This window comes from Vulpes lagopus, chromosome 22 (genome assembly GCF_018345385.1).
Source record: "Vulpes lagopus strain Blue_001 chromosome 22, ASM1834538v1, whole genome shotgun sequence".
Taxonomy (NCBI): Eukaryota; Metazoa; Chordata; class Mammalia; order Carnivora; family Canidae; genus Vulpes; species Vulpes lagopus.
The window spans coordinates 25,617,686-25,757,661 of record NC_054845.1 but is presented as its reverse complement, the minus strand read 5'-3'; the positions used below and the strand labels follow the sequence as shown (position 1 = coordinate 25,757,661).

General features: G+C 51.7%; 6 protein-coding genes and 1 long non-coding RNA gene across 9 annotated transcripts in view; 6 read left to right on the top strand and 1 right to left on the bottom strand.

The window, feature by feature from the left end:
• NHEJ1 (non-homologous end joining factor 1) overlaps positions 1–10,761 on the top strand; it is an 82,688-nt gene extending 71,927 nt beyond the window's left edge. For both annotated transcript variants that reach the window (XM_041737720.1, XM_041737719.1), the window contains exons 6-8: positions 9,004–9,121; positions 9,696–9,814; positions 10,240–10,761. In XM_041737720.1, coding sequence (XP_041593654.1) covers positions 9,004–9,121; positions 9,696–9,814; positions 10,240–10,314 — 312 coding nt within the window. In that variant the 3' untranslated portion in view covers positions 10,315–10,761. The remainder of the gene's footprint in view (positions 1–9,003; positions 9,122–9,695; positions 9,815–10,239) is intronic.
• Positions 10,762–24,889: 14,128 nt separating this feature from the next.
• Positions 24,890–30,978, top strand: IHH (Indian hedgehog signaling molecule). The gene is made up of 3 exons (XM_041737709.1): positions 24,890–25,315; positions 27,638–27,899; positions 29,535–30,978. The coding sequence occupies exons 1-3, from the start codon at positions 24,998–25,000 to the stop codon at positions 30,191–30,193; spliced, it is 1,239 nt and encodes a 412-aa protein (XP_041593643.1). The 5' UTR covers positions 24,890–24,997; the 3' UTR covers positions 30,194–30,978.
• Positions 30,979–34,775: 3,797 nt separating this feature from the next.
• LOC121480486 lies at positions 34,776–36,160 on the top strand. Its single transcript, XR_005984989.1, has 3 exons — positions 34,776–34,866; positions 35,602–35,699; positions 35,912–36,160. It is a non-coding gene; the product is annotated as an uncharacterized LOC121480486 (long non-coding RNA).
• A 9,479-nt stretch (positions 36,161–45,639) lies between these two features.
• On the top strand, positions 45,640–79,648 carry CFAP65 (cilia and flagella associated protein 65). Its single transcript, XM_041737501.1, is given in 33 exon segments — positions 45,640–45,700; positions 45,703–45,815; positions 47,743–47,927; positions 51,364–51,466; positions 52,026–52,192; positions 52,361–52,560; positions 52,839–52,984; positions 53,496–53,718; positions 54,112–54,377; positions 54,836–55,036; positions 55,283–55,642; positions 57,098–57,235; positions 58,983–59,228; positions 59,805–60,029; positions 60,989–61,147; positions 61,336–61,486; positions 61,942–62,070; positions 63,234–63,447; positions 63,717–63,845; positions 68,930–69,106; positions 69,408–69,474; positions 69,637–69,747; positions 71,760–71,951; positions 72,052–72,210; positions 73,579–73,722; positions 73,954–74,067; positions 74,256–74,363; positions 76,064–76,108; positions 76,329–76,525; positions 76,841–76,969; positions 77,469–77,975; positions 78,557–78,694; positions 78,798–79,648. Coding segments are annotated over 33 exon segments (5,586 nt in total). The 5' UTR covers positions 45,640–45,651; the 3' UTR covers positions 78,892–79,648.
• A 285-nt stretch (positions 79,649–79,933) lies between these two features.
• CRYBA2 (crystallin beta A2) lies at positions 79,934–91,992 on the top strand. Of its 2 annotated transcripts, XM_041737069.1 has the most exons (6): positions 79,934–82,250; positions 83,881–84,059; positions 88,835–88,999; positions 89,769–89,910; positions 91,088–91,230; positions 91,798–91,992. In XM_041737069.1, exons 2-6 carry the CDS (start codon positions 84,043–84,045, stop codon positions 91,943–91,945), a joined length of 615 nt encoding a protein of 204 aa, XP_041593003.1. In that variant the 5' UTR covers positions 79,934–82,250; positions 83,881–84,042; the 3' UTR covers positions 91,946–91,992. The 2 variants fall into 2 exon arrangements, with proteins under 2 accessions (XP_041593003.1, XP_041593002.1); XM_041737068.1 differs by having other exon boundaries at positions 79,934–84,059.
• A 4,308-nt stretch (positions 91,993–96,300) lies between these two features.
• FEV (FEV transcription factor, ETS family member) lies at positions 96,301–100,335 on the top strand. Its single transcript, XM_041737634.1, has 3 exons — positions 96,301–96,417; positions 97,166–97,240; positions 99,152–100,335. The coding sequence occupies exons 1-3, from the start codon at positions 96,366–96,368 to the stop codon at positions 99,736–99,738; spliced, it is 714 nt and encodes a 237-aa protein (XP_041593568.1). The 5' UTR covers positions 96,301–96,365; the 3' UTR covers positions 99,739–100,335.
• A 16,675-nt stretch (positions 100,336–117,010) lies between these two features.
• Positions 117,011–119,651, bottom strand: CDK5R2 (cyclin dependent kinase 5 regulatory subunit 2). The gene has a single exon (XM_041737076.1). It carries the CDS (start codon positions 119,328–119,330, stop codon positions 118,209–118,211), a length of 1,122 nt encoding a protein of 373 aa, XP_041593010.1. The 5' UTR covers positions 119,331–119,651; the 3' UTR covers positions 117,011–118,208.
• Positions 119,652–139,976: the final 20,325 nt, after the last annotated feature.

The following is a 139,976-nucleotide window of genomic DNA, read 5'->3' as shown; positions in this document are numbered from 1 at the left end:
CTGCAGTTTCTGAGGGGCTCCGAGGATTCCTCCCCCCCAGGAAACCACTCTGGTCCCCCAGCCCCTTTGCTGCTTGTTAGGCGCTCTCCAGACTAGAAAGCCACGGTTTGTGCTGGGGCTGGGTGGGGCCTCGGGGACAGTTTAGGCTCAGCCCTGCAGAGGGGAGGGGTGGCTATGGAGTGAGCAAAGGGTCACAGCTTAGGCTGTACCATTTGCTTGTCACCTTGAGAAGTTCCACCTTGTCTAGCAAAACCCCCTTTCAGAGGCAGCCACCACAAAGGGCTCTTATGAGCACAGCGGCCCCTGCCCCCACTTCCACTTCCACTCCCTTTACCATTATTTTTCTTTTGGGGGCAGAGCTGAGGGGCCTTCCTGCTATGACTTTGAGGGGCTGTACTTATTTTAAAAGGAGATTTAGAGTCTAGAGCCTCCCTGTACCAAGAGACTCCTTTTGCTGATTTTCTAGTACCATTGGAGGACACCCTAAGGCTTGAGTAAGGCTTTCCTTCTCTGGAGGGCCTTTTGTCTTTTCCTCTCTCAGCCTCTTGGGCCATTTGGGGATTTAAGAAGCAGGTGAGGGCTAGCTTCTAGTACTAGGCCTCAGAACAAGGACCAGTGTCCTTCTGGGGAAGTGGGAGGCGGGGGCAGAAGGGAGGAATGCCCGTCTCCCTGGGTAACTCTAAGAGGTATTATAGCATGGTGGTTCAAGTGTATGTTCTGGGCTTCGGCCTCCTGGGTCTTCTACTTCAGCATCCTACCACTTTCTAGCTGTGACCTTGGCTGGCTTACTTAACCTCTCTGAGCCTTTGTTTTCTCATATATAAGATGAGAATGATTTTAGTGCCTCATTGACAGGGTTACTATGGAGATTAATTGAGATAACGCATTAAAATGCTTAGCCTCATACCTGGTACACCAGAAGCATCCCAGAATGGTAATCTTACTGATACTATTCAGGCCATGTGTTTGGACATCTCTCTCATGGTCTCTCTTCCCATCTCTTATCTCTTCTTCTTCTTCTTCTTCTTCTTTTTTTTTTTTCAAAGATTTTATTTTTATTTGACAGAGAGAGAGAGAGAGAGAGAGACAGCACTTGCGGGGGGAGCAGCAGAGGAAGAGGGAGAAGCAGATTCCCCACTGAGCAGGGAGCCCCATGCAGGGCTCGATCCCAGGACCTTGAGATCATGACCTGAGCTGCAGGCAGACACTTAACAGACTGAGGCACCCAGGCGGCCCCTCATCTCTCATCTCTTCTGACTGTACAGCCCAGGGAGCTAGCTGGGCCTCAAAGTGGAAACAGAAAAATCTGAATAACATAAGTAGAACTGGACTTTATCTCAAACTGTTTTGAACTGTGCACATATCTTATCTCCATTGCATTTCCAGCACCGAGAGAGAAAGAGAGAGAGAGAGAAAGGCAGCGAAATGATCCCATAAGAAGGGCAGGCCACAAAGAAAGTGATTTAGCAACTTGAGATCTCATACCTGCAGGCCTGAATGTATGAATGGATATATGCAGCCGTTCCCCCACCTTGTTTTAACGTGAGGAGAGGCCAGGTGGATTGGACTGGATGTGCAGGCTCCCAAACACATGATTCTGTTCAGGCCTTTCTGTGTCCTCTCCCACGCAGAGCTGGGCGCTGAGTGGGTGGGGGCTCAGGGCCTCAGGGGGAGCTCGGGGCTGCAGGGAGAGCAGGGCCGGGTTAGCCGCACCGCCAGGTCAACGGCGGCCGCCAGAGTGGTCAGGGTAAGGCCTGGCATGGCCCAGACCCAAACAAAGCTAAAGCAGACCAAACACAGGAGCAGCCTCAGCTGTCTGGTCTTGGCGTGCCATCTCAAGGGCAGCGTGCCTTGGGCACTTAGGGTACCGTGTGCTCTCCCAAATCAGCGAGATTTGCAATCAGTGGGCTGAGAGACTCAGGGCTGTTCTGTGAGGCCCAAGACAGAGGCTGGATCTTGCCCGAAGCTCTGAAAGAGCTCCTTCGAGAGCCGAGCCGCTATGAAATAATTGAAGTGAGGAGGAGGGAGAGGGAGCTGGTGGTCTCTGGGGCACCCGGACATCACTGCCCTGTCTCTTCCCTCTGTCCTAGTAACATTTTTTTCTCTCAGACTCTGAAGAAATGCTGAGATTAATCCCATAAAAACACATTTATCTCTTCACAGTGTGCATGATGTGTCTGCAGCTCATGTTTTTCTTCTTTCCAAAGAGCCTTTGTTGAGTATGTGGTTTGGGAATGGAAATGGCATAGTCTCTTGCACAAGGCACACTCGGGGCCAGGAAGTGGTGGTGAGAAGGGGCTCCCGACTGAAGCATTGTTGGACAAGTTGGGCTATGTGGAACGCTTTTGCTGGAGATTTTTTGGGGGAGCAGGCTGCTTGTGGAGAGGTTAGCTTCACTCTCCACTATGGTACCCGCCCCACCAGAAAGAGATAAGGGGGAGTGAGTGTGAGACCTGAGACCTTGACCTCTGCAGGGGGAGTGTCTTGAACTCTGGGAGAGCAAAGGAGATCTTTGAGAAGCAACAGGGCAGGTTTGGGGGCGATGAGGAGACATAATATATACTGAGCAGGCGACCTTTACATTATTGCATGTGTGGCCCTTTCCAGCGTCTCACGAAAGTAAGCACTGGTAGGCAGCCTCGTTTTTCTGGTAAGGACTGTAGCCACTGAGTGGCAAAGCAAGGGTCCAAAGCTAGGACCTGCTGATACGGAAGCCAAGCAGCCTTGGTCCTTACCAGAGTCTCAGGCGGGGCCCCGTGTGTCGATGGTGGACAGGGAGCTATTGGTGGGTTACCAGCTAGGGTTCCCATGACCGTGTGTCCCTGCTCTGGGCGTTGACTAGTCACTAAATTGTTGGAAGAACATATGCTTCGGGCTGCAGCAGGGAAGGGTTAATATTTGGGTCAGACCTGGGTTTTTTTGTATGCACTATAGCATTAAGGCTTTTCTTGAGCCTCCTTGGCACTGGGCCGGGGCCAGGCAAGAAAAGTCTCAGTTTGCCTTACAAAGGAAAAGGACAGATATTTCTGGGTACTTACTCTACTCTCTCATTTAATCCTTTCATGAACCCTGATACAGATATTGTTTGTCTCAGCACCCTCCCCCACCCCACCCCACCCCTGTCCATCTATTCATCGCTCCATTCTCTCTCAAGAAGCAGACTTTGACAAGTGTAATAACTGCCCAAAGTATTCCCACTAGCAGGTAGACCTAAGGTACAAATCCGGGTCTTTGGGTTCTCAAGCCAGACCTTAAAGCTTGTTTCAACTTCTCTTTTTTCTTCGAAGAATTTTTTTCCTAATCCCTGGATAATCTTGCTGCTTCCTCTTTGAGTGAGAAGCCACTTGTGGCTTTCTCTTTTTAAACCGTGATACTTCCCCTGGGCGTTGGGTTCATCTTTCCTTCTGCTCTCACCCTTTTGCTACTAAAGCTGGGTCTGTGCTGTGGACCTAGGGGTCATTTCAGGTTTTCTTTGGTCTAGGGATTTATTTTAGGTTTCTGGGTCATCCCCCTGTGACATCTACCTTCTGCCCTGGAGTGGAGTGATCCTTAACTCCACTTGAATGATACACCTCACTCCATCAGCAAATCCTGCTGGCCATGCCTTCAGATATACCCAGAATCTGGTCACTTCACGCCACCTCCCTTGCTGCCACTCAGGCCCAGGCTCCCATCACCTTCCACCTGGTCACCCTAGCAGACTTCTAGCAAATCTGCCCACTTGGTCTCTTGGCCTTCAACACTCAGAATGATGCTTTTAAAATGTAAATCAGATCATTTCACTCCCCTAGAAGCTCTAATGGCTTCCCATCTCACGGAACAAGCTAACATGCTACATTAACTCACGCTTTCTTTCTTTTTTTTTTTTTTTTTATTATTTCCTTATGATAGTCACACACACACACACAGAGAGAGAGAGAGAGAGAGAGAGGCAGAGACATAGGCAGAGGGAGAAGCAGGCTCTATGTACCAGGAGCCCGATGTGGGTCTCCAGGATCGCGCCCTGGGCCAAAGGCAGGCGCTAAACCGCTGCGCCACCCAGGGATCCCTAACTCGCGCTTTCAAATAAACACACAGACATGAATGCACCAACCTGCCTTGCTCATCCTTCGATACTGGGTGACCATCTAACTGATCGTGCTAACTGGGACCTAATAAGAGAGAAAGAGACCTCTATTAATAAACAGCAACAGGCGTGAGCCAGGGCTGGACCCAGGCACACTGGGAATCTGGTCCCTTGACCCAGATAGCCACGTGGATCATTCTCTCACTTCTGTTTGGGTCTTTTAAGAACATTACCCTGTCAGAGAGGCCTTCTTTGGCCTCTGTTCAGAATTGTAACACATTCCAGTCCTTATCTTGTAGTGCCTGTGCCGATGTATTTTTCCCTGTGGTGCTGTCACCATCTGATAGCATGTATGTGTATGTTTTAATTAGCTATGTGTTTGTTGTTGACCGCCCCCTCCCCCAGAATGTAGACTTCAAGAGGGCAGAGGATTTTTTTCTTTTTTATCTCTTGTTCAATCTGTCATATCCCTCGCATCTCAATCATCCTGAACACTGTAGATGGTTATTAAATATTTGTTGGGTGAATGGATTGAGGGTGAAGAGGAGCGCTGGGGAGGAGTTCTGTTGGTAGAGTCCTTCCCAGTAGAGTCCTCATCCTAAACCATTTTTTTTGTTGTTGTTCTTCTCTATTTATCTTGGTAACCCTTTGGCAATGTGAGATGTTAGAAGAAGTTTCCAATGTGCCCTTAACTCTAAACGGAGCTGGTGATGAAAATGTCCATGATTTCCTAAAGGGAGGCTTGAGCTCTCCAGGGCAGGGAGTTTGTGAGACCTACTGGCATAGTTTACCAAGGTGCGAGTTAAGAGGGAAGAGAGGAACTCCTACCCTCAGGAAGTTGTGTGTTGGGGGCCCTGCCCCGAAGGGTGTGCCACTATGACAGCTGAGAGCTGCACCCGGCTTCTGGGGCTGGTGCTAGCCCAGAAGACCTGCTCAAGGCTGATGCTGGGGAGTTCCAGTTGGCGTGCTTCCACTCTGTCTTCTGTCCCCTACACCTGTCTCCTGGGCCATGGGCCCACATTGGTAGGGTGAGCAGTATGTCAGGGTCCAGCCTTTCCTTACTCAGGATTCTAAAGGTTTCTTTCCTGAAACAGCCTCAGGGAAAGAAAGGATGGAAAGTAGGGTGGGAAATCTGATTTTCTTTCTTTCTTTCTTTCTTTCTTTCTTTCTTTCTTTCTTTCTTTCTTTCTTTCTTTCTTTCGTCAAGATTTTATTTATTTATTTGAGAGAACTCTAGCAGGGGCTGGAGGGGCAGAGGGAGAGGGAGAAGCAGGCTCCCCTGAGCAGGGAGCTCAACTCGGGGCTCTATCTCAGGACCCCGAGATCATGACCTGAGCTGAAGGCAGATGCTTAATCAACTGAGCCACTCATTCCTGAGGAAAGCGACAATTGGATCTCTCCAGCAGATCCTGCTGAGGTCAGAGAGCAGGAGGGAGTCTTGGAATTTCTGGACCACTGGAAGTGAGTCTGAGACCTCCCAGCAGCGATGGGAGTAACACACACATCTCCGCTAAAGAGGGGAGTTTGGGCGCTAGGAACCGATGTGGGCTGCAGTAGGGAAAAGGAGGAGAAATAAAATGCCCTATAGGATTTCTGTAGCTTTGATTTTCCTAGAGTTCCTGAGATAGCCAGACAGCAGGGGCCAAAGTCCCAGTGAACTGGAAATGGGAAAGCAGTGTAGCTCTGTGTCCCCTGGAGGGTCAGAGTCTAGCAGTTCAGTTAGTGAAGAGGTTCAAAACGTAGCAGGCAGTCTACAAAGGCAAACCCAGAGGATGCTTCTAACCCCTCACCCTGGATTCAGTATTCATTTGGAGCCCAGCAAACCTTGGCAAGCTCAGGTGTAGTAGAGAAAGCCACTTGGTGAAACAAAAGGAAACTCCCAGGGGCATGGCCTTAGTTCAGAAAACCAAGCCCTTAGCAACCTGGAGGGTATGAATTTAGCCTTCTGGTCTTATTTCCCACAAGGTACATCAACATATCCCGTCTTTTCACACCTTTGTGCTTCAAATACTTCTCCACATTCCCAGTGGGACTTTGCAAGGCTAGACGAATACCTCCTCCCCTTGGTCCCCCTTCTTCCCCCCAGGCTTTTTGCAGGACCATCAGAATTCCTCCCTTTCTTCTTCTCTGGGTTATTACCCTTTCTTTATAACTCTGTGACAGCACAACGCTTGGAAAAAACCCTAAATCTGCCCGTTCCACACACCTGAACTTAAACTTTGAGGCAGGGACTCTGTCTTCCTTAACCTGTAACTAACTCAGTCCCATTCCGAGGAGGGAAGCCTGCATCTCTCCCGGAGTGCCTAACTCACAGCAGGATCTCAATAGCTTTTTGCTGCGTAGAATTGATTCTGATCTGGGTTAATCAGATGAACGCATTCCACAGTAGACCGACCTGTCTCCTCTGCCCTCCCCGCTCTGGGCAGTGACCCGCTTTGCGGCTGGTACACCTTGCTCCTGGCTCCTTCGTACTTATGGCAGGGGGCACTGCTGTTTGCTTTTCTTAGGCCTGACCGGCCTTTGATCTCGGCCGCCTGCCCCAGCTCCCAGCACAGGAAGCCAGTGTTCCTCCTTCCCAGGCCCAGGGGCCTTTCTGCTTCCTTTGCCTTGCATCTCGTGAGGATCACGCCTAGGGAATCAGTGATGATGGGAATGACTGGGATTGAGGGAGGGCCTCAGCCCCTGAGGGTTCCAGGTGGGGCCAGCTTCTCAGGGAGAACCTCCAGATTCTCTGTTCACTTCTTTGCTGTCACCTGCCAGGGCTTAGTCCTGAGCTGGATGGCAACTGAGGCGAGCCATCAGCAGTGTAGGCGCGGGTGGATGTGACCCTGGGAAAGGCTGTCTGGCCCTTTTGACTAAAACTCTGCCGTGTAGAGAGGTGAATAGGGGAGTCATTATATGTGTCAGCCCTGAGGCCACCCTGTCTGGATTCTGATCCTGCTCCGCTGCTATCTAGGTGGAGCCACCTTAGTAAAATGGGATCAAACTAGTGCCTACCATGTTCATTCATTCACGGGTAGTTATAGAGCCCCTACGACAGTCCAGGTGCCAGGGAAACAGGGAGTAAGACCAAATGGGTTAATATATTTAAATGCTTAGGACAGTGTCTAGCACACAGTAAATATGCAGCAAATGTACCAATGTTCTTTCCTTCTTTTTTAAAAAAGATTTTATTTATTTATTTATTTATTTATTTGAGAGAGAAAGAGAGAGAGCATGAGCCTGGGGTAGGAGCAGAGGGAGAGGGAGAAGCAGGCTTCCCACTGAGCAAGGAGCCCAATGCAGGGACTCGATCCCAGAACCCTGAGATCATGACCCAAGACAAAGGCAGACACTTAGCCAACTGAACCACCCAGGCACCTCCCAATATTCTGTTTCTAGTACTTTTCTGAGAGTACTCAGGTGGGATAACTTTTGACAACAACTGCAGGACCAGATCTCTCGGAGACAGGGAAGGACAGAGGAAGGCCCAGGATATAGGTTCTGTCTTTGGACTTAGGCTCAGGACGGCACTGGCTTTCGTGGCCTCTCATTTCTGCCCCTTCATTTTGAGACTCAGTACAGGAGCTGGCTAAAGATTGCCCTAGAAAACGTAGGAGTCTGTTTGGTTCCATGGAAAGGGCAGCAAGGGGTGACCTAGGACTGCTGAGATTTTGCCTCACCTATTTGTACAGAGAGCACCGTGCCCACCAAGCTGCGTGTGGAGAAGCCTACGAGAGGCAGGCCACGTTTCTTGAGCAATCTGAAGGGAGGTCCTGGAGACATGAGAGATAAGGAAGGAGACCAGCTGTTGGCCTCTCTCCACTGTCAGGGCTCTCAGGCTGTAGGGGACGTAGGTGGAGCTGCAAGAGGACAGGACTTGGAGGAGCTGACACTGAGGAGCATGGGCATGGGAGGGAATGGCGGACGGCCTGAGAGTTTGCCTTCATTTCCAGTTTGCTCCTCCGGGCTCTTTTATTTCTGCTGTGATTGCTGGCCAGGAGCAACTGCGTTCTGACTCAAGTCTCCTGATTCATTATCTGTGGTTTCCAGTGAAAGTCCAAACCTGATACAGTCCTTACAGAAGGTCAGGGTAGAGTACAAATGGATGCTACATTTCCTGGGAATCTGCAAGTATTTCAGCCACCATCATACTCAGGGGGAGATAATCGTGACTGGTGCAGCGCACTGCTTCTCCTGCTTTCTCGCCTCCGTCCTTCTCCCACGGAGGGTCTTCAGAAATGAATGCCTTTATAGCACAGAGCAAGTGCCCTTGACGCGAGATGCAGGTTGGTCCAGGATTCTTGGGTTGGTGCCCTGTGAGCTACTGGCATGGCCTCCCCGGAGACCTGCTAGCTTGGAGCCATGATGATGTTCGTGCACAGGTGAAGTAATTCTGGATCCTTTCCAAGACCGTAAAGCGCAGCCAGTTTGGGGACCCCTGGATACCATACGCCTTCAACTCGTTTTTACTGCACTTTGCTCTGCCTTCCGCCATCGCTCTGAATCTGTTAAGCCAAGTGTACGAAACCTGAACTAGGCAAAGCATTTTCCTGTGGTTGGAAAACCGCGGTTCATTCACAGCAAAGGAAACAGGTGAATAGAGTGTGATGATAGAAATATTTCTCAACTTTCTTCCCATCATCACCTTGCTCAGGAACCTTCCTCTTTTATTTTTTATTTTTATTTATTTATTCATGAGAGACACAGAGAGGGAGGTAGAGACATAGGCAGAGGGAGAAGCAGGCTCTCTGTGGGGAGCCCAATGCAGGACTCTATCCTGGGACCCCAGGATCATGCCCTGTGCGGAAGGCAGATGCTTAACTGACTGAGCCACCCAAGCACCCCCCTCCATATAAATTCTTTTGGGGCTGATGCCAGTCCTTCCAGTGGAATATCAAACTCCTATTATCTGGCAATACAGGATAACCAGTGACTGCATCTCTTCTCTCCTGTAGAAACTACCAGAGGCATGCAGTGTAGGCAACGGAAGACCCTTTGTCACAAATTTACAGAGTCTGTATATGGCAGTCACCAGACAAGAGATCCAAGTGAGACAGGAGCATCTAGGCACCGGTAAGTAGCTCCAGGGATATTTGGTTTCCCTGGGTGTAAAGTTAAGGTGTAGGGTTGTACACCATCCAAAATGGTAGCTCTAGCCTCTTGTGACTATCTAAATTTAAATTAAATACAAATGAAACAAAATGAAAAATACCTCTCCTCATTTGCTGTAGCCACGTCTGAAATGCTCGGTAGCCACATGTGGCCGGCGGCTACCAAGTCTGACAGCACAGATGCAAAACATTTCCCTCACTGCAGAAACTTCTGTTGGAACTGGTCTTGGTGCTTAGGAGAATTAGTGAGAGGACCAGGAGAAAGATTCATCTCTCTACCTGAGACCTGGTAGGAGATGTCTGTTGACATCAAAGAAACTCTTATCCTATGTAGTTAAAGTGGGCCTGGAGAACCTTCAGAGTAGAAACAGGGCTTGCTGAGGATGAGCTGGAAGTTGGATTTGTGGCTACTTCTGTCTGTTTACATATTAGTACTAAACCCTGGCCTCAGTCAGAATGCTTGGTAAATGCTAATGCCTCCTTGGTAAGAAGAAGGCATTTATCACAGTCTTCCCCCTTGGTCTTTCTGATTTCAGAGGACCTTCAGCCATCAAGCAGTGCCTCCCCACCAGGAGCTGAAAACCAACTTGTGAACCAGCCAAAAGAGCTGATCTCTTCGGCACTATCCCTCCCAGTGCCTGAGAAAGAGTCCACAGTGAGTCATGTATCTGTAGCCCCAGAGCCAGAGATCCTTGGAGTTGTCACCTAGTTGATGCTGCCTGAACAATATTGGAGGATATTTGTAACCAGGCCATCATATTACGTGTTTATAGATGGGGAGTCATGGTCTTTCATGTCTTACCTTGGTATTTCCTCTCTGCAATTCCTATACTGAGTGAAGGACCTTGACTCCTTTTCTTCCTTATCCCACTTCCAGGGATGGTCTGTGAGGTTGTTCCTCAGGGGAGAAGGGCTGTACGCATGGCATAGAGTCCTCTATCACATTCGTTGCCTGACATAGATTTCAAAACACCTGTTTCAGCCACTCATCCCAACCAGAGCCACAGGACCAAGAAGGTCCCTCCTGACTTACGTGGATCTGTTCAAACCTCTATTAATTTGGGTTCCTTTTCTTTCTAGGGTACTTCAGGCTCTAGGCAGAGGCCTCAGCTGTCAAAGGTGAAGAGGAAGAAGCTAAGGGGGCTCTTCAGTTAACCTGTCACTGTCTCAACTGCTGAGGACGGACTTGGAGAATGGTTTCCTTGTGGCACCTTGAAAGGAGCTTCCATAGCAGCAGTATCTCCGAGACAGTGTTATATAGTCAGAGTCCCCGCTGCAAGGGTGAAATAGCAGGAGTTCATGTGCACAGGCATGGGTCCTGTTAACCCAGGGAATCTTGGCTCCCACCCATTGGGCATTGACCTTCCCTATCCAAGTGGAAGCCAGCTTCTGAGAACCCCATACCTTCCTCTCTTTTGTTGGAGGTTCTCCAGACCCAGGATCCTTCCATGGACTTTAGGTACAGAGGGCAAGTCAGCCAAAACACACAACATGCTCAGGAAGCCTCATCTACCTTTCTCAAGAGTCCCTTGCCAGTCCCAGGTGCTCCTCAGAGACGCACTTCTCTTTTAAGCCTGGAATAAAAAAATCCTCTGCTTTTGAGATTGCTTATTCTTTGGAACACAGAACCAACTTCTTTCACTTACTGGGCCCCACCCATTGTTGTCTCTAGATGAAGTTTAGGCTCTCGATTTGCTCCTTCAGATTCTTCTCATGCTTCTCTCGTGTGGCCTGCGCTAAGCCTCCATTTGGGAACTTTGATCTTGAGAACTCTCTCCATGCTGGACACAGCACAGAACAGATTGCTGCTATTCTCCTTTGCCCAACTTCATGTAGGGTGTTTTTTTGTTTTTCTGTCTGTTTCCAAGGCATAGACAACAGACTAAACCACAATATGGGATTGAAATTATAAAGAGCTCTGAGCACAAGGGCTGAGGTAGTTTCCCACTGGAGTGGGAGAGAAAGGGATTTTATTCTCCCATCCTTCATGTCACTTCAAATAACATGGTAACTAGGAGAATTTGAAAAGATAGGACAGCAGGGAACAGAAATGGCCACGGAGTTCTCAGAATTGGCCTAGAGAATGAATAGTGCTTCACACGGAAAAAAAAAAAAGTGAAGTTTGGGAACAGACGCCTGGGTGGCTCAGTGGTTAAGGGTGTGGCTTGGGCTCAGGGCGTGATCCTGGGGTCCTGGGATCAAGTCCTGCATTGGGTTTCCCACAGGGAGCCTGCTTCTCCCTCTGCCTATGTCTCTGTCTCTCTCTGTGTCTCTCATGAATAAATAAAAATCTTTTAAAAAAAAAAGGCAAAGTTTGTAGGAGATAGGCAGCATCTTAGAAAGCCAGCTCTATGGGCCGGTCTGGCAAGATTTAGCAGACCAGGATTGGCGAAGTCCCTTGGATTTTTCTGCTATGTTTTCTCTATAGGTAAGACCATCTGAAACATTGCTTTGGAGAGACAGGAAAAAAGTAGAGCTCAGATGTTCACTGAGAGCTGTTAGGTGGAGGAAGGAATCGGGGCAGAACCCACGGAGGCCTTTCCTGGTTTATTTACTTACAATGGTCAAGCCTCCTTCTCCCCATGCCTTCGTGGTCTGGGACGGGTATTTCTGTCCTTCTTTCAGGTCATGGGGAAGAGGACAATCCAAGCAATAGTAAAATAATAATGATTATAAAAAGAACATCACTAATAATAAGCAGCTAACGGTTACTGAGCAGTTAGTATACACCACACGCTCTAATAAGTGCCTGACATTGAATCCTCACAGCATCATATGAGGAAGATACTGTTAACCCACTTGGAAATAGAGTCTCGAAGTGGTTAAGTGACTTATCAAAGGTCACACAGCTAATAAGTAACCACCAGCATTTGAACCCAGACTTCTGAGTTCTTAACTGCATTTGTTTATATATGACTGACATTTTCTGGGAAGGGTGTTAGGCCTTCTTCCCCGTCTTCCATGTAACCATCCTTCTCCTCTGCCCCTGCTCCTGTCAGTGGGATCTTCTAGCTCCCGCTGGCTCTTCACAGCAGGAGCCTCTGGGGGCTCCAGGACCCCCCATGCTTTTACTGGCCAGGGGAGCCTGAGAACTCCACCAGGGCTCATTCTCAGGTACCACTGATAGTGCTGCCTCCAGACCACAGTGCCCCAGGATGTGCCCCCCAGTCGGGACTGTCAATGACATGATCTGGGGACAACATGAAAACAATCCAACAGGTGGCTCACTTTGTCCTTTAGTTTCTTTTTGGCATAATTTAGATAGCCAGATTTGGGCATATGAAAGTATGAGACCACATGGACTTGCCCAGCAATCTGAGGGGAAATCAGGCTGCTTCACCCTGGATGATCCCTCTGTGCTAAGACTACCATCTTAAGAGCATGTATATTTTTTCCCTAGTTTTTCTTTTTTTTTAAAGTAGGCTCCACGCCAACCGTGGAGCCCAGTTTGGGGCTTGAACTCACAACCGAGATCAAGAATCAGACACTCAACCGCCTAAGCCATCCAGGCACCCCAAGAATGTGCAGTTTTAGTCAGAGGGGGCTCAGGGGTTTGTGAAGCCCCTAAAATTGCGAGTAAAACTCTAAGAGCCTAACTTTTTCATGTTCTCAAAAGGATGCATGACTTTTTCTTTTTAAAGGTTAAGTAAGGGCATCTCCCTGCCACTGCCCCCTTTGCCTCAAAGGTTGCTGCCTCCATGGGGATTGGCCTAAACATCCTCAGAGTAGCGTTGCTCCCGGAGGCTCTGTCTCAGGTGGGTATTCCTGCCCTGAAGCTCTTGCCCCCCCCCAGAGCTAGGGGTGGTGGTTGAGGATCCTGGGGCAACTCCCGGGAAATCCTGGCCTCGACAGATTGGCGAAGCCAGGCTGTATTCCAGCCCTGCCCCCTGGCTTGGCCACCCCCCCAGCCCCCCAGGCTCCCAGCCTGGCCCAACCCCCACCCCACATGCACATAAAAGGGTCGAATTCTCGTGGCTGCTCCATAAATTTTATTCCGTAAATATTAGTTTTCCCTGTGTTTAATAAAGCAGTGGCCCACCTCCCCGCCTACCCGCCCGCTCCCCGGGGCCGGGGCTGGGGCCAGGGCTGGCTGGTGGGAGAAGGGACTCTTTCAATTGCTTTGGAGTATTTTTAGAAAAAAAAATAATATAAGGTGGTTTACACGGAGCAAGCCAGCAAACCAGGAGCAGGACTAGGGACCTCGAGGAAGTTCCTGCAGCTACTGGACCTAAAAAATAGGGAAATAGCGCCACCTAGGCTGCAAGGCCTACTTGGCCTCGCCGCCCGCTCCCCTGCCCCCACAGCCGGCGGGACAGGCAAGCTCTTTGCTGGAAGAGAAATCCTGGCCCTTAGCGCTCCAGCCCGGCAGCACCTCCTCCAGTCAGGCCCCACTGCGGGGAAGGGCTTTCCCCGCCGGCCTCGAGGGCAGCGCCCCAGCCGCCTCCTGGACAAGTCCCACCAGGCTCCCGGGTCAAGGAAGGAGCGTCTCCAAAGGCTGGAAAAGTTCTTGAGAAGGGGGAAAGGAGCTGCTGCTTTCCATCTTCCCACGGAACCCTGAGCAGCTCACCCTGGAAATCCTGGAGGGTGAGGTAGCAAGAGAGAGACCAGGAGGGAATCTGTCCCTGGCACAGCCGGTCCCTCCCCGGGACTGATGCACTTCACCTACAGGGAGCACTTGGGGGGGAAGAGAGCTGGTCAAGGGTCTTGAACCCTCAGCCCGACTGCTTCTTAATTGTGTCTGGTGGTGCCTTCGAACTCCCGCTTCTGGCCTTCCTGGTCGCTGCAGCCTCCCCTCCTCGCAGCCCTCACCTCCCCTCGCCCTGGTCTGCTGGAGTCTCAAGTGTCAGTCTCTGAACAGTGAGGGCAGGAGGAGGGGGAATGGGAAAGGCCACAACCTAGTCTTTTGATGTTGTCACCGCGGGCATCTCCTTCTCTCCGCAATTACTCTGCCTCTCATTCTCTCCTTTTTTACAAAACTAGGAAGATTTGCTCCCAAGAGTCTAGGGGAAACCCAAAATCCTCTTAATAACCCTTTCTTGGGGCTCAGTGGTTGAGTGTCTTTAGCTCAGGTCGTGGTCCTGGGATCGAGTCCTGCATCGGGCTCCCTGCATGGAGCCTGCTTATCCCTCTGCTTATGTCTCTGCCCCTCTCTCTGTGTCTCTCATGAATAAATAAATAAAATCTTAAAAAAAAAAAACTTTCCTCATGATGTAAGAAGAAGCTCTTTATCTGTTATGCCTATGCCCTCACTATGTGTGCTCCTAATATAATCTGTGTTATAGACACATTTCCTACATGTCTTTTGTGTTCACCCTTTCATACTCTCAAGGAGTAAAATATTCTTTGAGAATAGAGTCCGTTTTTAACCCTAACTCAGAAAATAGCACCATGGTGGTATTATAACTACCAAATGGTGCGACTTTATGTTAACTAGGTTCTCATTAAGATCAGGATGTAGGCTTTTCTTTTTTTAAAGACGAACATGGGGCTCGAACTCACAACAAGATGAAAAGTGACGTGCTCTACCCTCTACCAACTGAGCCGGCCAGGCACCCCAGGACTTACACTTTCCTAAGCTCTGACCTGAAGTATTTTCTATATTCTGGCTTTCCTGAAGAAGAAGAAACTGTTCAAAACTACAGGAAGACCCCGGCCTTAGAGCTTAAGGCCCTGGGTTCCTAGTTCCTCTTATGAATATCAGTACATGCGTGGGCTCGTAGGATTGCAGTGGGTTATGCTGGGCACTCACAGAGAGGAACGTCGGAAGGGAAGGGAGCCCCACGTTGGAGGGAGAGTTTTCCCTAACTTCCTTCTGGAAGCTGCTACCGGTTATTCTTGTCGTGGGCCCCGTATTGCTCTATGCACCCCCTCCCCATATTTTGTTGCACAGGGTGTCAGAAGATCCCACCCTGAGGGGAGACATCCAGACAGGGAGAGTATGAGTTAGCTTGTGTGGTGTGTGTGTGCGAGATGTAGAGGGGACCTAGGGAATCCCTCGCTACTCGAGCTGGAAGCCCGTCTAGCCTCTATCTTTCGTTCCAGACCCTTGGAGGAATACTATTTCCATCTCCCGAGACTTTGCTTTATGGTAGTCCCTTAGGCTTCCTCTCAACTCCGGGGTCTCATTTCTTTACCCTGGCATGCAGGAAGTCATTAGGTGGCACCAAAGCATTCCAGAAAGGCTCGTTTGCTCTTGCAAGCTGTTAAGTCCTACCTGCCCTTGGTTTTTCTCTCCTGGAACCCAGCAGGTTCTGCTGTGCTTTCTACACTCCTGGACACTTTGAATGAGTGCTAGCCTCTCAGCACCTAACTCTCATGGGTTCCTGAGAGTCTGGGCCAGCTTAGGGGAACCCGGAAGAGGCGCTGGAAGGACTCCAGGGTGTGGGGAGCACACAGCCATTGACTCACCTGGGAAGATTGTGCCAGGATTACTTGTCCTGCTGGGCCAAGGGCCAGGAGTTAAAGGAGCATGCAGTGCCACACTCTTCCTCCCCTCACTTTGGGACCCAGAACAGAAGCAGGGCTAGAATTGGGGAGTAGGGCTTGGGGGCTGCTGGGAGTCCCTTCTGAAATCTGGGTGTTATATTTACTTTTTCATATTGGCAGCTGGAAGGGGAAGCCCATCCCAGCTCGGCATTGTTGTCTAACATGGTTAATCAGATCCTATAATCCTGCTGTGGAAATATTGGGCCTCACTCAAAACAATAGAGACCAAGAATATTGTGGTTAAACTTCAACCAACTGCCTCCCTGGCCTGTTTGCCTAACCCCTACCCCCCTCTCCCGGGCCAGAGTCCTCCTCGCTTTATGGACCCCTGATAGGATCGACAGCCGGTCAGAAATCGGTGACAGGAGAAGGGAGAATGGAGTAGTGTAAGGGTAATCCTCTTGACTAGTTCTCCATCCTGCTTTCCCCCTACCACCCCAGGCCTTGAAGGGTAAGCAGGGTGGTGTACAGGGTTGGAGCTGCTGGGCGGAGTGCGGGGTGGGGGTAATAGGGGGAAGCCCTGCAGGGTCTAGGTCTGTCGACAGGGGTCAAGAGCAATACTGCTGAGGTTCTGGGGGGTAACGAGATCCTTTGTTCAAGACAAAAAGACCTGCTGCCACATGAGGAGGCAAGACTGCCAGTTTCATTTATGACTGCTGCCTGGCGCTGCCAGGGCACACAGCAATACCAGTGGGTCCTGTGTCACATATGAGAGTAGTAGGAAGGCCCTGGTTGGGGGAAGAGGAATTGCCAACAAGGATTTCTGTTTCGTTAGTAACCTGATATGACGGCCATGTAAAGAGTAATACTCTGATGACGTATGGAGGTGATACTGATACCTCAACTGGAGGGGTTTTCTGCTGGTGGTTATGTCCATTGTGTTGCTCTCCTTAATAAATACCAATTCAATGTGGCAGGATAATTTACATGATTAGAATAAGAGGACAGAAGGAATAGATGGCCTGCACGATGGCACTTGGAATCAAAAGAAGATGCAGTGTCTGAATTGTGCTAAAGGGAAAATTAACATGGTGGTACATTCTGCCAAAGGCAGAGGACGTTGTCCTCTTGCAAGACTCCAGGGCACCTGGCGTGAGAAATGGCCACCTTTGAGTTTGTACATGGCTGTCATGCACCCAGGATGCACTGGGCACAAGTTGCAGCCATCCTGCTTTTGGAGGTGTCACTAGTCAATGAGGTGAAGTACAGTGAGGCCCAGATCCAGCACCTTGGACTATTGAACGGTCAAAGTGTAGGTGCATTTTTAGGATTTGAAGAATGAAAACAGCAGAATTGTGCCAAATGAAACTATATTTAATCAGTTCATATAGGGCGAGGATGGAACAACAGGAGGGAGCGTTTGATGTTACTCACTTTTTCTCACTTAGGGTGCTATGTGGCAATTCAGGGTAATTCACCAAAGCCATTTTATTTATTTTTTTAAAAAGATTTTATTGATTTATTTGAGAGAGAGAGAAAGAGAGTGCACGAGCAGAGGCAGGGGCAGAGGGAGAGGGAGAAATAGACTCCCCGCTGAGCAGAGAGCCCAACACAGGGCTCCATCCCAGGACCCTGAGATCATGACCTGAGCTGAAGGCAGACACTTAACAGACTGAGCCACCCAGGCACCCCTCACCAAAGCCATTTTAAAGCAGGAACTGCTTGGTAGAAGCTGAGTTTCCCACCAGAAAGACATCTGGAAAATAGTTCTTGGAAGTAAGAATCTAAGAGGTATGTATGCTTCTGGATAGGAATCTTAAACCACCCTTATGGCCGTCATCAGAGAGAATTGAAGCAGGTATGAAACTGGATATCAAGATGATCTAGGGATGATGGAAAACATTTTAGCCATTCAGTAAGTGGGACAGCTAGTGGAAAGAATTCGGTGGGAAGAAAGATCCCCAATGGAAGCTCCAGAGGACGGTCTGTATTTCTGATCAGGAAGGGAGATGTAAGAAGCCAGGTTGTTTGGTTAAACCTTGTGCCCTACATATCTAGGACCGTGAATGGGAAAGTCCAACAAGGCAGTTCCAAAACATTACAAAGGAATTCAAAGAAAGGCACAGGTTTGTAGGAAGTATGTCAGGAATGAGATAGAAAAGCCCATATTCAACAAGAAACAGGCACAATTAAAACATGCATTAATTCAAAGCTTGTATATATTGAGGGCTTACTCACCAGCATCCCCATCAACAGGGGCATTATGCTACTTGCTGTGTGGCCAGCTCCTGTTTTCAAGAAGCCCGCAATCCAAAGATGCTAGTGAAGGGATAGATTTTTTCCCTGTGAAACTGTGTAAAGTAGAAAGTGAAAGCCATGCCTAGGTCACTCTTTTTTTTTTTTTTTTAAGTTTAAAAGAATCATATATACAAATACTGTTTTATTATCTGCTTTTATTCCTACTTGACTATATATATTGTGTCCATATTTACATGTCAAACATAAATCTCTCTAAAGGGTAAATTATCTTGGGTATGAGCGTTATAAATAGTTGGACGATCATACTTATGATCAGCAAATAGAAAGCCACACTTCCTCCATTTTCCCCCAGCTTCATCTTCAATTACTCTGGGTTCCTTGCTATTTCCTTAATATGCAAGCACATAAGGCCGTTGCTCTATGTAGTTCTCTCTGCCTAGAATGTTCTTCCCTAGACATCTGCTTGGTTGAAGACCTCACATCTTTCAGGTCTTGCCTGAAGTCACGCCCAGTGAGACCTCCACCGACCACCCTACTTACCAGTGACCCGCCTCCCAACCTCACACCCTCCCCACAAGCTGGCTGCCCACTCAATCCCTTTCCTCCCTTTTACGGTTTGTGCGGATGGTCCTTCGGGTTCCCCTGATACATCATGCACTTCCATTATTTTTAATTGTCAGTATTCCTAATGCTTCCCCACTAGACTACAGCTCCATAAGGGCAGGAATCTTTGCCTTGCGTTTCTGGTTCTCCCACATCCCAAGCATCTCTTGCAGTGTTTGGCACTTGATACGTGCTCAAAAATACTTGTGGAGTGAACATATGCAGAAAGATGATCACACACACATACCCCTCCACACCAGCAGTATCTTGAAGTGGTTTTAGAAACCTGTAGACATAAGTGAATATAATCTTTTTTGTTTGGAGCAACCAGGCATAAGGCAAGAGTAAGGGTTGAATGTCATCATATTAGCTAGAACCACAACGGAATGATGTTGTCATTTTGCAGAAACTAAGAACACAAGTTATATATTTTAAAAAAAATGTAACAGGATACCTTCTTGCTTCTTTGGCTATACATCCCAGCATCCTTAGGGCGCTAGCTGTACCGAGAGAGACTGGTGAGAGAGTGAGGGTGGGCCAATCCAAACCCAGTTATAGAAAGCCAACAGGCATGTCAAGAGCACTGCTTGAGAATTAAAAGGGTAGTACCCTTTCCTGAATGAGTATTTTTAAGATTATCTTTAAGCAACTAATTTCTTCCCAAATAGAGACAGTGGGGTTGAAGTAAGGCTAATTTGTTAATAAACATGTTATTATTCATATAAAAATATATTTGTATATATGTCTTTCAATCTATAAGAGTTTCCCACAATCTTTGGTTTCTGATTTGAGGAGGGAAATTCTCTTTATAACTAATTTTGTTACTTTTTCCTGCCTTTTCAAAGTTATCAAAGCAAAGTCTTTAATGCCTGAATCTCTCTGAAGTGCCTTGTAATGAGCTTATTGTTAGGGTGAAGGTAACTTGACATTCCCATTTCTAAGCAATAGCCAGCTTTCAAAGCATTTGAGTGGCTCTAATTGGATCTCCAAAATATGTTGTTCTGGACTGAGCTGAGGCTTGAAAGACAGGCCTGCTTCCACCTCTGTATATGCGCCAAATTTGGTGGAGTTGCTGACCTCTTCAAAAGATCAATAGTAGAGGGGTGCCTGGCTGGCTCAGTCAGTAGAACCTGGAACTCCATCTTGGACTGTGAGTTTGACTCCCATATTAGGCGAACAGCCTACTTAAGAAAAAAATCAACAGAAGTCAGTGATCTCAACCCGTTGGGGAAATGGTCAAAGAGTATGAGGTCTTAAAAATCCAAAATGAAGGTAACAAAAGAGTCCCTTAGATTTAGAGAGAAAATGAGTGTGTCGAACAGAGGTCAACAACCCAGCATGCTTGCCCCAGGAATCACGAAGAAACGGGATTATTATGGAGTCAAACCGGTCTGGATTCCAATTCCAACTCCCTCACTTACAAGCTCTGAACTTCAGTTCCTCATTCGTAAAAATGAAGATAATGGTGTCAATTTCATAAGGCCATTGTGAAAGTTACATCAGATCACAGTGGGGTTTCCTCCTTTACTGGATCATCCAGCTTGGGTTTTCATTATCGCTGGTACCATCATCTGTGCTTGGGCCACTGCTTGTCGCTGAGTATCCTCTTCATTCTTTTCAGGCATTCCTTTCCCTCCTTCAAAACCAATCTCTTTCAAGAGGTCTAACTCCTTCATCATATGGAATTGAAGCAGCTACGAAACGGATGTCAAAATGATCTAAAGATGATGGAAAACATTTCAACAGTTAAGTAACTTAGACAACTAGTGGGATGAATCCAATGGGAAGGAAGATCCCAGGCTAATCGCTTCTTAATTCCATTCCCTTCTCGGCCCCTATCTATCAACTTATCTAGTTTATAATGCATTATTCTGTACCCATTCATGAGTGGCATTCACAGCTTTGTAACTGTCTTTTATTTTCATGATTTATTTTTAGGTTAAATAGTAAATTTCTTGAGGACAACTGTGTCTTCTACTTTCTGTTTGCATTCTCTGTCTTTATGTGCCTATCACACTAGTATGCACAAAGTAGATGCTCCCTAATAGAAAGAATCCTCTTAATCCCACCACTGTCTCAGGACACACATGCATTAGCCTCCTGATGGATATTATTCCCCCTAGATAGGTGATAGGAATCATTATCCGCTGCTAGTGAACACAGCAGAGGATAAAAACAAATGACACATAAGGCTTGTACTTTACAGCTTATACTTTTAACCCTCGCAGCAACCCTACAAGGTAAGTGGTAAGATTTTCACTTTATAGAGGGGAAAACTAAAATTTAGAGAAGTCAAGTGACTTACCCAAGGCCACATAGTTAGGAGGTATCAGAGACCATGTTCAGGTGCAAATCTGCCAACTCCAGGCCTAGTGCTCTTTCTATGAACCAGGGCTGCTGTGAGCTGAGTCATTGGAAGATATTTGACTAACTGCATTCCTGAAACTTGTCTGGTTGTGGCTCAGCACCCATGGATTTAGAGCAGGATTGATCTGGTCAAGTGGCATGATTAGGAGGAAAAAGACTAGTTGAGTATAGAAGCATGGACCAGCACAGTATGTATCTGTGTGTATCTGTAGATATACCCACATCTATATACATACACATACGTTTATACATTTATATGAATATATGGTGATAAGTATACCATATTTGCACTATAGTGTTAAATTCAGGATTGAGGAAATATACCCATATAGCAGTCTCATAAGCAGATAGTAAAAATTTTTAAAAGTTTTATTTAATTAAGTAATCTCCACACCCAACATGGGGCTTGAACTCATGACCCCGAGATCAAGAGTCCCATCCTTTACCGACCTAGTCAGCCAGGTCAGCCAGGTGTCCCAACAGATTTTTAATGATCAGGTTCTATGGTGTATTTTCCTGCCCCCCCCTTCTTTCCAGTCTATTTTTTTCCAACTTTCACTCTAGTAAGCAAAAAATGAATGATAGTATCCAAGGAAATAGATTTCACTTTGTCCAAAACCGATGAGTGAGGAGTAAAAGTGGTCTAAAGGTGGGAGAAGACAAGTGATTTTACCAATAGGCCCAGGACTCAGATGTGAGGGGCCCTGATCAGGCTCTGTTGCTGCTGATCAAACTCCAGGCCATCGGTGGTCCCAGAGTGGCACACTTTGGTTCTTTAGTTTTACCACCGGCAGGAGCCTGGCAGTGACCAGAAAAAGAACCAGGCTTCGTTTGCCACCTCTCATGGATTAGCCCCATTCAAAAGCTACCCTACATCTACTGAGCAGCTAAGAACATAGGGAACCAAGAAATGTCTCCAAGGTTCTTAGGCCCCAATTCAGATTTAAAGTGCTGCAGGATCACTACCATGGAAATTACGATGCTTCCACTCTCTGCTCTCTTCTCTCCCTCCCTCCACTGAATGCTACTAGACTGACGCAGATCCAAATTTGACACTCAGATCTTGAACCATCACTGTGTCTTGAGAAAAAAGTGCTCAGTTTGGAGTGGAGAAGCTCCGGGGTTCAAAACTTGACTGTGGGACCACAGACAAACTACTTCACTCTGAGAGCCTTAGAATTGTAGGTTTGTAAAATGAGAATAATAGTTGCCACAGCACAGAGGGCAGGGGAGATTGTGAAGATTTGACTAAGTGCTTAAGGTAACTGTCATGGAGAAAAGACTTGATGAATGTTAGCCCCCTCCCCCCATCTGCTTCTCCCAATACACAACCTGATCGCCATCCTAAGTTAGCCAGGGGGAGGAGGGGTGAGACTCGGTGGAGCCCGATCTCAACCACAGAGGTTATGCTGCTGTCACTGCTGTCGCTGCTGTCGGAGCACCCCCAGATGCCAAGCTGCCTCAGCACTGCTTAGTGCTTATTTGACACCGGATCAGATCTTTACCAGAGCTTTGTATTCAACAGGGTCCCAGTTTCAGAAGAGAAGTGACAGGAAGAATGGCAAAGTCAACAGACTGATATAAGTTAGAGCCTCTAAGAGAATCTTAAATTGTCTTTTACTTGGAGAAAAGAAGGTTGAAAGTGAATTTAACAACTCTTTGAGACCGTGCCTATGGGATAGTAAGTGGGATAATGGCCCTAATCTCTAAAGCCAGAAAAAAGGGAAAGGAGTTGAATTTGCATTAGAGAGGGAGGAAGAAAGAGACACTGAACTTAAGGCAAAGCTTCTGTAGAAAATTATTACATAACACATTGGGACAGGTGACCCTGGGATCCTATGGGATTGTCTTCTTTAGAGCTCCAGAAGAAGAGGGCCCCTGTTTGTCTGGATTGAGAGAGGTACTGACCTGGCTGAGTGGTCTGCCCCAGAAATCTGAGCGGGAGAGAGGGAGGCGGGTGGGTAATATTGCAGGGATAGTTTTTGAACCCCAAAAAACGTTCCTGGAAGCTCTTTGAGAACTTTTGAGGAAAAGAAACAATGTCAGAGTGATCTGAGACTGGGAGACAGAATCCAAATACGAGGGAAGGAAGAAACCCAGTGTGGGGAACATGGGGCAAAAAGGGAAGGAAAAGAAACAGTCCATTCTGTATCCAAGTTGACGTGCCACTCTATTCCTGGTGGCGTCATCCTAACTTCCCTTCTGTGGGCCTCAGTTTCCTTCTCTGTAAATGAAGTGCTTAGATTAGGCACTCTCTCAAGTCCCCTTCAATTCTGAACTTCCGTCCACAAAATCGATCCAGAGAAAATGTGAGTACATCCGTGAAAAGTTCACCACCATCCAAAACCCTGGCTGTACTGGCTCCACAAGACATAGAAGCCTGTGCACGTGTGGGGTGGGGTGGGGTAACGACTGGGGTTCTGGGGTCAGACCCCAGGGGGGATAAAGGTAGAGGATTTGAATTCCTCTCTGGTCCCCCGCCAGAAGCTAGTTGTGTATCTTCTCTGAACTTCAAAACCTTCATTTGAAAACTGGGAATAATAATAATAGCTTGTTTGGGGTTGTGAGTTTAAATGAGACAACGCAAGTAGAATACTTAGTATAATAATATCTAATAGCTTCTGTGTATATGGCACGTAGCAGTAAAACGGTACTTAGCGTGTTAGTATTCTTGGAATGAGAACCTTTTAACCTTTTTATTCCTACTTCTACTGAACCTGTGGGATAGATTGCAACCAGATCATATCGTTTGTTGTGATGGTGGCATTTGTTTTTACCATACTCGCCTTTTCTTGTTTTAGCAGAATAAACCCGAATTCATTCAGCTTTCTCGAATGACATATTGAAATACGTACACAATCCATGTTCACTTCTCTGGCTGCCTCTGCATAGCCTCTCTCCTTTTTAATTTATAAAGTGGAATTAAGAGAGTAATTGTCCTGCGTGCCAACAGCTCTGAGTCCTTGGTGCGGCCCTTAGCAAGCCCCTGTCGCCTCCGCGGGGGTCAGTTCCTCCAGCATTCTGTTGATGTCACCATTTAGCTGCTCTTCTCTACACCTTGGCCCATCCCTTTGCAACTTCATTTTGCTCGCTTTAATGGTGTTTCCAACTCAAAACCCCCTATCGGGCTCTTGGGCGAGGCTGGACGCCCCACTCCCAGCTTCCCACCCTGCGGCCGTGGGATGTGCACCGGGCTGGTAGAGAATTCAGTCCACCGAGCCGAGCCGAGCCGAGCCGAGAGGGCGCGTCTCCAGGGCCAGGGTGGGGCGCCAGGTTAGGAGCGGCCTCCCGCCTCTTGGCTTTACTTCCCCGCAGGGGACACCGTAGGCGGCGGTGCGGTCCGGCCACTGCCCCCCGCCCCTCGCGTCCGGCCGCGCCGTGGGTTGCGGTCTCTGTGGGGGTGGCAGCTCCTGTCCCGGAGGTTTGCGCCTGGCGGGGCACCCCGGAGCCGCGGGGAGCCCAGAGGCGAGGCCAGGCGGGGTGGGGCGCGCCCGGGCGGGGAGGGCGCGCTCGGGCAGCGCAGGGGGCGCCGAGGGCAGCGGGCGGGCGGACGGCGGAGGAGCGAGCGGGACGAGGGCTGGCTGGTGCCGGGGCCGCCCGCCCGCCCGAGGGGGAGGAGGCTGTGCCGCCCTTGCTGCAGGTTCGCTGTCGAGCGCACAGGAGGCAGGGACATGGGTAGGGTGCGGTCTGCGCGGGGCCCGAGCCCGGATCTCTTCCATTTCCCCTCTCACTCGGCCCCGGGCTGCGCCGCAGACGGCAGCAGCTCCCGCTCCGCCCGAGCCGCCTGACCGCCGGGCCGGGGCGCTAACCGCGGGGCCCGCCAGCCCGCCGGCCCGGCCAGCCCAGCCCAGCCCGGCGGCCCGCAGCCCCGCCGCCCGCCGCCCCCCGCCGCCGCCGCGTTGCCAAAACAAACGGGCCGGCCTATTTATTGGCGGCGGGCGAGCCGGGCAGCTCAGAGTCGAGGCGCCGAGGGGGACAGCGCGCCGCCACCCGCCAGGGCCCCGGGCCCCCGCCCCGCACCTGAGTCCCGCCGGCCCCGCGCCGCGCCGCGCAGCCCATGGCGCCCCCGCCTGGAGCCCCCCGGAGCCACCCGGACGCCTGAGCCCCCGCAGCGCTCGCGTCGCCTCGCCCGCCCACCGGCCCCCAGGCGCCCTCGCCCGCCGCCCGCCCGGGCTCCCCGGCCATGTCTCCCGCCCGGCTCCGGCCCCGGCTGCGCTTCTGCCTGCTGCTGCTGCTGCTGCTGCTGCTGGTGCCGGCGGCGCGGGGCTGCGGGCCGGGCCGGGTGGTGGGCAGCCGGCGGCGGCCGCCGCGCAAGCTCGTGCCGCTCGCCTACAAGCAGTTCAGCCCCAACGTGCCCGAGAAGACCCTGGGCGCCAGCGGGCGCTACGAAGGCAAGATCGCGCGCAGCTCGGAGCGCTTCAAGGAGCTCACCCCCAACTACAATCCCGACATCATCTTCAAGGACGAGGAGAACACGGGCGCCGACCGCCTCATGACCCAGGTGAGCGCGACCCGCCCTCGCAGGGCGCCGCCGCCGCAGCACCGCCACCTGCCCGGCCCTCCCCGCCCCCCTGGCACCTTTTCTCCACCGGCCGGCACGCCCCCTGGCACCTGCCCCCTCGCCAAGCCCGGCCGCCTGCTGCCCGGGATGGGCCGGCCAGGGGTCCCGGCGGCAGCGCGGACGGCCGCGGACCCGCGGAGGCCGTGAGAAGAGCTCCCCGCTGCCGAGCGCCCCGGCCGGGTGGCGGCAGCCCCTGCGCCCCGGGGGCCCGGCCGCTGAGGCCGGCCGCGGCCCCCGGAGGTACCTCGACCCGGCCGCCTCCTGCGCCTCCGGGACCCGCGCAGTCCCTGCTGGCCTAACCTTCCGCACCGCTGCGCCCCTCTCCTTGCGAAGCCCTTCGGCACCCCGGAGGCGAAGAAGCTGCGGGCGCACAGGGCCTTTCCTCCCCGCGCGCTCCCGGTCCGCTGCGCTGCCCCTCCTGGAGTCGCGTGCCCCCTGGGTCCGGGGTTGGGGACCGCGGGAGGAGTCGGGCGGGAGGCGGTGGGAAAGGGAACTTGCCCGGCGAGCCCACGTGTCTGTCCCGGGAGCTGCGCGGCTCAGCTGCGGCTAAGGGTGGGGTGCCGGGAACTTCGGGATCTGGGACTGAACTTGGGGGATCCCTGGGCTTGGTGGCGGGGACGGGAGGGTTGAAAAAGGAGCGCCAGGATGCCTGCCGGGAGATGCTAGCCAGTTTCGGCAAGCTCCCAACGGGACCGGCTCAAGCCCACGCACTGGGGAGCAAACTTTCTCCTCCGCGGTGGGGGTCCCCTTCCTCAGGGGTCTCCCGGGGCTCCCCCCGCAGGCAGGCAGCGCGCTCCCTAGGTGCTTTGGGAAGAGCGGCTCCACCACAGCTCTCAGCCTGCGCCCTGGCGCCGGGGCTGGCCGGCCGGTGTCGGGGCCGAAGGTTGGCTGGTGGCCGGGCCGGGCCGGGCGCCGAGGAATGCAGATAAGGATCCGGGCCACGGGCTGGGCAATCATTGACAGCGCGCGCCCCGGCTCTGGACCCGGGGGAGGGGGAGAGGGGCGGGGAGCAGGGGCCCGCGGGGCCGCCGTACTTGGGTGCTTGAAGCCTGGAGGCAAGGAGCACGCGGAGCTCCCTCCCCGGGCAGTGAGCGCCCAGAGCGAGGCTGCTCCCGGGGGCGGCCAGGCCTTGGGCTGTAGCCGTCGTTGGTTCCCGGGAGTCCCGAGTCCAAGGGTCTGTGGGGCCGGGCTCCCCGAGGTGGGGTGGGTAGGCGGAGCCTCACACCTGAGTTGAGGACTGTGAAAGGGCCCCCTCTCCCGCTCGCCCTGCCCCGTCAACTGCAGGGTCCTTTGGGCTGCAGGCCGGCGGGGAGTCATCACAGACCGCGGAGCTCTCCCGTCCTTCCCCCAGGGGCGGCTCTACTCCCACCCCCACGTGGGCCAGGGCGTGCAGCTGGCTCGCTGAGATCAGAGGCTGGGTTTCTGGGGTCCCTTCCCTGATAGGGGCGGCGCACAGGTGCTGGAGGCTCTGGACTGGGGAAAACGCTGCCTGGGATTATCATCGCCCCGCGCAACGGTGCAGCTGGAGGCACTCTGCGTCCCCTCCCTCTGGCCAGGCTAGGCGCTAACATTTCCACCAGCTTCAGGTTCCCGGGCTTCCGCATCCTCGGATAGGTTGCAGGACGCTTTGGGATCTTAAGTCCCAGCAGGAAAACTCTGTGGCTCTCGAGAGATCCCCGTCGCCCAGGATTTCCCCCCAACACACCCCCGCGCTCCTGGGGAGCTCTGCACCTGCCGCTCCTCGGGCACCCGGGTCGGGGGGGCTTCAGCCCTGAGGCTACGGTGACACCTACTGGGCACCTTCGGCCTTGCACACCCAGCAGGCCCGCCGCAGGCAGTCGGCTCCGCTACCACTCCCACCCTGCGGGCAGACGGCGGTTTCGGGGTTCCCTTGCCACGGTGGGACGGAGGGACTGGGCACTGGAAAAGTGTAGCCCCGTCTGTGGAGGGATCAGTACCTGGGTCTGAGGAGAGAGCGCGCCGGAGGGAGGGGTCGCTTATCGGAGAAGGTCGCCCAAGGGTGCACCTCCCCGTTGCGCCCTCCAGATTTGTGGCGCCACCATGCGGTCCAGGTCCCTGGAACAGCCAGATGCTAGAATGCGAGGAAGCAAGTTAGGGCTCTTTGTTCCTACGGGATGGGAGCAGAGCACCCTCCCTGGTTTCCCAACTCCAGCGGATGCCCTGGGAGAGGCCGGGCGAGGCTGTGCCTCCACCCCACGCGGCCAGCATCTCCCCCTAACTCCGCGCGCCTTCCTCTCACAGCGCTGCAAGGACCGCCTGAACTCTCTGGCCATCTCAGTGATGAACCAGTGGCCTGGCGTGAAGCTGCGAGTGACCGAAGGCTGGGACGAGGACGGTCACCACTCAGAGGAGTCGCTGCACTACGAGGGCCGAGCGGTGGACATTACCACTTCGGACCGCGACCGCAACAAGTACGGACTGCTGGCGCGCTTGGCAGTGGAGGCCGGCTTCGACTGGGTGTATTACGAGTCCAAGGCCCACGTGCATTGCTCCGTCAAGTCTGGTGAGCCGCTGCCTGGGGGCTGGGCCCGGGGCCGGGGCCGCAGGGCGTGGGCAGGCACAGGGCTCACCGCCGCCAGGAAGGTGAAGAGGCCGGCCAGGGGATGGAGGAGGGGACCCCAGGGAAGAGGACGTCCCCGGCGCTCCCCGCTGCTGCTTGTGACCACCTGCTCATCCCGTGTCTGGTAGCGCTCATGGCAGGAGCCTAGGGAGACAGGGCCCTCTCCCAGCGCGGCCGGGGGTCGACCTTGCGGTCCACAGTCCAGAGCCTGCCACAGGAGGTGCAAGACAGAGCGAGCTGGACAGATGGAAGCCAGGCTGTGACAGAGATGGCCTCCCCACTCAGCTGACTCAGAATGGAGGCGGGTGGCGGGACCAGGGGCCAGGGGCCAGGGTGTGCCCAGACACCAGCAGTGGCCTCAGCAGGATCCAGGAGCCCAGAGATTCAGAGCCCAGAGCCCTGCTGCAGGTCAGCCCCTTTAGGGCACTTTGTGTGCTCCTCTGGGGGTGCAGGCGTCCCCAACCTCTCCCTCAGGGCCCTGAAACTGGACATTTTGGGGCAAAGCCAGTGACGAGGGCCAGAATAAAGAGTGGACTCAATAAAATGGATTTTCCCAGATTAGCCGCCTTGTTGATCTGAATGGGCAGGCGCTGGGGCCCTGCCCCTCCCTCGGATCTTGTCAGCGTCTCTGTCACCTACACTGAACTCAGTCATGGATGCTTCAAATGGTTCCTGCGTGACTGCCCGTCTGGCCCCACCTGGCTGCGGGCACAGCCCTCCACGCTGGCACCAGGCAGTAATCACACTTGAAGACCTGGCACACTGAGACCAGGCCCATTGCTAACGATTCCCAAACCCACCTGGGCACACAGTGGGGACCCCGTCCCCACCCTCCCCTCCAGCACTTTCCTGCCACTTGTATCTACTTCAAGACACGTCCACCTTTCACCGGTGAACACTGGTCTGGTGGCAGCTCCCCACGTGGCCACCTCTGTCATTATTCCTGCCCCCAACACTGCTCTCCACCCCACTCCCCAATGCCCCTGTGTCCTGTCTCCATATAAGGACCCAGCACATGAACCGGAGATGGTGATTTTACCCTTGCCACTGAGCCATGCCCTGGTCTGACCATTCACTCTGAGGCTCTCTCTCTTCTCTATGGACTCCAAGGGCCAGCTGTGGCACAGAACTTGGGGAGTCCATCTGAGAGGGCAATTTTTGGGGAGTGCCTGAGCAAGGAGTGAGAAATCATGGGACATCCAGACCCCAGAGGAGCTGAGTGTTTTCTCCATGAGACTGCAGCTGAGTCACAGCTGACCACCGTCTGGCTCAGCTGATCCCTGGCCTCTCTGGCTGCTTCACAGCATTGTCAGGATTGAGAGCTGACGGGGGCTTCACCTGGCCTTCAGAAGGACCCTTTCCTTTCACTCCTAGGTCTTGGTGCCACAATTCGCTCCTCTCACTGGCGAAGGATTAGACTGGGGGGTGGGCAGTGGGTTCAAGGCTTCATGGGACAGTGGGGAGGCGGCGCAGAGCAGAGTCAGGATACGGTGATGGGGGCTCTCCGGGAGCACAAAGAGCTCTGGGGAGGGGTGCTGTGACACAATAGTAACACCTTCATGTCCCTTCTTCCCACAGAGCACTCAGCTGCGGCCAAGACAGGTGGCTGCTTTCCTGCTGGAGCCCAGGTGCGCCTGGAGAGTGGGGCACGTGTGGCCTTGTCAGCCGTGAGGCCTGGAGACCGGGTGCTGGCCATGGGGGAGGATGGGAACCCCACCTTCAGCGACGTGCTCATTTTCCTGGATCGCGAGCCAGACAGGATGAGGGCCTTCCAGGTCATCGAGACCCAGGACCCCCCGCGCCGCCTGGCACTCACGCCCGCCCACCTGCTCTTCACCTCCAACAACCACACAGAACCAGCAGCCCACTTCCGGGCCACGTTTGCCAGCCAAGTACAGCCTGGCCAGTATGTGCTGGTGGCTGGGGTGCCAGGCCTGCAGCCTGCCCGAGTGGCAGCTGTCTCCACACATGTGGCCCTTGGAGCCTACGCCCCACTAACAAGGCACGGGACACTGGTGGTGGAGGATGTGGTGGCTTCCTGCTTCGCGGCTGTGGCTGACCACCGTCTGGCTCAGTTGGCCTTTTGGCCCTTGCGACTGTTTCACAGCTTGGCGTGGGGCAGCTGGACCCCGGGAGAGGGCGTGCACTGGTACCCCCAGCTGCTCTACCGCCTGGGACGGCTCTTGTTGGAAGAGGGCAGCTTCCACTCGCTGGGCATGGCCGGGCCAGGGAGCTGAAAAGACTCCTTCGCTGCCCTCCTGCAACTGCCTAATTTGGTCCAAAGTCCTCCTTGCCAGGAGGGCACTAGTCATGGAAGGGATCTGAGTTGGGGGGGCAGGGTTCCCACCATCTCCTCTTTCACAGAGACACACCATTGCAACTTGACCGGGCCATGCCAGCGTCGACCACCCCAACTCAATATAGTGACAGAGCTGTCTGTAAGCTAAGCTGGTTGGGAGGGGCTGGTCTATCCTATTCTAAAGACCTCGAGGCTGGCGCCATGGGGCCAACCCAGCCAGGTCTCACTTTAATTTTTCATACCTGCCTCCCCCAGTGGGGAGGGCCCATTCCATCTGTCTTAGGCCCCTCTTAGGTGGGCTTACACCTCAGTCGATGCTGCTAGATTCCCTGGGTGCCAGCAGGGAGCTGGCTGGACTCAACGCCTGCTGCCCAGAACTGAGAAGGCCGCAGGGTGGGACAGCCAGCCTGGCCATCCTGAGGCATGACCTTCCTCCCTGGCCACACTCCTTGGGACACATCCAGAGACTGTTGCTGTCAGTGGGCAGAGTTCTGTGTTCCAGTCAATGTGATCATAGTACCCGGGACCAGGGGAGTGGGCTGGATGTCCTCCTGCCCCGGCCCAGGCTAAGCTCCCTCTTCTGCTGAACCGTGACCCCCTAACCCCCTCCGGTCAGTCTCCCCCACCTTATTTATTGGCGCGGAGGGGGAAGCCCATGGGAGAATTTTGGGGACGTTTTGGTCTTTTCTTCCTTTTGTAATAAAAATTATTTAAGTTGTTAGAGCCATAGAATCTAGGATGCTGAACGGGGCCAGTACACAGTCTGGAGCCCTGGGGAGGTCTGTCCAGGGGTGGGTCAACTTCCTCCAAGGACAAAAGCTCCCACGCTCCCACCCTCTCTGCAGGCCCTCCTCACCTAGCAGCCCAGCAAAGTCCCCATAAACAGCTGGGCTCTGTATCAGACAAGGCTTTCACATGCTGACCTCAAAGTTTGCCCTAAACACTATTGGACCAGAGCGAGAACTGAAGTAACTAGCCCACGGTCACCTTATTCATCTCAAACTGCCTCACTGTGCCTAGTCAAGGCCTGGGTTTCTCATCTTTCAGTGTGAATAATGGACCATAGTATGAAAAGACTCTGTAGAATTCACATCTGCCTCCTGGCCCCTCTGACTTCTTGGATAACTCAGGAGTCTCTAACCTAGCAGTTCTCAAACCTTGGAATCACCTGGGCAGCTTGTTTAAAAATGATTCCTGGCCCCACGCAAACGATTATGCTTTAATACAAGATCCGGAGTGAGGCCCAGGAGCTTATTTTTATGAAGACACCAAACATGGCAGATGGTCCACAGACCACATTTTGAGAAACTGCTTAGTCTAGAGAAGCCCAGTTTGTTGGAAAAGTGACGCTTTTCTTCATTTTCTCTTGGTCTCTCTATCCCAAGGCAGGTTTTTCTGAGCTCATCTCACTACAGATCAGATGAGATTCCCAGGTCCAGGGCACACTTGTTAAATTGCCAGCCAGTTAGTAAGCCGGTTGAAATAGGCCATGGCGCGAATATTCATTCATACCACGGAAACTGGTATATGCTGCAAAGTAGAGTTCCCCTGACCATGGAGAGCCAGTTGCTAAAACACACCACTGTCCAGGTTCTATCCTCTTACAGAGATCACTAAGTTAGGGATGACTGCTCAGACTCTTACTTCACCCTTCTCCTCCTCAGAGGTCTTCTACCTCCACAGAGGAAGACTCCAGAGAAACACTTCATTGACATGGAGACTGTCATTTGGGAGGAAATAGCCCCCCACAGGCTATAACGACAACTGTTGATCACCAAAGACTAACCATCACCACATATTTTCTAAGGGCTTTATATGAAACCATTTAATTCTGGTAACAACCCTAGGTGGTGTATGTCTTCATATTACTATGTTCCAGAAGAGCACAGAAGCACGAGGAGGTTAAGTAACTTGCCTGAGATGACACAGCAAGTGACAGAAGCAGGATTTGAATCCATGCATCTCGCCATTGGGCCCACTGTTTTGACCACAAGGCTTTTCCCTTGGTGAACTTGGGTCCTCTCTGGAAGGCACTCTCAGCATTTCAGGCTGGAAGTCAGTTTTGTCAGCACATCTAGAGTGGACTCATGGCAAACACCCATGGACCAGGCTCCCAGGGACCAGAATGTCCATGAACTCATTGACAGTGAAAAACAGACTATCAAGGTCAAGATACTCTTGTCCATTCACTTGTACAATTCTTTCCGATAGACATTCTTTATGGGGGTTGGGGAGAGACAGAGGTGGGAGGAAGGAGGGAGGCGAGAGGCAGGAAGAGAGAGAGGCTTTCTCCTGTGGGGTCCAGCTGCCCCTCCCACTGGGCCTGAGCACCCTCCATCCTGCAGACACAGAGCCATTTGGTGTCCCCAACCTTTCTGTTCTAGATGGGCTTTGTCCAGAAACACATCCATTCTTCAGATAGAGAAGGCTGCAAAGATTCAGAAAAAAACTTATCTGAATTCAGACCCTCAAAAACCAACCTTAAGGTGGAGGTGGGGCTCTACAGCTTTTCTGGGAATCCTGGGACCAGATATAAACAGATTATGTGAGTGGGGAGACATAGGGAGACAGCTTGGGAAGTCATCTCCTGCGGCGACAGTATAATGGCTGCAATCACTCCCATCAAAATCCATCTTGCCCCAGTGTCTGTAATGCCAAGGCCCAGAGGAGGATCAACCATGCTGCTCAGGCAGCTACTGATCCAATGCCTGCCTCTCCTCTCAGGGTCAAGTGCAACCCCCAAGGCTGCTGTGTCCACAATTGTAACCTGCATTCATCTGTCTGGTCATCATTCACTGGATACTCTTGTGTTAGGTCCTGTGCCAGAGTGAGGGAAAGCGGTTAGTCCCCACTCTTGGGTGGTAGGAAGCAGTCTGGGGAGACGTGTCTATGCTGTGCGCTGAGTGCTGTGGCTGACAGCTCACAGGGACTATGGGAGTCCCATGGAGAGGCTGGGAGCTAGGAAGGCTTCCTGGAGGTGAGGATGCTACAGGTAGGGCAAGGAAGGCTTTGCATGGCAGGTAAGTAAAGGAAGGGATCTAGTCTGAGAACACAGTAAATGCAAAACGGAGGGCTCGAGTGAGCCTAGGGGCTCAGAAGACTTGCCAGGTCAGCATCACAAAGCTATGTGGCCACACATTTGGACTTGAGCCTGGGGGCCTGTGGGGAGGGCCTGAAGGGTTTGAAGTCAGGAAAGTTCGCTACTGGATTGTTTTAGAAAGCTCGCCCAGCTGCAGTGTGGAGGATGAATCAGACAAGGCAGCTGTGGAAGCAAGGGTTCCACTTACTGGAAAGAGAAGCTGGTGGCCTGGACTGAAGAGGTATTCATGGGGTCAGAAATAAGGCGATGGGCTGTAGATGTTTAGGAGTAGAATGGCCAGGACTTGAAGCCAGTTTAGGTGAGTAGTGAGCTTGAGGAAAGGGTTTGAGTCAATTCAGGTGTTTAAGCATGAGACCTAGCTCCCCTATGCCCAGAGCCCTTGACCATGGCTCTTTTCTAGCCTTAGAGTCTGCACCTGTCGGTGAGACATCCAGCGTTTTCCCATATAGATATCCTCTCTCCTCATTGCCCAAGGCTGGTCTACCTGGGTTCGAGGCACCCTATAGGCTCCTGCTTTCTCCTGCTGCCTGCACCATTGAGAATACATGGGGAGGAGATTCAGAGTAGCCCCTTGCAGCCCAGTCCAGGTGAAATGCAACACTTGTACCTAGTGTACAAGTCCTCCAGGAGAACTGGAGATAGGGAAACCTGGAGTGTGGGGCAACATTTCAGAGACAAAGTGGGGAATCTGGCTGGGAGGCCTATGGAGCTGCCTGGATGGACTGCCCCTCAACCCTGGCTCTCCTACTTGTCCATGCAGAGGCACTCCTTCAGGTACCCATTCCCGCCCTGTCCTTGCAGCCTCCTCTCTGGTTTAGAAAGACCCAGTGCCCCTAGGGATGGCTCTTCCGAAGCTGTAGGACTGCACTCACCTGAAGATGCTGCCCTGGGGATGGTTTCTGACAGTCTGCTGTGCTGGGAATGGCCGAGCTGAATGAATCAATCCTTTAGGCAATCAGGCCTGCTGCTAGGACTGGCAGCCCCAGTGTGGGAACTGGAAGTGGGAGCCCCTCCACCAAAAAATTGAGCAAAGCCCTCCCTCCCTGCCCTGCAAAATGATCCAACTAGAAAAGGCAACTCTTCTGGTCTGGTGCCAGCAAGCCTGTGTAGGAGACAGCCTAGCGCAGGAGGCACACTGGGGTATCAGCACACCTGGATTGCAGGCCTGCTTACCTGCCCAGCCTAGAGCCCGTATGTAATGTACAACTTGCACAGCCTTAACTCTAGCCCCTGATTCTGCCAGGCTCAGCAGATCGAGGCTTGTGATTAAAGTTTGGAGAGAAATTCCCTACAGTGTCACATGGGAGGAAGCGCAGAGCGATTAGACAGAGGCGGGGACAGGATGAGCTCAATGACCCCAATGTCTGGGGACTTCCTGCAAGTGGTTTTGGGCTGCTGCCTTCTAGGCTGAGTGACTGGGGCAAGGGTAGGTGGACACATTATTGGAAGCAGATGCGCAGAGGAATGCAGGGCATGCTCAGGAACTGGGACTGGTGCCGTTGGAGCTAAAGGTACAGGGAGAGGAAACGGGAGCTGGGCTGGGGGTTGGGGGATGCTGCGCCCCATGGAAGGGGCAGAGCTGTGGGCCTGGTAGGAAGGGCTGGAGCAGGAAATGCCCCCAAACAAGCCAGAATGGTGGCCCTTGGGGGAGGGCACAGGCCCTGCTCCCCACCTGAGAGGATGCCCCCACCCTGGAGAAACCTCTCTGGTTGGGATTGGCCGCAGCATCTCCCCCACCCCATGCCCTCTGCCCCCTGGGTGGAATGTGCCTGATGGGGCTCGGCCCCACGTCCCACACCCCAGCCTGGTTCTCAAAGCCTCTTTGTTCCATGGGGCTGAGTTGTGGCCAGCCCGGATCTGATAAGGCTGGCGGGGCAGATAGTGGCCCGCCCTGTGCGCTGTACCGCCCCAAGCCACACCCTGGCCACCTCGCACGCACATGGCGTGGGGCCCCAGAAGGGCATAGATGCAGGGGGCTTCCTGGCCAGATTAGGATCAGTAAGCCTCAGCTGGCGGGCTGGCCCTCCCTCTAGTCCATTTAAGAGCCCCCTCGCATCCACACGGGGGAATTGGATTAAGAGAATTATCTCCATTTCAGAAATCAAGTCTCCAAGAGGGAAATGACTTACCCACAGTTATGTCTTTCATAATCAGGAGCATTGGCTATGCTAAATCTGCTATTTACATTATCTTTTAAAATCCTAACAACTTATAAAGTGAGGTTGTGCCTAATTCCTACTTTGCAGAGAAGACATGGAGGCCAGAGAAGTGAAGTGACCTGCCCAAGGTCACACAATAGCAAAGTCCAGACCAGAACCCAGGTGCCGTCCAGCAGCTGAAGGAGGTGGGACTCACCATCCCAGAGGAATGGGAGGAAGGCATTTCTAACTTCAACCTAAAAGATCTGAGGGGGCCAGGGTGGCCAAGGACCCATCAGGAAAGGTAGTCCTGGGGGAATAATGTTCTAGAAGCTGTGAGAGGAGGATCCTGTGCTTGTAGGAGTGGCAATGGTTAAAAATATGCCCACAAATTGACACTCTTCTCTCCTTGGAAAAGGCCACATAGCTTCTGCCTGGTTCTACCCTGAGATTGCTGAACTGGAGAGGCTACAGGTGGGTGTTCCTGTGCATAGCCTCGCAGAGCTTCCAGGCCACAACCAGCATCAATTGTCAGTCGTGTGAGTGTGCCATCTTGGATGTCCAGTGGAACCTTCAGAGGGCAGCCCTGGCCAACATCTATATGTAACTACATGAGAGACTCTAAGTAAGAACTGGCTGGCCAAGCCCTTCTTGAATTCTTGGCCCACAAAATCATAAGCAAATAAAATGTGTGTTTGGAACTTTGAAGTTTTAGAGTGATTTCGTACACATCAGTAGTAACCAGAACAAAAGGCAAAGAGGGAATGGGAACAGATGAAGGCATCTTCTAAGGCCTTTGATGCTTTTACACAAACACTTTTAATCATGGAATCATGGGCTACCCTTGGGTAGCTCAGTTGGTTAAACATCTTACTCTGGTTTTGGCTTAGATCATGATCTCATGGGTCCCTAGGTCGAGCCCCATGTTGGGCTCTGGGCTCAGTGAGGAGACTGTTTGAGATTCTCTCTCCCTCTGCCCCTCCCTCTCTGTCTCTCTCTAAAATAAATAATCTTTTTTTTTTTTAATAGAGTCACTATTGGGTGGAGGAGGTGTGATGCCTCTTAATCTTTTTTTTTTTAAGTTTTTATTTCGGGGAGCCTGCATGGTTCAGTCGGTTAAGTGTCTGCCTTCGGCTCAGGTCATGATCTCTTTCTCTCTCTCTCTCCCTCCCTCTCTCTCTCTCTAATAAATAGATGAAATATTTATATTTATTAAGATTTTATTTATTTATTTGACAGAGAGGGGGAGCAGCAAGCAGAGGGAGAGGAGAAGCAGGCTCCCTGCTGAGCAGAGAATCTGATGTGGGGCTCAATCCCAGGACGCTGTGATCATGACCCAAGCCCAAGGCAGATGCTCAGCCAACTGAGCCATGCAGGTGCCCCAATAAATGAAATCTTTAGAAAAAATAAATTTTTTATTTATTTAAGTAATCTCTACACCCAAAATGGGGCTTGAACTCACAACCCTGAGATCAAGAGTTATATGTTCTTCCAGCTGATCTAGCCAGGTGCCCTACCTCTTGATCTTCTAAGCATGGAAGGACAGACTGATTTGGAATAACCTAGGAGCAAATAGAGATGAAGACAAAGGGGGAGGGTTGGGTAAGTAGATCTCTCCACATTCAATTGATTAGAAGTATGTTATGTATCTGCTTTAGTAGCAGGATCTCTGATGATAGCAAACTCATGGAGGAATGAAGAACCTTCTGGAAGGAAAGAAGCTCATGGATCTGGGCTAGTGGGTAGTAAGGAATCATCCATGGCCAAATGAAAGGAATGCTCTTACAGATTTTTAAAAACCCAGAATGTTACATGTTGAAAAAGTGCTCAAGGGGTGAGGCCAGACCTGAGAGATAGGCTGGACATTTCTGTGGACAGTTGCTGACCACACTTTCTTAGAGTGCCCCTGCACACCGAAACTTGCAGGGACCCAACAAGAAGGTCCCCGAAACCAGATTAGAAGCACCGTATTGCCCTTATAAATTCCAGGTGTGTTTGCATTTGGCTTCTGCACATGCTTCCAAATGCCAGACTTAAGAAGACTCAGAAGAAAGTGACCAGGCTGGTACTAGGGAATGGGTGTGTCTCAGAGGAGTGGTTGGGAGTGTAGGGGTAGAAAGGTTACTTCGAGGACAGATTTCTTGATTTTTGAACTCTTAATCCTAGAGAAGCAAAAGATGGACAGAATCAAAATCCAATAAGGAGAGAAAAGTAGCAAGCTGACAGTGGACAATCCTGACACTACTTTTACCAAATAACAAAGTTAACATCACCAGCAATGCATAGTGCCATCATGTACCCTCTGATATGATGCACTGAGAAGGGCATAGCACCTCTGTATCATGCTGCCCAATAATACATAGCTTACTCTAATCACATGTAGTAAACCCAAGATTGAGGAAAATTCTACAAAATAATTGACAGTGGGCTAAGAGAGTCAAGGTCATAAAAGACAAGGGCAAGACTCAGGAAATGCCCCAGGTAAGATCTGGAATTGGATACTGAAATAGTAAAAGGATGTTAGTGGACAAACTTGTGAAATCTAAATAAATTCTCTGCTTCCATTGATAGTGTGTATTGTACCAAGATTAATTTCTTAGTTTTGATAAGTGTTCTATAATCATGTGTAATATGTTAACCTAAGGGAAGTCTGTGTGAAGGGTTTATGAGAAATCTCTGTGCTATTTCTGTGATGTTTCCATACATCCAAAATTAACTCAAAAATTTTTAAATGCAAAAAAAAAAAAAAAGAATTCTACTAAATCAGAACCTCATGGACCAGTCAAAGGTGCCCCCCCCCTCCCGCATCATCCTTCAAGTCCAAGCCAACTTCCACACCCAAAGGAGGCCAGCTGCACTGAGCCAGTCATCATGTTATGATACTCTTACTTGAGAGAGATCTCTGGTCAGAAATGGATAGGAAAAGGGTTTGAGGAATTAAATAGGATGGCAATTAGCAGAATAATGGTGTTCTTCCTTTATTTAGAACATATGATAAGGCTGGCACGGTGCTAAGTTCTTTAAATCTTTTATCACACTTAAACTTCAATCTTTGAGTTAGGTGTTAGTTTTCCCTGTTTACAGATGAGCGGACTGGGTCTTATAGAGAGGCAAAAGAACAAGATCATACGGCTGAGAGTTGATGGGGTTGGGATTCAAATTCAAACTTTTTACTCCAGAGCTGGTTCTTAATCACTCCACTGTACTGTCTTCTCAAGTATGACCCTCATTCAGTTCATACTTCAGGGGTGTTCCACACTGGAGTGGGTCAGAGAGGTGGGAACAGAAGGGAAGAGGAAGGGGACGGCCTGGTCAGCCAGAGCTGTCCATGGTGCTGGCCAGAAAGGCATGTAGCTGGAAAGAGCAGGAGATGGTCTAGGGAAGACAGCTGGGAAAGGTAACACAGAGGAGCACTGCTCAGCCTAGAAAGGAAGAACAGTTAGACGTGGTGACTGACTGGTGACTGGTGACTGGTGATTCTTCACCAGTAAGGAGGAATCCAAGGAGCAGCCACTTCAAGTTTGGGCTTGAAATAAATAACTGTGTATAGAGTAGCCAGCGAGGTAGGATTTTCCCTTAGGTTTCCACTTGGAACTAATACTATCCACTATAGCTATACTGGTTATTAAAATCTGGCAATACTTTGGTACCAGTTGGGAAAGTCACTAGCTGAGTCCTCCACTGCTGCTCCAACAACAAAGTGTTAAAGCCTGACACAATGTGAGAGCAATCAGGACCCCGCGTTGCCTCTAAGGCCAGCTGGTACCCATTCTTATAGATTGGTAGCCATACTTTACCAATTGTTAAGAATTTTGAGTACTATCCTTGTTTGTCTCCATTTTACAGATGAGGAAAGTTAAGCCTCTGGAATGTTTAACAATTTGTCTGAAATCACCCAGCTCTCAGAAGGTAGAACCTGAACTTGAACTCAAGTCTCCTGGGATTAAGCCTCATGTCCTTTCCCCTTCATCCCCCTAACGTTGGCTTGCATGTTTAGCTGCCCTTTGGTGGTAACAGTGGATGGAGGGAGCAAGTTCTCTAGGGGGTTTGGGCTGGCACAAAAGGGTAGAAAACCCTATGCAGGGGTGGGGGGTGGAAGAATGGAACTCTTTCATTTGAATTCTCTTGTGATATGACAGTCTTCCCTCTAGCTCCTGCCAAGTTTTGTGCCTCGGCAGCCCTTTCAGACTGGAGGTCATGACACACGTCCCCAACCCCAGCAGTTTCAGAGGACCATGGCATTCTAATGCAGAGTGTTCCATACCTGCTCTTAGATCCAGCCCCCAAGCCACCCAGGTGGTGGTTTCTCTTAGCTGCAGCTTTCTCTTACTCTTCACCCTTCAGGCTGGGCTTGGAAGACTTACCTCACTAATTTCAGAAGTCAGAAGTTTCTGTGAGAGGATTCACCTCTTCATCTCCCTCTCCTAAGTTAAGTACATTTTGGATGCAGACCTGATTTCAGAGCCAACACTGGAAATGGAGTCAGAGCTACAGGGAAGGAAGAGGGAGGGGACTTTGCAAGTGCTGGAATTGGGTTGACCTGGTAACTGGACAGGAAGGCACCCTGGCACCTCCTTTTGTCTTTCTCCAACCCAGAGCACCAAGGGAGGCTCCATCTTGTAGAAACAAAAGAAGGAGATGTGGAGAGGAGAAAAACTTCCTGGTTCTCCAGTGTGGAGCAGAGAGGCTGGGAGGTGGTGGGAGAGGAGGGCGCACAGTAAACTGAGTGGCTTAGTTTTAGGGACGTCCCACTTAGTGAGTGAACATCCTTTGTGCCTGCATGTGCGTCTAACTTTATTGTCTACCATATGTCAAACACTTTTCACATGCCTGATCACTCAATCACTCACTACACCAGCCCTTTTTTCTTTAATTTTTAAAAAAGGTTTTATTGCTTGTTAGAGAGTGAGAGTGAGCAAGAGAGAGAGCGCCCACTAGCAGGGGGAGGGACAGGGAGAGGGAGAATCCGACTCCTCCTTGAGCAGGGAGTCCAAAGCAGGGCTCAATCCAATCCCGGGACCCCGAGATCATGACCTGAACTGAAGGCAGAGGCTTAACTGAATGAGCCACCCAGGTGCCCCACTACACCAGCTTTTTAAATTATCCCCAGGTAACAGTTGAGGAAATGGAGGTTCAGAGGGGTCATGTGACTTGTTCAAGGTCACACAGTCAGTTGGTAAGTGACAGTCAGGATTAATTTCAGGTCTGCTTGATTTCCCAGCCCAGGATCTCCTCTAGTCCGTTTGGTGGTGGAAGGGAGGTGGGACTTAGGAAAGATATTTTTGAGTGTGCTGAAGCCCAAATTACTGAGTGTGTGCTTTATCTTTATTACCCCAGCAATGGTTTCCAGACAAAAGGATTCTAGTCTGTCTACTACCCATCCTCCTTCCTCCTTTTCTCCCACAACCTGGTCCTCATCAATTTCCTGAATCATCACCCACCCTTGTTCAAGCCTTGAACCAAATAGTACTCACTTTGTTGTCCTCTTGGGTCCATGGAAGACACAGTCACCAGGACCTACCACCCATTTTTTCCCCCATGGGTTCTGGGCTCCTGGAAAGGGGGACTTCCAAAGGAAACTCAGCCTTTTCTCTCCTCCTGAGACTCAACCCTTTGCCACACCCCTTTCTGTGTTGTTTGCCTCTTGTAGCAAAGTCCGGCTTGGACCTCTCCCTAGGAGTCCACCACATCAAGGTCAGACCTCTCCAGCAGAATTCTCAGAAGGCAGACAGAGCCCCATAAAAGTAGAGCCCCCAGGGGCCCTACTAAGAATATCTTTCCATTGTTCCAAGCCCAGAATCCAGCAAGGTTTGGGCACACCAGAGCTGTGGAGGGACACTCTTTCATTGAAGAGGCACAAGCACACATGGCCGCCAGCATGAGCTCTCTCACCTTCTTGGGGTTTTCTTGCTGGGATTCCTGAGGCTACCACCAAGTCCTGTTTGCAGAGTCAATGCTCCCATTTCTTTTCAGCCTAAGAGTGGAAAAACAGGTCCCTTTCCCTGTGCTTAAGATCCAGCTGAGTCAGGCTGACCATTTCAAAAAGAACATAGAGGAAAACAAAAAGGAAATCATTATAGAAACTACACAGAAGTTGTCATGTCCAAAGTGCAGGTTTCAGATTCTGATAATAACATTAAAACCGGTGTAAAGCTCATTGAGTTCCACATTCCTTGATCCCAAGAAAATTCCAGACCTAATGGTGCTGGCATAACTTCATGGGCCCCCTGGCCTGCCCCTTCTCCTCAGTTGAGCCAGACTCTGGCTATGTGATTTCCCAGGCCAACTCCGGGTACTCTTAGTCCATCCATTGTTTACTTTCACAGTAAATGTCAACCTTCCCAAAAGGAGAGTTTATTTTCTGGGTTTATCCCTAGACCCACTAAGGTCTCTCCCTGTAACACCGCCCTCCATCACTGTCCTGGATAGTGAAACATCTTTAATTGCCCATGAATGAACTTTGAGGCTTCACCCACCCAAGGAGTCTTCACCAAATTAGAGCTATTAAAAACAAACAAAACAAAAAACCCCACAGGCTCAAAATGGTGTCACTTGGGCCAAGTTTCAACCTCCTCCAGAAATGTAGTCTTAACGGGTCAGACAGGAATTTTCTGGTCAGTACCAAGGAAGTTATCTGTCACAAGTGCCCTCTCCAACCCCCAAAGGAAGATAAAGGTGATCTGCAATAACTTTCCCTATAAAGGAAGGCTATCTGGCCTGAAACAATCTTTTTTGTTTTTCTTTTGCTAATAACATCTTATTCCACACCCTCCAGTCTATAAAAACCTTCCATTTTGCACAACTCCCCAGAGCTCCCTTCTACCTGGTAGATGGGACGCTGCCCAATTCATAAATCCATTTAAAAAGCTAATTAGATTACTCCCTTGAATTTTTGTTAGCAGACCTTTTCCCCCAAAGCAAATGCGTACAAATCAACACGTGGGCTTCCAAGAATCCATATTAGCATACCAGCGCCTTCTTCATGCATTCACCTCCAGATCCCTAGGAAAGAGCTTGGTGCCAGGGAGGAGGAAATGCTGGCAGGAAACGGATAGGACACTTTCTCTCCCACCTGCAAGAGGACTCCAGTTGTAAAGCAACATGCAAATGAGAAATAACAACGAGGTGCTTTTAACTTAGCAATCGCAACCACAGACTGAGGTTCCGGTGGAGATGCCCACCCTAGGTCACGGTCGCGCGTCCGGAAAGAACTGGAACGGCTCCCACTCCGGTGACGGAGCCCATGGAGTCAGCTCCCATGAATTTGGTCGTCTTCCTAAAATAAGGATTGACGGGGCGGCGCGACCACTAGGACGCTATACGTGACAGGTTGCGACGGGCAGAAGCTCAGGGGCGGCAAGCAGGGAAAGTCAGAGAACACAAAAGGGTAAGCACTCTAGGTTGGGCGGCGCTTTCGCCTTCTCTGAGCCATGACTCCTCCCGGATGCCGTCGTTGTCCTGGGATACGGGAGACGCCGCGTCCTGAGCGTCCTGTCTCTATGGAGACGACAACATGGCGGCAGAGTGAGTTCTGAGAGTCCGGGACGGCGCGAGTGGCTGCGGAAGGTATCTGTCCCGGGAGACCTCCTCCTCTGGGATGTTGGGGCCGGGGGTCCCCTCCAGGTCCTCAGAGAGCCCCGTGGGGCTGAAAGTGGGGCGAGATCAGCCTGGGGGATCTCCTAGAGAAGGGAGGAACGACCTTAAGTATTTTTATCACTTCATTTTACCGATTTCTTTTCCACTCCACACTACGCGACGACCTGCCGCTTTTTCCACTGGTGATCTTAGGACTGTTTAGATTGGAGATGAGGCAAATAAAAGAAGCTGATTATATATATATTACATATATAATAATTATATATTATATATTATATTAAGGATATATTATATATAATATATTAAGGAATTCCTTATAATATAATATATATTATAATATATCCTTAATATCCTTAATATAATATATATAATATATATCCTTAATACAATATATATAAATATATAATATTATATATATTATATATATATTCCTTAAGATTAGAAAATTGAATTTAAAAACAACTACCCTGCCCATTGTCTTCACAGTGATTGCAGATGGTTGTCACAGTGACTAGCTCAGCCTGGTATGGAAGTTGTGATTGTTAATTACAGTAACATTAGTTTGTCATTTCATTTCAGCTTCACATAAACTTTGTGAAATAAGATAACCCTCATTTGGTGAGGTGACTGAGGCTCAAGGAGATGGAGAGATTTGCCCATCTCAATGAAGCTGAGCAGATGCTGGAACCCAGCTCTCCTGGTTCCAGGACCAGTGCTCTGTTCCCTCAGCCCTAAGACCTGATCTGGACCAGATTTCTACCCCATTGTCTCTAATTTCTTCTACCTGTGTTGACTGGAGACATTTTCAGAGCTGTGAGGCAATAGCTATCCAGAATCCCCCGAGGTCACAGACTTCACTCAGGCAGGACCACAAAGCTATCCAATAGCAGAAAAGTAATGGGACTCTCCTCCCTGCCTCCCCAGCTTGCGTTTCTTTGATTCCTTTTGAACGTCCTCTTTACAGTGGACGGCAGGGGCCTTGCCCGTCTTGTCCATTGCCTAGCACTGTACATAACAGGCATTCAGCAAATGCTTTGTGACTGAATGAGTGAATGGATCTAAGATATTCCTTTAGAAGGTTGGGTGGTATTGCCAATTAGGAAAAACTAAATCATCAAAATCTTTTGATTTGGATGGTGGTGGGGATTGAATGGGAGAGTGTCTGATGAAATTGTGTAACTTCTAAAGGATGACCATAAAATTGTTAACTAAAGTGTAATATGTTATAATAAGGAGTTGAACCCCAAACTTGAAAGGGATAATTTATTTTTAAATAGCCTTCCTGCCCGGCGTAGAGCCCAGCATAGGGCTTGAACTCACATCCTTGAGATCAAGACCTGAGCTGAGATCAACAGTCAGACACTTAACCAACTGAGCCACCCAGGTGCCTTGAAAAGGGATTTTGGGCCAAATAAGACAGCTTACATCTCATCATAAATTGTTGTAGAGATTAAAATACATAAGGGGCACCTGGCTGGCTCACTTGGTGGAACATGTGACTATTGATCCCAGGCGTTGGAGCCCCACATTAGGTATAGAAATTACTTAAAAATAAGATCTTAAAAAAATTAAAATATGTGAGAAGGCCTTACAACACTGCTTGGCACATAAATTCTCAGTAAATGTCATGTAGAAATTGTTACTATTTTTGAGATTGTTATTCAAAGACGTGGGGAAGGATATCGAATAGTCTGAAAAATATACATGTTCAAAAAGGTATTAGATTGACACTGTCCAGTGTGGTAGTCACATCTGGATGTGTGTGTGCTGAAGGAGGTCTCCTAAAGGAGGAGGGGATTTGGAGTCTAGGCCCCATGTGTGTCCCCTAGAGCAGGATCAAACAGCCTTTTGAGTATTTGGTGAAAACCTGTGGACACTTTCCCTGGGAAAAAGCACTTCTCCATATATATGATATTTTGCATATGGTTTGCATTTAACACTTGCATATATTTGCATACACTTTCCAGCTGCAGTCTCTTTGTGGATCCTCTGCTCTAGAAGTTGATTCACTTATCTTTGGATTGAGTGATTATTTTGGTGAATGCTTACTTTACACCTGGGCCACAGGTTGCCTATTGATAGAGGAAACCCAAGAGACTGAGAACCATCCAGTCTCACTTAACCTCTTCTTTGCCCCTCTCCTCCTTCTCACAGGAAGCAAGACACATTCAGAAGAAACAGGTAGAGGGCAAAGCTAGATAAAGGTAATGCGTATGCTTCAGTGACACTCACTGGGGGCTTACTGAGAATGCCAAGTGTGGCCGTGGCAGGCAGGGCTGCATGGGCCCCATCCCAGAGTCCCTGTCCTGAATGGTGAGTTTCTAGGCTCCTGGGCAAAGTTCTGGATTTTGTATTCAGGTCCATGGCTAATCCCTCATACCTTGTTGCCACGGCTGGCAAGCAGGCCCTCCTTCATGATAATGATGGCCATAGCAGGTCTACTCCATGAGCCTCTCTCTGATGTCCCTCCTGTCTCCCCTCTGGTCTCTCCCTACCTCTGAATTGGCAGGAACTTCTGGCTTAGCCAGAGTTCTCCCCTTGGACTTGTGTTCCAGGTGACTGATGCTCATCCGGGCAGCCCCAAGCCCCCCGATGAAGACTAGGGACAGCAGGACTACACCATGAACTCTGGGTCCTACCTGAGTGCCAGTACAATGGCCATCCCCACTATCACTGGCAGCAGTGTGGCACTGAGTGCCTGCAGCAGCAGCAACACCAGTGCCCGAGTGAGGACATGGCCAGGGCGGGCGGGGCAGTGGGCAGGAGGGCCGGGCAAGAGGTGGCAGGGCCGGGCGGGTAGGAATCTGGAAGGACCTGACTCCCCCTGTCAAAACCCCAACCCTAGACCCTGCACACATTGAGCGCCAAGCTACCTGGAGTGGTGGCAGTAGCAAGAGTGACCGTGGGGGATGCGGGTGCATGTGAAGAACTCTCGTGAGGTGCCAGTCGGAGCTGAGAGAGTAGTCAATGGTTCTCTCTTCTCTCAGAAGGTTCTTCTGGTCTTGACCCCTAGGACTTTGTCTTTGACCAATATGTAAATGTTGCTGACTTTTTTGCAGCCCTCAGGGTTGTCTGTGTGTGACATCACAGGGGCAGGTGGTGGTTGTCTAGGAGCGTGACTGTGAGGTTTCACTGTGTGTAGTGCAGAGTGTGTCTTTGTTGTGTGTATGGATTCTTGTGTCTCCTTAGAGGTGATGGTGCTTGCCTTCGCCTCCCTGAGGACTGGGGGTCACCTCACCCCTCTGTCTCTGCCATTCTGGGCTTCTTTGCCCCATGTTCACATACTACCCTTCCCTGCTCTGTGCCTCTTTGCCCCATGTTCACGTACTACCCTTCCCTGCCGTGTGCTCTGTGCAGGAGGTTGGAAGTGGGGAGGAAGGGAGGACCAGGGTATTTCTCTCCCTGCCCCCTCCACTTTTGTGACAGTATTCCCAGCAGCAGCTGCATCTCCCCATGACTCCAAACCCCACCAGACAGGCCTTGGGGTTCTGGGAACCCCAGCACCTCCCCTAACCTAGTGCAATGTTGCTGGCTTCTGGGTTACTTCACTATGCCTTGGTTGTGCTTTAAATACCTTGTTCTAAACACCTGCAGTGGCTTCTGTTTTCCTGATTGGACCCTGACTGATGTACCAACTGATATTTATGATAAATTACCTTTGCTCACCCATGTCACCTTTCCTCCATGAGCAAACCAGGAAGGAAAATAACTATATTGGCCATCTGACACTCTCTGTAAATATTTAAACTGAGAGTGTAAGCTCCAAGAGAGAAGAGATGCATCTGTCTTGTTCTCTATTGTAATCCTGGCACCTAGCACAGTGTCTGGCTCATGATATGTACTCAACAAACATTTGTCACACGGATGAATGTATCTTTATGTTAAGTGACAATATAGAAGCAATACTTGGCCAAGGATAAAATAACATGGTGATGAGTGTAGTGTTCGTCAAAATGACTGTGGTAGGAAGGGATGCTTTGTTCATCTTCCCTTCAGCATGGTTTTCCCCCCTCCATCCCCCTCCCTCCTCCGTTAGATGGGGGGCTACGGATCAACTCAGGAAGGATTTTCCATTACAGATGGGAAGCATTGGCACACTGCCCCTCTAGCATCATCAGGAACAGTGGTTGGAGCGGCCCCCACCTCAAGGCAGGGGGTGGGGGGTTTGTTGCAGGCAAATTGACTCCTTCCTCTGCTCCCACAGCCAGTTGAGGGACGGGAGAAGGAACTGTAGAGTATCCCTGTGGCCTCCACAAGTGTCCAGGTGAGGCCACACCAGCTAGGAGAAGCTTCTGCAGCAAAAGGGTAGGATGGAAAGGAAGGAAAGGAAAAGTCAGCACCTGAGGGGACTGGTATCTGAGGAACAGAGCAGACCAGCTAAGACTGATCAGTGCCAGATGGAGTGGCCCCGGGAAGGCTGCCAGGGCAGAGTCACAGAGAATCTAGTTGGAGATTCAGCGACCACAGAGATGGTAATATCTGACTCCAGGGCCTGCCTGCCCCCCACCTTCTCTCTCCAGACCACGCCCCCAGGAGCCAAGGGTAATTCCTTACTTTCTGGAGATGGGAGATCTTAGCCTGTTCTCTGTGTATTTGAATCTTACCCTGCTTCTGTGTCCTTTTTTCTCCCCCCGACCCCTACCAACTGAACAGCCTACCAGCCTAATGGATACTTGCGTGTGCTTTCCAAAGAAACAAAGCAAAACAAAGAAGAGGGTCATCTGGGGCATCGAGGTGGCCGAGGAGCTGCAGTGGAAAGGCTGGAGGCTAGGGAAAGAGATCACCAAGAACCTGGCACTGAAAAATCTAACCTTGAAAATTCAGAAGATAAAGTACAGGTACCAGTATGAGGGATCAGAGACCCAGCCCCTAAGCCCTCAAGCCCCCACCCCCAAGCAGTCACTTTTTAGAAAAAAAAAGTTTAAAATTATCACAAAATTAGAGGCACCTGGGTGGCTCAGACAGCTAAGTGTTGACTCTTGGTTTTGGCTCAGGTCATGATTTCAGGGTTTTGAGATCAGCCTTGCTTCCGGCTCCTTGCTCAGTGGAGAGTCTGCTTGAGATTCTCTCTCTCCCCCTCTCTCTACACCCCCCCAACCACACACAGACACACACTCTCTTTCTATTTGAAATATTTGAAATAAATCTTAAAAAAATAAAGTTATCCTATAAAATTAGAAGAGTATATAAAACATGCACAGTTTGAATAATTATTGAAAGTAGAACCCATGTGACCAGATTAATAATGGAATATATTAATTCTCCTATAGTATCTTCTAAAGACTCTAGTTTTGCCTTTCATGGTTGTCTTTTATTTATACAGAATTGATTTTTGTGAATGGTTTTAAATAGGGATGTGATTACACTTTTCCTTAAACAAATGTCCAAATGTCCCCAAGCCATTTATTGAATAATGGATGTGTCACTGTCCTGTTGGAACACCTTCCCTGCACATAAAGGTAACCACTCTCCTGACTTCATGATAATGATTCCCTTGCTTTTCTCCAATGGATTTACCATCTATGTTTGCATCCCTAAATGAAGTAGTTTAATTTTACCGTCTTATGAACTTGATGTTAAGTGGAATAGGATGGTATATTTTTGTGACTCCTTTGTTTTTGTTACGTTTGTAAGACTAATCTGCATGCAACTATAATTCATTCTTTTTTTCTTTTATTTTTTTTCTTTTTATTTTTTTTTCTTTTTTTCTTTTAAAGATTTTATTCATTTATTCATGAGAGACACACAGAGAGAGGCAGAGACAACAGGCGGAGGGAGAAGCAGGCTCCATGCAAGGAGCCCAATGTGGGACTCGATCCCAGGACCCCGGGATCACGCCCTGAGCCGAAGGCAGATGCTCAACCACTGAGCCACCCGGGCGTCCCTAGTTCATTCTTTTTCATCACAGTATAATATTCCAACAAATGATTATATTGTAATATATTCATCCATTCTTCTGCTGAGGGATGTTTGGGTTGATTGTGGTTTGGGACTGTTATCAACATTCACGTGTAGGTCTTCACTTGCAGGGGTTCTTCCCAGGGGAGATACATAGGAATAGAATCGCTGTGACCTAGAACATGTACATGTTTGCCTTTTATAGATAAAGCTGACCTCTTCTCCTGAGTACTCATTTCTATTTATATTCCCACCAGCCATGCATGAATTCGTACACCTTCGCATTTTTACCAGCCATCGCTATTGTCAGCATTTAAAGTTTTTGCCAACAATGATAATTTTTCCTGGTTCTAATTTTCATTTCCCAGCTTACTGAGACAGCTGACTGCCTTTCATGTTGCTATTGACCATTTCATCTGTGGAATTCCTGTTCAAGTCTCTACTCATTTTTTTCTATTAGATTGCCTTTTTTTTTTTTTTAAGTGACCTCCACCCTCACGGAGGGCTTGAACTCATGACCCCGAGATCAAGAGTCCCACGCTTTACCAACTGAGCCAGCCAGGCACCCCTGTCTTTTTTTAAAAAAATAGCAGTTTTTATCGCTACTAATCCTTTATTGGTTGTGTATTATAAATATCTTCTCCCACCGGTGACTTGTCCTTTCCTCTCTTCATCATGTCTTTTGAAGAATTGAAGTTCTTCATTTCAAAGGAATCAAATGTATCAATCTTTTTATGTTCTGGTTGGTGCCATTTTGGATCGTGCTTAAGAAATCCAGCTCTGGGGATCCCTGGGTGGCGCAGCGGTTTGGCGCCTGCCTTTGGCCCAGGGCACGATCCTGGAGACCCGGGATCGAATCCCACGTCAGGCTCCCGGTGCATGGAGCCTGCTTCTCCCTCTGCCTGTGTCTCTGCCTCTCTCTCTCTCTCTGTCTGTGTGACTATCATAAATAAAAAAATAAAATAAAATAAAAAGAGAAAGTTAAAAAAAAAAAAAAAAAGGGATCCCTGGGTGGCGCAGTGGTTTGGCGCCTGCCTTTGGCCCAGGGCGCGATCCTGGAGACCCAGGATCGAATCCCACATTGGGCTCCCGGTGCATGGAGCCTGCTTCTCCCTCTGCCTATGTCTCTGCCTCTCTCTCTCTCTCTCTCTCTCTCTGTGACTATCATAAATAAATAAAAATAAAAATAAAAAGAAATCCAGCTCTGCCCATGTCTAGGTCATGAAGACAGTCTCCTATAGTATCTTCTAAAGACTCTGTAGTTTTGCCTTTCATGGTTGTCCTTTATCTATACAGAATTGATTTTTGTGAATGGTTTTAAGTAGGGATGTGATGACACTTTTCCTTAAACAAATGTCCAAATGTCCCCAAGCCATTTATTGAAAAGTTTATACTTTCCCCGATGATCTCCTTCACCACTGATGCTTATGCTTGTCTTGTTTGTGATCTCAAAGTTGGGAAAATTCAAATGTATCACCATTGGTTTGGATGTTTCCTATAGCTTTTTGTTTCGGCTTGTTTTTTTTGTTTTGTTTTGTTTTTTTATCAGGTTAAGGATGATTCCCTTCTATTGCTAGTTTGCTAAGAGTTTTTCTCATAAACATATTGAAGGTTATCTAACATTTCTCCTTATGGAGATGATCACTTGATTTTTTTTTTTCTGTCTTAATTTGGTAACCTGGTGGATTACATTAATTGATTTTCTCTGCTAAACCAACCAGGTATTCCTCGAGTAAGCTCAACTTTGTCAGAATTCAGTATTCTTTCTCTATGTTGCTATATTCTTTTGGCTCTCTTGCTTTGCTTATGAGAGATAGGCCTATCATTTTCCATCTCCCTCCGCCTCTGTCAGATTTTGGTAAAAACTTTGTGATGGATTCAAAGAATACGTTATGGAATGTTTCCTCATTTTATATTACTGGGAAGGTAAGGCTGGGGTTATTTTTTATCAGATGTTTGGCAGGACTTTCTGTGAAGCCATCCAGTGTAGTGTTTTCTCTGCAGGAAGATTTTTAACTACGTATTCAATGGCTTTGATGACCTTAGGTAGGATGGCCATGAAATTTATTATCTAATTCTTGAGTCCATTGTGGCAAGTTATACTTTCCTAGAAATGAGTTTATTTCATCTAAACTCTAACACTTATTGGTGTAGAGTTATTTGCAGTATCATCTTCCTGTGGATATTTCTGAAGTCTGCAGTATCTATGGTTTTGACCCATGTGGAACTCTACAGCCCTGCCTAGGTCTCTGCTTGGATAGGCATCCCGATCCCTCTCTTCTCAGGCTTGGTTTCCCCCAGATCAGCACTCAGGGATTCTTCTTGTTTTCTGAGCTGTGATCCTGAAGGGCTTAAGCCCCTGGCTCTCTCCTACAGGCCCCCTAAGACGAAGTTCTTCTTCACAGTCATCCCTCAGCCCATCTTCCTGAGCCCGGGCATAACCTTCACACTCCCCATTATCTTCAGGCCTCTGGAGGAGGTAAGGTCTGCCATTGCGAGGGGGCAGGCAGGGAGGGGCACAGGCACCATGACCTTGGAATAGGAAGCAGAGGAGAGCAACAGGAAGCACTGCCCCCCACCCCGTCCCCACTCTCCCCTACACTCCACCCCAACCAAGACATACACTTATACATCCTACCGGCTGCAGCAAAAACTCTAGCTTGCAAGCCCGGGAGAGGCTCCAACTCTAAACTCATTAAACTGAGGGGGAATTCCCTGTTGGGTGTTGGGGGCTAAAATCTGTGCTACTGTATCAGCTGCCAGGAAGCCCTAGGTTCCTTAGCCTCTTTCTACTCCTCAAAACATTCCCCCAAGTGCTTTGTTCCTCACTAAACAGGCCTCCTATCTCTGAGACCGAGACAGTGTTAGAGAATAGGTAACTATCTCTTCGCGGAGACTGAGGAGGGAGGGTTTTGGCCCAGCTCACCCCTCAGTGACTGTGTTGGGGGCCCGGCCAAGAGCCTGGGTGGGATGTGTGCTCCCCAACTACAATGCAGAGATCACTGAGCAGCCACTGCCTCCCACCTCCCACATTGCAGAAGGAGTACGCGGACCAGCTCTGGTTTGAGAAAGAAGAGGGAATGTTCCATGTGGACCTGAGGGCCACCCTACCTTGCCACAACCTGACCTGCCCGTCATTCCTAGAGTTGCCCATGTGTGCTGTGGGGGACGTGGCTGAGGCCTGGTTCTGCCTGGAAAATGTGGGGTGAGGGGAGCGGCTGAGGCTCAAGGTGGGGAGAGTGAGTTCGGTGAGGAGGGTCCCAAGGTGCTGGTGGGGGAAGGCAGGGAGAAAGGGGCCCAGCATCTCTGCCTTTCTGAAGTAGGGGCAGTGGTCAGAATGAGCCCGGTGGCTCTGATCTACACTCCCCTCCAGGGACCTGCCCACTTTCTTCACCTGGGAGTTCCCCAGCCCATTCCATATACTGCCCACCACGGGGCTGCTGGAGCCGGGCCAGGCTTCCTGCACCAAGGTGACCTTCCATCCCCTTGTGGCTATCATCTATGAAGTACAGGCCACGTGCTGGTACGGAAAGGGCAGCAAGCAGAAGAGGAGCATCCAGTTGCGGGCTGTGGGTGAGGCCCAACCCCTCACCTGTCCCCAGAACCCATCTACTGCCTCACCCTGGGTCTCAAAGCCTCAGCAGCTCCCCCTGAAACCTCCCCCACTGGCCTCTCCTCCACAGGACCTCCAGCAGCTTCCCCCCTTCCCCTAGCCTTGCAGGTTTTGCTTTTTCTTTGCCTTCCTTCCTGTGGCAGACCAGTGTCTCCCTGGGGATATCTGCCTCCTTCAAGGGACTGTTCAGCTGGGGCAACACAGGTTTCTTCCCAAGACTCCTCTATCTCTGCCCCAGCCAAATGCGCCCAACTGCTGGTGAGCATAAAGCAGAAGCGACCAGAGGACCAGGATGCTGAAGGTGCCCAGAAAGTGTTGCACTTCGGCTCTGTTTCCGTGGGCTGCACCGTGGAGAGGCAGATCAAGCTGTACAACCCTTCGGTGGTAGGCGTCCTGTGTACCAGGGGAGGATGGGGCAGGACCACGGGACTGGCTGCACCTAAAACCCATCCCCTTTACAAAATGCCATCTTTCTCTCCATACCTTTGGCCCCAAGCCTCACGTAATTAACCCACGGCTGTTGATACATACACGTGTCAACAAGTCCCCTCCTCTCTTCTCAGCTGGGGGCTGAGCTGGAGTCTTCCTTGGCCACCCCGAGAGCCATTCTAAGAGCAGCCCTTAGGGGATCCTAACCCCAGGACCACAGCATGTCTTTGTGGTACCCTGGGGAAAGAAAAGAGTGCCCCCTAGGCTGTCCCAGGGCAAGGCGCACAGCTTGGCCCCTTCCTTCCTCCTGGTGGAGGTGGCCTCCATGCTCAAACTGACAAGTGGGCCATGGGCTGGACTTGGCTGCCCTCACTCCCTCAGCTGGGCTCTTGGGAAAGACGCTGCCTCAAGGCAGCTGTGACCTGTGACCTGACCTGACCCTTCCTGCCCTCACCTGGCCCCACAGGTGAGTGCTCCCTTCAGGATCGAAGTGGCCCCGGATATGCTGGCCGAAGATCATGCCTTCTCTTGCCCCACGACCCATGGCAACGTGCCCCCGGGAGAGAAGAAGTCCGTGTCCGTGTTCTTCCACCCAGAGACCTTGGACATCAGAGCTATTGACTACTTGTCCATCATGCCCTCTGGCTGTGCCTCCCAAACCCTGCTCAAAGTCGTTGGCTTCTGTAGAGGTACTGGCAGCCCCAGGGCGCTGCGCTGCTGCTGTTCCGGGACAGGAGCAATCCCACGTTTCGGGCTGGGAAGGGCTCTTGGGCTCCTTAGAAGGGCCTGGGGCCTCCTTCCCTTCAGCCTGGGCGTCTGCTGCCCCCTGGTGGGCTCAGCGGGGAATCAGATTTGGGCCCTGGAACCAAAGTTCCTGCCCTGGCCCCTGGGTAAGCGAGGTGGGCTCAGGTTACTGGGGCTCTGGGCCTTTCCAGCACAGCTTTCGGTCTCCAGGAAGCACCACTCTCCATCAGGGTCCTGATGTCCTGAGACATCCTCCGAGAGGCTGATAGGCCCCCCAACCCGACCAGTGCGAGTGGGTCATGCGGCCCTGCTCACAGAGCCCCGTCCCCTCCACCCAGGTCCTGAGGTGTACCTGCAGCACCACTGCGTCAACTTTGGCTGGGTTAACCTCGGGCAGACCTCGGAGCAGGCCCTGTGGATTGAGGGCAGGTCGGACTGCACAGCCTACTTCCAGTTTGCCATGGACTGCCAAGAGAGTGTCTTCAGCATCAGGCCTACCTTTGGGACCCTGGTGGGCAAGGCCCGCGTGACTCTGCACTGTACCTTCCAGCCCACTCACCCCATCATCTACTCTCGCCGGGTGGCCTGTCTCGTCCACCACCAGGTGAGCCGTGGGGGAAGAGGCGGGGACGGGGTTTCCCTGGGAGTTGGAGGAGCCCAGCCTGAGGCCCAGTCATGAAGGAAGACAGGGCTCGGTGATCACTCTCCTGTATTCTGGAACTTCTGCTTGGATCATCTCTGCCTGGGCCTCTGTCTGGCTTTTGGAGCCAGAGCCCCGGCCAGGGGCGCAGGAAGGCTCGGCTCCCTCCAAACCAAGCAGGTGTGCCACTCTTGTCCTGATTCCTGCTGGGTCCAGGGCTTTTCCGCCACCGCTGCTAATGGGAGGTGGGGGGGAGGGACTGGACTCACCCCTGCAGCATGTGCAAGGGTAGAGAGCCTTGAAGTGAGGATCCAACGCAGGGCTGTGAGCAAGGTCATACAAATTGTGTCCTGACCAGCTGGCACCTGGCCAAGGTGGCAAGTGGGGGCTGAAAGCTAGTCTTATACAGACAAATGTCACAGGACCCCCTGTTCCTGGACCTGATTGGGACCTGCCACTCGGACAACACCAAGCCAGCCATCCTGAGACCTCAGCACCTCACTTGGTACCGCACACACCGGGCACGGGGCCTGACGTTCTATCCTCCTGACATCCTGGGCATCATGCTGAGGGAGAAGAAGCTGCAGCAGGATAAGGATGGGGCGCTCATGATTTCCACTGAGGTTTGACAGGCCCTTTGACACCCCACATGCACACACACAAACAGGCTACCCTCCCCAGGGTCATGCCCTTTCCTCTAGAAATTCTTGGCAAGTCCTGTGCCCTCAGAGCCCTGTGGGTACCTTTAGTAGTTGGGGATGACCTGTGTGGAGCCCTAATAGTTTTTTCTAGAAAGAGGCATGCAAATGAGGGGCAGTGGCAGGAGGAATGGTAGTTGGGCCCTTGCTCACCTGTCTCTCCCCATACAGGACCTGGAGGACATGTCAACCCTGCAGTGTCCTCTCATTCCCCCCATGACTGAGTATTTCTTCGATGGTACCAGCGACCTAGCCATCTTCCCCCCACCTGTCAGCATAGAACCCACGGAGGTGGATTTTGGTGCCTGCCCCGGGCCCAAAAACCCCAACCCTGTCCCCCTGTACTTGATGAACCACACCAAGGGCAAGATCACGGTGGTCTGGACGCACAGGTCTGACTGCCCCTTCTGGGTGACCCCAGACACCTGCGACGTGCCACCACTCAAGTCTATGGCCATGCGCCTCCACTTCCATCCACCTTACCCCAACTGTCTGTATGCTGTGGAGCTCGAGGCCTTCGCTGTCTATAAGGTATGCCCACGCCGAAGAGACCAGGGGTGGGGCTGCCTCTCTGTCCTGAAGCTTGAATGGCAGGGCGGGGTTGAAGGAGTAGGGTGGGGGTGCTCTGGGATCCATCCCCTCCGTGCCAAGCTCCTCCGTGGCCACAGAATGGTCTTTACTGGTTTGTCTTCTCCCAAGCTCAAAGGCTGCCTTGCTAAGGGGCTTCCTGGCCCATCTGACTACGCCTCATTTATATGTGGCCTCCCACTCCGGAGAACTCAGTTGGGGTCAAGCCCTTTAGGAAAATTCAGCACATAAGGAGTCACTCTCTGGGGTTCCTGGCTTCTCTCTAGTTCTTGAAGTAGGAAGTAGTCCGTCCAAACGAGCCGTGGGCAGGAAGCAGAGCCTGGGAGACCAAGTCAGGGGTCTAGATCATTAGTTGTGGGGTGGGGTAGGGGCTCCAAGCACAGCTTCCCTTGGCCAGAGGCTCGGAGCACAGGCTGTGCCCAACCCAGCCTCATGGTCATAGATGCTGGTCGCTCCCTCATCTCTGATCCTGCTTTTTTCCCTTCCCTGTGGGCTCTGCCTACATGGATGTTCTTTCCCAGGGGTCAGGATGCTGGGGCTGAGAAGATTAGCATCCCTTACCAGCTAGATGACCCTGGGCAAGTGCCTTAATGTCTGAACCTTGGTCTTTTCATCTAAAAAATTGGGTCATATCTGAACTTTCAAGGCTTTCCAAAGCTGAGACTTTAATTGCCTCCGATCTAACATCTTGGCAGGGTGGGGGAATGTGGAGGCTTTGCCAGGGCCGAGCCCTCCCAATATTTAGGCCACTGGCTCTAGCCCTGCGCCGTCTGATAGGGCAGCCACCGGCCACGTGCGGCCACTGAACCCCTGAAACGCGGCTAGCCCGAACTGTGATGGGTTGTAAGAGACCCACCGGCCTTCAAAGACTTCGTGCAAAAAGGATGTGAAGTATCTTACGCATCACGTATATATTGATTATATGTTGAAATGATCAGATTCGGCATCTATGGGGGTAAATCGAACATATCACTGAAATTAATTTCCCGTGTTTCACTTTGGGAAACAGTGGGGCCAACAGAACACGTGAAATGACGTCTGCGGCTTGCGTTTGCGGCTCGCGTTCTGGTTCTGTTGGCCAGCGAAGCTTCTCTAGGCACATTCCTGCAGGATCGGTGCTGTTCTTGCCTCCCCTGTTGTGGTTTTACAGGTTTTACAATTTTGTTGTGGTTTTACAGGTTTTACAATTTTGTTGTGGTTATTACAGGGCGGATCCGCCGAGACCGGGCCTGGCGCGCCAGTCAGAGCTGTCAGGACGGCTGCTCTCTGCGCCGTCCTCCCAGGGAGCCGCCTCCTCTCTCTGTGCCCACACGAGGCTCTTGTAGTGCAGGGGGGCAGGCTGGGGGGCCCCGCAGGCTCAGACTCGGGCCTCTCAGCTTGCGTCCGGCCTCCTTGCAGGTCCTGCGGAGCTACAACAACATCGAGGAGGACTGCACCGTGTGCCCATCCTGGTGCCTGACCCTCCGCGCACGAGGCCATAGCTATGGTGCCTTCTTGGAGCACCACATCCCTCAGTATTCCCTGGATGCCCCCAAGGTGAGCGTGGCCCCAGTCGCAGTGGGAGGTGGGACAGGGGAGCTTGGCGACTGCCTGGCTCTGAAGATCCCTCTCTGCACTCCGATGGCCTCAGATACATCCCAGTACCCTCCTGGGCCATCCCAACGTCCCCACCGCCAGCCTACAGGCTCTGGGCATGTAGGACTCTCTCATGGGCCAGACTGGGGCTTGGACCACTGGCCCCTCCCAGCTCCCTCTGACATAGTCCCTGGGCCTCTCACACTGAGGTTTAAAATTCTCTAGCTCCTTCATTTGTCTGTGCCTGGTTTACTGAGCACCCGCTAGGGATATGGCCACCCACCTTGAGCCCCTGCCCTTGGAGATTGCCCAGGCCAGTAGGGGTCACAGAGCTGGTGCCCTGTCATGATTCCCAGGCCTCTCTCTCTCTCTCTCTTTTTAAGATTTTATTTATTTGGATGTGTGGGTGGCTCAGTGGTTGAGCGTCTGCCTTCAGCTCAGGTTGTGATCCCGGGGTCCTGGGATCAAGTCCTACATCGGGCTCCCCACAGGGAGCCTGCTTCTCCCTCTGCCTGTGTCTCTGCCTCTCTCTGTGTCTGTTAATATTTTAATAAAATATTTTTTAAAAAGATTTTATTCCGGGACCCTGGGATCACACCCTGAGCCAGAGGCAGACACTTAAGCACTGAGCCACCCAGGCGCCCCCACCCCGCCCCCAGGCCTCTCTGAAGAGCCCTTAAGGGCCCTGTCTACCTGAGCAGCGGCCAGATGACAGAAGGCCTAAAAGCATAAACCCTGGAGCCACATAGCCAAGGTCTGGTCCTGGCTTCTCCTTTGATGACTCTTCCCAGCCTCCCTTACCTTTGTCATCCTTCCCATCCTTTGTCTCCACTGCCTTTATGCCTCCTGTTGCTGGAAAGGTGCCACTTTGGGGCACTGTGCTGGGGGTGATCCTGTTCCCCCTTCCACCACCAATTGCACTTCTGCTCTCCAATCCCCAACTGACTTCACCCCTGAGATTCAGCTCAAATCTCTCCCTGACTGCATGGGGTTGCCCTCACTGACCCCTGTCCCTTAACCTTGGCCAGTTCATCCCACAGTTTGTGGTCTTTGCTGCTGTCCAGTTGACTCTGGACCTGTGTTGCTCCCCACTGTCTCACACATGTGACCCTGGAAAGGGCACCCTGGTCAGCAATTTTGGGCCTCATGTTGTATGGCCTGCCCAGCTCTTAGTCGGCAGCTGGCCATACCCTACATGCTTAAGGAATGTTTGGAAGCTGGGATTCCTGGGGCTTTCCCTTTCTCAAAGTGGGGTTCCCCTCAGCCATCTGTATGAGAATCATCTAGAAGGGGCTGCTTATCCCGGAGCTTCTGGAGCAAGATCTTAAAGTGAATTCTCCAAAGGATGATTTAAGGGCACCCTAAAATGAAAGACCTTCATAACTTTGAGGAGGGGTCACAGAAACCTCCGTTTCCTGGGCCCACTTCCTACTCTGTCTCCCCATCTAGAGGTCTCTGGAAGACAGAAGCATTTTTTTGTGCCAAGCTGTGTTCCTCCTTTCCCTGCTCCCAGGGTAGTGACTGGGATGTGTGGCAGTACCTTGGAGCTCCTTGTTGGAGGCAGGCCCACCCAAGGCCACATAGACGTCCCTGATCCCCTCGGCGTCCCGGGAATATTGAGGGATGTGGTGCTTGTGTGTACATCAGCGGAGTGTTGGAGGGGGAAGTGCATAGATCTGAGGTTGGTCTGTTTTATCTCACACCGCAGCTCTTTCCAGCAGTGTCCTCCAATGAACCCTCCTACCGCAGCCTGCTCTTGATCAACAAAGGCTCCATGATGTTGACCTTCAACTTGGCCCCCCAAAGCAGCTCGGACATCTCCCTGCGGCCCAGCTCGGGCCTTGTGGCCCCCAAGGCCCACCAGATCATCTTCGTCTGTACCTACCCCAAGGGCAACTCCTGGAAGCAGCACATTTTCTACTTGCAGTTTAATTTTTGCCCCCAGTATCTCAAGGTAAAAGGCAGAGCCAGGGGACTGGGTCCTGAGGAGTGGGCTGTAGTTCAGGGCTTTCCTTTTCAAAGCCAGATTCTGAGGTTAGCTTCTGAAGATCCCCTAAAATAGTCAGGGGACTGCTTCTCCCCCAGGAAGTGCCATAGCAGGGAGAAGACCCCTTGGCCACATCTGTGAACAGCTCTCCCACCCTCAGGGCCCAGTATATCCACCTCAAGGTGTCTGGGACAAGAAAAGGGGTGCAGAGGTCCCAAAGGAATGAGTGGGGGCAATAGTAGGCTCCCATCTACAGGTTGCAGAGGGGCGTATGGGGCTGGGCCAGGGTGGTGGGCCCATGTCTGGCCCATGAAATGGTCTGTACATCCTCTCTCAGTCCCTGAGTTCTTTTCAAGAACTGTCTCCTGGATCGGCCACTACCTCCTCTGCCGGGACAGAAGCTGCTGGTGCCTGGGCTGGAGGAGGGCCTTTTGCTGCCCTCTGCAAGGGGGAAGAGCTGCCCACTCGTGGCTTCTTGGACATGTAGGGGAGCCAGGGCAGCAGGGTGACGTCAGGGCACTGCCCTCCCTCCTCCGGCCCTAGGAGGTAATCATGCAGAGCCGGGAGGAGCCTCTGCAGCTGAAGCTGGACACCTGTAAGAGTGTGTTCTTCAAGCCGACCTGGGTGGGCTGCTCCTCCACCAGCCTCTTCACCTTCCACAACCCCTTGCGTCTGCCCCTGGAGTTTGAATGGAGGATTTCCCAGCAGCACCGGAAGATGCTGGCTGTCCAGCCTGCTCGGGGGCTTATCCAGCCCAGCGACAGCCTTGTGAGTCCTGCCCCACTGTTGGGGGCCCGTGCTCCCCTCCGTTTGCTCCCTGGCCCCCAGCCAAGGCACGGACTCGGGGAAGTCTACGTGAGCTTGGGTGGGCTGTGCGCAAGGAGATCCCAGGGCATCTCTCACTCATGCCTATCAAGGGCCGGACTTACAGTGTGCACCTTCCCAGTTAATCTGTGATCCCTTCCCCTGACTTAGAAGTGGAGGTGACTGTTACCACTGTCCTAACCCCCATTTTACAAAGAATGGAAACTTAGAGAAGGAAAAGCCATTTCACTAAGATGATAAATGAGGAGGTGCAGAGCTGACGCTTGAACCAGTTTCAAGGGGGCAAAGTCCTATCTCCATCCGTGGTCGTCAAAGCCACGAGATCCTCTGAAGGTGGTTGAGAGCAGCTGGATTTGGGGCCAAATGGTGGATATCATTAAGGTGTGAGGAAGAGGAGTCCTTGAGGCCTCAGCAGCAGTCTGGAAGGGGGACACCAGCTGGGTCCCAAACTAGCAGAGCCCCATTCCCTGGTCGAGGGCTTTATGAGTTAGTTGGGGGTGGCCAGACTTGGGCCAAGAACCACCAACACGTGGTGTCTGGAAGAACCCAGGTAGTAGTCAGTGAGGCAAGAGACCACTGTTTGAATGGCTCTGGAGTCAGCTTCAAGAGTTCACACTCCAGCTCCCACCAAGCCCCCTCACCAGCCGTGTGACTTTGGGCAAGTTACCCCACTTCTCTGCCTCCAGTATCTCATCAGAAAATGAGGCACTAAAATAATACCACTGACCTCGTGGGGATAAAGGACAGAGGGGCTGAGGGAGATAACACACGATGCCTGGCATAGGGTAACCGCTCAGAAAGGGGTACCATAGCTTGATACCCTGCAGTGGGACCTCCGATGGCCAGGAGTCCGGGCAGGGGATCTGGAGAGCCCCATGCAGCGGTGATCTCTGTGACCGCAGACGCTGACGTGGACCTTCAGCCCTCTGGAGGAGACCAAGTACCTGTTCCGAGTGGGGATGTGGGTCTGGAAAGCCGGTCTGCCCCCGAACACCAAGCCCCCCGCCACCACCCACTACATGCTCCGGCTGGTGGGCGTCGGCATCACCAGCAGCCTCTCCGTGAGTAGGAGAACCCCGGCAGGCGGGCTGGGGAGCTGGGGGCCAGGGCGCAGGTGGGAGGAAGGCTCCAGGGTGCCCGGCTCCAAGAGGGCGCGGGATGGGAGCCTGCTGGCCCTGCCCTGCCCTGGAGATTCTCTGAGGCCCGGGGTGGGAAAGCCAGGCTGCGGCTGGCTGACTCTGGCCCTCAGGCGAAGGAGAAGGAGCTGGATTTCGGGAACGTGCTGGTGAACAGCACTCAGTCCAGGCTGCTGGTGCTTCTGAACGATGGCAACTGTACCCTTTACTATCGCCTCTACCTGGAGCAGTGCAGCCCCAAGGTCATGGGCAGCAGCCCCCCTGGTACTTGGGCCTGGGCGGGGACTGGGCCCAGGGAGGCAGGCCGTGGGGGTCAATGGCTCAAACACAACCACTAACCAGACCACAGTTTGAGGGCAGGTGGAGCGGGGCTGAAAACTTGGTGCTTCCACCTCTGCAGATGTGTGGCCCTGGGTGGGTGACTCTGAGCCTCAGCTTCCTCATCTTTAAAATGGGGCTGTTGCTGGCACCCACCTCACAGGGCTGCTAGGCGGAGCAGAGTGCTTAGCGGGTGCTGGTGACGCAAGAAATGATTTCCTCCGTCTGCTCTAGGAAGAGGGACTCTGCTCCCTGTTCCTGGCTCTGGGCCTGCTCTCTAGCCAGTGCTCCTCTGGCCCAAGGGAGGGTATCGGGAAAGGAGCAAGAGGAGAGGCCGGGGCTCTCTGACCTGCACTAAGGGCCTCCTCTACCCTCGACCTCGCTGGGTCATCTCTGAGCAGCCTTGCAGCTGGACCGCACAGAGGGCAGCATGCCACCCCGGTCCCGGGACACCATCTGCTTGACTGCCTCTCCCAACCAGCGGTCCCAGTACTCCTGGACGATCAGCTACTCCCTCCTCTCCCACAGAGGTACCTGGACCATGTGGCAGAGTCGGGGCCAGGGAGGAAGGCGGGAGGAGCGCGTGAGCAGGACTGAGGGTCCAGACAGGGCTAGCAGGGTGAGTGTTAGCGTGCGAGGGTGCGTCCTTGGGTGGCTGGTGTGTGTGCCCCGTACCAACCACAGCTGCCTGCCAGTGCCTATGTGTGTGTGTGTGTGTGTGTGTGCCTGCGTGCCCCTGAGCTGTGCAGGACTTGGCATGGAGGGTTCAGAGAAGCACCTGTTTCCTGTGGGAACCTTAAGACAAATCCCCCAGCTGCCTTGGGCCTCAGTCTCCTCCTCCGTAAAATGCGGCTGTTATCAGTCTACCCCCAGGGCTGCTGGGAGGAGTCCAGGGCGGCACGGAAGAGTGGCTGACACTGTAGACTCGGGCCAGACTGCCTGGGATTGGCTCCTGATCCCAGCATATATTAGCTGTAGTAATCTTGGCAAGTTGTTTAAATCTCCGTCTGCCTCAGTTTCCACATCTGTAAAATGGTGATAATAATAATGATGCCCAGACTAAAAAAAAAAAAAAAAAGAATGAAGCACCAAAACATGTGAACTTCAAGGATGAACCTCGAAAACATTAGGCCAGGTGAAGGAAGCCAGTGGCCAAAAGCCACATATCGTGTGAGTCTGTTAATGTGAAATGTCTAGAGCAGGCAAATCTATAGGGACAGAAAGTAGATCAGAGGTTGCTGGGAGGGGACTGGGGAGGGGGGAATGGGGAGCGACAGCTGCTTGGTCCCAGGCTTCCTTTTAGGGATGACAAAATGCTCTAAATTGGATAGTGCTGGTTGCACAGCTCTGAAAATATGAAATCTCTGAATTGTATGTGTTAAAGGGATTAATTTTATGGTATATGAATTTTATCTCGACAAAGCTGTTAGTGAGGGTCAGTTTGCAAGCAAGTAACGGGGTGCATTTAACACAGCGATGCATGTGGAGCACTTCAGACGATGCCTGACACATAGGAAGTACCAGACAAGGCTTGGCTGTTGTCAGGAACGTCCCAGAGCCTGGGAGACGTCTGCTGCTCCTGACCAGGGTCCTGGGCAGGTCGCCAGGGGTCCCACACCTTAGGCTTGCATACTCTGCCCCAGGGCAGCTGGGAGGTGAGGCCACTCCTCTCCTCCACACCCTTCTCCCCTAGATAACAAGGCTGGGGACAGGCAGGAGCTGTGCCACGTTTTCCTGATGGCCGTGTATCCCTTACTCTCCATCCTGGATGTCTGCTCCATGGGCAGCATCGAGGGCATCACCCGGAAGCACCTGTGGCACCTCTTCTCCCTGGACAGGCTCAACAGTTACTTGGAGCGTGACCCCACCCCCCAGGAGCTCACCTACAGGGTGCCCACCCGGCACAGGTGAGGCAGGCCCAGGGAAGGGGCAGGGCCTATCTGGGGATGTTCTCGGAGCTTTCTGCCCACACCTCCAGCACCCATCTCCCCTGCAAAGTCTCGCCCATCCCTGGAGGGGCCTGGAGAAGTCAGGGATTGGCTCAAGGTCTGACGGGCTTGCTCCCCCCTGCCCCCCAAGTCCCACCTGCTAGAAGATGATTGCCCAGCCAGCACCCCCTGGGAGTGCCCCATACTGTCCCCATCTGACTTTGAGTCTGTTTCTCTGCTCCACACAGCACAAGCCAGATCCCCCAAGTCTTCACCCCTCTGAAGCTCGACTTCAATTTTGGGGCAGCACCAATAGAGGCCTCCCCCTCGGTAGTGCTCCTGGCCCTAAAGAACAGTGGAGTGGTGCCCCTGGACTGGTATGGCAGGCTTGGAGGGGGCTGCTGGGGGGCCCGGGAGACAGGCGCCGGAGGCCTGGTGGCTCTGAGAAGTCTCATTGATGGGGTGGGGAGGCCAGGGTGAGATGGGGGTCACCCATCCGCACTCCAAACCTGTCGCCTCTGGAGATGTGCATAGGCTCAAGAGGGAGGGGACTGACAGGAGACCAGCACGGTCCTCCTAAGAGCTCAATGAGTGAGAAGTACCCTTTGGACACCTGCTGCAGCCTGGCACTGATGTGCAAGCCTTTTCTCCTCCGAGCTTCACACCAACCCTGGGGGAAGGAAGCCCCCTCCGCTGACTCTTTTGCAGACGAAGGCTGAGGACTCGGCTAAGACCGCTCAGCCATCAGCGGCCAGAGCCAGGTTCAAAGCCAGATCTGTACCAGGTAGTCCTCAAGAAGTCTTCAGACTGCTGCTGTGTACCAGGCAGGCACTGTGCTGGGCACCGGGGCACCCCCGCCACAGCTTTGGCCCAGGAGGCCAGGCCTGCATGGGGGCGAGTTAAGACCTCTGGTGGGGAAGGACAGGGACGGGCTGCCATGGAGCCAGTGTCGGGGAGGGTGACGCGGCTCAGCAAAGCCACGTGGGCTGCAGGAAGCCTGAGGCTGTGCCTCTCCAGTCACGGGGGCCTGGGCCTGGAGCCCTGAGCCTGCCAAGCGTGGCCCTTCCTGTGCTTGGCTTTCCTCCCATCTGGGCCCGAACTCGTGCCCAGTAAACATCCTGTTTCCAGGCCAGGGCTTTTCCTTGCTCTTCCTCCCTGCCTCTGCCACGTGTCTTGACTTCCTACTAAATTTCCCTTTGATGACTTCTAATTTTTCGTGCCTAAACGGAGGTGAGAAAGGAATGTACCCAGCTGGGTCAGGCTTGGTGGGGAAAGAACCAGAGGCCTGGCCTGGGAAAGTAGGCATAGGGGGGTGTGATGGAGGTTGCTTCTGTGATCTCAGGAAAACTTCCAGCCTGAGCAGTCCTGGGGTGTGGTAGGGGCAGGGATGGGGTGGAGGCTGCATCATTGGGGGTGCAGTGGCCGCCCTCACTCTCTGGATTATTCCTGCCCCTGAGGAGGCTGGCTCTTTATGTGGCTCCTGTCTGAGAAGAGCCAGGACTATGAGTGGCTGAGGGCTCCTGGCCCTGATGACTTGAGGAAGCTTGGCAGGCAGGGCTGCTGGCCTGGTGGGGGAGGCCCGGGCCCGCCTGAGCTCCAGATCGCCATTCACTGGGGCTGTTGGAGTGGCCAGAAGCCAGGCGCTACAGGAAAAGCGGCGTTAGTCTGTCCGGGCATGGAGCAGGGTATTTTGGTGGATTATGCATGCAAGTGTGTTTGTGTAGGAGCAAGCCAGCTCACACTCCGTGTGGAGAGAGTCCAGGTTGCTGGAAACCGAGGCGGGAGGAAACCCAGGCAAGGTGCCCGCTGAGCTGAGCCCATCCATCAGGAGATCATTTGAGATTCATTCAGGAAGGCAGTCCGTGCTTCTTCCTGGAGTCCAAGCACAGCGAACCTTCCTTGGAAGGCTTAACTCTCCTCGGCTATTTGTGTTGTTGTGTTTCCTTTCAATTTCTTAGAAGACTATTTTTGAAAAATCTAGCCGGTCTCTGCTGAGCTCATAAAGAACAGACTGAAGGTTTTATTCCTGCCAAGACCAGTAAGAAATGGGGAGTGTGGACTTGGCCTGAAGGCAGCAGCAGGCCGGGACAGAGTGACAACCCCCAGGTAGGAGGGGGAGCATCTGAGGAAATAGGAGCCGTAGAGCCCTCCCCCCGTCCAGGTCTCCTCCTCTGATGCAGGGAGGCAGAGGGCCTTACAGACATCACATACGCTGGTTAACATCTCCTGCTTCCTGGTTAACATCTCCTGCTTCCTCGTGCACTCGTTAGGTCTTGGCTAGATGTTTACTGGGGGCTTCCTAGGCCCAGGCTCCTGGCCTCAAAATCGAGATGCTGACTGGTCCAAGCCTGGCCCTCTGGGTGCCCCAGGAGTCTGGGGTAGGCCAGCTTTTTGGTCCAGAGTGATGTGTGTAGAAGAAAGCTACAACTGAGCTAGACCCACAGTTTAGGGAAAAGGGGCAGAGAGGCTGCAAAGAATCTTCTAGACAGAGGGCCTGGTAGGTGCACAGGTAAGATAAAAGGGCTCAGCCTGGCTGGAGCGCTGACAGAGAAGGAGAAAGGGGCGCCGAATGTGACTTGGGAGGCAGACAAGGGCCAGGGCATCGGGACCTTGGCATCCTTCTCCCAAGAGTTTGGATTTCTTGGCATTGATGGTGATATATGTGGGGACAAGGGACAGAGACATGATCTGCCTTCAAGACCTATTGCTCTGGTCTTGGGTCAGGGTGCAAGGTGCAGGGTGCAGGGAGAGAAATGGACTAGCAGCTTGAGGCAAGGGAGCAGGGGCAGGGGCCCACACTACAGAACTGGCAGGGACAAGGGGCTGGGATTATTTGGAGGGGGACTGGGTGGGAAACAGAGGTGTCAAAACTATCCAGATAACCCCAAAGTAGCAAGATCTCCAGTTTATTTATTTTTAAAAAAGATTTTATTTATTTATTCATGAGAGACAGAGAGAGAGAGAGAGAGAGAGAGAGAGGCAGAGACACAGGCAGAGGGAGAAGCAGGTTCCATGCAGGGAGCCCGATGCAGGACCCGATCCTGGGTCTCCAGGATCACGGCCTAGGCACCACTAAACCACTGAGCCACCCGGGCGGCCCAAGATCTCCAGTTTAGTCACTGATCGGTATCCCCTGGATAAAATGACAAAAGCAGTTTATTCACCTGTCAAAAGACACAAAGGTGATGGAAGAAAAGCAAGAAACTCCCCAGCTCCCAACCCGTGTCCACTCTGCTGGGGTCACCAGGGTTTGGAGGGGGCTTCTGCCCTCAGCACACGTACAGCACACACGCACCAACACAGCCCTGAGCACACGTACAGCACACACGCACCAACACAGCCCTGAGCACACGTACAGCACACACGCACCATCACAGCCCTGAGCACACATACAGCACACACGCACCAACACAGCCCTGAGCACACGTACAGCACACACGCACCATCACAGCCCTGAGCACACGTACAGCACACACGCACCAACACAGCCCTGAGCACACGTACAGCACACACGCACCATCACAGCCCTGAGCACACGTACAGCACACACGCACCATCACAGCCCTGAGCACACGTACAGCACACACGCACCAACACAGCCCTGAGCACACGTACAGCACACACGCACCATCACAGCCCTGAGCACACGTACAGCACACACGCACCATCACAGCCCTGAGCACACATACAGCACACACGCACCAACACAGCCCTGAGCACACGTACAGCACACACGCACCATCACAGCCCTGAGCACACGTACAGCACACACGCACCATCACAGCCCTGAGCACACGTACAGCACACATGCATGAATTCGAGTTACCCTTAAATTTTTTTTACAGTAACAGCACGATGCTGTACTTACAGCCTTCTGCTCAGCATTAGATCAGTAACATTTTCACTCGTCATTATGCCAATAACATTCCTTTCAGATCAATACAGATCAATGCACAAAACTCTTCACTCTTTTTTTTAAAGATTTTATTTATTCATGAGAGAGACAGAGAGAGAGAGAGAGAGAGGCAGAGACACAGGAAGAGGGAGAAGCAGGCTCCAGGCGGGGAGCTCGATGAGGGACTTGATCCCAAGCCCAGGATCATGCCCTGAGCTGAAGGCAGATGCCCAACCACTGAGCCACCCAGGCGTTCCTCTTCACTCTTTTTTTATTTTTATTTTTTTTTCACTCTTTTTTTAAAAAGATGTTTTATCTATTCATTTGAGAGAAAGAGAACACAAACAGGGGGAGAGGCAGAGGGAGAAGCAAGCTTCCTGCTGAGCAGTGAGCTGGACTTGGGGCTCCATCACGGGACCCCGAGATCATGACCTGAGCCAAAGGTGGCCCCTTAACTCTCTTTTTAATACTTGCATAATATTCCATAATATGAATGGCTCTTAAATTATTAAACTAATCCTGTCCTGGATGACATTAGTTGTTCCCAGTGATTTTTTGCCACTACAAAGAAAGCTGTAATAAACACCCGTGTGTGTGTGTGTGTGTGCACATGCACACATGCATTTATTCCTGGAGATTAGTTCCCTAGGAGAGAAATTGTGAGTCAAAGGGCATGGGCAGTTTTCTAGTAGATGCTGTCAAAATCCCTATAACAAAAGGTGGCAGCAGTGCCTTCCCTGCCTCCCTGTTTGAAGGTGTCTGCTCTTACTAAACTTAGCAGCATCGAGTGGAACTGTTTATCAAGCTTCTGATAGGAAAATATTTAAGACTGATTCGGGGGAGTCTCGATTTGCATTTCCTCCACTCTTTGTTGAGCATTTCCCATGTGGCCTGCTCCCCGTTCGCGCCTTCTGCCCAGGTTGAGGCCAGTTCTGTGCCCTGTCTCTACAAGGGAAGGGGGTCCTCCTTTTCAGGTTGTAACCTGGGGACCCCCTGGCTGCTTGTTTTGTCAACCAGCTGGAGGGCAGTTTCCTACAACATGAGGCATTTTGGGGAGCACTAAGTCTATGCCCAGACTTTCTGCAGGTGCAAGAGTGCCAGCTCTGCTGGGGCACAGGTTCTCTGCCCTGGGCCCACACTGGCCTGGGCACCCTTCCTCTCGGGGGCTCCTGGTTGGTGGTTGGTGCTGCTGGCATTTTTAACGGCTTCACCTGGCCCTTCCTAAGAGCTTAGTCACACAACCTGCCCCCTCCGCCCCAGGATTAGTGGCTAGCTAGGTCAAAGTCACTCACATACCCAGGTAGTCCTCTTCAGCCCCTGTTACCCACAATAGAAGCCCCAGTCTCTACTTTCCTGCATCATCAGCAGGGACCTGCTGCTCTTCCCGGGTTTGGGGGCTGTTATAAAGTGAGAACCCACTAGAGCTGCATTTGCTCAGCCACGGATGGGGCCGCTTACCCAATCGGGGAGGGAGTAGGAGCAGCCTCCACGCACCCAACCTGCGGCCCAGCGCTCCTGCCTCTTTGGTCCAGGAGACTTCACTCCGCCTTTGCACTCCTCTTCCAGGGCCTTCCTCTTTCCAAGTGACCAGCAGATTGACCTGGAGCTGTGGGCGGAGCAAGCAGAGTTTGACCGCACGGAGCTGCACCAAATGCGTGTGCAGGACAACTGCATCTTCTCCATCAGCCCCAAGGCTGGGAGCCTGAGTCCTGGGCAGGAGCAGGTGGTGGAACTCAAATACAGGTGCTCCCTCCGCTGCCTGCCCTACACTTCCGGTCCTGGAGAATCCCCCCCACCCCACCATTGCACCCTGTCCCTTCCCCTGGTCGCCTGGAGGAGCTTGGCCTTGCACTCTGTGACCCCAGGGTACCCTAAGCGCCCACCACCAATGGACGATGCTGCCCACCCACTTGGAGGGAGAACCCTCTTGCCCTGTCCCAACTCAGGGGGTTTCCACTTGCTCCCAGCAGCTAGTGGCCTCAAAGCCTCTCTTGCTTGTACCGGGGCTCAGGAACTCAGACCAGATTTGTCCCCTCCCTTCCAGCCACCTGTTTATTGGCACCGATCGCCTCCCAGTGCTCTTCAAGGTGTCCTATGGCCGGGAGATCCTGGTGAGATCCCAGACCTCATCCTGTCCTGGGCACCCAAGAGAGGAGCAGGGAACCGTGCACCCCCCACCTCCCACCCCAGGAAGCTAGGGTTGAGATCTTTCTGCTGAGTGCTTTATTTCCTTCCAGGGAAGGATGGTTAACTCATGGGCTTTCTATTTCCAGCTAAATTTCATAGGTGTGACAGTGAGGTTGGAGCAAAAGTACGTGCACTTCACCTCCACTAGCCACCAGTTCATCCCTGTACCCATCGGAGACACACTGCCCCCAAGGCAGGTCAGTGGGCCCCACTGTCCTGGTTACCGAGAAGTCTAAGCACTGAATTCTGAGTATCCCCCATTAGCCCTTTCCCAGGTGACAAAGACCCTGCCCTCCGGAAGTCCTCGCTCTTAGAGGTGGGGCAACGGGTGGGACCCTGAGTTTGGACAACTAGGAGAGATCCAAGGTGAGAGGCTTCCACTTCCTGAGGCCTGGTACTGAGCCCTTTCCCAGGCCTTGTTCTGGTGCAAAAGCAGGGGCTTCTCTCCTCTGGCATAGGATTCTTTGAATGTCTTTGACCATGAATCACCCTGATATATTTTGGGTAATAACCCAGTAAGTACATACATGCACATACAACTAAAACAAAGCTCATAAATCAGTATGTGCACTACTACATGCAAAGTGTTCTGATATTTTCTGTTTTTAAGTTATTCTGTCCCATTTCTTACATGCTAGACGTGACCTGCTAAATTGGCTTCATGACCTGTTCACGGATAGGTCTCAGCCCCAGTTTGAAAAATCACTGCTCCAGGAAGGACATTTTTCTGCAGTATGGAAAACCAGACTATGAACCCTTGCAAAGCTATAGAATTTTCTTTATTAAGTAGAGTGAATTGGGTTCATTGGCTCTGAAAATGTACACTGGAAATCTCCCACAGGGGGACAAAATATTTTCCCAAACATGCCGTAGCTGTGACATTTCTAAGGACTGAAAAGTCCTTGTATTTCTGAGCGGAGGTCTCTGGTCATCCAGCCAGCAGTCAGAGGAATGGGCTTTCTGGCCCTGAAAGGATGGGACCCCCTGGCCCCAACCTCTGTTTCCTTCCCTACAACAGCTTCTACCCTACTGGTTTCCTTGAAGCCCCACCCAAGGCTGCAGGAGCCCAGGTCCTTGAAAAGGAAGGCAAAGACTCAGTGTCCCCTGGAAAGCTTCCCCTTGAGAGACTAGACCACTCCCCTGTGGCCCTGAACACAGACAATGGAAAATGGGTCTGGAGCCAGGAGACCTAATTGTGCCTCCAGCCAATCTCCACAACTGTGGCCAAGCTTCCTCTTTGATTCATGAGATGACGACAGATTGTGGCCTGGATCCACCAGAGGGCAGCGGAAGTAGAAGTGAACAGATTTAATTTACATTTTGGAGGCAGAATCATTGGGACTTGCTGGGGCTAGATTGGGAAAGTGGGAGAAAGGGAGGGATTGAGATGTATTGAATTCCTAGTTTGAGCATTTACTGAAAAGAGTTACCCTGGGGGTAGAAATAGGCTTTCTAGTGAAGAGTTTGGTTTTTACCAAATTTGAGATGCCTATAAGACAATCAGTGGCCGGTGAGGGGGCAGGAGGGCTTGTCAAGCGGAAGTTGGATACCAGGTCTGGAGCTCAGAGGATGACCCAGGCTAGAGAAATATCAGCATATTCAGGAGTGGGTGCTGGGAATGATGAGGGGGCAAGACCTAGACCCAGACGAACTGTTGGCTCTCTCTGGCTTCCATTTTTTTCATCTTAAAATGAAGGATTGGCCCAGAAGATCCCTGGTTTCTTCCAGGACATTCTAGGATTCCCACACTTTGGAGTTAGTCTTGGGGGGCCCCATAACTTCCTTCCCCTCCCTCATCTGCCTTTAAGCAGCACTGCCTCTGAGGGCAGATGTGGAAAGTGGCAGCCTCCCTGGTGATTAGAACAAGAGCCTAGAAGATGCTAAAGGGTCTGGAGGGTGCATGCATGGACACTTCTGTAAATCCCAATACTACAGACGTGAGCGATAGTGCCCCCTTATACCTTGACAAAGGTGAATTAAGAGTAAATAAGGATTACAGATTATCTTAAAATGTCACAGGCTGAAAACATAGTTACATACTTCTTGGGTGATCAAGTGATAAGGGAAATCAGAGGTCGTCAGGGAGCCCTAGGCTGTAAGAGTGACATCATGATCAGCCTGCCCTCCTGCAGTGGACACAGAACCCCAGGCTCTGTGCATTGCAGCCCTGGGCTGGTATGAAGACTTCATTATTCCTGCCCCCCTACAGATTTATGAGCTGTATAATGGTGGCTCGGTGCCCGTGACTTATGAGATCCAGACCAACATCCTGTCGCAGGTTCAGGAAAAAAATTTCGATCACCCCATCTTCTGCTGCCTCAACCCCAACGGGAAGATCCAGCCAGGCACAACTGCTCAGGTCTTGTGGATCTTCTCACCTATTGAGGCCAAGACCTACACGGTGAGCAGCAGCCCAGGCTGATTAAGGATGGAGGTTGGTGTTGGCCTCCTCAGCAAGCTTTGCTCTGACTAGTCCCTTCCCCGCCCTCCTAACTTCCCAGGTGGATGTGCCCATACACATCCTGGGATGGAACTCAGCCATCATCCGCTTCCAGGGAGTGGGCTATGACCCCCATGTCATGGGGGACACAGCCCCATTCCACAACATCTCCTCTTGGGATGACAACTCCATACATCCTAGGCTGATGGTTCCTGGACAGGTAGGAGAGGGAAGGGAGGTAGGAAGGCCTGGGACCTAGGAGGAGCCTTAGACCCCTGGAGGGCTACTGCAGAGGGATGAGGAAGCTGGGAAAGAAATGTGATGGAGGAGGCAGGGGAGGGATGCAGAGGTGAAGCCTGGAACCAGCCCTCATTGGGAGCTAGGAGGCCGCATCGGCTCCATGAGAGGCTTACTCTGCCACCTAGTGCCCATAGGTGTTCCTGCTCAAGTCACTCTGGGCATTGGGATGGAGATATTGGAAGGGGTAGAAGGAAGCTCTCCCATTTTTGGCTGTAAGGTATTCTCTTCATACAGAACAGCCCCTCCCTGTACCTAGATGGATTTTGCTGTAAGATATCTAGAGTCAACAGCACCATCTTTAGTTCAAACACAGCCCACTGTTGGGACATCTGACCTATTCATCCATCCATCCATCCATCCATCCATCCATCCATCCAACTCCTCCCATTGGCCCACATGCCCATCTACCTATCCATCCATCCATCCATCCATCCATCCATCTATTCATCCATTCATCCACTTCTCCATCCATCCTTCCATACAGCCACCCAGTCACTATATACCTATATATCTGCCTGTTCACCCTTCCACTCCTACTGTTTTTGGACTCTAGCTGCATGCTCAGCACTGCGGAGGACACGAAGAAGAGCCAGACAAGGTCTCAGCCCTGGAGACACTCAGGGTCCCTGCAGAGAGAAAGTGCCCCTTCCATGTGGTGTTTCCAGACCCCCTGCTCTTCTGTTCCCAGTAAAGATGCCAACAGCTCACCCCCTCCCCCCATTAAGTTTACAACCATCCATCAGGGATTCAAATTATGTTGGCTTGAGTTCTGTCTTCCCCAAGCAAAAATTTTTAAAAGATCTTATTTATTTATTCATGAGAGACGGAGAAAGAGGCAGAGACACAGGCAGAGGGGGAAGCAGGCTCTCCGTAAGAGCCCAATATGGGACTCTTACGATCCCGGACCCTGGGAACACCCCCTGAGTCAAAGGCTCAACCGCTGAGCCACCCAGGCGTCCCCCTAAGCAAATTCTGATTGCTCAGCCCTCCCAAGCCTATTTTAATGGTCAAAAGCATAGGCTTTAGAGTGAGACTGTCTTGGGTTATTCCCGCTATGCCTGTAAGAGACTTTTGGAAAAAAATTTATGCTCTCTAAACCTTAGCAGCTCATCTGTAAAGTAGGGACAATTATTATATATGTATACCCCAGGGCCATGGTGAGGATCAAATGACTGAACTGTCTACCATGGTACCTGGCCTGCTGAAAGCACTCAGTGACTGGTAGTGGTTGCTATGGTTATGATGTCTTCACCTCCCAAAGTGGCTGTTGTGTTGTCTCCACCAACAGAATGTCTTCCTGTCCCAGTCTCATATCTCCCTGGGAAACATTCCTGTGCAGAGCAAGTGTAGCCGCCTGCTGTTCCTTAACAACATCTCCAAGAATGAGACAATTGTCTTTGAGTGGCAGCTGAAGCCTCTAGAGTTTGGGGAGGTGAGAGAGCCCTATTCCCACAGAATTAGAACCTCTAGCAGGGCTCAAAATCCATCTTACCCCATCTCAGGCCACTCCATCCCACCCCATTCCATCCCATCTTGACCCCTCTCCATCGCACTGAATCCCACGCCATCTTACCCCACTATATCCTATCCTATCCCATCCCATTTCACTCTACTCCATCCCATCCCTGTGAAGCTCCAGAGACCTCTTCCCCCAAACAAACAGGTGTCTGTGAGTCCCGTGACAGGGAAGGTGGCTCCTGAAGAGACAATTCCATTCGTGGTGACCCTGAAGGCCTCAGTGCATGCCAGCTTCTACAGCATGGACCTGGTGTGCAAGGTGGGACCAGCACCAGAGAAAAGCTGGGATGGAGCATAGCTCCCACTCCTGGGATGTGTGTGGGCTATGAGATCTGCAGACCTCCATAGAAAGACAGAGGCCAGCCCCTGGAGGAATGGGGAGGGCGAGGGGGTTCCACAGGACACAAGTCCTCCAGACCTTGACCTTCTCCTTGTCCTGGGCTACAGGTGTATCGGCAGGACCTCCTGAACCAGTACCATAAGGAACTACAGGAGTGGAAGGATGAGGAAATGCGGCAGGAAGTGGAGTTTACCATCACAGATAGGAAAGTGAAGGTGAGGAGGCCAGAGTGGGCCTTGAACACCACAGATCTTTCTGACTGGCCTTACCAAGATGCACAGAGGTGGTGATGTGAGGTGGTCCTACATGTAAAACCAGCCAGCCCTGTCCCACATTAGCTTGCTTTCATTAGACCAAGCATAGCATCTCCCCAAGAGACTCTCTTCTGGATAGAGGACTGGCTGGCCATTCCCTGCCTCATGTAGCCAGTGACGGGTGCCTGCTGAGTGCCAGGCACTGGGGACCCAGGGGAGACAAGACAGCTCACTTTCTTTTTTTAAAAAAAAAAATTATTTATTTATTTATTCACAAGAGACACACAGAGAGAGGCAGAGACACAGGCAGAGGGAGAAGCAGGCTCCCTGTGGGAAGCCTGATGCGGGACTCGATCCCAGGACCCCAGGATCACGCCCTGAGCCGAAGGCAGACGCTCAATCACTGAGCCACCCAGGCCTCCCAACAGCTCACCTTCTGATGGAAGATGGTGTAGGTCAGGGGTTTCAGGGCCAGGCTCTGGAGACCAGTTATCCAGTTTTGATTCTTGGCTTTGATAATTTCTAATTCTGGGATCTTGGTCAAGTTACTTAACATCTCAGTCCCTCAACTGTAAAATAGGGGGAATATGACATCTGGGACTGACTTCAGGATAATCCAGGGGCACCTGGTGGTGCAGTCAGTGAAGCGTCCAACTCTTGATTTCGGCTCAGGTCATGATCTCAGGGTTATGGGATCGAGGTTTAACTCCATCCTCAGCAGGAAGTCTGCTTGAGACTCACTCTCTCCTTCTCCCTCTGCCCCTCCCCTCCCTGCTCACACGAGTGTATGCACACACTCTCTCAAATACATAAATAAATCTTAAAAAGAGAGAGAGAACCCAGAAGTGGGACACAAATGAGACAAGATTGGCCATGAGCTGCTGATGGGTGGGTAATGTGGTGGGTAATGGAGGACTCTGAACATTCTCTCTACTTTCTTGTACATTTGAAATTGCCCATATGAAGAGGACTAAAAATGAAAGTTCAAAAATATTTTGAATGCAAGTAAAATAATGTCTGCTTCACAGAATTGTGGTGAGGATTGGATGAGTTAAAGCATGCAAAGAGCCTGCAACAGTGCCTGGCATCCAGTAAATGCACTAAACAACTACTAGTATTTGTAGGGAAGACAGAGAATAAACATAAGACAAAACAGCCTCTTCTGTCCCTTCTCATTTCCCAGCCTCCCTATGCTGGTCTTCTTGCACCTTGATCACCTCTGCACTCACCACACTCAACCCCCAGGGAGGAGGCACTGCTTCCCTCTGAAGCTGTGGCCCAACTATGAATGCAAATCATGTCTGCAGGGTGTGGGAGAAGGGATTTTTGAATTAAATCTTAATGAAGGAGAGCATTTCCTTATCACACCAAGCTGCAAAGCTCCGAGGCACAAGGACAAGCACCCTTGGTACAGCCTGCATATATTTGGTGGAATCTCCTTTCCTTTTCCTTTGAGTGATCTGATTTGCCTTGCAGTCTGCAGGCAGCACTTCCCTAAGGAAGGTCCTGGAAGGGGGTGTGGCTGGGAGTTGGGTGAGAGCAAGAGGGCAGCAGGTCCCGGCATGGGCTTCCAGCCGCCCATGGGTGGACAGGAAAGGTAGGAAGAGGGGAGTCCCTCTAGGCTTCTCGTAACCCAAGCATGGGTCTCCTTGCTTCTACAGGAAGCGGGATACTGTAGAGCCTGTGCACCTATGAGGAAGTACGAGGTGAGCTTATAAGCCCCATCTCCTTGGGATAAATTGAAAGGTCCTTGCTTGCTTCCAGAGATACCTCCAACTGCTGGCCCAGCCTTCTGGAAGGGAGGGATGGAAGTGGGGTGGGGTCACACTTGCATTCGGCCCAAAAGGCCTGGTTGGGGCTAGGGACCCATTGGTGAGGGAGTGATGTCCCCAAACCCCTGTCATCCACCTCTCCTCCTTTCCAAAGACGCTGCCGCCCATCAGGAATCAGCAGCCTCTCAACCGGCCTGCCAGCTGGAACCTTAAGATCCGAAAGAAGATAAACTGGTTCTGTCCCCAGTTGCCCTCGCCAGACATGCTGTACTTGGGCCTCACGGCCCGTGCTCATGCCACTGACTACTTCCTAGCAAACTTCTCTGACTTTCCCCGCCACTTCTTGCACCGGTGAACTCTCAGGAAGGGAGGGGTCTCTGCCCCCTGGGGACCCCAGCTAGGCCTCCTGCCCCACCTCCTTCCTTCCTTTTCCAACTTGGAGCCTCTCCAGGTCCTGTTGCCAACTCTGAGGCTTGGGCTTGGGTCCCCAAATGCAGTAGCACTACATTTGGGCCAAGGTGGGGGGTGAGGGTGCTGTCCCAAGCTCATCTATGTTCTTAGGACTTCATGGCCACCACCATTGCTCATGAACCCACCCACCCCCATCTCCTAACCCGCCACATGGTGGCTCACTCAGGCCACTCAGAATGTCATGGCCTGCTCCAGGGAGCTGCCAAAGAGAAAGTGCCCCAGGGAGGAGTTGGAGGCTTCTGAGGAAGAATCCCCAGACAAGTGGGCCGCCGTCTCCAAGCAGGAAAAGCAGCTCCTGATTGACTGTCTCACCACCATCATCAGGTGACCCCCTGGACCCTCACCATCCCCCTCATCTTGTCAGCTCATTCAGCCAACTCTGTGTCCACCCATGGTCCCTGAAATCCCAGCCCTGAAAAACAGAACTTCCTTACAAGATCCTTTCACTGGTGGCCCCAGGCCCTGCAGGATGGGGCAGCTCTGATGGAGCTGGCTAGAGGGATCCTGAGGTCTGTCCTGTCCAGGGCTAGTAGATAAGGTCTGAGCCAGTTCACTGTCTCCCCAGGCCTCCTGTTGCTTATCTGTGTAACTCTGACCTCTTGGTTCTACCTCTAAGGACCCATGGGGCCCAGAGATGCCTCTAAAGAAGGGGTGGGCAGGGCAGCTGACTAAGGGCTCGTTAGTCCAAGCACCCATTTGTAGACAGAGTGGGCAGGAACTGCCCCTTGGAGAACACTGAAGCCAGAGTCCCAAAGGGGGGGCCCAAGGACCCCTTGCAAGGCCTCCCAGCAGGGACCTCCTCTTCCTCCTCCCTGCCATGCAGGGGTCTGCTAGAAGACAAGATCTTCCATGAGGCCGTGGACCAAAGCCTGGTGGAGAAGATGCCTTATTTCTCCCAGTTCTGGAATGAGCAGTCAGCCAGGTTCGTGGCCCAGAACAACACCCTGCACTTAGCACCAGTCCTGTCTCCATCCTCTAGCAGCTGGGAGGCCAGCAAAGGCAAGGAGTCAGAGGAGGACAAACTGAGGCCCGGAAAGAAAGTGGGGGAGGAGGAGGAGGAGAAGAGCGAAGAGGAAGAGGAAGAGGAAGAGGAAGAGGAGGAGCTGGAGGAGGAAGAGGAGGAAGAGGAGGAGATGGAAGAGGAGGAGACAGGCAAGGGGGAGCTGGAGGAGGAGGAGCTGGAAGGGAAGGAAGAGAAGGTGCCCTGGATGGGGATTGAGCCCATGCTGCAGTCCGCGTCCCAGGAGTCGCTGAAATGGCAGTGGCAGCAGCAGCTGAAGGTCATAGTGAAGGAGGAGCAGGAGCAGGATGAGAAGGAGACCATCAGCCGGTGAGCAGCCTGCGGAAGGATCCCGGGAGGCAGGGGTGTGCTGGGGCGCACCTAGGCAAGGCCCTTCCCAGCTCAGCGTTCACCGACGTCCCCACTGGTGGCTTAAGGCCTTCACGAGGAGTGTTCGCAGGAGGCGATCCGAGCTGTAGTGTTTCCCTCCAAGACCCGGCTCCGAGCATTCACTAGCACACCACTTCCAGAGGGTAGTCAGCACCCCCGCTTCTTGGAGGGCCTTTCCCTGGGGCTGCTCCCGGGCCCTCCCTGCCCGTGTGGGGATTCCTTAGGCCCCACCACCCCCTTCGTCTCAGCCTGATGCCTCTCCCCACACCCGGCCCCGAGATGGGCCTACACTTGCGCGGGTTCGGATCCCACCGCTTGTTCCAGCAGCTGACGGCTCGGCAACTTGGTCCCCTTCAGCCACATACGAGCGTCTGTAAAATTGGAACAAGGATGCCTTCTAGGGTTGGGAGGGCAGGGAGCGACCTGGGAACCCCCGCAGAGCACAGGGCGCGCGGTGCACAGCACGCCAGAGGCCCGCGGAGAACGCGGCCACCCACCACCGCCCCCTCCCGCCGCCGCAGGCTCCCGGCGTTCGCCAACCTGCAGGAGGCGCTGCTGGAGAACATGATCCAGAACATCCTGGTGGAGGCGAGCCGCGGGGAGGTGGTGCTCACCTCGCGGCCGCGCGTCATCGCCCTGCCGCCGCTCAGCGTTTCCAGGTGGGGGCGCCCCCCGCGCCGGAGGGGCGCGAGGGGCGGCGGGGCGGGCAGGCTTGGCCCCGGGCCTGCCCCCGACCTCCCTCTGGGGCTTTCTGTCTTCCAGGGTTGAGACTCCCGACTTGCTGCCGGCGGCGCCCCTCGGGCTGCAGCAAGCAGAGGTGCCCCGCCCGGCGGTGCCGCCCCCTGCGACTCTTTGAGGACGCCAGAGCCCGACCCCTCCGACTTGCCGCCCCAAGGGCCCCCTCCCCGCCGCCCCGCCAGTAAAGCATCCGGCCTTCTGCATCTGCCTTGACTTTGTTTCCCCGACGCAGGAGGAATTCTTGGGCGCGCTCTGGGAGGGACAGATGGTGGGAGCGGCCGAGGCGAACTGCAGCGACTCGTTGCAGACTTGGGTGCTGGGAGGGTGCGTCTCTCCCCTCCACGCGGCCGCGGGGCCTGGGCTCCTGCCGCTCACTCCGGGCGCCGACCTGGTTCGGCCAGTGGAGGGCGCTTCGGGCGGGGCCTAAGCGGCCTTTGCCCCAGCGCAGCCCGGCGGACGGGAACTGAGCGCCGGGCCTAATCGGCGCAGCAGGTGGCTGCAGGGCGAGGTGACCACCCCTCCCCTTTCCCCGTTGCGCCTGCTCCGAGGCTCGGTCCCTCCATCACCAGCCTTTTCTCAGCATCTGTCGGGCTCCCGGGACTGTGCTAAGAGGTTGAGCAGGGAGGAAAACCGGGGCACGTCGTGGAGGGCTAAGGGCTAGACGCTGGGACGTGGTGGAGGTCACAGCTAGACAGCGGGCCACAGGCCCTACTAAGCGACCCCCATCGTGAATCTGAATCCCCAGCCCAAGTGATGTCCCACCTTCCCTAGGAGACCCACCTCTCTCTCCCCCCCTAACCTCCTCCCGGCAGCCTCTGTCCTCTGCTCCTCCCCCCCCACCCCCCAGGCAGGTGGGTGGAAAAGTGACATCTGGTGTTGTTCCAGAGGCGCCCAGGTCCCCGACACCCCCCCTCCACCCCCGCGGCCAAGGCCTCCGAAGAGCTCCGGCCCCGGAGCCCAGGCGGGGGCGGAGAGGGGGTGGGGGCGCTCCGCCTCCTCTGAGTCAATATTTGCTCCGAGCAAACGGGCGCCCGGGACAGGTGTGAGTGTGTGTGTGCGTGTGCGTGTGTGTCTAGGGGCGGGGACTGGGCAGGCGGGATAAAAGCGTGCTGAGCCCGGGCTCCCGCACAAGCTCGGGGGAGTGGGCTGGGGGCCAAGCCAAGCAGGGCCGGGCCAGGTGAAGGGTGGCCAGGAGGGAGGAAGGGAGGGGCGGGCCGGGTGCGCACCTGGGTGGCCTCCTCGGCCGGCGACGTGTCAGCCGCAGATGCGCGCAGGTGAGGGCGGCGGCTAGCGGCGCGCTGGGGGCCACTGCGCTCGCAGAAGACCAGGACCAGGAGCTCGCCGAGGGCGCCAGCCAGGCCCCGGGCCCTCCGCTCCCGCCCCGCGACGAGCCCCTCGCACAAACCGGACCTGAGCGTTTTGTTCGTTCGGCTCGCGTGAGGCAGGGGTGGCCTCTCAGCACCCGCCCGGGGGCCGGGCCCGACCGCCACGCAGGCACCTGCCGCCGCCGCCGCCGCCGCGGCCGCCGCCGCCGCCAGACGGGTCGGAGAGGCCGCGCGCCGCTCCCGGGGGAGATCCGGCTCCCATCCGGCCCCGCCCGCCCTGCCTCGTCCCGCCCGCAACGCCAGGGTGCCCGGCTTGATTCCGGGTAAAATGGGCCGGCTGAGCAGGCTCCACCGGGTGGCATAAGGGGCTGTGGCCGAAACAGGAGCCCTTCTGGAGGTGGAAACCCGGCTGCTAGTCCCGCTCTGTCCCAGCGACTTCTGTGGCCTTGGGCAAGTCATTTCCCAGCCTCTCCTGGGGTTTCCTGTTTGCTCAATGAGAGGGCTTGGTCTGGCCTCCCAGCGAGGGCCTCACCAGTCCCCAAATCCTGGCTTCTGGGCTTCTAGCAATAATTCTGAGCCACCTGCCCTGGGAAGTTAGAGACCCTCAAGGGGCTGGAGCAGTAGCTGTGAAGTGTGGAAAATCTGGGTTGAAGGAGCTAGAGCCAGGTGAAGATCCAGTGTGTTCCTCCAAATCTGTTTGGTGCTGACATCCTGAGGGTTCACTCCCTGCCATCTCCCCGGCCCCTCTTTCAGTCTTCCCATGTGTGAGATAGACTGAGTGAGTGACTGATTGAAAAGGACAAACATGGGGTCCCCTAGCCCTTGCCAGATGGGGTCCCCAGGGACCGCAGCTCGACACCTTTCCAGAACTCCATAATCCCAAGGCCTCCTGTTGCACGCAGCTGCGGGTCAGGTGAGGGTGGGCCCGAATGGCCCTCATCTTAGGAGTCCACGGGTCATTAGCCACCACCCACACCTGAGACAGCCGGGTGCCCTTCTGCAGTGATTCAGAGTGCTAAGATGTGACATGGGGGAGGGGGCGGAGAGTGCCCTAGACCCTGGCCTCCTGCCTGCTGAGTCTAGAACTCAGAGTTCCACACACAGCGGTAGGTCAGTCCGAGCCAAGCCCTTAGCCCAGTCCCTCTGTCCTCTGACTCCTGGTGTCCTCCATTCCTCCTCCTCAAAATTGGTGGTGGTGCCAGTCTTGCCCCAGACAGAGGGGCCCATTGTAGGTCGTAAGTGGAGGGAAGCCTCTTGGACAGCGGTAAGGAGCCACAGTTTCCCCTCAGAGTGAGGAAGCATCCTGGGGCTACATGGGATTGTACCCCCCCACACACCCAGGCAGAGGTAGCCCCTGGGGAGAGAGAACAAAGGTCAGGAGCCACAGGTCCTTCCAGCTCCATTCTGGATGTTCCTGGAGGGGCTGGCTTGTCCTTTCTACCTGCCCCCCCTCCACTGTCACCCCCCGCTCAACTACCCGCAGGCCCTATGGGATCTGCTGAGTCCTCTGTGCAGAGAAAGGGAGGGGGAGGGGATGAGATGGCTCTGACAGATTCCAGGAAGTTCTGGGAGGGGGTGGACTGCAGCGGCCCTGGGGAGGGGAACATCCATGGGCCCCCAGGCTGGGGCATGTGCAGCCCCCATCCTGCCCTCCCTGACCAGGCTCCTGGTCCTCTGCTCCTTGCCTGGTGCTGAAGATTTGCCTGTCAGGGGCCTGGCCTGGCAGCGGAACATCTTCCCTGTGTCTTTAAGGGCTTCCTCTTCTCCTCCCTAATCGTGGAAGGGGGTTAGAGCTCCCGACCTCTGGCTGAGATTTCAGATCTGGGGGTTGCACAACGAAGAGATCTCCCCCTGAAGCGACCCCCTTCCACACACACACACACACACACACACACACAGTCATTTGGTGTGTGTTGGGGGGCAGGTGGGAAGAATGAGGCCACCAGGAGGCTGGGTCAGCCCTTGCAACCGAGAACCACCGCCTTTTCCCTCCAGGTCCTAATTTCTCCAGACCTCCACCTCCCGTCCCCAAGACCCGCATTTCCTGACTGAGGCCTAGGCTCAGGCTCCGGCCTCTCCCGTCCAGGGCCCTCCTCCCTGCCCGGCCAGGGGGCCAGGGGCGGAGACTCCAGGCGCCAGGCTGGCCCTGCAGGTGCGGGGCTTGGGGAGGAGGGGGGTGCTCAGCAGCTGGCGTTCGAGAGTGGGCCCCCTCCCCCCACCCCCTTCCAGCTCCCAGCCGGAGCCTGCTTCCTGTCATCCCTGTCAGCACCCCAGGCGGGGGAGGTGACAGGTAGGGGAGGAAGCGGAATAAGGGACTGAGCGGTCGGAGTGCGGGCAGCCCTGGGACTGGGAAAGTGCAGAGGAGCTTTGGGGAGAGGAGACAGAGCAGAAAACACAGGCAGGACAGAAAGATAGAAGATGAGGCCCAGAAGGATGTGAGACCCAGGGGAGATTTTAGGATCTGGAGAGGCTGCAGCTCCCCGCATTGCCACCCCACCCCTGTGAGAGCCAGGGCTAGGGAGCCACAAAGACAACCCCAGAGAAACCAAAACCAGAGAGGGTGCTAAGTACCCTGATAGAGCAAGAAAGATACAATTGGGAGAGATGGAGAGATTTGAAGATGCCGGGTCAAAGGTCAGGGTAAGCAGAGGTGGAAGGCAGAGCATGTGGGGAGGTAGGGGTCCACCAGGTGAAAAGGGCCTCCAGCCCCACACTGGGGGAAATCACCCCCAAGAGAGGAGAGAGAGGTGGCTTCTAATGGCCAGAGCCCCAGAGCCGGGGAGGGCTGATAGGCCTGACTTGGGAGACCCATCTTTCCCCCACTAAAGGGCAAACGACGAAGAGGGGCAAGGCTCAGGCCCCGCTGGACACTGAGCCACGAGGGGCACCATCTGATCCCATCTCTGCCCTTTTCTCTCTTGGCCACAGCTGTAGAGACAGACAGCTTTGGCAGCTGACCTACCCGCTACCCACCTGCCTGTTGTGGCCCAGCCATGGAACCTCTGCCCAGGGTCCACTTGAGAGTCAGGGGACCCGGGAGGGGACCGGGAGTGGAGGCACTGGGGTGGGGGGGCTCATAACCAGGTGCTAATCCCCATCCGGCCAAGGCAGAACCAGAGCCTCACTGACCTTCTCAGAGATTAGTCCCCATGGCGACCTTGGCAACTCACCCCCTCACTCTGGCTAGGGGGGGGTAGTGGGTGCAGAGGCTGGGTGGGGAGGGGGGGAGGGCAGGGAGGCTTCCTGAGGCACCACAGGAGCACAGCAGTCAGGCTTGGGAGGCCTCTCCAAAATCAGCCCATACTACAAAATTGGGCCCTCAAGAGAGGGACTGACCTGCCCCAGGGCACATAGGGAACCCGAAGAGCCTCCAGTTCTGCTCCTAAGTGCTTGTTCCAGAAGAGCAGAGGAAAGGAAATTGAGATACGCTCCCTCTGACCCTCCCAAGCCTCCCAAACTGAGATCCTGAGCAGAGTGGCTTGAATGGGGTGAGGCAGGAAGGCTCCCCATCCAGAGAGCTAGGCTGGCTTCCACAAGGCCAATGTGGGAAGGGGGATGCAGCCCCCAGAGCTAGGCTTGCTGCCCTGACTCCAGCCTCCATTCCAGCCAGGCCTGGGGGTGCGGGGAGCAGGGGGGAAGCCTTGCAGCAAAGCCATTCATGACCGCAACCACCGTGACAACTAAGGGCTAACATTTATTGGGCACGTTCGGCAGGCCAGTTCTGTTTTACATGCTCTCAAATCTTCACAACAGTTTTTAAGACTATTGTTCCCATTTTCCAGCGGGAAAAACTGAGGAGTAGAGTGCAACTTAGAAGCAGTGGAGCTGGATTTGAACCCAGGCAGTGGTGCAAGATTCCCGAGCACTCTTAACCCTCCAGTGTCTGTATGCTCATGGGCCGGTGACTGAGACGACCTTCTCTCCTCTTGGACACTGGCCGTGGAATGGGATATGTGCAAGTGTAAGTCACAAGGGAATACCCGTGTGTGACCCCCAACACCCAGCACAGGGGGGCACATGGCACATTTAATTAAATTATTGGAGGAATAAGTGAGTGAACAAGCGTTTGCCCATAAATGAGTGTGGCTTTGGGGGCCTATTGAACCCTAGGAGAGTGCTCACGTGCGGTGTGTGGGATCCGCGTGTGGATCTGCTGTGCCTGTAGCCCCAAGGCATGCGTGTGCCCGCCCTCTCCCTGCTGCCCTGCGTGAGCCCCCTGGCTTTGTGTCTGGTGAGCGTGTGGCGGTGGAAGCTGCCTCCCATCTCCCTGGATGGGAGCCAGCTCCACGTCCCCACTGAGAGGCAGAGAAGAGGGGCTCTGCTGCTGGCAGGGGAGGACAACGGGTGTGTGAGTGGGGCTCCCGCATCCCCCCCAAGACCCCCCTCTTTGGGGCCAGCTGTCGGACCCTGCCTGAACTGAGCTGATCTCTCAGTTATCTGTCTCCCAGGAGACCAGACCTCACAGCCCCAGGGAAGGTGCTCATCTGCCCGTTCCTGGCTCCGAACCTGGGGGGGGGGGCAGGGGGGGTAGTGAGGCTGTAAAGGAGAGGCTGGTGACCGGACCAGGGGGAGGGAGGGCACCATTCACAGAATTTGCATCTTCAGTCACCAAAGCCCTGGCTGATTTCCCAGTGAAATGAGGGGTAAGAGGTGGGAGCCAGCCAGCTTGAGGAGAGGACATGGGCCACTGGGCGCTTCTAAGCTGCCCAGCAGTACTGGGAAGTCGGGCTGCTCGGGATGGGGCTCTACTTGAGGGAGAGGTCTCTGGGGATTCTCAGATATCCCCTTTATATGGGATAGAGACCTGGGTGGGAGCCCAGGATCAGGTTGAGGGATCTTCATCAGATCTGTGTGTCCCTGTACGGGCAAAGGGCCCTGAGCGGGATCTGAGGGTCTCGGGTTCTGAGGACACAGGACTGAGTCTGAGGTTTTCTCTGTGGGATCTGAAGGTACCTGGTGGGTTTTGGGCTTTGGTAGAATCATGGGGAGGGTAGTCCTAGAGATTTCTCTATGGGACCGGAAGTCCCCATAGGAGATGAAGGGCTGGAGAGGGTGGGGATGGGGAGTTCTTTGAGGGCGATGAGATCCCTATGAGAGCTTGAGGTCTCTTGGAGGTGTAGATCTGGGGACACTTTTTTTTTGGCCTAACTTCCCCCTTCCACACCCAAAGGCTGAGGCTGCGGATGGGGAGGAGGTGGGAGTGAGGGTGCTGAGCTGGCAAACAAAGCCACCTGTGCATCCGTCCTTCAGGAAGCTCTAAGCGCAACTGATCTGGGAAAACAAACAGGACCAGCTGCTGAGGGGAGGAAGGGGGCTAGGAGGTGAGGGGGGGGCCCGGGGGGGTGTCAGCTGGGGGACTGGCGCTGGATCAGCCTGGTGGAGAAAGGAGGCCGGGAGAGGGTCCATAGCACAAAATAGGGACAAGGACCCCAGAGTCCCATTCTAGCACACCCAGCAGGGCTGCCTGACAGCCCCTTCTCTGTCAGTGGGTCCTCCTTCCCTTTCTCTATGACTTTGAGTCCCAGAGCCAGGGCAAGGTCTGGGGGAGGCGAGGACCCCGAGAGAGGTCAAGGCAGCTGGCTCCTGGCCGTCTTGGTGGGTGTGCCCATTTCTGAGAGAGCTGCTCACAGACATCTGGAATGGGGGTGGAGCGGGGGAGGGGGAGCACTGGGCCCTCTAACCATGTTTCTGATGGGGAAACCGAGGTACCCAGGAGGGAAGAGGCTGGCTAGTGCCTCACAGCTTCTGAGAGCAGAGCCCAGACCGGAATTTAGGACTAGAAAGGTGCCCTTTCTCCCACGAAGGGTCTCCACCCCAAATCCCAGCCGGACTCTTCATTCGAATTTGGATCTCAGCTCTTATGCCTCCCCACTGTGTCCCCGACCACACACACACACACCCCTCCTGCAGCATATAGTCGTCTGGCCAACAGCTGGATCGGAAACTGCCCACCTGGGCGCAGCCCAGACCCCAGGGCAGCGTCCAGCCTCCAGCAGGCACCCGTGCACCCTCCGGGCGAACACCCGGCGCCCGCGTCACGGAGCAGCGCAGACGCACAGCCTGACGCACTCGCCCCCGCGCGCGTCGCCGCCCGGACCTCAGGCTCGCACCAACTCTCCCTGCCACCCCACCCCACCCACCCCACCCCACCCCACCCACCTCACCTCGCAGGCTTCCCTTCCAGCGCGGCCCGCCCGCGCCCCCTGGCGGCCGAATCTAGAATTGCCCGATAGAGACGGAGGAGGAATGATGGAGGGAGGGAGGGAGGGAGGGAGGGAGGGAAAGAGAGATTCGGTTCACACCTCCCGCCGCGTCCGACGACCCGCCTCGGGAGCCCAAGTCCAAGGGCCAGGACACGAAGAACCCAGAACTCTGTCTGGCCCCCCTCGATAGTTTGTATTTCTCCCTTATGGACTTTGGGGGGAAATTATACCCTATTTGTGTTTGTCCAAACGCCCTCTCGGGTAGGGAATCAGGGCACTGGGCGTGCTCTGACCCCATCTCCACTCAAGCCCCGCTCTCGTCGTCCTTGCTGTGATTCAAACCTTCCTAACATGGACTTTACTCCTCGTGTTTTAGGGCACTTTACTCTTGGCATTCACCTTCACACACCTTAGGATCTTCAATAGCAGTTCCTCACGAGTGAAAAGAGAGACCTAAGGGAGGCTCCAGTGTCTCCCAACACCTGTTCTCAGCAGTCCAGAATTTTGGAGCCAGGGGGTGGGCGGGGGCTTGGTAGAGTGGGCAAACCATTGCCCTTGCTCTCTCACTGGGGAATTTCCTCTAGACCCCTTCCCCCTGGACATTTGACGCAGTCTGACCACCTGTTCCCTCACTCAGGTTTTATTGAGCACCTCCTCTGTGCCCAGTACTGTGCTGGGTTTGAGGATAACAAAGAACAGGACCAACACGGCCCCTGCCCCCCTTAAATGGAGCTTACACTCTAGTAAGAGAGATACTCAGTGCACCCACAAACGCTCTTGAGCAAAAGATGAAGACAACTTTACAGAGTGATAGACACTATAAAGAAAACAGGGCGATGCGATGAACAGTAAATGCCAGGAACAGCATCACCCAAGAGGTAACAAAGGAGCCAGCTTGCCAAGACCTTGAGACTAAAACACTCCATCAGGTAAGGGGAGGAGGCTCCGAGGTGGGAATGAGCTTGACTGGCCAGAAAGGACGGCGGTCAGCATGGCAGGTTGCCAGGAGCTGAGGCCGCAGCATCTGGCCTCTACAAGCCTAACTTTTAGCCAGAGGATGTGGAGTGGTAAGAGCACTGGCTTTGGAGTCAAAGGGTTTAAGTTCTAATCTTGTTTTGACCCTGGCTGTGTGAATGTGGAAGAGGCCCTGTGCCCCCTGGTGCCTCAGTTTCCAGGTCTGCATGTCCAAGCCTACCTCACTGGACTGTTGTTGAGTCGATAAAGAAAGCCGTGGGCTGGTGGGAACAACAAAATAGCAGTTCCCTTCTCACTCTCCCCTCGGCTTCTGTGGGAATACCCCCTCCATTAAGGAAAGCTCACAATTTTGCCAGAAGTCTTTATGCCTTATTGACAACTATGATGGTTAGGAAATTCGGCTGTAAATTGGGAGGAAACGACCTCCCTTGGAGGCCCCAAGCCTTTCCTCCTCCCCCTCTCCCCCTCCCACTCTCCCGCCTTCTCCCTGCCACACAGGGCCCTGGGACTGAGGGCCAGAGCCTAGGACCTTCCGTCCCCACCAGCGTCCCCAGACCCTGGAGCTCTGGCCACTGGGAGCGTAACGCTGAGGTTGAACCATTCTACCTTCCACAGTGAGCCACTCCCTTAATTACTTTTATTTCTAAGCGCTTCGTAAATCCGATCCCTCCCTTGGGCGGTTTACGCTTCCTGAGCTCAGCGCCGCGTCGCGGCGAGTCCTGGTCATTGCCTCCTTCTTGGCCCCTCCGCGCACGAAAACTCCGGAGCGTGGGGCGCCGAGCTGGGTCCGGGAACTCAAGCTCGGGAGCATAGGAGCCACCACCGGCCAGCGCTCCGGGGCAAAGAGGACGGAGGGCGGGAGGAAAACCGTTGGCGGAGAGCTGTGTCTACCCTCCGGCCAGCGTCGGGAGCCGCCTCGCCCTAGGCCTAAGAGGTGGAGGGTAGGCCTTGGCAAGAAGAATTCGCGATCGTAGCCAGGTGGCCCCAGAGTGACCTGGTACCTCCATCACTAAGGGTCTGGGCCAGGGAGGGCGCGTTCCCGCCCGGAGGCCGGGTACGCCTTGCCTGGCTCAGGCCCCCCAAAAAAGAAAAAGCGGAGTCAGCCTCAGCTGCGGCGGGCGCGGGACATGGGCCTCAGCAGTTTCTATTGTGATCCCCGAGGGCTGGGGCCAGATTGGCGGCTGCGGGAAAGGCCTGGGCTCTCCAGGGGACACCAGAACTGACCGCCGCCTGCCCGCTGACTCAGCGCGCCCACCCCAGCGGGAGAGAATGCGCGGAGGGGGGCGAGGCCCGGTATAAAGCCCCGCGCGCCCAGCCCGCGCGCAGCCTCTCGGTTTTCCGACAGCACAGCGCTCACCCCACCGGGTGAATACTCGGGGCTGGGGCGGGGTCTCCCCGGGGCGGGGGAGGGCGAGGCGAGGGACAGCCGCTCGCAGCCCGCAGCCCGGGTGGAGCCCCGCGCTCCTCGCCTCCCTCTACCCGCCTAGGGCGCGCCTGGGCCCGGGAGGGGCCGGCCCGACACTGAACCTTTCTTTGGTCCCGCCCTTCTCGCCCGCAGCGGCATGAGCAGCGCCCCCGCGCCGGGTCCGGCGCCCGCCAGCCTCACGCTCTGGGACGAGGAGGACTTCCAGGGCCGCCGCTGCCGGCTGCTGAGCGACTGCGCGAACATCGCCGAGCGCGGAGGCCTCCGCAGGGTGCGCTCTGTCAAGGTGGAAAATGGAGCGTGAGTGATGCGCCAGGCGCGGCGGGGCTGGGTTGGGGGCGCCGGGCTCCCCGGGTCTAAACTCCAAGCCTGGGACCTCAGCTCTCGGACCTCCGTTCCCCAGACCTTTAGCCCTGCCCGAGAGAGACCGACCCACATGGGGAACCCCTTGGCCTCCCCAGAACTCCCGTGCGCAAGACAAATCCTAAAGGGATAAAGGCGAGAGGCGACCCTTTGCGGGCACCGGCGAGACCAGCCTGAACCCTGAAGGGATTCCCAGTGTAATTTCCTCCCCAGAGTTTTTCTCTGTGCAAAGTTAGATGGCTCTGCGCTTGGTATAACAAAAGAAACCAACTCCCTCTCCCTTCACCCTGGTCTCTGAGAGCCTGGGGCCCTCAGGAGAGCTGAGGGCCCCCGACTATTGGAAGTTGTTGCTATCACAGGTTGCTGCTGCAGGTTGGGGGGTTCCTACACTTACCTTTACAGGCACCTAAGTGCTTGAGGTAGGAACCCTTGGTTAGGTGATATTCAGAAGATCAGAAAATTCCTTCCAACCTGGGGAGCCTAAGCAGGAAGCCTGGATCCCTCAAACTCCAAATAGCAGGTGGTTTAGTCTTTAGCTTCTAGAGGGGCCATACACATTGCCATGCACTGTGAATGTCACGGTAAGAGCCTGGGGTTGGAGAAAAAGATTGTTTTCTCAGCCTTTTAGTACACAGTGAGGGTGGGGGTGAGGAGGAAGGAGTGGGGCTGGGGCAGATACCTCCCAGCTTCCTTTATCTTTCCCCAGTTGGGTGGCCTTTGAGTACCCCGACTTCCAGGGACAGCAGTTCATTCTGGAGAAGGGGGACTATCCTCGCTGGAGCGCCTGGAGCGGCAGTGGCGGCCACCACAGTGACCAGCTGCTCTCCTTCCGGCCAGTGCTCTGCGCGGTAAGCACAACCTTCCCCTTGCCCCTCTGCCTCCTAGCTCCCAGCTGCAGGCCCTGACTCCACCATGGCACCTCAGAAAGGCTGTCCAGTCACCGTATGGGGATGTGTAAATACAATTCCTAGATGAGCGGTAATGGCATTACTTCCCAGAACCAAACGAATCTCGGAAAGTTCGGACTGAGGGCCTATAGTCAAGTGCCACCCCCACCCCAAAATCAGCACCATGGACAGCACCGAGCCCCATCCGGGCTTAGCACCTACAGGTTCCTCACCTCTGTCCTCCACACCTGTGAAAGAGTGCCACTGTCATCACACTGTCCTGTAGGGCTGGGGTGGCTGCTGTTAGCCTCATATACAAGTGTGGAAATGGGGCTCAGAAGGGCAAAGTGTCTTGTCCTGGGACACGAGCATTAACACAAAGATGAGACTAGAACTCAATCCAGGGATCCTTGGTGAAAAGAGGTCAGTCTCTGTGTATGTATGTGGGGTAAGGGTTGGTAGTGAATCAAACGAGTCACTGGAGGGGAGAATCTCACTTCTCACTTGTACTGACTTGCCTTGCATAGTCCTAGGCCCTTCCCCTCCTGGAATAGAGAAGCTAGGCTAGAGGTCGAATGCAAAGAGCAAATGCTGACTCAGCCTAGCTCTCCATTCCAGGAGGGGAAGGGCCTAGGACTATGCAAGGCAAGACCCAACTAACATTGATGCCCTGGACTGTCTGTTCTGACTCTGCCATCTGGCACCCCGTAGCTGGGCCCTACACAGCTGTGAGAGGCTGCATCCAAGGTGCTGGGCAGGGGACTGAATAGTCAACGAGGCCTTTAGGAAAACTGTTTCTTGGTTAATGGGCTAAATTTCTCTCAGGATCTCTGATTTTCCTTCTGAAATATGTACATATTACAATATGCCCTCTAGCCCTGACCTAGAAGGGACTCTGGGACACCCTCAGTCTCACCACCTCAACCCAAAGCCATAGAAGGGACTAGGCTGGGAACTTCTAAGTACCCCAGCTTCCTAGACTGCTTTGGACCTGACAGAGTGATCTCTGAGAACTTTTGTGAAGTGAGAGTGTCTGCACAGCTGTGTTGGGAGGCAAGGTGGGAAAAGCGGGGCTGAGAATGTACTAATACCTCTTTGGAGAGCCTGACCTGTCCACCCCCACCTTCCTGTGCCTCAGAATCACAGTGACAGCCGAGTGACACTCTTTGAGGGGGAGAACTTCCAGGGCAGCAAGTTTGAACTCAGCGATGACTACCCATCTCTGCCTTCCATGGGTTGGGCCAGCAAGGATGTGGGTTCTCTCAAAGTCAGCTCTGGAGCGTGAGTCCTGGGACTGAAACAAAGGAGATAAGAAGAGAAGGGAGGCAATGGGCACCAGGGAAGGGGGTTGGGAAAGGTGATGGGGTGCTAAGAGATAGGGTAAAGAGATGTCGGGGGCTGGGAGGCAGGGGGAAGTGAGATGATGGAGACAGACTGTGGGGAGGCAGGTAATAGAGTAAGAGTCAGGGAGCCAATGTGGGGATAGAGGAAGGGATTTTTTAAAAGGATTTTTTATTTATTCATTCATGAGAGACACAGAGAGAGAGGCAGAGACACAGGCAGAAGGAGAAGTAGGCTCCCCGCAGGGAGCCTGCTCAGGCCCTGAGCCAAAGGCAGATGCTCAACCTTTGAGCCATCCCAAGGAAGGGATGTTTTAAAAGATGGATGAGGAGGCAATGGAGGGTGGGAATAGGGAACAAGGGGAGGACCAGGCAGGGAGAGACACATGTAGGGAAAATTGAAGCAATAGTTTTGGAGCTGAGGCTGAGAAAGGAAGGCTACTAATGCGAGACATTGGTGGGAGTGGGGGCAGAGCTGCTTACCACCCTTCTGCTCTCACTGGCCTAGGTGGGTGGCCTACCAGTACCCAGGCTACCGGGGCTACCAGTATGTATTGGAGCGGGACCGGCACAGTGGGGAGTTCCGTACCTACAGCGAATTTGGCACCCAGGCCCACACCGGACTGCTGCAGTCCATTCGAAGAGTCCAGCATTAAACTCCACAGCTTGACACCTCCCCTGAGGACCCTCAATAAAGGCTCCTGAACCTGGCTGTCCCTCTTGTCTCTTTCTTGGTGTTTTGCTCTATGATCTTCATCCTAATCCTTCCCTGCCACAAGGCCTCCCCCCAGGCTTTCAGATTCTTGACTGGAGCATAAACTGCCTTAGTATATATGTGGCTAGACCCTAACAGAGCTGAGAAAACTGCTGATAAGGACCTTGGGGATCCTGTTAAATACAACCAGTACCACACTTCTCCTTGGTAAAGGCCCATCAGCTTGGGCCTGGTGTACCACGTACCACGGTACACACATGGCGCATTTGCCATCCTCTGGTTTGAGTGCACACAGTTCTACAGCGGGGCTCATAGCTGAATTTCAACCACCTGGGCCAGGTATCACTATACACAGCAGGACCTCCTTAACTCTGTGCAGCACTCATTTGGGTTTCTCCCTAACCCCCAGGGCATTTCTAGCCTTTATCTTCACCGTGGCTCTCTATCCAACTGAGCAAAGCCTGCACCCTTTCTCCAGCCTTATGGAATCTCTGTCTTATAAAGAAGCAAGCTGTAAGAGGAGAAATGAGTGGGAAGTCCCACTGCCTCCCAGGGCCTTCTAAAGGGGAAATTTTCTCTGAGTTGAGCCACCAGACCCTTTGGATAATAACAATCCTTTCATAATATTGAACTCCAGGATTGACAAAGCACTTTCATACCCCTCATCTCAGCTGTTCCAAAGAACCCTCTCTCGTTTTTCTTCTCCCTCCTCTCCCGCCTCTTTCTTCAGAGGATTAGTGATTTGGAGAGGCCACCCCTCAGCCACCAGCCACAGTGAGCCTGTGTTCTGGGGCAGGTGGCAGAAACCTACAGCTATGCTGGGGCTGAGTCGTAGCAGCTACCAGAGCCCCTGGCACAATGCAGTTTCTACCTAGTTCGCTCTTTGGCCCAGCTAATGATACTCTCAATCCCACATATGCAGGGCCTTCAAGAGCTTTGAGACTCCCCATTCTGTCATTCAGGGATGCTTGTGTTCTTAAGCCCCCAGTGAGACTATCAATGGGGAGGACTGGCCCAGATCATCGCCCAAGCCCAAAGGAGGTAGGGCAATATTGGAGAACAGTCAGACATGGCCCTGAGCCATTCCCAAGGGCCCACTTGTGCAAAGTCAGGCATCTGCTCCCTTGGGAAGAGCCCCAGACCAGAAGTCAGAACACCTGGGACCCAGTCATATAGCATCCTTAAGCCTACCTTGCCTCACTTGCAAAGTAAGGCTACTGATCCCTGTCTTGTCTGTCTCACAGGGTTGTGAGGATTCCAGGAGAAACCACTGAAAATGCTTGTGGTGTTTTGGAAAAGCACTGGGGCAGTCAAAGTAAGGTCCTCATTCCCCTGCACTGCCCTCTCCCATCTGTGGATCCCGGGGTAGTATTGGAGGAACAAGGGACAGAATTCTGGGTAGGGTATGAATCCTGCTTTCCACCTTGTTAGGTTTTAGAGTCCACGCCCCTGTTGCATTTGGTTCTCCTAATACCTACCATATTTCATCCATCTCATCAATGAAGAAAGGAGCTGGGCTGTCTGAGAAAGATAAGCCTTGATAAGGTCATCCACTTTATTGGTGATGAAGCCAGGACTTGAACACAGGGCTCCTGACCCCAAATCCAGGCTGTTCAGGGGAGGCTAACCTGAGCTGTGGCTAAAAGGCTCAGGCCTCAGCATAGCCCCAAATCCCTGTAGTCCCCAAAAGAGTCAAGGAGAGTCTGTGGCTGCTGGGAAGAGTCAGAAAGATGCAGGAACTGGCAGTGGGAACTTGAATAGGATACTCCCTGTCTCTAGGTCTTAGTGTCCCCATCTGGATAACTAGGGAGTTGAGAGAGCTAATATTTGCTGCAGCCTTTGTCAACAAGAACCTTCTAGGTCTTCCTGGACCTGGGACCTGGGGGTCTAACTCTATTCCCCACACGGGCACCTAAGCATTAAGGGTTGCCAAGGCCAGGCTGAGACTGAGCATTTTCACCTTTCCAATCTCCTCCCATTCTAGGCAGGTTGATGGTCAGCAGAACCCTGTGGACTAGCACCCAGCCAGGTGTTAGGAGGGTGGAGGAGAAACTGCCTGCCACCCAATCATTGGCTGTACTCAGCCAAGGCCAAAGGGGATGAAGGAGGTCATTTCCTTTTGGCACAGCCAAGATCAAGGGGCAGTAGGATGTGGGGAGCATTTCCCAAACTCTTTCCAGCTCTTTCCAGAGTTCACTTACCCCTTCAGCACCTGAGTCCTCAGTGAAGCAGAGATACACAGTCTGAGCTGTTCATCCCACACTAGTCTGGAGCTGGGATATCTGGGTAGACTCCCAACTCTGAGCACCTCTCCCTTCTGTCTGTCTCAGCCTTCTGCTGACAGCATGGAATGAACCCCACTGCCTCCCCACTCTCTCAGCTCTGACCTCCTGCTCCTCATTTTCTATCTGAGAAAGAAATAAGAAGGCATGAAGGAAAGAGATTGAGACCTCAATGCCATCCCCAAGGTCCTCCCCTCCTGTGATGCCCTGGGTTTGGTCCCCAGGGAGCATCCTAATTCCTCATCTTTGCTCTCCCCAGATTTCTCATTGACATCTTCCTTTAGGATCCTGGGGTCCCAGGATCCCCCAGTTCCCCCGAGACTCTGCCTCCCTCACCTTTGTTCCTTCTGACTTTTGCACCCTCCATCAGCAAAGATGAACACTCTAGCAGTTACAGCAAATGAGGAATGAACAGGGGCCTTGTGGAATCTGCCAAGTTGGACTTTCCAGTCATCCTCAGTTGGGTACCCCAGAATTGTGGATCCTGCAGGAATCTTGCTCCCTCCAATGTGTGTGCCCTGGAGTCCAGGCCACCTCATCTCCTTGGGGCACAGGCAGTGGGAGAGAAAGGCCTTGAGATTACCAATTCTGACAGTAGCCACCAGGTGCTGCATGGCTGCAGGTAGGCTCCTAAGCTCAGAGCCTCATCTTCAGCTAGCATCCCTCCTTAGCTAGCCTCTCTTGAGCCAGGAAGCCCCACAGGTACTCAGAGACTCCAGGCCACTTGGGAACCACATCAGCTTTGCTAATACACAATCAGTGTCTTTGGAAGGGATTTCAGTCTCCACACCCTCCCTGGGTTGGCTGCCTTATACAGTACACAACCCTGTTTCAACCCTTCTACTCCTGCTAGAGCGAGGTGCCAAATGCAGTCTGGTTCAGGGATAACCAGGATGGGAGTAGTTGAGAGGGTGGGTGGTAGGCTGGGATGACAGAGGGTGGGAAGGATGGAAGAGGAATACTTTTGGGGGGAATCGGTAGGGGGCTCATGAACCTATTGTATGCCACAGATTAGGAACAGATGAAGGAAAAATGGAGGAGAAGGAGAGAAGACAGAGAGAGAGAGGGAGAGAGAGAGGGAGAGAGAGAGAGAGAGAGAGAGAATAGAGACAGGAAGGGGGGGTGGCATTGAACAGACTAGAAGAGGAAGAAAGATCTAGAAAGAAGGAGGAGGGGCAAACCCGCTAGAAGTTGTAGGGGGACAACCTGGCGCTGGCCCAGAGGCCTGGGAGCCCTGGAAAGGCAAGAAACAGGCCAAAGCAAGAGGGAGACAGGGAAGGAGATCGGGTCTCTAGGGAAGAGCAGAGAGCGGGAGAGGAGGAGGAGGGAGAAGGCGCAGGGAGGAGGAGGGGGCGGTGATAAAGGGAGCAACTGCTGCCCGGCCGGGAGCGGAGCGACAGGCGAGAGGGAGGGAAGCGGAAATTTAAAAGTGAAGATGCAGATAACGCAGCCTGGAGACGGGAACCCGGGTGGGGGTGGGGGGAGGAAGGGGGAGGAGAGTGGAGCCGTGATGGGGGCGGGAATGGGCGAAAGGAGGGGCTGTGGCCCCGGGGGTCCGAGGTGGGGCCGGGTACCCTGCCCTGTCGCTGTTTGCTGAGAGTCACGGAGGCGGAAAGGCAATGCGCTCCCGACCCCTATCAGAGCGGGAGGCCCAGGCCCATCCCCCGCGCGTCTCCCGGGTTGCGGGGCGCTGGGGGCTGCTGGGTGCGCTTGGCTGCGGCGCGGCGCGTTGGAGACTTTATTGCGATGGGGCGATAAGAGGGGCGGGGGCGGGGTCCGGGGGGCCGAGGCAGCAGCGCTTTAATTAAAACGGAAATTGCGGCCCCTGCCCGCGCGGGGGGCCGGAGGGTTCCAGGCAGCCTGGTAGCTGGGAGCATCGCTCCAGGACCCCCTCCATCCCCCGCCACACCCGGGCAGCCCCCTCCCGCCAGGCCCTGCCGGACCCGCGCCGTCTTCTTCTCCTTGTCACCCGCGGTTGCCTCGGGCGGGGATCGGTGCCCCGGAGCGCAAAGCCTGACGCGTCCCCCCTCTCTCATCACCCCCCCACACACACCTCCCACCACCCAGTCCCTGGCGGCGATGAGACAGAGCGGCGCCTCCCAGCCCCTGCTGATCAACATGTACCTGCCAGGTACCAGGGACCAGCCGGGGGCTGGAGGCACCAGGACCCGGGGCCGGAAGTTTGGGTTCGGGCATGGGAAGGGGTTACTGGGGTCCAAAGGAACCGGACGTGGTCCAGAGACTGGGATTGCCGGGAGGACTGAGCAATCTAGGGCATCGGGGGACCTTAAAGGCAGATGGAGAGCTTTGGGGTTCTAGTGTGAGGTCTAAGGACTCCAAGTGAACAGACTGGGAACCTGGGAGGCGGAGGGCGCGAGCCGAGGGGCGTGGGGAGCCTGGTAGGGGGAGCAGGGGTCTTCGCTGTGGCCGGGGACCGACTCCGTGTGCGTTCAGCGTCGGGAGGCTGTGGTCAGCTGAGCGTCGCCCCTGCGCCCTCGTGGCTCCTCACCTCCGTGCTCCGAGCGTTCCCACCAGCCCGGCCTTCCAGGCGCCCTCCTGTCTTCTGCGATGGGCTCCGGGCGCTCCCGCTCCGCCGGCGCACTCCCTGCTCGGCTTTATAAGGCTCCCGCCGGCCCGTTCGGAAAGCGGATTTCCTTTTTCCTGGACGCGTTTCCTGACTTGGGCGTTATGGAGGGGCTCCGCGCGGCGCGCGCCCGGGCCAGGCTCGCGGAGGAGGAGCCGGCGGCTCAAGCCCCCAGCCTCGCACCCAGGAACCAACCCCCAACCCCTCCGCCCCCGAGCCTTGGCCCGGAGCCCTTTCGGTCAAGCCCACAACCTCCGCTCGGGTCCTGAGTGTTTTCTCCTGCTGCATCTTACAGATCCCGTCGGAGACGGTCTCTTCAAGGAAGGGAAGAGCCCGGGGTGGGGGCCGCTGAGCCCGGCGGTGCAGAAAGGTGAGTTGGCCCGCGGGCGCGGGAGAAGGCCGGGGCACCCACCCCAGAAGGAGGGGCCGAACAGAGGGTGGAAGCGATGTGCACTGCACGGCCCTGGAAAGGAAGGGTCCAGGCATGGCTGTGGGAGGCTGAGGGGAGGAGGCATTCACTTGGCCTTTGGCTCCAGCAGATTCCCAGTCCCAGAGCTGGACCTGCAGGCCCCTGGCGGAGGGAGAGGATCCTGGCCCTTGGTCCTTATCCCCTTCCAGGCCAGGACCCAGATGCTTGGCGTCCTTTCCCTCTTGGTAGCAGGAGCACAAAGCCGAGCACCTCTGGGCAAGGAGACCCAGATGATTACTCCCTGGCCACTCCAGTCCTTCTCACCACCCGAACCGGGTGAGCACCTACCTACCTGCCTCACTGGCTCAGGCCCGCAGGGCTCTAGGAGTCAAGTTGGCTGGGCCATTGCTGTTGATTCTCAGGTTCCCCCACCGGGCTCTGCAAGTTGCTAAATTACTCTCCGCTTTGCCTTGCTGGTCTCAGAACCTGGCTGGCCCTCCAGGCAAAGCCTCCCTGCTGCCCCTACCGCCCCACCAGTCAGGATCCTAGATCTCACCAAGTTACAGTAACCTCAAAGACAAGGTTGGCAACTGCTTTATCCAGAAGGGGACATGACTCCCAACAAAAATGGGTTTCCAAGCCTCTGATGTGGGTCTGCGGCGGTGCCAGCTGCACATTTTAACCCAAACCTTCCTTTGTTCCTGACCCTAAAGCTCCTGACCTGGAGTCAGGCAGCTTTTTGCTGAGCTGGTGTGGAGGGATTGGGGTTGAAATGATGGTGAAGGGCAGCGTCTGGATTCAGAGCCAGTGGTTGAGAAAGGAGAGGCTCCATCAGGCCTGATTTGAACCGATAATCAGATTATTATTTTTTTAATAATCAGATTATTTCAAGGAAAAATCTTTTTTTTCCCCCTCCCCTTAAAGAGAGGAAGTAATTGTACCAAGATTTTTTTTCCCTTGTCTGATTGAGGCTTGAAAGTAGGGGCATGAGAATTCTTTGGCAGCCCTCTCTCTCATCACCTGCATAGCCGGGAAAATCCTACTTGCTGCTACCAGCCATCCTGAATGCAGCCCGAAGAGCCCAGAGATGGCCAAAGATGGAAGGAGGCAGGGAGCCAAGCACAGCGACTTCCCACTTCCCGGTCTTATGTCCTCTCCTCAGAGCTGTGCATCACACCCCAAAGTATGACACCTTCCCAAGCCGAGAATCCCGCCTATTTCGAAAAACGGGGCTGAACGCGAGTGAGCGCCAGCGCAGCGCTCTGCACCCGGGACCCTGGCGAGGGTGGGGAGCCTTCAGAGTCTGACATTCCTCGCAAGCTTTGGAGGTCACTGCCCCCCATTCCTGTCTGACTAGTACCTCCAAAAAGCCAGCCTCCACCTCTTCTCCACCTCAGGCGGCGCCAGTCCAACCGCAGGCCTTTGACCGCTAGGCCCTGTCCCGAGGCGCGGGGGTCCCGCTGCACCCCTGCCTCTTCCCTCTGGACTTGCAGACATGGTCCAGCTGGGATGTGGCAGTCGAGGCACCTGCGCAGACCACCCCGTGCGGCGGTGCAGGCTCCCCTCTGCTCCAAGAAGGGCGCAGGGCCCAGGTGGCGGTAGGGGCCCGCTATCCGGCCCTCGCCGGCTCCTGAAAGCCGCGGGCCCTGGTGCGCGCAGCCGCCGCCTCCTCCCCAATTCTCACCAAGCCAGGAGCCCTCGGGGCTGCGTCCTCCCAGGAGGCAAACCGGGTTTCCATTGTGCAAAAGCCCGGGACGGGCTCAGGGCCGCTGGGCGGAGCGGCCCCCTCCCCCGCCGGCCGCCCGACGCGCCCTCTCCCCCCTTCCCCGCCCCGCCTCGCCCCGCCCGTGGCTGACCGCCCCCTCCCCACAGGCAGCGGGCAGATCCAGCTGTGGCAGTTTCTGCTGGAGCTGCTGGCCGACCGCGCCAACGCCGGCTGCATCGCGTGGGAGGGCGGCCACGGCGAGTTCAAGCTCACGGACCCCGACGAGGTGGCGCGGCGCTGGGGCGAGCGCAAGAGCAAGCCCAACATGAACTACGACAAGCTGAGCCGCGCGCTGCGCTACTACTACGACAAGAACATCATGAGCAAGGTGCACGGCAAGCGCTACGCCTACCGCTTCGACTTCCAGGGCCTGGCGCAGGCCTGCCAGCCGCCCCCCGCGCACGCCCACGCCGCGGCCGCCGCCGCCGCCGCCGCCGCCGCCGCCCAGGACGGGGCGCTCTACAAGCTGCCGGCCGGCCTGGCCCCGCTGCCCTTCCCCGGCCTCTCCAAACTCAACCTGATGGCCGCGTCGGCCGGCGTCGCGCCCGCCGGCTTCTCCTACTGGCCGGGCCCGGGCCCCGCCGCCACGGCCGCCGCCACCGCCGCGCTCTACCCCAGCCCCGGCCTGCAGCCCCCGCCCGGGCCCTTCGGGGCGGTGGCCGCCGCCTCGCACTTGGGGGGCCACTACCACTAGACGGGGCGCCCGGAGCCGCGCCGTGCGCCGTCGCATCCACACCCGGGGAAAGGGCCCGGAGCCCCCCCACCGTTCCTTTGCTCTCAGATTTTACTCCCTCGCGGCGCCCGCGCCCAGCCCCGCGGAAGGGGCAGGAAGCCTCCGCGGTCTTCTTTCAGCACTGGATTTGCCCCTGCACCCCCCACCCCTCCTCCCACCCCGCATCACCCTCAACCCCCAGGGGAGAGTGACTGTGGCCTCCTCCCCGCTTTCCTTAACTCCACCTTCTAGGCCCCAGAGCCCCGCCGGGGTTCCCGGACCTCCCCTGTCTCTCCCTGCCCTCCACCTGTCTTGTGCCTGGCTCCTGGAAGCCCTCTCCGTTAGGACCCCTCTTTTCCGAATTCCAAATCTTTTCTCATTTTTTCTTTCCCCCACTGAGCTGCCCCGTCCTGGAGTGATAGAAGCCTCACACAGTCCTTGACCTCTGGGCTTCTCCGGGCTTGGTGAGGGCCGCTGCCCCCTGTGACTCATCTGGGTAGCTTCTGGCCCCCCTTCCTCCCGCCTCTGTCTCTCTCTCTGGATGGCCTGCTGTGTTTCTCTTCCCTTCCAGACCCATTAAAGCTCCGGAGCTCCCCACTGCCTCCTCTCTGAGTTCTTTGATGCACCAGAACCTTTATTCCGGGGGAGGGGGGGTGGAGATGCCCAACTCAGGCCTGAGCGGGAAGGCCTTACCAGGAAGAGAATGAGGGCAAAGCAGGCTCGGTTGCTGGGAGCGGGCAGAGGAGCCCCTGATGGGTGGGCTCACCCCGGGAGGGAGGCCGCCCTGCTGCAGCCCCCCCACCTGATGGACCCCAGGCCGTCCAGCCCAACCTGCCTCACTCTGCCTTCCACCTGTCCCTTCTCGCCACCCCGTCTCACCCCCCATCCCAGCCGGTCTCCTCTGCACACCATCTCAACCTTTCCGGTCTCCAGTTCCTTTCCTTCCCCCACCGCCCCTCCCCAGCCTACCCTCACTTTGACTTTCTCTCCCCTTCATTTACAAAACGCCCCCCCCCCGTATCTCCAACGCTATCTCTTCTGTAGATCTGCCTCCTGATTTTGGCCTCCCCCCCTTTCCCGGCGCGCGCTCTCAGAGGGGGCTTGCGGCGGGACCCTCCTTCTCGCGGGTGGCGCGCGCCCTCTGCTGGCAGGATGAGGGTAAACCAGGGCCGGGTTTTGCCGCTAATCCCTGGACTGAACCTGAAGGAACCTCAGGTGTCTCACCCACCCGAGGCGGGGAGGACCTCGACGCTTCTAGGCTTCCTTTGGCCTTCAGGGAGGAGGGCAAAAGGGCACTCTATCTCTGCCTCCTTCAGGAAGTCCTGGAAGTGGCTCAAATGTGTCATTCTGGCTGCCCCCCCCTTGTAAAGATTTTATTTGAGAGAGAGAGAAAAAACACGAATGGGGGGCAAGGGCAGAGGGAGAGGGCCAAATAGGGAGCTTCACTCCATCCCAGGACCCTGGGATCATGACCTGGGCTGAAGGCAGATGCTTAATGGCCCGCCTTTTTCCTTACAACCTGGAGGCCCTTCTGAATCTTGTGCCCACTGGAACCCTGGCCTTTATGCTCTCTTGGCACCTTTTACAACAGCTGTTGGCAGGAAAACTGCCTTAAATGCATTCCCCTAGATGGACCAACACCTGGGCAGGTGTGTGAAGGGAATGCTGCAACTTTGGGCTGCACACCAAGGCAATCCCCTTCCCCATGGTCTTGGTGCTTCTTTCCCAAGGTTCCTGTAGGTTGAGGAGAGACCACCCTGGGCTCCCGCAGGAGGCTGACAAGATTCCACTGTGTCCTGTGGGCCAAAAGGGGACATGCAGGTGGAAGGCAGCACAATTAAGTGCAGGGAGGGGTGGGATGCTTTTCCCTAAGAGTGCTGATGAAGTCATCAAGGTCTACCCAGGGAAAGAGTCTTTATTCTTTTTCATTTTATTTTCACTTAATTTTTTCCTGGGTTTCCAAATGACACAGAAATAGCATAGAAAATGGAAAATACAGAAGGACAAACATTATATGGTCTCATTCATTTAGGGAATATTAAAAAATAGTGAAAGGGAATAAAGGGGAAAGGAGAAAAAACGAGTGGGAAATATCAGAGAGGGAGAGAGAACATGAGAAACTCCTAACTCTGGGAAACGAACAAGGGGTGGTGGAAAGGGAGGTGGGGGGAATGGGGTGACTGGGTGATGGGCACTGAGGGGGGCACTTGATGGGATGAGCACTGGGTGTTATGCTATATATTGGCAAATTGAACTCCAGTAAAAAAATAATAAAAATAATTTAAAAATAGAAAAAGAAAATGGAAAATACACACATGGGCAGCCCTGGTGGCTCAGTGGTTTGGCTCCACCTTCAACTCAGGGCGTGGTCCTGGAGACCTGGGATCCAGTCCTGCGACAGGCTCCCTGCATGGGGCCTGCTTCTCCCTCTGCCTGTGTCTCAGCTTCTCTCTCTCTGTGTCTCTCATGAGTAAATAAATAAAATCTTTTTAAAAAATGAAAGTACACACATAAGGCCTTCATTAAATATGAGTTGGATGAAGAGTGTAACGAAGCTGGGGGAAAACCACCTACAGCCCCATTACACAGAGACCACTATTCATATCTCTCTGCCATCATCTCTTTTCTTCTCACTTTGCCTTTTAGAATTTAATGGTACCCTACTTTAGTCACCTAATGTTCTGGGGTGAGCATGTTCATATCGCCATGCCCTATAGACCTCACATGGTAGAAGGCTAGAATACATGGCTCATGTATTCTAGGGGATCATCCCCACATTGTGAGGGCCTTCGTGGTTTGGAGGGAGGTACAAAGGACCTCCTTACAGGGGGCAGGAGGCTGGGAGGGATAACAGAATCACCAGAGAGACAGAGCCAGGATCCAAAAAGATCTGGGCTGAAAAAAAAAAAAATCTGGCCTGCTAAGAATTGAGGGCTAAATCTAACAAGGTGAAATTTTCCAGCACGGAGTGTGAGGCCCTGCTCTTAAATCATTAAATGAAAGGACAGGAGGTCCGAGTGTGAGACGTGGCAAGGCAGTGGTTCAGGGAAGCCTGTGTATAAATTAGTGGCTTCTTTTTTTTAAAAAAATATTTATTTATTCATGAGAGACACACAGAGAGAGAGGCAGAGACACAGGCAGAGGGAGAAGCAGGTTCCATGCAGGGAGCCTGATGTGGGACTCGATCCCAGTACCCAAGGACGTACCCCCAGCCAAAGGGAGATACTCAACCGCTGAGCCACCCAGGTGTCCCAAATTAGTGGCTTCTCAGCACAATATTAAGTGGGAGCCTGATGGGTGGGATGCAGAAAAATCACTGAGCTCTGAGGATGCAGTGACGGAGCTATGGCTTCAAAGATGAAGGAAACGACTTGCTCTAGTGATGGTGCCCCCAGCATACTGGACACAGTGTTAGAGAACACTTCTGAGACGACACCAAATGGAGAACATACAGAGTGGTGGGCTCAGGAAATGCAAAGACAGAAAGCTGGAGAACCCACAGCAATGAGAGGTAGTCTGGAACTCACACTGGGGAAAGGGACACAAGAGCTGTCCTCGATTACTCAACATCGCTGCCCATGGCAGAGGACCTGGCTGTGCGATTGAGGGCAGTGTTGGGACCCGTGGTAGGAGACCACAGGAAGTCAGATCTGTCACTTTGATCTAAGGAAGCACCACTGTCAATACTCAGCAGCTCCTTCCTTGGGGGTTTGCGGAAGTGGGGGGGGACAAGGTTACTTCTCCAACATTGAGACTTTTTTTAAAGATTTTGTTCATTTATTCATGAGAGATACACAGAGAGAGGCAGAGGGAGAAGCAGGCTCCCTGCGGGGCAGCTGCTCAACCACTGAGCTTCCCAGGTGTCCCCAACCTTGAGACTCTTGAAGTCCTATGAATAAGGCGAGATTTCAGGTGCCTTTGGGCAGCGGAGGGGAGGTATCATTAGATTAGAGGATCTTCTTACCTATGAAATCGTATCTTTAAAGCCCACCCTGCCCCTCTGTCTTTCTCCCTATACACAGAGCCAGTTTCAAAGCTACGACACAGGATTGGGAATCAGAAAACCGGAATTCCAGTCTCAGCATGGCAACTAACTTGCTATGTGACCTTTCATCTGCTTCTCCCTCTCCCTCTGCCCACACCCCCCATGCTCTGTCTCTCTCAAATAAAGAAATAAAATCTTAAAACAACAACAAAACAAAACACTTGCACATCCATCTGTTCTGTCCCCTCTAAGGCCAGGGAGGAAGACAGGGCAGGGATTGCTTGACCCACTAGAAGGATAAATAAACCAAGGCCCAAGATGATAAGAGACTTGGCTAAAGTCTTAGGCTTGTTCTAGCACCTGTGTCTTCTGGTTTCTCTCCTAAGCCTTTTCTCAGTGGTGAGTGGTTTCTCCATTGCCCTGAGTGGCCCTTGATCACCTTTTTTGTAGGATCCACCCCATCCCTTGCCAGGATTACACAGACCTGTATCTCCTCCACTAATGTGTGTTCTATGTCACCAAGCTCCACTTGCAGATGGAATCAGAACCCCGACTAGCATGTGGCAAGAGGACATCTGTGTCCTCAAGGCCTTATACCTGCACAGTCACAGGGCAATGATGCCACCTAGGGCACCAAGGCTTACAGAGCACTTGCCCAAATGGTAGCTCAGGTGACCATAGATAAACATTGAAATGGGCTTCTACGCTGTACATTCTCTCAGACCTTTCCACTTTTCTGGCCTTCATCTTTTTTCAACCTGTCTTTAAAATGCATTTAATTTCAGCTTGTTCCTCAACCTGTCTATAACTCATATCAAGTAGACCTGCCGATAATAAAAATGAGCCTTACCCTTTCATTAAACCTGACTCTGCCAGGCTCTGCCCTATGCTAATACTTTTCATGTGATATCTCATTTGATGGGGACACAGCCTTGCCAGGTGGGGATGGTTACCACCACGTTCAGATGAGGAAGTTTAGGCTCAGAGAAGTCAGGTGGCTGGCCGAGCCTGTGACGCCCGCACCCCCCCCTCCGCCCCCGCCCAGCTCACATCCTCAGCATCACAGCAGATCCCTTCCTGCTGGGCCCTCCTGGAGAGCCTTTTCTTCATGTGGCTGTGACCTGCTGCGTGCCCATTACAGGTACAGTCTTGTCTAGTTGTCATAGCAGAAGGTGGTTGGTTATGAAGGGCAGATTGATGACTTGTCTTATGAGTGTCCTTGGTTAAGGCCTCCATCTGATAAAGAACAAATCAGAAACTGTAGTGTTACCCCCTTGTCTTTTGGAAGCCTTCACCTTCCTACCTGTGTTCCTACAAGCTGGAGTAGATCACTGTACTCTGGGGTGGGGCTGGGGGGTCTGACTGCACCTTGACTTTGGTGGCATTTCCTACCTCAGTTTTGTCAGTGGTATTTCTCCCTGACTCTCCTCTGTCTTGGAACGGTGGGTTTCATATGAGGAGACAAGTGACCCACTGTCCCATTGACTGTTACTTTCTCTATTTCTGAGAAGTCTTTCACTGGATCCTGCCTGCTATTTCTTTCTTTCCTTTCTTTGTGGACGAAGGCAACATAGTATGGGGGTGGGGTTAGGAGCAAGGGCTTTGGGGCTGGACTTCCCAGGCTTGGGTGCTGGCTCTGTCCCTTACCAGCTGTGTGACCTCAAGCACTTTACTGCTCTACTTTGTGCCTCAATGACCCTATCTGCAAGATGGATTTGATAATAACAGAATCTACCTTATTGGGCTGAAGGATTAAATTATTACATAAGTACCATGGTACATTTATCAGTATTTTCTATTATTAAGCAGACCAATAAAACCACATGAAACAAAGCAAGTACTTGCCTCTTCCTCCTCTAATGCCAATCAGATGCTCCCATCTGTCCCAGGAGGAACTTGAGTGGCCACATCTACTTTTCTAGGCCAGTCCAGACCTTGTCTTAGACCCAGCTGCTGAGCTTCACCAAGAACTGGCCTCTTGACTGGGTCCACACTGCTGTCACATGGAGCAGCCTCCTATACCCAATGCATCTTCCATTTCTTCTTGGGGTAATACTGAATCTAGAATTATAGGATCTTAGCTAGTTACCAGCCTGTGACTTTGGAAATATGTCTATACCATTTGGAGACTTTGTTTTACCTTCTGAAATGTGGACAACAGTAATGCTTACTTCCCATGGTCATTGTGTAGATTAAATAAGAATAATGTTAACAATATGGAGCGTCCAGGTGGCTCAGTCGTTTAAGTGTCTGACTCTCGATTTTGGCTCAGGTTACAATCCCAGGGTCATGAGATCGAGCCCCACTTTGGGCTCTGCATTCAGTGTGGAGTCTGCTTGAGGACTCCCTCTACCCTTCCCCCTGCTCTTGCTCTCTCTAAAATAAATACATAAACATTTAAAAGAATAATACCAGCAATAGCACCTAACCTACTTCTCACACTTACTACTACCCAAATAATATCCTAATATTATTTCTCTCAATGTAGCCAACACAGCTAGCTCTTTCCCCAACCCCCACACCCCAAGATGCATGCTCCTTACTTTACATAGCAGAGTTATCACTGGGAAGTGATTGCCCAGCCAGGAACTAATTTTTCAACTCTCCTTGTATTTTGGTGGGAGCCATGCGACTTGTTTCTGCCAACAGAATATGAATGGAAATGGTAGTGTGTGTTGCTTGCAGGCTTGAGCATTTAGAAATGTGCCCTCTCCTTACTCTCTTATTCGCTTTCTGCCACCTGGATTCAGAGGAGGACTATTCCTAAGAGGAGACAGAGATACTGTATGGATGGATTCTGGTTCCTAAAACACCACATGAAAAGAAGTCACCATCAACATGCATTAGACTATTCCTTGAAATTTGCAGGATTTCTTGTTACAGCAAATAACATGACCATAACTGATATACAGATGGCACTGAATCTTTTTTCCCTTTTTTTTCCCTAAAGACTTTATTTATTTATTCATTAGAGACACGGAGAGAGAGACAGAGAGGCAGAGACCCAGGCAGAGGTCCTGGGACTCCAGGATCACGCCCTGGGCCAAAGGCAGGCACTAAACCACTGAGCCACCCAGGGATCCCCTGCACTGAATCTTTACAGCAATCTTCTGAAATAGACATTATTATTTCCCTCCACTTTATAGATGAGGAAACTAAGGCATAGAAGGGTTAAGTCTGAAACCACACAGTAAAAAAGGGCAGAACAGAATCTGAACCCAGTCTCATTTCAGAAGCAGTGAGTTCTCCTAACCACTAAGGATGTGAAAAAGCTTTATACACTAAAGCCTCCTAGAAATAATGAAGGACTAGTACTTACTGGACACTTATATGCCAAGTGATATTTAAAGAGCTCTACATTCATTTAATCTTTATGACCCTCTGTAGTTGTTCTAGTATTATTCCCATTCTGTAGATGAGGAAAAATAAGTCACAGAATGTTAAAGAACATTCTTTAAGCAAGAACCATCTTGCTTGGGGTCGCAGTACTGCTAAATAGTAGAGATGTGATTCAAACCCTAGCAGCCCAGCTCACTCCTTTCCCCACCCCTTATTCTTTTATCATCTCTTGTGGAAGAATGAGCAGACTCTAAGATGCTGAGAAGCCCAGGAAGTGGCAGGACTATAACCTGTGCCCAAACTCCAGCCCAACCCCAGGACAGGTTCCAAATCCAGCTTTCACCATGGGTTCCAGACAAATAGAGTGAGAAATGCCTATCAGAAGTCTTGTGGCCAACTGTGACACTTGAACTGATCTCAAATGACATGATAGACTAGAAGGAGCCCAAGTATACATGGATACAAACCCAGCTTTTGCCTACTCTCTTTGGAACCAAGAAGGGTACTTACTCTCTCTGAGCCTCAGTGACCTAATCTGTAGAATGGAGATGCTGATTATACCCACCTTGTTGGTTTGCTCAAGGACAGAGCATATGCCTAAAGAGTAAAGTGCAGAGGGCTGCTTCCTAAGTATTATTCCCCCAGCATCAACCAGCTCAGAACAGAGACCTGTCCTGTGAACTCAAAGCATCTCCCACCAGTCTAATCCTCCAACTCTACCTACCCCAAGTCACCTTCCGTGAGTCAGAGCAGCTCCTTAAATTTCCTTAAATTTCTGTGAGACTAGGGGAGGGGGAAATAGCTAAAGGAGGCTGGAAGCCCAGACCCTGAGCATGAGCATCAGGTTCCTTTTTCTGGAATAGGAGGACAAGTTGCTTAGCAACACAGCAGGAAGTTGTCAGGGAGGCTTCAGGGAATGCTGTCCTTTTTTATCCTGTAGTACAGAGATATCTGAGGTGACACTAGATGGGGAAATGAATGGGGAAAGTGGGGAAGGGTCTGAGGTCTGATGGCAACCTCTGGACCTCATCCTCCTCTCTTATGATCAACTTTCCAATACCCTTACCCTTTTCCCTTGGTTTTCTACCTTTGACACACAGGCAGAGAGACAAGTTCTAGATACACCTTGCATACACATCTGTGCAATGACCACATCTGTGACCATGTATCCAAAACTCAGGACCACCTTATATGTATTGTACTTTACAGTTTACAAAGCACATCCATAAACGTGATCTCACTGATACTTACAATAGCTTTTTAAATTCCTGTACGACAGGGGCATGGGGAGGTCTCAAGGTCCCACAGTGAGGAAATAGCAAGGCCCAGATTTGCTGAAATCTCAGCATATTTCCACTCCATGTTGAAGCATGGATGTTAGTACAGGTATTGGCACACATATGTGTGCATGCAATTCCATATCCTCACATTTTGAAGGTTTCGTGCCTAGTGTCCTAAGATGCCCCCAGATGCACCTAGCCCCACTCCTGGTCACAAAGCAAGTGCAATATAGAGGCAGGGTTCAGCTATTCTTCCCTGATGGCAAGAGCCAGTCTGCGGCAAGGGCATCCTTAGAGTGTGGAATCCCAAAAGGGACCTGGCCTGCTGGCCCAAAAGCTTCAACTCAGGAATGCTGCTGGGCTGGGCCTGGCTGACATAAGAGTCTACATGCCAGCAGCTGAAGCAAGTCCCTTGGCTGGCATTCCAGAGAGGTGCACATGGGTCCCAATGGACCCTTGCCTGCAGCAAGGAGTAAACACATATCACTGAGGCCATAGATAGCTCATGGGAGGTTCCCGTCTCTAGAGCTCCCTACTGCCTCAGGGGCCAGCAGAGCTAGTCTTGGCAGTGCTGGACTCCATTCTGGACTCTGTTTGGTCCCTTTTCCTTCTGTCAATATTTATTACTAGTGCTTACTACCATGGTAATCGTTGTTACCCCAACAACAGTAATATTATCATTCTTGTTACAGTCATTTGATAGATGCAACACATCTGAAATCCTTGGTTCTATCTGATAGGTGAGAAAACTGAAGTTCAGAGAGGTTGAATAACTTAGGTCGATTAGTTAGTTAATGGTAGAATAGGGACTCAAACCTCTGATTCCTGGTATGTTGTTCTGTGTATCACATCACACTGCCTTTAAATGTTTGGGCAGAAGAGGGAGGAGGGGTGGGGTGAAATGGGGAGGAGTCGCAAAGGAACATTTGGCCACTCCATCCTTTAACCTCAAATTGCACATGGCCAGGACTATGTAGGCCAATATGCTTCAGAACAGGAAATTTGAATGATTATTTTGATTAAGGGTTTTTTTAAAAAAGATTTTATTTATTCATGAGAGAGAGAGAGAGAGAGAGGCAGGGACACAGGCAGAGGGAGAAGCAGGCTCCACGCCAGGAGCCCGATGTGGGACTCGATCCTGGGTCTCCAGGATCAGGCCCTGGGCTGAAGGCAGCGCTAAATTGCTGAGCCACCCGGGCTGCCCTGTTTTACCCTTCTAACCTTCTCATCACTGTGACCGTTGAACATTCTACTAAAGGTCCTATTCAATGCAATATGACAAGAAAAGACATATGCTATATGCAAATATTGGAAAGGAAGATATTAAAATGTCTTTGTTTGCAGAGGGTATGACTGCCTACCTACAAAATCCAACAGAACCAACTGGAACACAATTAAAACTAATGAAGCTAGTATATCCAGTAACATACAAGATTAACATACAAAATCTTATGATTGTTCTACAACTCTATAAAATTAAGGGAAAGAATTGGGAATAATAGGTTTACAACAGCAATAAAAATATGCTCCTAGATAAACCTAATGAAAAACATAGGAACAACTAAATGAAGTACATGACAAATCTCCACTAAGAAACATGAAGGAAGACCTGAATAAATGGAACACTTAGCATGTTCCTGGGTAGAATGACTCAATATTGCAAAACATCAAATCTGTCCAAATTGGTCTAGAAAAGTAATATAGTCCCTGACAGACTTAGTTCTAAAGTTCTTCTGGACTATGTTTAAGAATAGCTTAGAGAGGGACGCCTGGGTGGCTCAGCAGTTTAGCACTGCCTTGGGTCCAGGGCATGATCCTGGAGACCTGGGATCGAGTCCCACATTGGTCTCCCTGCATGGAGCCTGCTTCTCCTTCTGCCTGTGTCTCTGCCTCTCTCTCTCTCTCCTCTCTGTGTATTCTCATGAATAAATAAAAAAAAATAAAATCTTAAAAAAAAGAATAGCATAGACAATTTTAGCAAAAGAACAATAAGCATACTGCAAAGCTCCAGTTATTAAAGGATTGGTTTGGCACAGAAATAGTTAAGTAGACCAATGGAACTGAGTAGAGCCTTGAAACAGACCCATGTATATGTGGGGATTTCATAAAAGATAAAGATCGCATTCACTGTAGGGAAAGGAAGACTTTTCAAAGGTTAGCACAACTTGTTATTCCTTTGGGGAAAAAATAGTTATATCTCTACTTCTCGCTACATACAGAAATAAAGTCCAACATAGATAAAGGATAAAAGCATAATTGTATACTTACTGGCAACCAAAGACAAACATGGAAACTGTCACTACTTCACATTTAACTAAGTGCCAGGCACTGTGCTAGTTCTCCCTGCTTAAACAAAGGGTATGAATAAGTTCATGTGAAGAGATAATTTTCCCTAGGTTTTTTATTTAAATAAGGCATAATGGTCTCCTATGGCACTTATGCCAATGATAGAGGAGTGTTCTTTAAATAGTCTTTGAGGGATCCTTGTGAGTATGTATCCATGCTGTGTGTGTGTTCATGCGCCAAACATGCTGCGTGGATACCTACACATGTTTGCTGTGCTAGATAGCTATCCAACTTTACTTGTCCAGCAAAGGACATTCTTAAATTCTTGGGATTTGGAAAGAGTTTGAGGAGAGGAAAGGGAGTGAAGAAATTTTGAAGATGTGTGAGAAAGAAGGAGGGCAGGGTTGGCCAGACACTGTCCAGCCTCATCTTATCCTTCCTTCCTTTCTTCCTTTCTTCCTCCCATCTGTCCTTCCTTCTTCATTTCTTTCTCTGTGTCTTTTTTTTCATCATGATTTTCCTTCTTGTTTAGGTAATAATATTCATTATAAAAAACTAGGAAACTCAAGAAAATACTGAGATTAAAACTGATCATTTCAAATCCCACCACTTGGGGATCCCTGGTGGCTCAGCGGATTGGCACCTGCCTTTGGCCTGGGGCGTGATCCTGGAGAGACCCGGGATCGAGTCCCGCGTTGGGCTCCCTGCATGGAGCCTGCTTCTCCCTCTGCCTGTGTCTCTGCCTCTCTCTCTCTGTGTCTCTCATGAAGAAATAAATAAAATCTTTAAAAAATAATAAAAATAAATAAAAAATAAGATCCCACCACTCAAGGAGAGCAACTATTTAGTAAACATCTTAAAAGAGTCTATTGCTGCACATAAACACACAACACATACACCAATCATTCAGTGTAGACCTATTGACCTCATACTGCATACCCAGCCCTATGCTAGGTGCAGAGAATCCAGCAGTGAACAAGACAGACCTTCTATTGAGAGGATACAAAATAAATAAGCAACAAAAAATGATTGGGGGTGACAAATGCCAAGAAGACAATAAGTTAGGGGTATGTGAAGAAAGGTGGCTATGGGGCAGGCTGAGATGAATTCATCAGGATGAAGTGGCTATTTAAGCCAAGATCTGAATGATATGAAGAGGACAACTATTTAAAGATATCTCTCTCTCTCTTACAAAATAGGACCATATGATATTGTTTTTAACCAGATATTTTCATTTTATCATGGTCATTTTTCATGTCAATAAACATAGATTGATGTATCATTTTTAATGGTCCATAATATCCCAGTGAATATTGATCTATACAATTTACTTAATCTCCCACTGTTACATCCATTTTTTTATTATGATAAACAATGTTATGGTAACCACCCTTGTGTCGGGTCTTTTTTTTTTAATTTATTTTTATTTTTATTTTTTGGGGGGTCTTTTCCCACTTTTCCTTAGGGCAAATTTCTGGAAATGTGAAGCAGGGTCGAAGAGCATGCTGCCTTTCACATTTTGATCCCTTGCCAAGTAGCTCTCCAAACAGACTGAACTAATATGTGCATGTGCATATATACATCAATATAAAAAAGTGCATGTCTCTTCATGTTTTTATCATGGTTGACATTTTCCATTTCTGAAATCCTCATCAGTATAACACATGCAATCTCCCATTACTATTTTTACTTGAGTTTCCTGGTCAATAGCAAAGTCTCTCTCTCTCTCTCTCTCTCTCTCTCTCTTTTTTTTTTTGCAAAGTCTCTTTTTAAGTGTTCATTGATTATTTACATTTTTGGTGTGAATGACATTTTCACAGTTTCGATTAATTTTCTACTGAAAATATATTCCATCAGCTTATCACTTGTCTTTCAATCTTACTTATGGTTGTTTTTTTTTTTCTATTTCTCTAACATTCAAGAGCTGAAATGGAGTCAGATGAATCAATCTTTTCCTTCAAGGTCTATGCCAAAAAAAATGTTCTCCCCCAACCCAAGATGCAGTAGTAACAATACTAATAAATAATCCTTGTTTTCTCTAAGTATTTTTATTCAATATTTGACCATTGCCATATATTAACTTCTACTTTCTAATTATGCAAACAATATACTAATACATTTTTATTGTAAAAATTAAACTCCACAGATAAGGTACATGTCCTCTAGACAAAATCAATCCCAGTTCTTCCGAGAAGTCATTTATAAGAGTGATGTATATCTTTCTCAAGCTTCTATTACACACACACACACATAAACACACACAAATTAAAGGTTAGTTTTGTTTTGCTTTTGCATAAATTGTACTGTATATATTGTTTTTTTTTACTGTATATGTTGTTATGCAACTGTTATTGATACTCCAAGTTTTGTAGATCTTTCATCAGCACATCCATTCTTTTTAACTGAATAATGTAGTATTCAGTAATATGGTTGTATCAAAGTTTATTTAACCCCTAACATACTGGTGAATATTTAGATTGATTCTAATTTGTCGATCTCCAAGCAATAACATAATAAAAATATCTTTGTCATGTCTCTATGTGCACATATTCAAGTGTTTCTCCAGAGTTGATACTAGAAGTCAGAACTCCTGAATAGAAAGGTATGTGCATTTAAATTTTTAGTAGGTACTTTTAAACGGTCTTCTCTTCTAAGTATTTTGTAGCTCTTTTTCTTTACATGAAAAGAAACAATCTGGAATTTATTTTGGGGTAAAGAATGAGGAAGGATTGACTTTTTTCTTCATATAAATGACTACCCACTTGTACAAAACCATATGCTGACCAATCCATCTTTCCCAATGGATTTGAAATGGTGTCTTTATCATATTTTAAATTCCCATGTATGCCAGAGTTTAGCTTTGGATTATCCATTCTATTTTATGATCTATTCCTATGTCAGTGCCATATATTTGAACTACCTTAGCTCTATAATACATTTAAATATCTGGTAGAGCAAACCCTCCATCATTACTCTTCTTTCTTATATTTTTCTTGATATTCTGTTTTTCTGGGATCATACATATATTATTTTTTAAGGAGTAAAATGTAGAAAAATTATAATGGAATGGATGATAACCCCCTCCTACCTTTTAGGTGGTCATATATAAAAATGCACACAGAGAAACTAGTTTTATGAATTATGGACTTGAAGTTAAATGTCAATTACAGGAGACTGTGACCAAGAGGTATAAAGAAATGAGGGGAAGGGAGTGTTAAGAGAGGAGAGTAACTACTGTGGGCAATATCTCCAAGTAGAAAGAGATCTTAGGAGTAGCTAATTATTAAAGAAATAGTGGCAAAAATCCAGGGGAAAAAAACCCATGAAAGCCCAAACTAGATTGGGGGAATTTTAATCCAGAAACTAAGAGGTTAAACGTAAGCCAGAGGAAAGAAAAAGCAAAAAATAGGGGTGGGGTTGCTGGAGTGAAAAATTAGCCATCCAGTCTGCAAGTGCAACAGAGAGACTGACTCCAAATTTCATCAATGTATTAAATTAAGGTCAACTAATGTATTGAATCCTGAGACTACCCCCTGCAGTTTATCTATCTTGTACCTAATCTTTCATCGCTGGACTAAAACAATTTTCTACCCCACATTTACATGCCTTGCCTGTGTGGGTACAGGTGACCTTCTTGTAGGATGTTTAGCAACGTGCTGAAAGGAAGGTAATGGTCTTAATGAAAGTCCTTAAAGTGTCAATGCCTGTTGTCTTGAGGCCATTCACAACAAATGTTGTTTATCATGTATAAAGGGATCAAGAGCACCACTTAAAGTGGGATGTGTAAAGATGGTCAGTCCTCCATATCTGGCTCTCAGCCGTCTTTGGTCATGGTGGCATGGTTGGAAGGGTTGCTGTGGCAGCCTCTGTTGTAGAAATCTTCCAGAGATGCCCATCTGGGCGCCTGAGGCACAGTCCCTGTAGGTAGAGGCCACAGGATGTCCCCTTGGATATTGCCAGATGCTCTGGTTGCTGGGCACTCTGTCTGGCAGGCAAAGCGGTTACCGTGACAACCAACACCCCCGCCCCCACGTCTGTGATTTTTTTTTTTTTTTTTTTTTTTTGCATTTCTTCTTTCCCATTAAGTACCAAGGTATTCCAGGGACAGGCAAGCATAGCTGTCAGGACAAAATGTCCTCTGCTCCAGGAAGAGGGGCCCGGAAGTAGGCAGTGGAGATGTGTACTTGTTATGTCTGAAGGAGCCTTCATCAGTATAAATGCATATATACCTGCTTTCTGGGTTAAAATGTGTGCCTTTGGTTGTATATCCATGCAACAAATGGTCAAATCACTGTTTATCCATACATTTGCTTTCCTGCTCCCCTCCCCTCTCTGCTGCTCCTGCGCTGGGAGAGTCACCCATTTGCCAGGGGAAGTGCTGAGTCATGGCTCTAGCTGGGTTTCTGTCTCCTCTTCTCCATCTCCATTCTTTCCTCAGTCCACTCCTCACCCAGGCTGGGCTCTCTGTAGAGCTCTGAGCCCTCTTCACCACTTCCCTTCTCAGCCTGGAGGCACTTTCCTGAGGTTCACTTCTGGTCAGTAAGGAGAAGGCACTTTACTCTGTTTCTGCACTTTCTCCGTTCTCACCTTGCCTTCTCAAAAGACTGAGCCTTTCTCCATGTGACCACCCCTCCCTTAGAAAACAGGAGTCTGACCAGGTTTGACCCAGGAGGCTAATTCTTCCATGTATTCATGCTGATCCTCCTCCAGTTGCTTACCCCCTAATCGGATTATGGCAGTGTCTCATGCCTTGGGGCAAGGCAAGGAAAGTGAGATTTAATTTGACACCACGCGCTGAGGCTTTTTTACATTCTAAGTCTCCAAGTGCCAGACCACAGGTTCCAGGAGGTGTGTGTGTGTGTGTGTGTGTGTGTGTGTAGTAAAGGGAGGATGCTGTGCCTATGGGTTCAGAGGCAGTACCTAGCGATCTCCCCAAGAGCAGGATGTTTGGGGGTCTCGGTAGTCTCTCTTTCCCTCCCACTTCAGACTTTTAACGCAGAAGTTCCAATTAAGTAATCTTGCTAACTAGTTCCAAATAAGGCAGATAAGGATTGTTTCCTCCGCTAGAGTGGGGAGAGTGGAAAGGTGGCCCCGCCCGCTCAGTCTGGTTGCTATGGCGACAGCCGCGGGGTGACCCAAGTGCTCCTCCCTCCCTCCTCCCAAACCCAGAAGGATGACGGCACCGCGCTGACTGCGCCAAATTCCAGCCAATGGGCGGCTGCTCCCGCCTTCCCTTCCGCCAGCTCTCCCCCTCCTCCCCCCCGGGAATTCGATTCACAAATCTGGACTAGGGATTTCCGGCTCCAGGCCGGGTGCAAGGGCGCTGGGCCGAGGCCGGGGTAGAGTCACGGTCTGTCCTCTTAGGAGGGCAAATGGAAGCCGGCATTCTTGGGTTCTCGGGCGAGACTCCTGTAACTCGCCATCAGAAGAGATCACAACCTACTCCCAAATTATCCAGAAAATCTAGTTGAAGCCGAGTCTGCAGCTCCTCCTGCCCCTGCAAGCCCCCACCCCGCCCGAGCGCGCCGATCAGCACCACGGACAGCGAACCCAGGCCTGGTCTTTCAGGGCCTCTCCGGGTTCTGACTCCTGATCCTCGAGGTCTGGGCGACGACCAGGGTCAGAGACGCCAGCGCTCTACTGGAGCCAGGCCTCCTTGGGCCAACGAAACTGAGTGGGACGCTTAGCCACGTGGCTAAGAAGGCAATGGGACAGGAATCTTAGGCTAAAGAGCTTATTTCTCTTCTTTCAACCCCAGAGAGTGGCTCCTGTCTTCCAGGCTGCCTTAAGCAGGGATGGACTCCCCAAGGCTATCCTGGGTGGGCGTGTGACTGAAACGGCCTTGAAACAACCCAGTGGGCTGGAGGAGGGGTGTGGAGCTGAGTGTGACAGTCAGGTCCTACCTACCTGAGAGTGGTGAGCACAGGCTTAGTCAGGCCTGACCAGACTCTAGACAGTATATGTGGTGGGGAGAGGTGGAGGAGGAAGAGAAAAGCAGCGATCACCACTAGCTAGTTCTGCTTCAATGGACCACTTTGTAAAGGGTACAACTTTTGCTGTCCTCATCACTTAATCCCTAAATAGCCTGGGCATTAATGAAGAGCTAGGTGAGACAAGACGGAGGCATAGTGTGCGAGGGGATTCAGCTTTGTCACCAGGCCTCAATCTTTAGCTACTTTACTCTCTGTAAGATGGAAGCCAGTGTGGGGGCGGGGGGCGGGGGGCGGGGGAGCATAGCAGTTCTCAGGGACCCCACCTTCCCCACTAGGCCCGTGGGGGCCCTCCTGCCCTGTCTGTGACAGTTTCACTCCCGATCCCACTCCCTCCCTCCTGGGGCCCAAAGAAAGGCCGGCGCAAAACCATCTGCAGGCGCTTCCAGCGCTTTATAGTTCTCTCCGGGACAGACGGACAGACAGACAGTGCAGCCCGCGCCGTCGGCCCGCATCATTGGCACCTTGGACACGGCACCAGGCCCAACCCAGTCCCTGGTGCCCTCCCGGGAGGATTCCGGTCCGGCCTCAAATCAGCACCTCAGACAGCTCCCGGCCCAACACCCACCCCTCCCCCCTCCCTCTGGAAACAACCAAATAAATTAAAAGGGGGAGGAACAAAAACACCTAAGGATAAGGAAGAGGGGCACCCCCTCCCCCAGAGTAAGAAGAGTTTGTGTCTCTCCCGCCCTTCCGCTGAGGCTCCGCCGCCGCCGGGGTGGCCTCCTAGGTTGATTTGGCTCCCAAACCTCAGCCTCCTGAAGCCGGCATCTCCCTCCCCCCCCCAACTCCCGGCATGCAACACGTTGGAAAAAGGTAGGGAGAGGAGGTGGGGGTGGGGCGAAGGACCATCCTGGTGGTTTTTCTGGCTCCTGGGGCTGCAGTTTCTCGCCGCACCTCAGTCAGTCCAAATCAAGAATTAATATTCCCTTCGGTCTGGGAAGGAGGATTGGCGGGGGGGCGGGGGGGCTTAGTCGGGGGAAGAAATGCAAGCTGACATAGGTGGGGGGGGTGGGGAGGTAAGCAGACAGGAGGGAAGATGGTGACACATGCCAGGAGCAGGGGAAAGGGAAGGAGGGGACACAGGTGCCGAAAGAGAAAGGGGGGGCAATAATAGTCAGGTAGGGGGTAAGATGGAGATGGAAATACACACCCAAGGTATAGGAAAATGGAACGGCAGAGAGGGAGATGGGAAGGCAGACAGGGAGGAAGATGGAGATACAGGAAGGAGGCGAGGAAATGGCCAAAACCGAGGGAGATGGACTTGCGGACACACACGCAAGGGAAGGAGGAGACCCGGGTAGAATTGGAGAGATGGGGGCACAGGCAGACAGGGTGAGGCTGGGGGTCCCCCTTCCGCGGTCATCCCCCCACCCCCACCCTATGCCCAGCAAATCCAGAGCCGCGGCCTCTGGCGTCCTGGCCTCCACCTTCCCCTGCGGGACAGGGGCGGCTCCTCCTCCGGCCACGGCGCGGAGCGGCGGCAACAGCGGCGGCGGCTTGATGGTCCCGGGGGCTCCGAGTGCGTGTCGGGGTCTGGGGTGGGGGGGCGGGCGCGGCCCTCGGGAATCCCTAGCGGTCCAGGTTCATAGTCCAGTGCTTGGCTCCGGTCGCGCAGCTGTCCCTGGCGGCCGAGGCGGCGGCGGCGGGGGCCACGGGCGCGCCCCCGCTGGGTGGACCCCCGGCGCCGGCGGCGGCCTCGCCCTCGTTCTTGAGGTCTTGAAAGACCTGCGTGAAGAAGTGGGGGTCGGCGTTGAGCCGCAGCATCTGCGGGCTGAGCCGCTGGATGAGGCGCAGGCAGCGTTGCCAGAAGCGCTCCTTGTCGGGCTCCACGAGGAAGGGCTTGAGCGGGTAGGAGATCTCGTTGCCCATGTAGGAGTAGGCGAGGTAGAGGCAGGTGAGGAAGGCGGCCTGCAGCTCGGCGGCCGACGCCAGCTCATCCCCGCGCAGCGACTCGCGGCACAGCAGGTACACGAACACCAGGTTGGCGGGCGTAATGAAGGCCTGGTCTTGCCAGCCCTGCAGCAGCAGTGAGCGGTCCACTCCGCGGAACCAGCCCACCAGCTCGCCCGGGCTCAGCTCCTTGAGGCGGTAGCAGCGTCGGCACACGAAGTCGCCCAGGCAGCGCAGCAGCTCGCCGGTGGACGCCTGCACGATGACCCGCCGCGGCGAGCCCCCGGGCACCGGCGGGGCCGCCTGCGGGGCCGGGGGCGGCGGCGGCGGCGGCTTGCCCCCGCCCGAACCCGAACCCGGCGGCGGCGCGGCCGCGCTGCCCCCCGACGGCGGCTCGCAGGTGGCTGCGGCCGCGGGCACGGTGGGCACCGGCACCGCCAGGGGCTTGGTGGCGCCGCCGCCGTCGGGGGGGTCCCGGCCCTTGCGGAGAAGGTTCTCGCGATTGCGTTGCTGGACCAGGGGGTCGGGGCCGGTGGACGCCGGCTTGGGCGTCACCTTCTTGCTGCCTTTCTTCTTCTTGGCAGACGCGGCCACCAGGCGCTTCCAGGTGAGCGCCGAGATGAGCACGGACGGCCGCTTGAGTCGGCTCTCGCCCTTGCCGCCCTTGCCTGCTGGCGGCGCCCCGTAGCCCCCCAGCGCCTCGTCCCCCACGGGCGGCGCCTTCTTCTTCTCTTCGGGCAGCCCGCCGGGCCTCCGGCCCTTGGCCGAGGAGGCGGGGGAAAGAGACAGCACCGTGCCCATCCTGCAGAGCGGGGCCGGCGCCCGGGCCCCGGTGGGAACCGCGGGCGGCGCCGCTGTCGCCGCCGCCGCTGCTGCAGCCCCCGGAGACCCGGCGGTGGGGGGCCTAGCCCCGGCCCGGGCGCGGGAACGGGCAGGGGAAGGCGGCGGCTGGGCTGCTCCGCGGCGGTAGCTCCGAGTCTGAGCTGCGCCAGCTGCAGCGTCGGCCCCACCCCTTGGGCCCCGGCTTTAGCCGCGCCGCGCCCCGCCTCACGCAGCCAATCCTCGCCCGGGCTGCGCTCCCGACTGGCAGCTCCCCTGGCCAATAGGAGCTCGCACGCCAACCTCGAGCCCCGCCCCCGCCCCACCCTCGGTCTCTGGTCCTCTGCCCTCGCCAGAAAGGGGAAAGGAGGAGGAGGTGGCCCTGGCTCCAAGGGCCTCCTCAGGGTCAGCGCTGGGGAGAGGGGGCTGGCTGGCCCCCTCCTTCTCACCGTCACCCCGCAAGTCCTAAGGCCCTGGGTCGGCTTGTTTTGATGTCCTGGATCGCGAGAGAAGCAGAGGAGCCGTGGGAACAGCCTCCCCCCCTTTTCATTATGTGTTGAGGGCCGCGGGGCAGCGAGTGCCTTCCCCGGGGCGCCCCAGCACCTGCTGGGTCCAGCTGCTCGGGCTTCTCCGGTCTGGTCACAGGTCGATTAGCTCAGCTCTCCTGGCCTCCCTTCATCCCTTGCGGCCTCCCGCATGGTGCTTGTGGGGGAGGCCGTAGGTGTATCCTTGCTCCACCTGGGATGGGGTGCTGGCGGGCCGGACCTTCCTGCAGGTCACAAACCCCCTCCTTGGGGGCCTTTGCTCTGGAGGCCGCAAGACCCTCAGATATATGCCTGACTCTGCCGTTGCCGCAGGCCTGATTCTCTGCAGCTGAAGCTGCGGGGAGAGGCCCTAGGCTCGGGTCCTTGGGTGGCTCCTCTTGTGCTCTTCTTCCCGGCCAACACACCCTGGTCCCACACTCAGGGTAAGTGACGAGAATGATTGGTTCCCGGGGAAGCGCTGGAAATTGAATGGGTTGATCTGTGCGGAGGGAGGCCCAAGAGGGTTGGCTCAGCCTCCAACCCAGCCCTGGGTCCCAGTCAAGGTGGGCTTTCATTGTTAAATTCTTCCTGCCATTCCGATCCCAGCTGCCCCCACTCCCAGCTGCAAGCTATTAGGCTAGGGCCTGCCCGTTTCTCTGTTCCCTCAGCACCCACAAGGCCTCTGTGCTCTGGGCCTTACCTGCAGGCCCTGAGCCCAGCTGCTTCTGGGACTGTTCTATCTGCCTTATAGGACAGTGTCCACCCTCCTCCAGCCCTGCTCCCTGTAGCTCCCCAACACAGAGGTCTTCCAAGCTTCTTAAGTGGGCCTTGGAGGTGGGTATGATGGGGAGAAAAGCCTCTGCTATGAATTCAGCCAAACCCGCAGAATGGTCACCTCCATGTTCCTCACAGACCACCAGAATGACTTTGGAGGATTGCTGCCTGTCGGTCTGTGTGCACGCATAGGTGTGGGTGTGGTTCCTTCCACTCTCCCTGTTCCAGAATCCCCTTAGGCTGCAGCTTCAGCCACCAGAGGCACCAGCTTTTCTCAGCGCTCTCACAGCCTCTGCTCACTCACACCCTCCCGGAGGCCTGTGGTCTGGTTGTCTTGATTCCCTCTCTCTTTACCACGCTACATGTGCAGACTTGTCCCCCATTCCTGACTCAGCAGGGTCTCTCCTGCTCCCTGAGATCTGATCAGTATTCCCCTGCAGCCCAAGCTGACCTATCCCCCACCTCTCCTTCTCCCCCTAGTTGCAAAAAACAAAAAACAAAAAAACCCACAAATGTTCCCTCTATTCAGCTCCTGTAATTGGTCCCACTTCCTCCTACAAGGCCTTCTGAGTCAGCCTTTATCTGACACCCAAGGAACCGTAGGCTTCCAGTAGTTAAGGACAGGCCCCACAGAGACGAGTTGCCCTAGCAGAAACACGTGGATTTGAATAGGCACGTGGGTCCTCCCAGCTCTACTCCGGGGAGTCCCTCATTGACGTAAGGCCTATTACTGGTGTCATGCAGAATGATCTATCTGTGCAGCACCCACAGATGTCACCACCAAGGTACCCCCACTCCAGGCTCAGTTGTGGCTCGTGGTGTCCTCTGGGTCAGAATCCAGAATCCTCTTCCCTGCTTGAGGGTCCCCAAAATGGGTGCCTTAAAAGGTCTTACTCCCCTTCTCATTCTTCACCTTGCCCCGCCTCAGACCCTCTTTCTCAGGCTCATCCTTTCCACCTCGAACTTTGGTTATCCCTCTTGAATCACTGAGCTCCTACCACTGGGCCAGCACTCTTTCTCAAACCACTACCTTGCCGCCTCTGTCAAACTCTTGAAAATCCACCTCCTCTCAGAAGCCTTTTTGGACTGACTGCAAGGGATCTAGTGCTCTTGCTGATATCAGTCTTTCCCACCTCTTTCCCCAACACCGCTGCTACATAACAACTTGTTTCAGGGCCGGGCTCTGACTCCTGAGTCAAAGATGTGCAAAATGAACATGGATGGAATTTTCAAAGGAAGCAGAAAAAACAGATCCATTAAAAAAAAAAAGAAAACCCAGCATTTCTGTTTTTTATTTATTCATTCATAAGAGACACACAGAGGCAGAGACACAAAGCAGAAGGAGAAGCAGGCTGTCCGTGGGAGGCCTGATGCAGGACTTGATCCCAGGACTCTGGGACCATGCCCTGAGCAGAAGGCAGATGCTCAACCACTGAGCCACCCAGGTGTCCCAACAGCATTTCTGTTATTAAAAAAAAAAAAAAAAGTTAATGGAGGAGAGAGGGAGCTTATGTCTCGCTTCTAGTTGGGCTGTGTGTAGGGTCTATATTCTATGATTGATTCATTTATCTGTAGTATTTGTAGGTCACTTCTCGTCTGTCCATTTCTCATGGATGTGTGAGCTCCTCCGGGACAGTGCTGGCTGTATGAGACTCCTGTAGTTGAGAACCCACTCCCCCACCCCCTGACCCCGCACCAGGCTCCTTATCTGTCTCCATCACTTCATAGGTTACCTAGAACACCGCCCTGTCCAGATAAATGGTTATTCCTGAAGGCTCTTTAAAGGCAAGAACTTCGGGCCTAGACCAAGAATTGGAAAGCGCAGACCAAGTTATTAGCCTGTGGAGGAGCACAGCCTTACTGATGAGGATCACCACCAATTTCACCGTAGACATGAGCCCTTCACTGACCCGCCCTGGGAAGATGAGCCCCATCTCTAAGGGAATATCTCCGGGCAGTGCTCCTCAGACTCTTCGGCCCCTTGGCTGTTTTTATCTCCTTGTCGGAGAGGCCATAGTCTAGGAAGCAAGAGGTAGAGTTCCAGTCATTTGAACTCTGGGCCTCCTTCTCTTCATATTAAAACGCAGGGATTCCATATATTTTACTCTTATTATTGGACAAAATGAATATTAAAGAACTCAGATACCATCTTGAGGACTGGACTTAAAAAACGACTCCTAGAGCCGATTCCAATTCTACAATTCTGACTCTAAATAAAACCCATCCTGTAAGTCGGTTTCATTTCCTAGCTCCAGCCCTGTCTGCTTCTCCCTACCGTGTTTCTGCCCGATGGGCTCAGTCTTTGTGCGCACAGCATCTGAGAGGCGGGCACTTCTGCAGTTCAGCCCAGGAGACTAAGGGGAGGGTGCTCAGGCTCACAGTAATGTCCCCAGGCTTTAGTGGGGCCCCTGAAAAGTTCTGAAATGACAAAGGCCAGGATGCCAGGGTGATTCAGGGACTCCCGGGTAAACATGAAGGCTGGAGGCCCCAGAACTTAAGGTCATTGTGTCTGTCCTATGTCTCCAAGGGGCCCCTACAGAGGCTGATGACAAGGAAGGTTCTTAGAACAGCTAGGGGGGAGGAGACTCAGCCTGGGCATCTGACAGCCTGGATTTTGCTGCCCCCAACCCTGTCACTGGTCCAGTATCCCCTCCCCGGGGTCTCAGCTCCTGAGGTGTGCAAAGGTGGAGGCTATGTACTCGCCCAGCCGCGTCCTTCCCTCTCCTGAAGACCTTGGCCCAGGAAAGCTAGGGTGCAAGGGAGTAAGGCCCCAAGAGGCAGTGGAAGGAGAAGCCTTCCCCAGGCAACAGTAGGGGGTGGGCAAAGGGGATGGGCAGAGAGAAGAGGTGAACCTGACAAAGGTTAGGTGCTGCCAGTTATCAGGAGGAAGACCCCACACTCTCACATCCTTCTCACTCCCACAGGCCCCTTGCTAGAAGGACTGAACGGAGGAGGCCAAAGAGGGGTTTATTCTTTAGTAGGAGAATGGGGTTGGAAAGCACAGATGAGGAAGTGTCCTGGGGCAGGGAGAGAAGGGACTGATGCTCACATGCCGGAGGCCCGGGATTAGGGGTTAGAGGAGGAGGATGATGTGCTGGGGGCTCCTTTTCCTTGCCATGGGCTCTGATTCCTTCCTTCATAAAGCCTTGTCTGTCTCCCTTTCAGGTTACCAATGCCAGCCCTTCTCATCCTCACCCCTGGATCTTCTCTCCCCAGCTCCCCGGCTCCTGACTTTACCTCCTGAGCACAGAACTCTCTGCCCCATCCTTCCAGCTTCCTCTAGTAGCTGTATTTCTGAGTCACCTTGTCCTGCCTCCACCTAGCCCTCTTTCCCCTCCTCCCTTTCTGTACCCACCCCAAGCATCAGCCCCCACTCCGTCTCTTCCCTGCCCCTGCTGGCACCCAGCATAGCACTCCAGATGTAGGAGCAGATCAAGAAGGGCGGGGGTGGTGGCTGTTGCTTTTCTGGGATATTCTTAGCCTGTCTGGGGGCTGGAGCTGGAATCAGTGTTTCCATCTCAACCAGGCAGGTGGCCGCAGGGAAGCTGCTGCTCTAACTGGGTCTTCATCTCATTCTCTGTCCCTTTCCCTGTCCTTCTATGTCTCAGTTCCACTCTGTGAGCACAGACTCCTGTGCCCTGAGGTAGGGAGTTCCCTCCACTCTGGCCTAGCCCCAGTGAGGTCTTAAAACCCTGCTCTTGAAGACTCTTGGGGGAAAAAGGGCTTAGAGAACTCAAGCGCAGATGTTCCCTGGATCCACACACAGCCTTTGTCTCTCTGCCCCAAGTTGGGCTTTCTCTGCCCCAACAAACCCTGCTTAGCACTTGGTCCATAGACTCCAGTCATGACCGTGAGAGCCTTTCTTATCTCAAAATACAGGAACCATTCAGGGGCCCTGGAGTTCTAGGAGCTGACTCTTGAGAGTCAGAGCCCTTGGGGTCCAGGCCTCCTTTGGGGCTTGAATAAGGGACTCACTGGCCAGATTCCTTTGCTAACAGAGGGAGGAGCCAAGAAGAGATCTGACTCATTCATAAATAGCACAGAATATATTTGTCCCCTTAAAAGAGACAGACAGTGTAGAGGTTCCTATGTGGGGTCTAGAGTCATGCAGATCTAGGTTCAAAAACAGCCCCACCACTTACGAGCTGGGAGATGGGGGGAAAACTTCTTAATTCTCCTTAAGTCTATAAAAGTAAACCACCACAGGGTCATTGTGAGATTTTTCTGAATCTCCCAAAGCTTGTATAGGACATGGGCATGGTGCTTGGTTTTCATAAAATGCAGGTTATTACAAATTACATTGTCACCATTATTTTTACGGAGCAGGAGAAGTTTGACCCGTACCCTTACCATGTGTTTTGTTTTGTCTTTTCTCATCAGCACACTCTTCAGTAAAGCCTGGACACAACCATCATTTCTTTTGGTTTGGTTGAGACCTAAATTTATAGCCATCCTTTCTTTTTAGCTATCGTCCTGGCAGCTACTCCTACTCAGACCATCCCTGGGGGGTTGGTTTGACTCCTGAGGTGACCAAGACCTGACACCATACCAGGTGCTGGTCCTCTTCTCTGGTCCAGTGGGGGCCTCATTAATTTTGTGAACCTCTGTGTACCTGCTATGTGCCGGGCACCATCCTGGCCCCATGTCTGACTTTGTTTTCCGGGGGCATTCTCTGGCTGTACCCTGCTGTCTCTTCGAAGCTCCAGAGACTCTATGTAGGGTCAGTTCCAGTTTTCAAGGGCTTTGAGAAAGTGTTCTGCAGAGTTATAAAACCCATATTAGAAAATACTGCTTCAGAAATTGCAGCCTATGAGGTACTGGGCTAGGTGCTGGGACCAGGACCAAATGTGAGGCAGAGCTTCAGCCTTCAAAGAACACACAACAGAGATGATGGAGACATGAGTGATAATAGTAGTAAATTGACCAGTGTCTTCTGATCGGCTCTGGAGGACAGGTTTGGACGATTTGGCTAATCCTGCCCATCCCCCTGCACCTTCTACCTTTGTCGCTAATCCATCTCCAGCTTGTCCTGAATTCTCAAGGGTAAGCAACTACTGGCAGGGAGTTAAAATCAAGTTACCTAAGGTCCAGTACCTCTCCCTCGTGTTGGGTCCTCTCCAGTCATGGCCTTCCCTGTCTGACCCCAAGCTGGGGTGACAATCACCACCTTTGAGACAGAGCTGGGCCTCAGCAACTCTCTGATCGCAATGACAGATTACTGCCCTCGGAGCAGGAGAGTTAATGAGTTACTGCGTGCATGAGGAGCCCCAGTGGGCCTGCTAACTGGCCCAACATCTTAGGAGCCACTTCTGTTTATCTCCCATTTGTCTAGGATTAGGGGCAGGTGGGGGATGGGCTTCGAAACAGGTTCATTAATTTACACTTTCTTTTCCCTGATCTCAAAATATAAGGATAATCCTTTATTTTTACCTCCTCTGAGTAAAAAGGCAATTTTAAAAAAGATTTATTTATTCGTGAGAAACAGAGAGAGGCAGAGACACAGGCAGAGGGAGAAGCAGGCGCCCTATAGGGAGCCAGATGTGGGACTCAATCTCAGGACCCCCGGGGCACGACCTGAGCTGAAGGCAGATGCTCAACCACTGAGCCCCTGGGGCGCCCTTAAAAAGGCAATTCTAATGTTATAAGCTAGAGCCCCACATATATTCACTTTTGATTTCGAGTGGGGAGAGAGTAAGAAGGTTGTCCCCTAGATTAATTAATTAGTTATTCCTAAACTACTCTGCTCAGCAGAACCACCTGGGGGAACTTTGTAAAAATACAATTTCCATAGGTCTATGTCAGACCTATGGAATCCAAATTTCTTCAGGTGAACTTAAGGTGGCATCACTATCAGAAATTATTAAGAGATAGAAGAAAATTCTGGGAGATGGCTAGGTCCCACCTGTTCTGTTTTGCTCCACTATGGTTGCTGCTGGCCATGCATTCTCTGGTAAAATAATAATAGTAATAGTAATAATAATAATAGTACCCTTGTTTGCCTTTGGGAAACCCCTTCTTCCTTTTTTTTTTTTTTGGAAACCCCTTCTTCCATACTCCCAATCCATGTGGTTTTTACCTGCCTAAATTCAACACAGACCTGACCAGCTGCTGTCCTGGTCACAGTGGATGAGGGATGGGCTGGTGACTCAAGCCAGTCCAATGAGACTCAATTCTTGTAGTTTTTCTAGAACTACTGGGAATGAGGTGCCTTTTTCCCCTCTAAGGTTGCTAAACTGGTGTGATGAAAGCCTTAAGATGTTGGCCTCCACATGGAGAGAGGTCATCTGAATGAAATCACAGGGAAAGAGTCAGTTGATAGAGGGAGACATTCCTGGTGTGGTTCTAGCTGCTGGATCCAGCTGGGCCTGATACAGGCATGTAATCCAGTAAATCCCCCTCCTCCCCACTTCTTTCCTAATTTCTCTTTCTTTTTTTTTTTTAAGATTTTATTTATTCACGAGAGAGACATAGGCAGAGGGAGAAGCAGGCTCCCCGCAGGGAGCTGGATGTGGGACTCGATCCTGGATCCCGGGGTCATGCCCTGAGCGGGAAGGCAGACGCTCAACTGCTGAGACACCCAGGTGTCCCACTTGCCTAATTTCAAGGTAATTTGAGTTGCAAATCTAGTATTTGCCAGCAGAAAACATCCTGACTAATGAACTTCCTTCTGGAAATTTGTTGGTAACTTCAAAGAAGTACACATTTGGTCTTAATGGCTGAGGAGAGTAGCCTGACATCCAGTAGTCAGTGAAGGACTGACCCTGGAAGAGACCCAGCCTGGAGTCTGTCCCCAAGGCCTATCTCCTACTACATTCCTCGGACCTCCCCGTCCAAACCTCAGCTGGTGATTGTGATTGGAGTTCTTCACCACATCCCAGTGGCCCTTCCTCTTTCCTTGGGAAAGGAAAGCCATTTCCCTACAGCCTGTACAACCATCAAATCTTCTTTCTGGACCGCTCCCAGGTTGCATTCCTTAGGTATCAGCTTTCTGCTCAGATAAGAAATGTGATGCTTCACCCTCCATCATGCTTCTGAATCAAGTTTGCCTCCAGTCAGTGTAAGAGGTGGCTGTGGCCACACAGAATCATTTGTTATCATCAGGGCCATTAGCACAGAGTCTCTGGGGGGCCGGGGTAGGGGTGGCTTTGAGCTTTAAACTGCCCCAGGATTCTTTTTCTTTTTTCTTAAAGATTTATTTATTCATGAGAGACACGGAGAGAGAGAGGCATAGACACAGGCAGAGGGAGAAGCAGGCTCTTTGCAGGGAACCCAATGAGGGACTCAATCCCAGGACCCCAGGATCATGACCTGAGCCGAAGGCAGACATTCAACTGCTGAGCCACCCAGGCGTTCCTGCCCCAGGATTCTGTCCAGGACTCCAGAACTCTTTCTCTGACCTGCCTCTGGGGAGCTCTCAGGGGAGGGGTTGGGGCGCCAGTCAAACCAAATCAAAATTTTCAGTTATCATATGGCTCACATCTTTTTTTTTTTTAACTCCAAGGTTATTTACTTTCAGATGACTTGTGGATTATTCTTCAATGGGACAATATTCTCCTATTCCACTCTGGTCTGATACACAATCTTCTATTGTTTTTAAAAGATTTTATTTATTTAAGAAAGAGAATGAGCAGCAGGGGGGAGGGGCCAAGGGAGAGGGAGTAGCAGACTCTCCACTGAGCAGGGAGCCCCATGTGAGGCTCTATCCCAGAACCCTGAGATCATGACCTGAGCTGAAGGCAGATGCTTAACCAACTGAGCCACCCAGTGCCCTAAATACAGTTTTGATGGTGATTCTATGGGACTTGGGCATCCATTTATAATTCATCTTTTCATTCATTCATTCAACATAAATTTGAGTGTGTAGAAATTTTTTTTCTTTTGGTTAAATTAAATCCATCTTCTAGCATACTCTTATTGGGTGGAGAGAAATTCAATCTTAGTTGTTATGGGGACTCCATCCTTCTCCCAAAGGTTACAAGATATTTCTAGAAAGCAGAAGGTGTCTGGCACAGTCCTTTGGGGAGACTCATTGTCCAAGCCCAAAGGGCATCTCAAAGTCTGTCATCTCTACTCTTTCTAGAGTATGACTGAAGGTCAGGAATCTTTAAAATGGTTATAAAATAGATGAAAAGCAAAGTATAAAAAATAACATATCCACCTCCTAGTTCAAATAAAATATTGCCTGTACAGTTTAATCTCCTTATCTTCTCTCCAACAGCCTCTTCCCTACCACCAACCACCCACTCTGAATTTGGTGTTTGTCCTTTCCATATATTTCTTTATTCTCTTACTACATAGGTAGAGCCTGATTAAACAAGTGTGTGTGTGTGTGTGTGTGTGTGTGTGTGTGTTATTGCTTACATAACAATTACCACAAACTTACACAGTTAAAGGCTTAAGACAACATCTATTCATTAGCTTGCTTCTGTAGGACAGAAGTCCAGGCAGGCCTGGCTTGGTTCTCTACTTAGAAGTTTACAAGGCCAATCAAGGGTGGTTTCCTTATCTGGAGGCTCTGGGCAAGTGTAGGCTTCTAGGGTCATTTAGGTTGTTGGCAGTTCTTGGCAGTTATAGAATTGAAGTTCTCATTTACTTGCAGGCTATTAGCTGGAGGCTGCCCACAAGTCAGTAATTGTGCATCGAATCTTTATCACACTTGGAATGTCTCTTATTTCCAGCTGGAAAAACCTTCCTGCTTCTAAAGGGTTCATATGACTAGGTTAGTTAGGCTCACCCAGATAGGCTATTTTAAGGTCACCTGATTAGTAACTTCACTTACATCTGCAACAATCCCCTGTGCCATGTAATGTAGCATAATCATGGGATTAACATGGAGAAGGGAGAACATGGAGGCATCTTCAAAACCTATACTATCTATGTATCTATGTATTTTTCTGTCTATCCTTTGAGGGGCAGTTGTCCATATTTTAGCTCTATATAAGTGAAACCATACTATATTAATCTGAAATTTGTTTTTTTGCTTTATGTTAAGTTTGTAAGATTTATCCTAGTTGATGTTGGTCTTTGCTACTACATAATACTTCACTGTGTGAGTAAATTTATTTGTTCTCCTGATGACTGATACTTAGTTTGTTCTCAACTGTTTATGATTACAAACAATGTTGTTATTTTACATATAACCTTTCCCTAGAAATATACCCAGTAGTGAAATTGTTGGGGTATTGGGCACGCAAATTTTCAACTTTGCTAAATTGTTCCCTTGAGTAGTTGACCAATTCACAGCCCTCACCAGCAATGTATGTAAGTTCCTACTGCTCCAAGTTCTCATCAGCGTGTGATACTGTCAGATTATGTGAAATAACCCACAGTAATATATGAACTTTATGTATTAAACAAATATTTATGAAGTGGCACTGCATGCCAGGCAGTGAACAGAATAGACAAAATCCTCATCCTATAGAATCTCATTTCATGGAAAAGGCAAACACACACACACACACACACTGCCTACATGAGATCCCCACTTGGACATACAGCATCTTGACATGTCAAAAACCAGCTCCTGATACGCCCCCCCAAACTGCTCCTGCTGTCACCCCCATCTCTGATAACAGCTATTCTAGTCAACTTATTTGCTTAGGGTAAAAGTTTTGGGTTATCCTGGACTCTTCTTGTTATTCACAGTCATTTGTAATCCATCAGCAAATCTTGATAGTTCTGTCTTCAAAACATCCAGAATTCCACATCTCATGACCCCTCTGTCTCCACCTTGGCCCAAGCCATCATCCTCTCTTGCTTCGTTTACTGCAACAGACTCCTACCTGGTCTTCCTATTTTTTCCCTCCCTACAGTTTATTCTTTCTAAAAATTATTTATTTATTCATGAGAGACACATGAGAGAGGCAGAGACACAGGTGGAGGGAGAAGCAGGCTCCCCATGGGGAGCCCAATGTGGGACTTGATCCCAGGACCCTGGGATCACGACCTGAGCCATCCAAGTGTCCCATCCTACAATTTATTTTCAAAATGACAGCTAGACTAGTCCTGTCAAATGTAGACTAGATCATGTTACTTCTCTCCTTCAAACCCTCCAATGGCTCCTTGCCTTTTCACAGCAAAGGCCAAAGTCCTCACTATGACCTATAAGGGCCTACGTTGTAGATTAAAGATGGCCACAAATTCTTTGACACTCCTCCCATTGAGAGGTGCATCAGTGCCCACCTCTGATCTCTTGACTCTAGGCGGGCTCCATTATGACTCTGACCACTACAATAGGGCAGAAGTGCCACTGTGCCCATTTCTGGGGCCTGGCCTTTAAAAGACTGGCAACTGCTATTTCCTCTCTTGAAACGTTTGCTCTTGGAACTTTTTTTTTTTTTTTAAAGATTTTATTCATTCATTCATGAGAGACACAGAAAGAGACACAGGGAGAGGGAGAACCAGGCTCCCTATAGGGAGTTTGATGTGGGACTCAGTCCCAGGACCCTGAGATCATGCCTTGAGCCAAAGGCAGATGCTCAACCACTGAGCTGCCCAGGTGTCCCCTGCTCTTGGAACTTTGAGCCACTATGTAGGAAATCCTACTACTCTGTTGGGGAGACTACATGGAGAGGAAAAGGGGCCCAGCTTGTAGTCATCCCCACCAGGGCACCAGACATGACAGTGAGACCATTTTGGACCCTACAGGCCAACACATCTGCCAACTGAACACTGCTGAGTGACCTCAATTGATGCCACATGGAGCAGAAAAATCACCCATTGAGTTCTGTCCAAATTCCTGACCCACAATTGTGAGATATTTAAAAAATGGTTGCTATTTTAAGCCACCAAATTTCAGATGGTTTCTTATGCAGAAATAGGCAACCAAAAGAGCCTAACTAACCTTGCCCCTGCCCATGACCTCTATAACCTCATCTATTACCTTTTACCTCCCTTACTTCTCTCTAGTCCTCACTGCCTCCTTGCAGTTCCTCAAACCCTCCAGAAAAAGCTTCTGCCCAGGACCTTTCCATGTGCTGTTCTCAGTGTTAATTCTTCCATATACACATAAAATAAAGCTGGATCAAATTATAACTGCTGTTTTGGATATTTTGTTTATAATAGAGAATATTCATCTTTCTATTAAAATATTCTGTTAAAATACTTTTTTTTTTTAGATTTTATTTATTCATGAGAACACACACATACACACACACACACACAGAGGCAGAGACACAGGCAGAGGGAGAAGCAGGCTCCATGCAGGACGACCGACGTGGGATTCGATCCCAGGTCTCCAGGATCACGCCCTGGGCTGAAGGCAGGCGCTAAACCACTGAGCCACTCAGACTGCCCTGCTAAAATACTTTTAATGGATGTTTAATGTTCGATTGTGCAGATATTTGTTTTACCAACATTTCTTTTGTGAAAATTTTCTAATAATACAGAACAAATGAAAGAGTAGAGCAAAAATCCATATACTTGCCATCTATAGTCTATAATTAACCTTTTACTATATTTGCTTTATTACATACCTATTCCTCTACCCAGTTTATTTTGTTAAATACATTTCAAAATAAATAAGGTCAGGGCTTTTTGATTGGTTTGTTCATTACAGGATTCCTAACCTCTAGAACAGTGCCTGGCAAACAGGAGGCATTCTATAAATATTTGAATCAATAAACTCAGGAAAACTATAAAAATTAATATAGCTCAGTAAATCATACTGTTATAGAAACATAATGAGAGACCCAAGTCAGATGTCATCCTCTCCAGAAGGCCTTCCTTAAATGATCCCTATCCCCTGCCAAGCTAGGTTGAGGATCCTCCTCAGTGTTCTTGAATGTCTGGGATACAGAGCATCCATCTTGTTGCATTTAAAGTATTATATTACCACTTTGTACATCTATCAGGTGGTGAGCTATAGGTGAGCTCTATAGGTGGTGAGCTTCTTGAAAGCAAGTACCATTTCTCATCTGCCTTGATACCCCAGTGCCTAATACAATGCCTTAACTAGTAAGTCACAAAATGGCTAACATGTATTGAGTTCTTACCATGGGGGAATGTACTACTCTATGTGTGCTAAATGTATCATGCACTTCATATGTATCGTGACTTAACTGGGTCACTAACTCTATGAAGTCGATATTGCTTTTATCATTCATATTTTATAGGCAGAGAAACTGGGGAACAGAAAGTTCGGGTAATTTGTCTGAAGTCAACAGCTAGATAGACACAGAATTGGGATTTGAATCCAGGCCATCTGGTTCTTGTGCTTGTCTTTGTAACACTACATTGCCTTCTATACATAGGTAGCTCTCTTGTAAAACTTTATTAAACAGTTAAGTCTCAGGGATTCTCACTTGGCCAGAGCCTTCAAAGCCCTGGAAGGGGCCCAATAACGTAGTCAGAGAGTTATGTACTTTTTCTAAAATCTAAAAAAAATGATGATATTTGAACCCAAATTGGTTAAGACCCCTGTCTCTTTCCACTCCAACGTCCCCTCTGTTACACGTTTCCTTATGCAGAAGGTATTGAAACTCTACAGTGGTTTCTGGGATCAAGCTAAAATTCGGATATTTAATCCGGATTCAGGGGCTATAGTAGTTTCCTGTGACTTGCTGGTTTAAAACAATACATATTTCTCTTACAATCTGGATTCAAGGTGTTGCCAACTTTGGTTCCTCTGGAGACCCCAAAAGAGAATCTGTTCCTTGCCTCTTTCCCAGCATCTAGTAGTTGCTGACAATACTTGGAAATCCTTGGTTTGTAGACACTTCACTCTAATCTCTGCCTCTGTCTTCGTACCACCTTCTCCTCTGACTCTTGAGTCTCTCTCTCTCTCTTGTAAAGGACACCTGATACTGGATTGGGGACCCATTCAAAATCCAGGATGATCTCATCACAAGAGCCTTAACATCCACAGAAACTCTTTTACTAAGTAATGTCACATGTATAGGTTTGGACATGGACCTATCTTTTGGTGGGGAAGAACTATTCAACCAATGTAGTGGGGGTATAGTTGTGGAATCTTCAGGCATTTTTATGTACAGTTCATTATTAACTCATTCTGGCATGAGACTGTCTTCTAGAATGATGACTGGTGCCCATTCACTACACCAACAGATGCATATGTGTGATCAGACATGCAAAATGGACATGTCCTATAGTACCTAGTACCAGCAGTGTATGGGTAAGGAAGACAAACAATGTTTGAAATGTGGGGAGCCAAAAGTTTGTCTGTGGAAGATTCTTCCAATCATCAGGTGTAAAAAACTGTAAATAGAGAATTCAGTTCTCAGTGACGCAAAAATGGAACTTCTCTCTTGTCAGGAATATATTTAATTATGCCCTGAAATCACATAGCTCATATATAAAGGAAACTTGGTTGCAGTTTTTCCTAATTAGACAACACAAAGATTGACACGACAATATCAGTGAGTTTTGAAGTCAAAGCAAACTTTAAAGCTACAAAAATTATTTTGATCACCCATGCCGAGGAAAGACTAAATTATCTTTCCATTTTTTCTTAGACACTGATATTATAAAATTGTTGTCATGTACAGATGTGATCAGAGTATCCAGCCAAGAAATGTAGTGTAAAAGTACTATAGGATATTCTTAAAAATTGCTAATTTTTCCAGATTTTGTGATATTTGTGTCAGCTTTTTAGAGTTTATAATTGGTTATGATTTTGTTTCTCATTCCTTTTTTTATAATTTTATTTATTTATTTGAGAAAGAGAGCATGCATGCACAAGTGGCAGAGAGGGGCAGAGGGAGAAGCAGATTCCCTTCTGAGCAGGGAGCCCAACCCAGGACTCATTCCCAGCACCCTGGGATCATGACCTGAGTGGAAGTGAGAAGCTTAACTGACAAAGTCACCCTGGTACCCCTGTTTCTCATTCTAAATATTCACTTTCCTGCCTAATATTATGCTCATAATTTTATCATTTTTTTCTTAAGAGGGGCTCCAAGATTATATAACCCTTAAGCCCCACAAAAATCTACCCTTGCCCCTTTAAATAAGATACTGGCATTTTCACTCCTAGGATTATACCCAAGAAATGAACATATATTCACAGCAAGACATCTATTAGGCTTAGCAGAGATACTGAAATAGCCCCATACTGGAAGCTACCCTAATGCTATTATATTAGTTATCTATTGCTGCATAAAAAAATCACTCTAATACTTAGTGGCTTAAAATGATAAGCATTTATTATCTCCCAGCCTCTGAAATCAGGAGTTTTGGGGTGGCTTAGCTGGATGGTTCTGATTTAGGGTCTCTTCTGAGGTTACAGAGAGAACTGCAGTCCTTTAGACTTGAAGACCCACAGCCAAGCTCAATAAGTGGCTGTTAGCATGAGGCCTCATTCCTTGTGGGGGTTGGTCTGAGGCCTCACTGTGCTGGGAGACAGAGATGCCCATCCTATCTCCTCTATCTCTTTCGATTCTTGCCTTGATTTTCCTCCTCAGAGATTTCTATTTACTGTGCATTGAGTCTTACTTGCCTATCTTCAATATTTGTAATTTTCCTTCTTTGAATCCTTTTCATCTTTTTTTTTTTTTAAGATTTTATTTATTCATGAGAGACAGAGAGAGGCAGAGACACAGGCAGAGGGAGAAGCAGGCTCCTCAAGGAGAGCCCGATGTGGGACTAGATCCCAGGACCCCGGGGTCACGCCCTGAGCCGAAGGAGGACACTCAACCAACCACTGAGCCCCCCAGGTGTCTCTCCTTTTCATATTTTAAAGTTTCATTTCAATTCTTTTCTCTTCTGGTCCTATCTACTCTGTTAATTCACTCAAACATTTTTCCAGAGTAGCCTTACCTTCTTTTCTTTCATTTCCAATTCTCTTCTGAGTTCAGTCATCTCATTTCAGAATGTCTCTAACTTTGACTTATGTTGTCTTTTTATGTCTTGTATTATTTTTAATGTCTTTTATCTCTTTTCTAAATAGTTACAGTTACAGGTTTTCTCTGTTCTGTGGGCATGTCTTTCTGGCATGCTTTCTTTGCCTGTAGGTAGTATTGTGGTTCTGCTTCCTATTCTCTTACAACTATAATTGACTTGACCTCAATACTTTTCTGTTGCTTATTTCTATGTGAGATTAATTTTCCTGAACTTTTAGGGAAGTGTGGGTCAGAACAGCTCTTCTAACTTCATAGAGCTCCCTTTTCTGTATTAATTATTTTCATGTAGTAATAAAGAATATGGCAGCATGCTTTCTAAGATTTCTTGGCTCTGCTCCCCTACCCATTATCATCTGAGCCTTGTCTTTTTATCGTCCCTATTCTGCTCAATGTTGATTCTCCCCCCAGCAATTTCTTCTCAATATGGGATCCTGTCTTGGCAGAGAGCCCTGATGGCCAGTCTTGAGAGTTCACATGGGCTAGAGTGCCCCAATTATTTCAGCCCTTGTCCCAGGCTGCTTATACTCACCCACTAATGAGTTAGGCAAAACCCTTTCCAATTTCTGGTGCTTTCTTAAATTGACCTATGAACACCTCGTGCAAATTCACTTAACTGTACCCTTCATATTCATGTACTTAGCTCTGTATATTATAGATCCATAGAAATCTACCCGTTAGGGTTCTCCAGAGAAACAAAGCTAATAGCATATGTGTGTATATATACCTAGTATGTGTGTATATGTATGTGCATATACATATGATATACATAGAGAGAAGGAAGGGAGAGAAAAATGGGGAGATTTATCTTAAGGAACTGCTTGTTTATTTTATGAAAAGAGTGATTATGGAGGCTGGCAAGTCCAAAGTCTCCAGGGTACACCTGTTGGCTGGAGATCCAGAGAAGAGCCAAAGTTGCAGTTCAAGTCTGAAGGCTGACTTAAAATTAACCATACACCCTCTAAAAACCACCTTAATATGAACTTACAGATGAGGCTGAGAAGCTAAGTAACTTGCTCACAATAGTAGCTGGAGTAGTGGATTCAGTGGACTTAGCCCTTCTTGAGGCCAGAGTCCATGGTTTTTCCACTATACCAGGCAAAAGGTGTTCTACTGGGGTCTGGTCGCAGGTCCAAGACATCATCCTCCTTAAGGAGCTGCAATGGCTTCTGAATGTTCTCACTGCTTTTGTTTTCCACACATCAGCCAGAGTGATTATTTCAAGATGGAAATCTGATTCCATCATCTAGAACTTCAATGGTGTACCACTGTCTTAGTCCATTTGGATTGCTACAACAGAAATACCATAGACGGATGGCTTAAACAACAAACGTTATTTCTCACAGTTCTGGAGGGTGAGAAGTCCAACTAAGATCAAGATGCTGATAGATTTGGTTTGGTGAGAGTCCACTTCATTGTTCACAGATGACAACCTTCTCACTGTGTCTTCACATGGTGGACAGGGTAAGAGAGCTCACTAGAATCTCTTTTGTAAGGGCACCAATCCCATTCCTGAGGACTTTATTCTCATGTCCTACTAATCGCTTCCCAAAGGCCCTACCTCCTAACACCATTACGGGTTAGGATTTCAATACACACATTTTAGGAAGATGAAAACATTCGGATGATAACAGTCACTGAGAATATAACTTCCATGATAAAGACCAAAAAAGCTGTAGTTTAAACGTGAGAAGTTTATCACTTTGTCACATATAGTCTAACAATCCAGGGGTATGGCTGCTCCATGGTGTTGGGGATGCAGTTTCCCTCTATCTTGTTGCTTTGCTGTCCTCAGCATATGTCATCCATCTCATGGTCTAGGACGGCTCCTCCAGCCCCAACCATATGTCTATGCTCTAGTGAGAGAGAAGAAAATAGGAGGAAATAGAAGCCTGCCCTTCTGCTCACAACCCGTTAGTCAGATGTGGTCACCTGGGCAAATCTATATGCAGAGAAATCCGGGATGTGGTCTTTAATTGGCACGTACCAAGCCAAAACTCTAGAGTTCAAATTCTAAAGGAATAGGGGGAAAATGAGTATTGGGGAACAACTAAGACTATGCCACATACAGTTTTCCACTGATCTTTTTTTTTTTTTTTTTTTTTTTTAATTTTATGATAGTCACATAGAGAGAGAGAGGCAGAGAGAGATGGGCAGAGGGAGAAGCAGGCTCCATGCACCGGGAGCCCGATGTGGGATTCGATCCCGGGTCTCCAGGATCGCGCCCTGGGCCAAAGGCAGGTGCCAAACCGCTGCGCCACCCAGGCATCCCTCCACTGATCTTATATATGTCTCTTGGCTTTGTCTTGCCAGGCTCTAGTCCCACGTACCAACACACCCGTCACTCTCTGCCCTCTAGCCACATTGACCTTTTTCCAGTTCTTGAGTGTTCTGCACCCCAACCCCCCACCCCAATACCCTGGGCCTTTGCAGGAACTGTTCCTTCTGCCTGGAATGCCCTTCTCCCACATCACCTAGTTAACTCCCACTCATACTTCAGATGTTAGCTCAGATGTCACTTCCCCAGGTAGGCCCTCCCTGCTCCCACTCTAAAATAGATAACTACTCATGTCTACCACGAACCCTTCCTGTGTAATACTCAGCTCAGTTGTCATTATACACCTATTTGATAATTATTGAACTAATTGTCACCCCCTCCTCTAGACTATAAATCAATAAAGGCAAGGCCATTTCAATTTTGCTCACCATTGTTCCCTATCACCTAGCAGAATACATGGGAAAATATTTTTCTTGAAAAAATGGACAAGCAAGTTATAGTGATCCTTAAAATTGTCTGAATGATACTGACAGGGTGATTTCAGCTGTATGGACAAGTTCTCAGACCACACGTCTTGATCTAGACTTATCACCTCTATGGTCACTACAGCAAGACTGGATTATTTGGGTCCTCCTGTAGGCAGAGAATGGTTGTTCAAACTCCATGATATATAAGGTTTGATTCTAGTGTTCAGTGCATTGCCCTCTTGCTCCTTGACTGCAAATAGATTCCTCTAGGCTTTTTTAACTTTTTTTTGCTTTGATCAGGTGTTAAAAAAGAAACCAGGTAGTTTGAATCCTGCCAGAACACATCCCTCCACAGAAAGACCCACAGTTTTATCACGTGAATGACTGGCTGCTCTGAGGTCCAGAATACCCAGAGGGAGGAAGCACTTGGGAGTTCCCACTGAAGTGAAAATGAAGTTAAAACACCTGCAAGTCACAGATTTAACTCCCTCTTCTGCATTATTCCAGGTCCTCAGAATTACATGTCTGGATGCTTTTGGCTACAAGTCACAGAACACTCCTTCTCAGCTGGCTTAAACAGTAAAGAGTTTCTCATCATATATCTGCAACAAGTCTGGAGGCAGGGAAGTCCAGGGTTCTTTACTCATTGGAACACTCCACAGAGGCCTTGAATTCTTTCCATTCTCATTATATATGAATGGTTCTGCCCCTTACTTTTTTCATTTGACTGTCATCCCAAACAGTACATAAATAGCTACTTTATTAGTTTGTTTAGAATGAACAGTATCTCATTTTAAAGATATCATAATTTATGTAACCAATCCCCTCTTGATGGACATTTGTTTGCAGTCTTTTGCTATTACAGCAATGTGATACATACTTGTTCGTAAGTTATTTCATGTGTGAGTGAATGCATCTGAAGATAAATTTGTAATTTTGATATATGGTGCCAATCTGCCTCCCATATTGGCTATACCAATTTATATCCCCTCCCCTAATGTGTACAGCAATGTTTTAAATCTTTCTGACACCAGAACTTAGAGCAGAAAAACTATGGTAGACGTCTCAACGGTTTCTGTATACAGAAACAGTAGGTGGGTTGCTTATCAACTCAGTTGTTTTAAGTGGTAGCAACAGAAGCCTTAATCCTCCTTTCCAATAAATCATGAATCCCTGTGGACACCCCCACCCCACCATTGTCTGTCCAGGCCAGGTTATATCCACACAGTCCATGTTTCAGAACTTAGCTTTCACTTAACCGTTCTATTCACAAATGACTCCTCTCTGGATCTTTTCTCCCTAGCTCCACCTGGCCATGACGAAGTCCTCTCCTCCATTAAAACATTATGTGACACCTCCAGGCAGAATTAGTCACTCTTCTCTGCTCCTACAGAATTTTGTTCACACCTCAGGCATAGCACGGATCACCTATAATATAATTATCCATTTACCTGTCTGTCTCCCACACTATACTCCGCAAGGATAGATGCTTCACCATCATCTTTCAGCCAATGCTTCCCTGCATGGCACCTGGCAGAGTGGTTCACAGTAAAGGGGTGCTGAAGTGAAATTCGCCGAGAACACAGTGGTATAGCACCTGGTGGCAAATAGAACAGCATTTGTCTTTTTTGTTTTCTGATAGTAATAAGTTTAGCAAAAATATATTGAGAATAAAAGCCAGAAACTGGTAAAGAAAATCCAATTGAAAAAAATATACACAAAGTCTTCCCCCA

Bases quoted from the DNA above. Each gene is read 5' to 3' on its own strand.
- FEV (XM_041737634.1), top strand. From the start codon at position 96,366: ATGAGACAGAGCGGCGCCTCCCAGCCCCTGCTGATCAACATGTACCTG. The intron at 96,418-97,165 runs GTACCAGGGACC...TGCATCTTACAG, and splicing joins GATCAACATGTACCTGCCAG to ATCCCGTCGGAGACGGTCTC. The intron at 97,241-99,151 runs GTGAGTTGGCCC...CCCTCCCCACAG, and splicing joins GAGCCCGGCGGTGCAGAAAG to GCAGCGGGCAGATCCAGCTG.
- CDK5R2 (XM_041737076.1), bottom strand. From the start codon at position 119,330: ATGGGCACGGTGCTGTCTCTTTCCCCCGCCTCCTCGGCCAAGGGCCGG.
- CRYBA2 (XM_041737069.1), top strand. The intron at 89,000-89,768 runs GTGAGTGATGCG...ATCTTTCCCCAG, and splicing joins GTCAAGGTGGAAAATGGAGC to TTGGGTGGCCTTTGAGTACC. The intron at 91,231-91,797 runs GTGAGTCCTGGG...TCACTGGCCTAG, and splicing joins CTCAAAGTCAGCTCTGGAGC to GTGGGTGGCCTACCAGTACC.
- IHH (XM_041737709.1), top strand. From the start codon at position 24,998: ATGTCTCCCGCCCGGCTCCGGCCCCGGCTGCGCTTCTGCCTGCTGCTG. The intron at 25,316-27,637 runs GTGAGCGCGACC...TTCCTCTCACAG, and splicing joins CCGACCGCCTCATGACCCAG to CGCTGCAAGGACCGCCTGAA. The intron at 27,900-29,534 runs GTGAGCCGCTGC...TTCTTCCCACAG, and splicing joins GCATTGCTCCGTCAAGTCTG to AGCACTCAGCTGCGGCCAAG.